General features: G+C 40.4%; 5 protein-coding genes across 16 annotated transcripts in view; 3 read left to right on the forward strand and 2 right to left on the reverse strand.

The window, feature by feature from the left end:
- CUNH1orf226 (chromosome unknown C1orf226 homolog) overlaps positions 1 to 15,561 on the forward strand; it is a 21,041-nt gene extending 5,480 nt beyond the window's left edge. Inside the window, 3 exon segments of the mRNA XM_027099200.1 lie at positions 10,925 to 11,208; positions 11,210 to 11,235; positions 12,058 to 15,561. Coding sequence (XP_026955001.1) covers positions 10,925 to 11,208; positions 11,210 to 11,235; positions 12,058 to 12,556 — 809 coding nt within the window. The 3' untranslated portion in view covers positions 12,557 to 15,561.
- Positions 3,309 to 6,642, reverse strand: SPATA46 (spermatogenesis associated 46). Its single transcript, XM_027099202.1, has 3 exons — positions 6,039 to 6,642; positions 4,619 to 4,732; positions 3,309 to 3,958 (listed from the first exon to the last, which is right to left on the reverse strand). Exons 1-3 carry the CDS (start codon positions 6,235 to 6,237, stop codon positions 3,432 to 3,434), a joined length of 840 nt encoding a protein of 279 aa, XP_026955003.1. The 5' UTR covers positions 6,238 to 6,642; the 3' UTR covers positions 3,309 to 3,431.
- A 15,060-nt stretch (positions 15,562 to 30,621) lies between the features above and the next one.
- On the reverse strand, positions 30,622 to 67,817 carry SH2D1B (SH2 domain containing 1B). 6 transcript variants are annotated; one of them, XM_027099203.1, is made up of 5 exons: positions 67,566 to 67,817; positions 39,832 to 39,895; positions 37,388 to 37,553; positions 35,627 to 35,699; positions 30,622 to 30,672 (listed from the first exon to the last, which is right to left on the reverse strand). In XM_027099203.1, exons 1-4 carry the CDS (start codon positions 67,712 to 67,714, stop codon positions 35,662 to 35,664), a joined length of 417 nt encoding a protein of 138 aa, XP_026955004.1. In that variant the 5' UTR covers positions 67,715 to 67,817; the 3' UTR covers positions 30,622 to 30,672; positions 35,627 to 35,661. The 6 variants fall into 6 exon arrangements, with proteins under 6 accessions (XP_026955004.1, XP_026955007.1, XP_026955005.1 ...); XM_027099206.1 differs by having other exon boundaries at positions 37,397 to 37,553; positions 67,566 to 67,809; XM_027099204.1 differs by lacking the exon at positions 30,622 to 30,672 and adding an exon at positions 30,948 to 32,079.
- Positions 67,818 to 67,949: 132 nt separating this feature from the next.
- Positions 67,950 to 102,327, forward strand: LOC113616052 (SLAM family member 5-like). 7 transcript variants are annotated; one of them, XR_003431202.1, is made up of 7 exons: positions 67,950 to 68,241; positions 88,193 to 88,314; positions 89,105 to 89,265; positions 90,290 to 90,507; positions 96,625 to 96,675; positions 97,219 to 97,263; positions 101,879 to 102,327. XR_003431202.1 is itself a non-coding variant. In XM_027099212.1 (6 exons), exons 1-6 carry the CDS (start codon positions 68,225 to 68,227, stop codon positions 101,963 to 101,965), a joined length of 483 nt encoding a protein of 160 aa, XP_026955013.1. In that variant the 5' UTR covers positions 67,950 to 68,224; the 3' UTR covers positions 101,966 to 102,327. The 7 variants fall into 7 exon arrangements, 4 of the variants coding, with proteins under 4 accessions (XP_026955013.1, XP_026955016.1, XP_026955014.1 ...); XR_003431204.1 differs by having other exon boundaries at positions 90,433 to 90,507; XR_003431203.1 differs by lacking the exon at positions 88,193 to 88,314.
- A 10,624-nt stretch (positions 102,328 to 112,951) lies between these two features.
- Positions 112,952 to 139,412, forward strand: UHMK1 (U2AF homology motif kinase 1). Its single transcript, XM_027099228.1, has 8 exons — positions 112,952 to 113,373; positions 114,703 to 114,995; positions 115,630 to 115,821; positions 117,724 to 117,818; positions 124,388 to 124,464; positions 124,615 to 124,713; positions 128,450 to 128,538; positions 132,284 to 139,412. The coding sequence occupies exons 1-8, from the start codon at positions 113,106 to 113,108 to the stop codon at positions 132,428 to 132,430; spliced, it is 1,260 nt and encodes a 419-aa protein (XP_026955029.1). The 5' UTR covers positions 112,952 to 113,105; the 3' UTR covers positions 132,431 to 139,412.
- Positions 139,413 to 144,179: the final 4,767 nt, after the last annotated feature.

Below are 144,179 nucleotides of genomic sequence, written 5' to 3' on the forward strand. Positions count from 1 at the left end.
CGCCTCCCAACTTCCCGAGCCCGGTGGCATCAGCTCTGTGACACACCATTCCCGAGGGTGTGTGGTGTTTAGAAAGAACTCGTGTGTTCCTTCAAGCAGCGGGGGAAGGTGGTGCCTTCAGGGGCAGTTGATTCAGACCAGCCTTGCAGGATCAGGCTGTACCAACGGTTCTTATCCAAGGGCGAGTTCGCTCCGCCAAGAGCTGGATGTTCGGTGACGTCTGGAGACGTTTTTGGTTGTCACAACTCGGAAGGAGGCTATTGACACATAGTGGTTGGAAGCCAGGGATGTTGCTAAATATTCTACAGTGAACAGAACAGCCTCGCCACAAAGAATTATCCAGCCCAAAATGTCAGTAATGCCTAGGCTATACCCGTTTTTTTTTTTTGGACTCTCCCAAACCCCAGGTCTTTTCAAACTCCAGACATCACTGGACTATACTGGCGGCAGCAGCAAGTTTTGAGTGCTTGAAAAAGTACATCATAGATATTTTCAGATATAACTAAGATCATCAAGATTATAAAATTTCACTGACTCCCCGACTAAATGTCTGAAATATGTAGTTGGTAGGTTTCTGGATGGGCCCATTCCAGGAATGTCCATACTGGAGGCAAACAGACTTCTTCCCACACCTGCCTAGAAGGGTTATGGTGTCACTGACACACAGCTCAGCAGAGGAGGCCTGACTTGTTGAGGTGTGGGCTTTCCTGCAGGCAGAGAGGATGTTAGAGAAATACGGAGCTGCAGGATCTCGCAGAACCCACATCGTGAAAACCAGGCTCCCCTGACTGGAACGCATAGCCACTGTGAAGGCAGAGGTTTTGTTAGACCTGATACTTCGGTAGGCCAGGCCTGAAGGAAAGTTGGAGGGTCAGATCAACCAGGCTCACATATCCTCTGCCCTTTTCTGGCTGAGTGAACTGAACTGAGCCTTATTTTCTTATCTGTAAAATGGGAATGCAACACACCACATAAGGCTATAATGAAGAGTAGATGCGATGGTATTTTAGAAGCACCCAACAGAATGCCTGGCAGTGGCCCAGGGCACAATACAGTTTACCCCCTCATTAACTGGGGCGGGGGGGGGGCCGTGTTTGTTCTGCTCGGTGCAGTTGTGCTCTGCGTGCATTTTCTGCTGAGCGGAAACTATTCAGAGCTCTGTACTGAGAAAGCTACTGGGGTCATAATGACCCTACGTTAAATGTGAAAGGTGGAAAGTACCCTGTCCTTAGGGAGAAGACGCTAAATTCTCGCACCTGCCAGGCCATGATTAGCATGTGCTGTGGCCCTTGGGCTCAGTCCCTGGCCTTTGGGTGGATTTCTCTCTCTCTCTCTCCTTTTTTTTTTTTTTTTTTTTTTTTAAGCTGTGCTCTGTGCCCATGATGTGGGTGCCCTGGAGGAGGGAGTGAGGGCTGGGCAGAGGGAGAGAGACCAGATGAGGAGTGATTCCACGCCTGGTCCTGCCACAGACCATGCTGAGACTGCGACCGGTCTCCTCAAGTCCATTCCGTGTCCCCCTCCTTGTACTCCCTCAGGAGCCCTGTCGAGGGGACACACGTGCATAGTAGCGTCTGTAAGGAGAAGCCTCCGGGGGCTCCGGTGCCCTTTCCATTTAGGAAAGCAGGAGCTCAGAGTGAGGACTAAAGACTTGCCAGAGTCACTCATCTGCTCCCTCCGGGAACCGGGCCCTGGAAGCAATGGAATGATGTCAGGGCTGCCTGAAGACCACCCTGCCCCTCAGTGAGTGGGTGGGACCCTGCATGTCCTGGCTCCCAGGCCAGCTGGAGCCTGCAAATCAAGTAGACTCTGGGACTCTGACTTAGTGGGTAGAGGGTGAGGGAAAGAGTGGGGAACTGGGTGCAGGACTGGGAGTGCTCTCACAGCAAGGGACTGGTGTGTGATGGGGGTGTGAGCCAGCCTGTCTCTCACAAAAGAACCACCAATGATATATTTTTTTTTTTTTTTGCGGTACGCGGGCCTCTCACTGTCGTGGCTTCTCCCGTTGCGGAGCACAGGCTCCGGACGCGCAGGCTCAGCGGCCATGGCTCACGGGCCCAGCCGCTCCACGGCATGTGGGATCTTCCCGGACCGGGGCACGAACCCGCGTCCCCTGCATCGGCAGGCGGACTCTCAACCACTGTGCCACCAGGGAAGCCCCCACCAATGATATTTTAGCAGAACAGTGATAAGCAGAAGCAGCTCGGCCAAACTATAAAGTGGGGCTTCGGAAGACTTAAGTATGTGACCCCTGGAAGGGTAAGGGGAGATCCTCCACCCTAACCCATTGGCCAAGCAGTGGGGAAGCAGACACAAGGGGAGGGTTGGTGCCAGGGTCCCAGAAAGGAAATGCCCCCTTGCAGTGAAAGGGCCCACTGAGTCATTAGGGAGATGAAATGACAGGTAAATAAGGCCTAAAAATAAGACCATCAAACATAAGCTCTTTTTTCTGTAACCACATAATGGGCAAAACCGATGTCCTTGCTGCACCCTTGATGCTCATCCGTTTTTCTGGGTCAGAGTTGGCTATGAGGTTTGCTCAGAAATGGAGTAAGGGTCAGGGCTGTCTGCTGGGACATTTCTTGGTACTAGGAAGCAGTGTTTTCACATGTTTACCCGGCTTTTTAGACATGACTCAACAGAGCCATGTAAAGATACCCCCCGGGCCAGAAGTGATCTGTTTTGCTTCAGCCAGAGATGTCCCTTCCAAATGAAGGATCGTGGTACACGTGGTGGGAATGGGCCCCAGCCCTATTTGCCTCTTTTCTGCCTTATGCGTGGGGCATGTTGTCCTCCCTGTTCCACCCCTCAGAAGATCTAACACCTAAGAAGCTTTCAAACTGTGCAGAGATTCTGCTGGTGGAACCGACAGAAAAGGGCATTCAAGCCTTCTCCCTCAGTGTGAGTTCTCCCACGGTGCAGGGCAAGGACCCATCACAGAAGGACCAGCAGGAAGGCCAGGGTCTTAGAACAGTGGTTCTCATACTTGAGCTGCATCAGAATCACCTAGAGGTCAATTAGAACACAGATTGAGGGACCCACCCCCCAGAGTTTCTGATTCTGTAGGTCTGAGAATTTCATTTCTAACCAATTCCCCAGGGATGCTCACACTGCTGGTCTGAGCACCTCACTTTGAAAACCACCATTTTAGAAGATAGTCTCAAACTTTGGGTATTGTCTTTCAAAAAACAAAACAAAACAAAAAAAGAGGCAGGGAGATGGGCCTGGTGTTGCTAGGCACCCGGTAGCAGAAGGGGAATGGGATGGGGACCAGGGACTGAGAAGGACAGGTGGCACAGGGTGACCTCAGACTTGACAGAAGGCTGTCACTAACTTTGGTTTATTGGTCTCTCTGTAGAGACATAAATAGGCATCATCTCCTGTTTACCTAAAGCGTTGTCCGCTAACGAGACAGCTGCCGCCACCCAGCAGGCCTACTTGAAGGCCTGGCAGCTGCCTGAGGAAAGCCTGTCTCCCGGCCGGCCCTTCTGCTCCTTGCCCCAGAGGGTTTTGAGCTTGCGATAGTACACCTTGCAGCTGAAACCCTCCTTGTAGCCCCCCTTGATGTGGCTCTTGAGGGAGTGCAGCGTCGGGTACATACGGCAGCAGGCCGCACACTTGTAGCCGTTCTGCTGGGCCGGGTACCACTTGGAGGCCATTAGGATGTCCTGGGATGTGATGTAGTCTGTGGAATCCAGGCCGTGTCTGGATTTCTTGGTGGCCTCTTGGGGGCAGGTGTTCTCTGGGGAGGAGGAGGATGAGCAGATGCTCTCAGCCGTGTCCTCTGGGAGGCAGCTGTCCCCCCTGCCCTCGTCCCGCTGCACCTCTGGGAAGCTGTAGGTCTCCAGGTGGCTCTCTCTGTCCTTGCATACAAAGTAGCTGTAAGGGGAGAACCAGGGCCGGTAGATGGTGCAATTCCTCCTCAGCTTCTCTCTGTTTGGGGGGTCCCCCGAGATGCAGCCTGCAAAGGAAAGGGCTGGGTCTGAGCCTCGAGCCGGGCAGGGAGCAGTGAGACCTGGGGTGGCTGGAGGCCGGGTGGAGAAGCAGAAGGGCAAGAAAGCAGGTAGTCAGGCAGGACCTCAGGTTACCTCTGCCCCTCCTTGAGTGCAGTTCTGAGAGCAGACAGAGGATGGGGTGGGGAGAGCAGGCTAAGGCCTTCCTTCCTGCTGTCCAGAGAAAAGCAGTTTGATCTCTAGGTAGAGACTCCCCTTGCAATGACTAAGCCTTGGCATTTGTCAGGTGCATCCCTCCCTGCAGGCACCTTTCCTCTGCCTCCTCTGAGGATAGACACAGGTGGCTCAGCAGGCAGCCAGACCTCTGGCCTCCTAGAGCCCCTCTTTCTACCACCACTGGTTGTGGCCGTTTCTCCAGCCTCACTGTCTGCCTGCAACAGCCCAGTCAGGCAGAAAGTGCTGTTCTCCTTCAGCCTGAGAGACAGGAGAGGAGAAGCAGAGGACTTCACAGACCTGCAGGTCTCTGCTAAAGGAAGCACCGGACAGGAGACTGCAGTGGGGACAGGCAGCACGCGGCGATCCCACACACAGGCACCCTGCCCTTAGGGGAGCAGCCCCTGTTCCCCCAGCTTCTCACATGTGCCCACCTGAGTCAGAGAAGGCCTCACCTGCTGAGAGCACCGTGTTGTGCACCCCATGCCGGAGAGCGCCGCTTTGGTACTGGGGTGGCAGGGCCTGAGCTGGGCTGGACGCCTCAGTAGGAGACACAGTCTTTGCAATGCCTGGGTTACAGAGGAAACACTCTGGTGAGCTGAGCAAGGTTGGGCGTCCTCTTGTTGGGACCCCTCCCCCCGAGACATACCTAGAGGTTCAACCTTGGTGCTTTAAGGCACTGCAAAACTGAAGCAAAACAATGACCTTTGTGGCATCCACATAGGCAGAGCTATTCTGGATGACCTCCTGGGGAATTCCAAATGGGGTGCTGGTGTCATTGAGACCCTGGAAAGGTCCTCTCCAAAGAAGAATATAAGATGTGGACCAGATGACAGCTTTCTGCCTGGCCCTCCCCGCTCTTGACCCTCCTGCAGCTGAGAGAGAGAGGGAGACAGAGAGAGAGAGGGAGAGGGGGAGGGGAGGGGAGGGGGGAGGGGGGAGAGAGAGAGAGAGAGTGTGTGTGTGTGTGTGTGTGTGTGTGTGTGTGTGTGTGTGTGTTTTCACTCTGCATTGCAGCCTTTGGGTCCCTGGAGGGCCCAGAGGAGGGAGTCTGGTCGAGGACCGCGTAGCTATGTTACAAGATCCCTTTGAGGACGAGAAGCCCATTTCTCCAATTAAAACGCCTCCCACCCACAGCCACAGAGTGTTCAGGTGGACCCCAGCTGCCTGATGGTTGCTAATACTTGGATTAAGAAGCTGGCTTGCCTCAAATCACAGAGCAGTGGCTGTGCTCAGTTTGGGAAACGGATACAAATGTCCCGTGTATAGGCAAACGGATGCTTAGGAGAACCACTTCACAGAACAGCATTTCTCAGACTTTCATGTGCATAGGAATCACCTGGAGATCTTGTTAAAAATGCAGATTCTGATTCAGCGGGTCTGAGGTAGGGCCTGAGATTCTGCCTTTTTCTGACAAGCTCCCAGGTGATGGTGACGTTGCAGGTCCATGGACCATGCTTTGAATAGCAAGTCCTCAGCACATTCAACTTTATTCCAGGATAGGCTCATCAGTTCCCCCCTGCCTTAGGTTCCTTCTGATGGATTGATAAGTCTAGATCTTCTCCAGGTTGTCAAAACAGGGCTGAAACTAGTACATACTCCTTACTTAGACAAACTGTCACTTTGAGGGTTCATGCAGATTCAGAGGGGGAAAAAAGCCTGATAACAAATGTTTCCCCCATCCTTCCCTTGCAAGAAATGAATCAACAGCAGGAACTACTTACCATGTAGGCAACATTTTGAAAAATTATTTTCTCCCCACGTGTAATTTGACTTTCTCACTAAATCGTGGTCCTGTAACATGATCTGGTAGAGTACTCAATTACAAGCTTCAGAAAACCACATTTTTGTGGCCCTAGTGGCACGAGAGTTTACCTGGCAAGCTGGTGGCACGTGAGGGCGTGATATCAGGAAAAGTGCTCAGAGCAGAGGAAGAGATTCGAGGTCCAGAAATGCTGAGGAGTGAGAAGTTCTCCATATTCTGACTACTGAAGTGTATGGAGGTCACACACGCCTGCTTCCAGGAGGCTGGTTGGGTTGTCCAGGCAATAAACATTCTGAGCTCAGCTGACATCACAAAAAGGCCACATGATTCTACTCGCCAGGGAGGTTATCCCTCTCGAAAGATGGATGGGGTCTGTAGCAAGCAAGATAAAAAAATTTTAAAGATGTTTTTCACTTGTCATTCTTCCGTGGCCTGTCTTGATTGGGGATACCCAGAGAGCGGGAGGAATGTAGTAGAGACCTGATAGCGATGTTGTCTATGCGCCCCCTCTGTTCTCTAGTGTCCCTTTTCCATGTCGTTGCTGTCACCACCCCCAGCTCTGGGATCCTCTGTCCTCTCTTAAAGACCTCTTTGCTTTTTTCATCTGCCTAACCTCTGTCACCAGATGTTTTCGTTGTTTTACGTTAGTTTCTGTTTTTTTGGTTTGGGGTATATTTTTTTACATTTCTCTTTGGAAATAATTTCAAACTTATAAAAAGCTGCAAAAATAAAATTTGAACAGGGAACATCCACGTAACCTGCATCTAGATTTTCCTATTGTTAACATGTTACTCCATTTGTCTTATCAATTCCCTCCCTCCCTCTCTGCCTTTATGTGTGTATACATTTTTTTGCTGAGATATTTGAAGGTAAATTACAAACATAATGTCCCTTTGTGCCTAAATACTTCAATATGTATGTCCTAAGAATAGGGACCAAATACTGTTTTAAATGGTGCTGTCTGTTTTTAGCAAATGACTAAAACATAAATGGGTGACTTAGCACCATTTTGCTCATTATAAGCAATTTGGTAGTAAGGCTACGTACTCAGAGTGGCGAGGTAGCCTCTTCTCTTTGCTTCCCTTCTGTCATGTAACAACGTGGCCAGCCTGCTAGCTAGAGGGTTGAAAGATGAGCTTGAAGGTGCCCCATTCTAGATCATCGTGACTAGATGCATACAGGGCTTTAGATCTAAAGATGGGTATGTTTGTGCTGGGTGGGAAAGGTCTGGCCCAGCCCACAGTCAGCAGTGGGCTCTCCTCGCAGTGTGTGGAGCAAGTGTGAGTTAGCATGTGCATGTGAGATTCCAGAGTTGTCTTCCCGCCCGTGTTTATTCACAGTACTTAAACATTTGCAGGACAGTGCGGAGAATGAGATCTCATGGACCTCCTTCATAGCCTGGCTTGGAACGTTAGAACATGTTAGGGTGTAACTTGACGCCATGTACCTTGGCAACTTTGAGGGTATTGGCAGTCTCACTTGGCCGTCATGGTGTAGAGAAGGATCGTGGGTCTGGGAGTCAGTCTATGTGAGTTCTAACCCCTGCTCTGCCGTTACCTCCCTGTGCGGTATTAGGCAGACCTCTCTGCCACCTGCCTTTCCCATTTTGTTAATGTAGACGGTTGGAGTGGATGAATGAACGTCTTTCCGGTCTATCTAGGGATTCACATGTTGGAAACGAGACAGCAAAAAAACGAGTGACGTACACGGGATCCAGAAGACTTAGAATTTCATGTTGCCTTGGCCCATTGCATTCCTCCCACTGCCAGCTAGGAACTTCAGATATACTTAATGTAAAGGGGCCTCAGAACATTGGGGGAAATACAGGAGGCTGCACCAGCACCTGTTTGTAGAATTTTTAAAATACGGCTCTGTTTTGGTTTATTAAAAAGCATATGGGAACCTGGTCATCCAGGTCTGTTACACTCCTCATAGCAGGACCCCTGTCTTGCATGCTATATCCTCTTGGTGGGCTGTTGCTGGTGACCCAGACAGGAGGTGACACTCCCATAGTGGTCGGTCACTACATAAAATGTGTCTCTCTCTCTCGTTTGTTTCCCGCCTGCTTTCCGAGCCCCTTTCTCGGACAGGTAAGATACTGTCTTTCTTTTGGATGACTTTGGCCCCAGATGCTCCCCTCTGCTTGGCTATGTGCATGCTGGGGGGTGCTGTTAGGAGGGCCACCTGGTTGGGATCCAGTCACCTTTCTTTCTGCCATCACCATTATTTTCTGAACCACCAAGCCTCCCGTCCTGACAGAGTGTGGGGTCATTAGTGCCTCCAGCAGGAAAGGGGCTCGCTGCACATCCCTCAGATGTAAAGATGAAGGGAGCCCCAGCCAGAGTCCTGCTTTGGAGAGAAGGGCAGTTTTTCCCGGCCTGACCTCAAGAGCCCCCGTGGACCGCTCCCGGAGGAGGGGGTTTTGAGTGTCTTTTGTAAATGGAAGAAGGCTTGGGGAATAGCTTTTCTACGATGTTAGCCCATAATGCAGTCAGTTTTAAGTATTCGTATCAAAAGTCAATTCAATGAATTTATTAAATGCCTACTGTTGTGCAAGGCCCTATGCTGAGCATTATAGACAAAAAATGTCACTTAAGATGCTTCTTCCCATCAAGGGACTTATTTTATTATTAAAGACAAGATGTATTTACCAGAAGACTTAAGAGAATTATGAAGAGAGTATATGATGAGCTATCTTTAAATTACTTAAGAATTCAGTGTATACGTCCTGGAGGGTAGAGAAACAAGAAGTACAGGAAATTAAAATGGTGCTTAATCCAAAAGTTATTTATGTTTCTTAGAATGTGTTTCTTCAATAATTATAATCAAAGGGGCTCACAATTTACAAGTCACTCTGCCAGGTGTTTTTGGTACTTACACTTTTAGAAGTGAATGTGTCTGCTCTGAACACTCACATTAAACCAGTAAGGAAACAGCCACAGAACTGTATGAGCCCGAAAGTGGTGGGGATTGGCCCTCTTCCCTGGCATATATCTCTTGAACATTTGCTCTAGTTTCATGGTGGCCCCAATACTTTCTGGTTTGGGGGGAAGTCATTAAACGCTTTAGTTTCCAAAGGCTTCTCTGCTAGTTTGCAGAGTTCACGATTAAAGAAAAATTAGAAGGATATGGGACATGATAGGTAAATTATGCAAAAGTGGATGACATGGCAAGATTTATACTCTCAGGAGAAGACTCAAGAGTTGATACACCTGTTGTGGGATGGGCCGGGATCTCCTCCTAGTGTGCTGGGTCTACGTCTGGAACCCAGCCAGCCTGAACCAGTCAGCTCTGTGCCCCGTGTCCCAGGGATGCTCTAGTCGAGTTCCCAGCATGTCCCCTGCAGTGGTCCTTTTCTTGCACGTGGGTTAGGGGCAGTTACAGAGGTGAAGACTGTGGGGTTCATCACGGGGGGAGATCTCCACTCCTCCCACAGCTTCCTCCGGCTGCCCGAAGACCCTTAGCATATGGCTTCTTGAGGTAGTTGGCTCAGAAAGGATATCTCTGCGTAAAACCACAATAAAGAGAAATGCCCCCCAGTGCCCAGGACTCAGCAGTGCAGGGCAGAGAATTGCTTTATGCAAAAGTTCAACAGAAGAAAACGTATACCCTAACCTCAGTTACTCTTAGGAAGGCTCGGCAGGAGTAGGCACTTAGCAGAGGTATTGACAAGGAGCAGAGCCTATGCCCAAATCGCTCTCCTCCTCTGAGACCGACAGAATATCTGGAGTAGCTGGTAAGGACAGCAACCTCAAGCCTGCTTCCAAGGCCCCAGAGTGGGTCTGGCTGCACTGAGGCCTGAGCTGGATTTCCTGGTGGGGAGAGGCTGCCTCTGTGCAAGTGTGTGGACAGCGTGGCTTAGAGCCCTGAGCTCCAGCCATTCCAACTACAGACCTCGGAGCTACTGTGGTCTCCGTCTCCACGATTCTCTATCCGCAAATGGGTTTGGCATTTCGGGATATTTATTGAGCACCTACTGTGTGCCACACCCAGGCTAGCTGTTAAAGACACAAAGATGAGTGAGACATGGCTTCTGCCCTGCAAGTGTTTACAACCCAGTGGGTCTCCTCCCAGCCCTTTGAGTTAATCTTTCCAGCCGAACAGAGATCCCTGAGAGGCAGACTGTGCACGAGGCATATTTAGGCATTTATTCCATTGCAAGGCAGGAGAAGTAGTGGCGAGAGCCCTGAGCTTTAGGTGAGAAAACCTGGGTTCTAGTTCCCACTGTGCCAGTAATTGGGCTGTGACCTCGGGCCCAGCAGTTCATTACTCTGAGCCCCGTCTTCTTCCTCTGTAAAGAGAAATCTTACCATGCCCCACCTTACTAGCTTGTGAGGATTAAGTGAGCTGGCGTTTGTCAGCTTCCTCCTGCTTCCTTGGCACCAAGTGCTTTGTCCACTTGGCGTGAACTGGTTCTGAACCACCACTTAGCATCTCTCTGCATGCAGCTGTCCCATTCTCCCAAGTTCCACCCCCAAGACAAGTGAGCATTTTTCATGGAGAAAACATGCTACACATGTGACTTTGTAGCAGGGAGCTTCCAACTCCCAGCCTCATACTTGCCATCCCTCCACCAGCTTCTACCCCAGCGCCTGAGTCAGAGAGCTCCACATGTGCTCATGGCAGTGTAAAAATGTCACATCTCATTGCTTCATCCTTGTTTGTCTTTACTTCAAAGGGCCTGGTGACCCCAAGGTAAGGGGTTAAGCCATGAGTCAAGAAGGCATGTTTAAAGGGATACGTTCGCTTTTTTTGTGGCTAGAGTTTATCACTGATTAACCTGGGTGAGGCAGAACTAGAATTTCTGGTCCCACATCCCATCAGAACAACTGGATCGGAAGGTTCAAGAGTGTCTTTGCTGCCTCCCTCTTGACTATTTCCAAAACCTCATGAAGTTACAGGTTGTGGGTGTGGTATAAGAAGATCAAAAGTGATGGGGTCGGGGCCCCCCTCCCCTCCCCTCACCGGCTCTCTGTCTTTCCCTCTTTGTTTGTAGTCGACCACAGCATGTTTGAGAACTTGAACACGGCCCTCACTCCAAAGCTCCAGCCAAGCCGCTCCTTCCCCCACGTGTCCAGGCCCGCGGCCCCCAGCTCTGCTGTCCTGGGGTCTGTGGAGCCCGGAGGGCCTGGACTCTGGGTGGGCAGCAGCCAGCACCTCAAGAACCTGGGCAAAGCCATGGGGGCCAAAGTTAACGACTTCCTGCGGAGAAAAGAGCCCTCGAGCCTGGGCAGCGTGGGCACGATGGAGGTCAACAAGACTGCAGGGGCCCAGCTGGCCGGGGGGGGCTGACGTGGATGACGGAAGGTGAGTGCATCTCTCCCTCCCGCCCTGACATCCTTACGGGTCTGGACCCACTGGAAGAGGCCTGCGACAAACTGTAGGGTCTAGAGGGGAGAATGGCCTTGGGGTAGGGACGGAGGTTGTCACATAAAGAACAGCTGAAAGATCGGGCCATGTTTCCGGGAGCCGGCTTCAACGCTCCCACCATGGCTGACGTTTACGGCGTGCCCATCACGTCCTAGCGCCGTGCTCTGCTTCCGCTGCGTTATTTTACCGAACCCTGAAACAGCCTTCTGAGATGAAGTATATTATTTCCATTTTGCAGGTAAAGCAGGTTCAGAGAGGTAACGTGAGGAGCTTAAGGTTACAAAGTTAGTAATTGGCACAGCTGGATTCAAACCCAGGTATTGCCAGAAGCTCCCCGGGGGGATTCTGACACCTAGCCACGCCTGAGAAGTGCTGCCCTGACTGCTGGTAGTGGAGAAGCCGGCGTCTGGCGGAACCCACCGGTCAGGGGGGAGGGGAGCCTGCTTTGGCAGCCCTCCCGCGTCCAGCCTCGTTTTAGACACCTACACTCCCCAAGTGGTGATGCGCTTTTCAGGGCTATCGTGTAGGTTCTGACGGGACGCGGTTCACCAGTGGTCCCAGTGCTAACACTTCGTGCTGTTGTGAACACCGAGTGAGGAGGTGACAGGCCCAAAGCCATTTGTGCTCAAACTGCCGAGACTCGCACGCTAAACCGAGAACGAGAGCCCGGAGCAAAAAGCACTTCCCGGGGGGGGTGAGTGGAAGGTGCAGCATGGTGTCTCTCCAGCCTTATGTCAGCTCATGTCACCAACCTTATAGGTCATCCCTGCAGGAAGCATTCCCTCGGCTGGATCCCCCGCCTCCTACCACCAGGAAGCGAACCCCTCGGGCCCTGAAGACCACCCAGGACATGCTGATTTCATCGCAGCCGGTCCTAAGCAGTCTGGAGTATGGGACAGAGCTGTCACCTGGGCAGCCCCAGGACTCCCCTCCCACTGCCCAGCCCAGCCCAGCAGATGCTTCACAGCCAGAGGCCATCATGGAAATGGTGGACAGGGGTGAGGCTCTGCCCAATGGAGAGGTTTTCCTGTCGGTACCTGACCTAATCCACAAGGACAACCAGGACGAACCGAAGCTAAAGGTGACTGAGTGCCGAAGGGCCTCCTCCCCTGGCCTCATCGAGAGAAACGGCCTCAAACTCAGCCTGAGCCCCATCAGCCTGGCTGACCCTCTGGAGGACAGCAGCCCGCCTCCTCGGGCACGGACCTCCAGCCTTGACATGGAGGGCCCTCACCCAGACCTGCTGTCCTTTGAGTAGAGCTGCTTCTGCTCCTGCTGAGACCCCCTCCCCTCTGCTCGCTTCTTCACCGCACACCCTGGCCCTTGCCCCGGCTCCACCCTGCTGTGTGTCCTGCTTGCACAAGGCTCAGCAGAGCCAGTCTTCCACACGGGCTGCTGCAGGGCCACAAGTCCATGTGTAGTCCTAGTTCAAGAGTCCGTCCGTGGAATGGCTCCTTGGCGTGCTGGCTGCAGCCCTTGGATACCAGGGCGCCTCTGCTCCGAGTTGCCCTGGCTTCCCACTGACCTGCAAGGCCAGCAGCCCAGGATGAAGGGTATTCTCTCTGCCTGGCTCCCACATGCTTCCTGCTCTTCTCCATCCCATGCCCTCCTGGTTCCTTCCTTCTCCTCCCTGGGGGCCAGAGGCCTCCTGCCTCCGGAGGAATCAGGCTGGATGAGGGATGACAGGTTTGGCTCGATGATGGGCCCAGGCCCAGAAAGCCGCATACCCCGAGCACAGCCCAGCCACAGCTCCTCCTGACCCCAAGACAGCACAGGCCCTTGGGTTGTTACCTCGCCTCTGCCCGTGTGGATGCAAGCCGGGGGCAGTGCTTACCGGACCTGAGACCTCGGGAGGCCTTGTCGACACCCCGGGTTCACAGGGTGTGTCTCGTCTAGCCTGAGGCAGGGCACGGAGCCAGCCACCGAGGGCGCCTGCCCGGCATGGGAGTGTGGAGAGGCACTGGGCAAGGTGATGCAGCCAGCTACTCTCGGGCTCCTTGCACAGAAGAAGAGACCCGGGCTTCCCTTGCTGTGCGTGAAGACAGGGCTAGGCAGGCCCTGGCAGAAGCAGCAGAGCAAGTTCTGATTTTGTTTGGTGGGGAGGGCCCAGGAACCTGGCGTCCAGGGAGCTGGTCCCGAGAGAACCCAGAGCAGTAGTGGGGAAGGCAGTGAACACGGGATGGAGAAAGAGTAGTCGTAAGGGCTCAGAGCAGCTTTTCAGGGTTTCCACAGCGTGATGTGATGTAGTTCTAGGGTCTAGGCATGGTAAGTGCAGGAAGCAAGGTGAGAAGTGTGAGAGGTTGGAATGTGGTAGGAACCGTGGAGCAGGCCACGCTTACGTAGGAGGCGCTCCGCTCTCGTACAGAAGGTGCTGTCTACCTGCCTGCCTCTGGGGTCTCTGTGAAGGACTGACAGTTCACACAGCCCCACTGGTTCTGCCCTGCTGGGTTAACCCACATCTGTGTTCCTGTCTCCCACCAGGGGTCCTGTCATGCTGTTTTCCTGTGGCCAAGAGACCCTGTCAGGGGGTGATCCCAACCCCGGGGGCCTTTGCAGCAAGAAGAGAACATGCCTTTTTTTGAGCAAGGTGGCTGGGTCCCCGGGAGAAGGCTGGGAGTGGCACATCTGGCCAGAGTGGGCTGTTCGGTTCTCCTTCTGTGACTCCTGCCGCCTCCCCTTTTCTATTCTTTGTTCGGCTTCCCACTCTGGGTGCCCCAGAGCTCACTGCCCACTTCATCTCATCACCCAGTTCCTGCTCCCCAGGAACCACCCCTGCCTTATAAAATGTCCAAGCTAACTCCTGTAGACCTGGGAGCCTCGGGGGACCACCGGGATGCAGGTGCCCTTCCCGCCTCCTTGCTTCTGCAGCCGGGGGCCTTGCCGTAGCTCTCCCGCCACCTTTTCTCCTACCCTGCGTTCTCAGAGTGAAGCTTTGTCTCATCTTCCTCAGGAGGGTCCAGGCACGCCGGGCACCTTGCAGGCCGTGGTGAAGTGAGGAAGGCTGTTACTGAATTGAGTCGATCCCGACTTACTCCAGGAATATCACAAAGATGTTGATCTCTGACCCTGATGCTCAGAAGTTCTCAGGACTAGCATTTGGGGGCCCGTGAGTTTTCCCACAATGGCTTGGGGTTCTGCACAAAACACAGAGGTGGGGGCAGAGAACTAAACCCACGTGCTGGCAGCTAGCCCACTCTCATCTGTGCTTCCATCCCAGAAGCTCGGTTTGCTTCTCTGATGGGAAACTTACCAGGTTCCTGCACTCTGGGGCTACTCCTCTCCCAGAGACCAGGGTGGCTCTGGCCGGGTGTTATTGTAGCCATAGGTGCAGAGGTGGCAGGCCCGGGCTGGCTTAAGCACCCTGCTCTCTGCTCCACACCCAGCCGCTGCTGAGGTCCTGGCCCTCAGACCCAGGGTTAGCCCAGGAATCCTATCAGGCTGTCCCAGGACCGTGGCCAGGGTGGTCCCAGCGTTCCTTGGACTCGTGTCTAGTACCAAACAAGGAGCTGTGGGACCCTGCTTCAATGTCTGGGTGGCCTCTCTGTGATCTCCATCTCAGCCATCCTTCTACAGGAGGGGTGAGGCTGCTACCGGGTGGAGGAGCTCTCTGAGGCTAAAATCAGGTCCTAGATGTGACAGAGAGTGCCTGGTGCCAGGGCTAAGTGTAGCCCAGAGGCCAGTAGGAACAGCGACTTCTATCCTGCTGAGGGCCCCGGCTCAGACCAGCTCTCTATGCAAAGCCCCACTTGACTTCCCGTGTGCATGTCAACAGCCTGACCTGCCCATGACTGCGGCATGGCAGTCACCCCCCTGACACACCCCTCATGGTGAAGCCAACTTCTCTGGAAGCTTGGCCCAGTCTGCTCAAGGACAGGGTACTGAGGAGAAATGAAGGGCCTGTCTTCTGTGTCCACAGAAGGAAGCTGGGGCCACAGAGTTTTTTTCTCTCCCTGTTACCCACTGTCCTGTGTTCCCATATTCAGCAATAGTTTTACCCTGATAGATGCAAGGTGAGCTTCCAGAACTTGGCAGGAAGGTGGCCTATTCCCCTGCATGGAGAGAAATGTATCTGTGTTAACGAATGTGGGTGATATGAAGACATTCATGTAGTCCATCAACTTTTAAAGAACAGAGGTTGGCCCCCGTTTGGGGAAAGAAGAATATTACAGAGCTATTCCAAGTGTTTTCTAGAGGTTTTATATTTATATTTTTAGTAATCTTCTGGTAGAAGGAAACTACACAATAAAATGATTTGGTTTGGTTTTGCTGGTTTGGTTTTTTGCTCCTGACTGATGCAGGGTGGTTGGTTTTTCTGAAGGCTGCCTTATTGAGCGGAGAGCATTGGCCTTTTGCTTTGTGAGCCTGGAAGAGTGAGACGTGAGGATGATGGGCACTGATGACAGATCTCCAGCATGAGACCTTGGGAGGAAATGATCTCTCGGGATGTGCTCTCACACGTTCCTCTAACTGGCTGGCTGCTGTGGAAGTGTCCCTCTTCCAACCAGACCTACGTCTGGTTCAGGGCATCAATGTCACGTGCAAAGGTGCAACCTTCCCCCTCAGAAGGAAGCAGGGAGGAAATGCGAGTGACCACCAGAGCGTCCACCTGGGGTCCATAGCCCTCTCCCATCAAGGAGGGGACAGAGCTAGGTGTGCACACAGGCACTCTTCAGAGAGGGATCAGAGCTGCCATCAGATTCGGAGTCATTAGCAATGTTGGGAAAAAACTCGAAGCTGCTGATGTAGGCACTAACCCCAGACTGGGGCAACCCAGATGCTCCTTACTGAGACAGCATGGCTTGGGGCAGCGGTGGCCGGAAGCCCCTTTAACCCCCTTGCTGCCCCTGGTTGGTGTCAGACCAGGAGACCCAGAGGACCCCCAGCTGAGAGTTGGCCAGACCTTTGACCTCCTCAAAAGGGACAAAGTAAAGAAGAGACAGGAAGGGGAAGGAAAAGAAGCCACACACATTTCTAAAGGGGGAAGGATGGGCCCTTTCTGCCCAGCCCTATCATTCGCCCCCACGATGTGCCAGGGGTCCCTCCCTGGGGACATCAGAAACGTCTCAGGCATGAGGCTGTCTCCAGCCTTTTCTGCATTGAATTCCACTCCTGCACTTCCTTTGTCAGAGGACGAGCACGAAGACCACGGGCACTCACACTGCTCGCTCGCTCTGGAGTGGGGAGCAGCGTGTTGTTCTGGGAAAGCAGGAGTAACACAAAACCCAATCCAGCATATCCCATGCCTGGGAAAAGGCATTGAAAGTACTTACAATAGCAACTTCTTCCTTTAAGCTAAGTCCAGTGACTATTCTTTGGGTGACCTCTCCCGTTGGATGGCTTCAGGATCAACTTCTGCAGTCATTCAGGTGTGAAATGTGCCTTTCGTATGCTTTTCTTTCCCACTATTATGCAAAGGAGTTATTTTTGGCTGAGATCAAATATGAAAAACTATAATGTAAAAATTAAAAACTTCTGAGGAAATTTTTAAGTGTGAAGAAGGATGTGAATATGTCACATTTTTTAATGCTGTGCTCTGAGCCTTTGGTCTAGAAGCTGGGATACAAAGATGCATGTATTCAGACAACATATCCAAGCCTGTCTGTGAGCTGAGCGCTGTCTGGGGCACAGTGGTAACACTGGTGAAGAGACACCTGGTTCTGTCTCTCACTATGCCCACGATGGGTGAGGACACCACGGAACCTGCCTTCCTGTTATGCTAACAGGCTATGTTAGCGTAGCCTGTTATGCAATGAAGTACCAAATTGGGGGGGGGGGCGAGTAATTTCAACTGAGTGTTTTTCAAACTCTGAGCTTAATCTGCCTATAGTGGTTGCTGAAGGAAACGAACAAATCAGAGGTCATCAGGAAGCCCACTTCATTCCTAAGGTCTGTGCCTGTGCTGGTGAGGAACCCCAGCTGGGATTCAGAATGTATGGAATTAGCTAGTCTGGGGCTGCACCTCAGATACTACTCCAAGCTCAGAGAATTCCTTCCTGGTCAGTTTGCTCTCGGACATCTTCCGAATCCCTTTGAAGTCTGTGAATCCTGGGAGTATTCTAGAACCGTCTGTGCTTCAACTGCCTGTCCCCTCTCTACCCACATCTCCACCACCGCAGGGCTCCCCAGATCAGCCTGCCAGCCGCTGGTTACGCCTCCTTGCCTTTGAGACTTTGGCCTTCGGGGTCCCCTGGGCTTCACTCAGCATTGCCCCTGCCAGCCAACCGCTGGGTTTGAGGTGCCCGATCTGGAGCCCCCACTGTGTCTCCCCTCTGAGTGGGAACTAAGTAATTAAGTAATTAACTAAGTAATTAAGTCCACACAAAGAAATGCAGCTCTCCTAGATGAAGCCCCACCTAACCCCGAACAGCTTGCAGACAACATTCAGTGTCTTTCCTCTCTCCCAAGGAAATCCACTCTGGAAACCTTCATTTCAGTTGTCCAGAGAACGCATCTTCAAGGACTTTGCCCCTCCAGGGTGCCCTCCTCCCTGCCGCTGTTTGCACTGGGTCGCACGATGAAAGCCCGGAGTCCCCTCCATGACTTACCACTAATGAGAAAATTCCTCCACGTTCGTATCTAGGGCCCGACCCGTGGAAACACAAATCCTCTTTGTGTCCAGCTTATCTCCAGCTGCTGCCATGATAAATAGTCCAGCTCGAGGGAGCCCAGGGAAGCTCTACCCCACGGAACGAATCACTTGGTTACTGACCATACAGGGAAGCCAGCTTGAGGAAATATTTAAGGACAAACTCAGACACCAGGCTACTTTCTCCCTCGTGGGAGGTGCCTGAGGAATCTGTCCTTTTCGGAGCAGGAAACGCTGCCAGTTTCTCTCTCTTGGAAAAGACAAAAAAAAAAAAAAAGGAAAAAGAAGAAAATCCCCCAAAGCAAAAGGCAGTCTCCCAACAAACTGCAACTTTTGTTTTGCGTTTTACTGTTTAACGAGTCAGTGGTTTCCAGTGCCATCTGCTTGGCCACCTTCTTCCTTAGAGCAGCAGTCCCCAACCTTTTTGGCACCAGGGACTGGTTTCGTGGAAGACAATTTTTCCACGGACCGGCGGCGGGTGGGGGATGGTTTGGGGATGATTCAAGCGCATCACGCATGTTTTCTCTTGTCCGCCATCCTACGTGCGGTTGGATTTACTCCTCACCATGTCTTCTCACAAGACTTTCAGGAATAAATGGCCAGAAATAAATAAGACTTGCTGGTAGTAGTAATGGTCCAGGTATGTTAGATTTTTAGACTGAGGCGCTTGATAGAAACTTATTAGAAAAATAGGTGTGGGTCAACGCTTGTCTAATTGTTTTTAATCTATTTCCTTCTAACACATTCCTCCTATTCAGTGGTTTTTAAACAGCCATGCAGTTTTCGTCTGGACGAGCCTGATTTTGATATTCCATTTATCCCAACTGAAGCCTGGCTAAATGGACTAAAGGGTTAAAAGGCCCACATTACCTTTTTACTCTTTCTCTGCTAGAGAAATTTCATCTCTGCTCTGCTTAACAAATCAGTGGTTAAGCAGTTTTTAGTGGTTTGGGGTTTTGTTTCTGTGCATGTGCTGTTTTTTGTTTTTTGTTTTTTGTTTTTGGTCTTCTGTAGCTTTCAGACTAATGAAGTAAACACTGTCAAGTGACTTTCTTCTGGCCAAGAGAAAAAAAGTGCACTTTATTTCTATTATTATTACATTGTAATATATAATGAAATAATTCTACAACTCACCGTAATGCAGAATCGGTGGGAGCCCTGAGCTTGTTTTCACCTGCCACTCACTGATAGGTTGTGATATGAGTCTGCAAGCAATTGGTTCATTATGGTCTCTGTGCAGGCAAACCTCTCTGCTAATGATAATCTGTATTTGCAGCCACTCCCCGGTGCTAGCATCACCGCCTCGGCTCCACCTCAGATCATCAGGCATTAGATTCTCATAAGGAGTGCACAACCTAGATCCCTCGCATGCGCAGTTCACAGTAGGGTTCGCGCTCTTATGAGAATCTAATGCCGCGGCTGATCTGACAGGAGGCGGAGCTCAGGCAGTAATGCGAGCCTTGGGGAGCGGCTGTAAATACAGATGAAGCTTCGCGCTGGCTCACCCGCCACTTACCTCCTGCTGTGCGGCCCGGTTCCTAACAGACCAAGGACTGGTACCAAGCTGTGGCCCGGGGGTTGGGGACCTCTGCCTTAGAGCACCCTCCGTGTTTGCCGCCAGTAGCATCTCTACACTCCTGTTTATTACAAAACTCCCGCCGGTTTGGTCTGGTGTGTAAGCACGGCCAAGTGTCCAGCCTGCTTCGTGGGCTAACTCATGGCAACTTACAGCATCTCCCTATGGCTACCATGGGGTGGCTCTGGTTAGTCCAGGCCACTATGGCAGCAAAGGGGCAGCCCGGCCTTTGAGATGGAGGGACTGGAACTCCATCAGCCCTGCAGCTTCAGCCAGTGGATGTGCTCCCTCTGCATCCTGAGCCCACAATGGATGGTCCCAGGTGCTGGACAGGAAAACCCAGAACAAGCTTGTACTACCTTCTGGTCAGTCTCTGGGTATCTGGTAAGTTGTGTTTGTCAAACTTCCTTGCTCAGTTTAAGTCCTGGGTCCTCTGAGTCAAGAACTGTCAGAAGGTCTTTGCAGCAGACCTGGTAAATTCCCTGTAGGCTGGGCCAAGGTGTGACATTTCTAGGAACTGAGTCTTCTGCAGAGGTTGCAAAGGCCTTGTGGAAGGTGATCCCACGTGTCATAAAGCTGAAGGAGGAGGCTGTGCCCATGGTCAGCAGCCCTGCCCATGCCTCTCCCCACGTCCCACTCATTCATCCATCAGCAGTTATGTAGGTAGTATAGATTGTCACGAGGCTGGGGACTCTTCTGGGAAACGCGTGGGGGAGGGGGAGCCGGGCTGTCTGTGCTCAGGACCGTCCACAGTCCTGCCCAGCGGACCTTGCCAGCTTCATCTGCTACCACTGCCTCTATGTCCCAGTACCCCACCACCCCAAACTGCTTAGAATTACCTCCACATCTTTGTTCAAGAATGTCCATCGGCCCCATCACCCCCACCTTCCTTCTCTTTCCTGTGACTCTTCCAGGCTATCCTAGTTCATCCTTCAGATTTCAGCTCAGGCATCCCTTCCTCTGGGGTCCCTGCCCAGACACCACCCCCAGCCCATCCTCTGCGCCTGGGTGGCACCCTGTGCGTTCCTCCGTGCTGGCACCTGCCATGTGACATAGGAAGTATCAAGAGCTGCTTCCTGTTGTCTCTCCCACAAGTCTCTGAGCTCCTCAAAGGCGGGGGCCTTGTCATCTCCATCTCTGACTCCTCGGTCCCAGGCACAATACCTGGCACATCGCTTGATAAGGATGTGCTTTGAGCTGAACTAAACTCACAGAACGTGTCATCTGATTTGGGAACTTTTATATACGTGTACACACAGCAATCTAGTGCCAAGTGAACCCCACCCCTTTCAGCCTCCTTCCTCAGGGCCTCCACCCACAGGCAGTCTCTGTACCTGATCACCCACTGCAGAGGATTGAGAAAGGCCATTTTCAACGTGGAAAATGATGAATGGGCCAGTGTGTAGCTCATTTCTCTCCAGCCAGAGCCTTCATTAATTCTGCCTCCCGGACGAGTGACGCCTTGCCATGGAGCCGGCAGAAGCAGGCACTTGTAAGAAGGGTCGCACTCCAGTGCCCGGCACCTGCCCACCTCTGGTTGCTGCTCCTCCAGCTTCACTCAGGTCCAGTTCTTAATATTCGTACTTTACTATTTTGGGCTTTGCTATTCATTGATGCTTTATTATATTTCTAAAGCTCCTATACATTCCAGGAATTGTGCTAATCAATTTACATTCATTATCTCATTTGTTTTTCTCAATAGCCCTGCAAGAGAAGTCCTATTACGCCCGTCTAGATACAGACAAAACCTTACTGCATTCAAATAATTCACACACATGCTGTCATTAATCCTTTATCTTGTGAGGTAGTTATTTCAGCCCCATTTTATAGATGGGTAAACTGAGATTGAGGTAATGACTAAGCAGATTTGCCTGAGTCTTACAACTGATAAAAAGCAGAGCTAGATGTGTAGGCCTAGGTTTTTAGACCTGAGGAGCAGACAGCTTCCCCACCACCACATGGTTCTTCTCTGTTTCCATCACACCAGTCTGATAAAAATTTCCCAGAGATGTTCATGGCCCAGAAACATCTTGTTGAATTGGACCATCTCCAGGGGTGAATGCAATTTCATTAAACACTGAATATTCATGTGGGATGGGAATTTAGAGACCCATTCACCAATCCCTCATTTTACAGAAGAGGAAACAGCAAAGGCTATAGTATTTCAGTGTTAACCTGTGCTGGCATGGTTTCTGATTCTTCACAATAACTATGCGGTAAGAATCATTAACCCCATTTTCTAGACGAGGCTGGCCAGAGGCTTAGGGAGTTTCAGCAACTTGCCCAAAGTTACTCTACCAGTAAGTGACAGAGCTGACTCTGGTGCCTCTTGAAAACATCCGTTCTGAATGGTTTTGGTGTAAATCTGCTCTATGAATTGCAAGAATTTCAGCCCCAAGCAGGAGTGGCAGAAGTATTTCTATTGCATCTCAAATTGCAAACTCAGGGAAGGCTGGCTCATACACTAATCTTGCTATTGACACTGGAGATTAAGCATTCAAATGAGAGATGAGTATTAGTGAGAGGAATGTTTCCGTTTTTGTAGCTACCATAGTTCCTCAGCAGTGCTAAACAAAAACAAAAAACCCTCAGCTCAGTCCCTGTTTTCTTGGTGGTTGTCTGACCTCTTGTGGCTGACTTTAGGCATTACAGTTTCTGGCAGCTAATTTCTGCCAAGAGGCAGCTTTTAGTGATGAAAATAACGTACATTCATGAGATAAGTACTTACCTCCTTTGGAAAGGCTTGTAATTTTCCTAAGATCATTCAACAAATAATATGGGAAAGGGAAATAAAACAGATGGTACTTCTTTACTAGGAATTCCAGTAGGAGAGAGAAAACAGAAGGGGAGGAAATCTTTGAAAAAAATGAGAATTCTCCAAAAGTACAGAAAGATTAAAATCTTAAGAATAAAATGACATATAGACCTTCAAACAGGATAGAGGAGGAAAAACTCAGACACATTTACAGGGAAATTTAAGATCATAAAGACAAACCACCTTTCACTTCTTACCTGTCAAAAAAAAAAAAAAAAAAAGATACACCATCTTTAAAGTTTCCAGAAAAAGAAGATTGGCTATAAAGGAGAATCAGATTGACATCAGACATCTCAATAGGAATTCTAGATACAAAATAATAATGGCTTAATATTTGATATTGTTGAAAGAAAAAAAAAACACTAAACCTATATTTTATATTCAGTTAAACTATCATTTGAATGAGTGTAAAATAATATTATGAAGCATGTAAGACTGCAAAAGGTTACCTCTCAAAGACCATCTTTGAAAATATTCTTGGAGGAAATATTGCAATAAGAAAAGAAGTGAACTCAGAGAGTTTTATGTGTTTGTAAACATGTAGGAAGTAAGGATGAGTAATTGATTCACTAAAGCTTACTGTTATTTAAATGGTAAAGGACCCAAAAGGAGTAGATAATAATAATTCAAATTTTAGATCAGAAAATGAGGTGGGATTAATTATGATGACAAAAGGGAAATGAGAGTATTCTTAATTATAACAACATATTTTGAGGTTTTTAGGTAGGGAAAAGCAAAAATACAGGTTTTAATAGGCTATGGATAACCACCATAATTTTTTTTTTAATAGAGGTTTCAAATCAGCAGGGGGAAAGCCAATGAAAAGCAGAAGAGGAGAAGAAAAAAAAAAGAAACAAAATGTATAGTAAATGGAAGGAATGGAATAAGACTTCTATCTTCACTCAGGCTTCTGTAACAAAATACCATAGAATGGGCAGGTTAAACAACAGACATTTTCCTCAACTTTCTCACAGGGAAGTCCAAGGTCAAGGTGCCAGCAGATTCTGTGTCTGGTAAGGATACTTCCTGAGGTGCAGACAGCCACCTTCTTGCTGTGTTCTCACAAGGCCTTTCCTTGCACTTGCAGGTGGAGAGAGAGCTCTGGTGTCTCTTCCTCTTCTTATACGGGCCCTGAACCTATTGTGAGAGCACCACCTCATCTAAACCCAATTCCTTCCCAATGGCACCACCTCCAAATACTATCACGTCAGGGGTCAGAGCTTCAACATATGGTTTTCGGAGGGACAAAAACATCTGGCCCATAACAATGGCAGAAATAAATTCAAATAGAACAAATTATAATAAATATAAGTGTATTGAACTCACCAAACCAAACAAGGAAAACGTAAGTTGGAAAAAAAAAAAAAAAAGATCCAGCAATACTTTGTCTACAGAAGACAGGGTTAAAACAAAAGATATGAAAAAACTTAAAAACAAAGGGATGGAAAACTATATAGTGAAAAGTATGGATGAGAAAGTCTGGATAGATTTTTTGCCTCGATTGGTTCAAGATGGCGGAGAAGAAGGGTGTGAATGCACTCCCTCTTGTGAGAGCACTGGAATCACAACTAACTGCTGAACAATCATTGACAGGAAGACAGTGGAGCTCATCGGAAAAGATACCCCACATCCAAAGACAAAGGAGAAGCTGCAATGACGATAAGAGGGGCGCAATCACAATAAAATCAAATCCCATAACCACTGGGTGGGTGACTCACAAACTGGAGAACAGTTATACCACAGAAGGCCACCTACTGGAGTGAAGGTTCTGAGCCCCACGTCAGGCTTCCCCACCTGAGGATCCGGCAACGGGAGGAGGAATCCCCAGATCAGACTTTGAAGGCTAGTGAGATTTGATTGCAGGACTTCGACAGAACTGGGGGAAACAGAGACTCCATTCTTGGAGGGAACACACAAAGTAGTGTGTGAAGCAGGACACAGGGGGAAGCACCAGTGACCCCACGGGAGACTGAACCAGACCTACCTGCTAGTGGTGGAGGGTCTCCTGCAGAGGTGGGGGGTGACTGTGGCTCACCATGAGGACCAGGACACTGGCAGCAGAAGCTCTGGGAAGTACTCCTTGGCATGAGCCCTCCTGGAGTCTGCCATTAGCCCCACCATAGAGCCTGTTGCCTCCAGGGCTGAGTTGCCTCAGGCCAAACAACCAACAGGGAGGGAAATCAGCCCCACCCATTAGCTGACAAGTGGATTAAAGTTTTACTGAGCTCTGCCCACCAGAGCAACACCCTGTTCTACCAACCACCAGTCCCTCCCATGAGGAAGCTTGCACAAGCCTCTTAGGTAGCCTCATCCACCAGAGGGCAGACAGTAGAAGCAAGAAGAACTACAATCCTGCAGCCTGTGGAAGGAAAACCACATTCACAGAAAGACAGACAAAATTAAGAGGCAGAGGACTATGTACCAGATGAAGGAACAAGATAAAACCACAGAAAAACAACTAAATGAAGTGGAGATAGGCAACCTTCCAGAAAAAGAATTCAGAATAATGAAGTGAAGATCTAGGACCTCGGAAAAAGAATGGAGGCAAGGATCGAGAAGATGCAAGAAATGTTTAACAAAGACCTACAAGAACTAAAGAACAAACACCTAGAAGAATTAAAGAACAAACAAACAAACAGAGATGAACAATACAATAACTGAAATGAAAAATACACTAGAAGGAATCAATAGCAGCATAACTGAGGAAGAAGAACGGATAAGTGACCTGGAAGACAGAATGATGGAATACACTGCTGTGGAAGAAAATAAAGAAAAAAGAATGAAAAGAAATGAGGATAGCCTAAGAGACCTCTGGTACAATATTAAACGCACCAACATTCACACTATAGGGGTCCCAGAAAGAGAAGAGAGAGAGAAAGGACCTGAGAAAATATCTGAAGAGATTATAGTAAAAAATTTCCCTAACATGGGAAAGGAGGTAGCCACCCAAGTCCAGGAAGCGCAAGAGTCCCAGACAGAATAAACCCAAGGAGAAACATGCCAAGACACATAGTAATCAAATTGACAAAAATTAAGGACAAAGAAAAATTATGAAAAGCAACAAGAGAAAAATGACAAATAACATACAAGAGAACTCCCATAAGGTTAACAGCTGATTTCTCCTCAGAAACTCTACAAGCCAGAAAGGAGTGGCACAATATATTTAAAGTGATGACAGGGAAGAACCTACAACCAAGATTACTCTACCCAGCAAGGATCTCATTCAGATTCAATGGAGAAATCAAAAGCTTTACAGATAAGCGAAAGCTAAGAGAATTCCGCACCACCAAACCAGCTCTACAACAAATGCTAAAGGAACTTCTCTAAGTGGGAAACACAAGAGAAGAAATGGGCCTACAAAAACAAACCCAAAACAATGAAGAAAATGGTAATAGGAACATACATATTGATAACTACCTTAAATGTGAATGGATTAAATGCTCCAACCAAAAGACACAGGCTCACTGAATGGATACAAAAACAAGACCCATCTATATACTGTTTACAAGAGACCCACTTCAGACCGAGGGGCACATACAGACTGAAAGTGAGGGAATGGAAAAAGATTCCATGTAAAAAATGAAAAGAAATCTGGAGTAGCAATACACTTATCAGATAAAATAGAATTTAAAATAAAGAATGTTACAAGAGACAAGGAAGGACACTACATAATGATCAAGGGATCAATCCAAGAAGACGATATAATAATTATAAATATATATGCACCCAACATAGGAGCACCTCAATACATAAGGCAAATGCTAGCCACTATAAAAGAGGAAATTGGGGCTTCCCTGGTGGCACAGTGGTTGAGACTCCGCCTACCGATGCAAAGGACACAGGTTCGTGCCCCAGTCTAGGAAGATCCCACATGCCGCGGAGTGGCTGGGCCCACGAGCCATAGCCACTGAGCCTGCACGTCCGGAGCCTGTGCTCCCCAAAGGGAGAGACCACAACAGTGAGAGGCCCGCATACCATAACAAAAACAAAAACCAAAGAGGAAATTGACAGTAACACAATAACAGTGGATGACTTTAACACTTCACTTACACCAATGGACAGATCATCCAGGCAGAAAATTAGTAAGGAAAACAAGTTTAAATGACCCAATAGACCAGATAGACTTAATTGATATTTAGAGGACATTCCATTCAAAAACAGCAGATTACACTTTCTTCTCAAGTGCACACGGATCACATCTTGGGTCACAAATCAAGCCTCGGTAAATTTAAGAAAATGGAAATCACATCAAGCATCTTTTCCGACAACAATGCTATGAGATTAGAAGTCAATTACAGGGGAAAAAAACGTAAAAAACACAAACACATGGAGGCTAAACAATACATTACTAAATAACCAAGAGATCACTGAAGAAATCAAAGAGGAAATCAAAAAATATCTAGAGACAAATGACAACGAAACACGATGATCCAAATCTATAGGATGGAGCAAAAGCAGTTCTAACAGGGAAGTTTATAGCAATACAGTCCTACCTCAAGAAACAAGAAAAATCTCAAATAAGCAATCTAACCTTACACCTAAGCAACTAGAGAAAGAAGAACAAACAAAACCTAAAGTTAGTAGAAGGAAAGAAATCATGAAGATCAGAGCAGAAATAAATGAAATAGAAACAAAGAAAACAATGGCAAACATCAATAAAACTAAAAGCTGGTTCTTTGAGAAGATAAACAAAATTGATAAACCTTTAGTCAGACTCATCAAGAAAAAGAGAGAGAGAACTCAAATCAATAAAATCAAAATGAAAAAGGAGAAGTTACAGTGGAAACCACAGAAATACAAAGCATCCTAAGAGACTACTACAAGCAACTCTATGCCAATATAATGGACAATCTGGAAGAAATGGACAAATTCTTAGAAAGGTATAACCTTTCAAGACTGAACCAGGAAGAAATAGAAAATATGAACAGACCAACCACAAGTAATAAAATTGAAACTGTGATTAAAAATCCTCAACAGGGCTTCCCTGGTGGCGCAGTGGTTGAGAGTCCGCCTGCCAATGCAGGGGACACGGGTTCGTGCCCCGGACTGGGAGGATCCCACATGCCGCGGAGCGGCTGGGCCCGTGAGCCATGGCCGCTGAGCCTGCGCGTCCGGAGCCTGTGCTCCGCAACGGGAGAGGCCACAACAGTGAGAGGTCCGCATACCGCAAAAAAAAAAAAAAAAAAAAAATCCTCAACAAACAAAAGTCCAGTACCAGACGGCTTCACAGGTGAATTCTATCAAACATTTTGAGAAGGGCTAACACCCATCCTTCTCAAACTCTTCCAAAAAATTGCACAGTAAGGAACACTCCCAAACTCATTCTATGAGGCCACCATCACCCTGATACCAAAACCAGAAAAAGATACTACCAAAAAAGAAAATTACAGACCAATATCACTGATGAATATAGATGCAAAAATCCTCAACAAAATACTAGCAAACAGAATACAGCAACACATTAAAAGGATCATACATCATGATCAAGTGGGATTTATCCCAGGGATGCAAGGATTCTTCACTGTACGCACATCAGTCAATGTGATACACCATATTAACAAATGAAGAATAAAAACCATATGATCATCTCAATAGATGCAGAAAAAGCTTTTGACAAAATTCAACATCTATTTGTGATAAAAACTCTCCAGAAAATGGGCACAGAGGGAACCTACCTCAACATCATAAAGGCATATATGACAAACCCACAAAAAACATCATTCTCAATGGTGAAAAACTGAAAGCATTTCCTCTAAGATCAGGAACAAGACAATGATGTCCACTTTCACCACTATTATTCAACATAGTATTGGAAGTCCTAGCCACAGCAATCAGAGAAGAAAAAGAAATAAAGGGAATACAAATTGGAAAAGAAGAAGTATATATATTGGGTGGGATAGGGAGGGTGGAAGGGAGACACAAGAGGGAGGAGATAGGGGATATATGTATATGTACAGCTGATTCACTTTGTTATAAAACAGAAACTAACACACAATTGTAAAGCAATTATACTCCAATAAAGTTGTTAAAAATAAATAAATAAATAAAAGGTAATTAAAAAAAAGTATGTCACACTGTCACTATGTGCAAATGACATGATACTATACATAGATAATCCTAAAGATGTCACCAGAAAACTACTAGAGCTAATCAATGAATTTGGTAAAGTTGCAGGATACAAAATTAATGCACAGCTAATCTCTTGCATTCCTATACACTAACAACCAAAGATCAGAAAGAGAAATTAAGGAGACAATCCCATTCACCATTGCAACAAAAAGAATGAAATACTAGGAATAAACCTACCTAAGGAGGTAAAAGACCTGCACTCAGAAAACTATAAAACACTGATGAAAGAAATCAAAGATGACACAAACAGATGGAGAGATATACCATGTTCTTGGATTGGAAGAATCAATGTTGTGAAAATGACTATATTACCCAAAACAATCTACAGATTCAATGCAATCCCTATCAAATTACCAATGGCATTTTTTACAGAACTAGAACAAAAAAATCTTAAAATTTGTATGGAGACAGAAAAGACCCCAAATAGCCAAAGCAGTCTTGAGGGAAAGAAATGAAGCTGGAGGAATCAGACTCCTTGACTTCAGACTATACTAGAAAGCTACAGTAATCAAGACAATATGGTACTCACACAAAAACAGATATATAGATCAATGGAACAGGATAGAAAGCCCATAGATAAAGCCACGCACCTATGGTCAACTAGTCTATGACAAAGGAGACAAGAATATACAATGGAGAAAAGACAGTCTCTTCAGTAAGTGGTGCTGGGAAAACTGGACAGCTAAATGTAAAAGAATGAAATTAGAACAGTCCCTAACACCATACACAAAAATAGACTCAAAATGGATTAAAGGCCTAAATGTAAGATCAGACACTATAAAACTCTTAGAGGAAACATAGGAAGAAGACTCTTTGACATAAAGCACAGCAAGATCTTTTTTGACCCACCTCCTAGAGTAATGGAAATAAAAATAAACAAACGGGACCTAGTGAACCTTAAAAGCTTTTGCACAGCAAAGGAAACTATAAACAAGACGAAAAGACAACCTTCAAAATGGGAGAAAATATTTGCAAATGAATCAATGGACAAAGGATTAATCTCCAAAATATATAAACCGCTCATGCAGCTCAATATTAAAAAAACAAACAACCCAATCAAAAAATGGGCAGAAGAACTAAATAGACATTTCTCCAAAGAAGACATACAGATGGCCAAGAGGCGCATGAAAGCTGCTCAACATCACTAATTATTAGAGAAATGCAAATCAAAAGTACAATGAGGTATCACCTCACACCATTCAGAATGGGCATCATCCGAAAATCTACAAACAAAAAATGCTGGAGAAGGTGTGGAGAAAAGGGAGCCGTCTTGCACTATTGGTAGGAATGTAAATTGATACAGCCACTATGGAGAACAGTATGAAGGTTCCTTAAAAAACTGGAAATAGAATTACCATATGACCCAGCAATCCCACTACTGGGCATATACCCGGAGAAAACCATAATTCAAAAAGACACATGCACACCAGGGTTCATTGCAGCACTATTTACAATAATCAGGTCATGGAAGCAATGTAAACGCCCATCGACAGACGAATGGATAAAGAAGATTTTGTACATATATACAATGGAATAGTACTCAGCCATAAAAAGGAATGAAATTGGGTCATTTGTAGAGACGTGGATGGACCTAGAGACTGTCATACAGAGTGATGTAAGTCAGAAAGAGAAAAACAAATATCATATATTAATACATATATGTGGAATCTAGGAAAATGGTACAGATGAACAAGTTTGCAAGGCAGAAATAGAGACACAGATGTAGAGAACAAACGTATGGACACCAAGGTGGGAAAATGGGGTGGGGGGAGAGTGGTGGTGGTGATGGTGGGATGAATTGGGTGATTGGATTGACATATATACACTAATATGTATAAAATCAATAACAAATAAGAAGCTGCTGTATAAAAAAATAATAAAATTTTAAAAAGAAAGTCAGGATATCAATTTTAATATGATAAAATAAAATTAAAGGCATAAATTAATTTTTTAAATTAATTTATTTTATGGCTGCATTGGGTCTTCATTGCTGCACGCAGGCTTTCTCTAGTTGCGGAGAATGGGGGCTACTCTTCGTTTCGGTAAGCAGGCTTCTCATCACAGTGGCTTCTCTTGTTGCAGAGCATGAGCTGTAGGCACGCGGGCTTCCATAGTTGTGGCTTGCGGGCTATAGAGCGCAGGCTCTGTAGTTGTGGAGCACAGGTTTAGTTGCTCTGTGGGATGTGAGATCTTCCCAGATCAGAGCTTGAACCCGTGTCCCCTGCATTGGCAGGTGGATTCTTAACCACTGCACCACCAGGGAAGTTCCTAAAGGCATAAATTTATGAGACAAAGAGAAACCCTTCATAAAAGAAAGATATTAAGATGATGAAATAATTATAAAAAGATACACACCTAAAAATATAACCTCAAAATAGTTAAAACAAGAATGGCAGAACTATGAAGACAAATCTGTACAACTATTGTAATTAGAAAGCTAAACTCTATTATATATTGGGTTAAAATGAGAGACTTATTTCTCTTTGATAGGTCAAATAAATGAAAAATAAGAAAATATATAAAAGTTTGGTTTACATGATCTATAATCTTGAATACATTGGCGGCAGTGGTGAAGAAAGTGAGCTTTAAAATCAGTAGAAAAATCCATTTCTTCCAAACAAATGTGATGTTCACATATACTAGGTCATCAAGGAAGCCTCATTAAGTCAAACTATCTATCTAACTTTAATGCTGTATAGTTTGGAATCTGTACTAAAGTGAAAACTAAAGTACTGTACATGTTTGAAAAGAATTACAAACTATTACATTCTCTTTGGATTGAAGAGGGCATTTTTACAGGGATTAAAAATACTTTGATCTGAACAGCAATAAATACCATGTTAACATTTGTGGGGTACAGCTAAAGTAGTACTATGAGATAAATTCATAGCTTTAAGTACATTAGAAAACAATAAATATTGAAAATAAGCCAAATAAGCTCAAAAATGAGAATAAAAGTCAATGAAATAGAGAATAGCAATCTAAAAACAATACCAAAAAAAATTAAAGCTAAAAGCTGACTTTGAAAGGACCATTTAAGATGCATAAAATTGATTAGTAAAAAGAGTAAGATGCAAATAAGATACAGAGTGAAGAAGGAGATATGATGACTGTCACAACATATTCATAAAAATAATAAAATAGTATTATTAACTATATGCTAATACTTTAGAAAACTTAGACAAAATGGATAAATTCTTGGAAAAATAAAGAATACCAAATTTGGCAAAATAATTGAATAAACCAATATGCATTAAAGAGAGTAATAAGCAAGTTCTTTTGCTGAACAACCAGTCGTAATAAAAATTATATGTTTAATTCCCTCTCATCAGACTCTGTTTTAAAAAACATATATTTGTAAATAGATTTCCCCATTAAAGTCTTTATTGTTGTTCTTCTTCCTATGGGACCAACTATAGCTCACATGAGAGCTCTGGGGGAGAAATTCTGAATAAAATAAATTTGGGGTTCAAATACAAATTTTAACATGTGTGAGATATAATGCATGTGTCTGACACTTAATAAAACTCTCTAAATTTTGTAAAAAAAAAAAAACAAAAGATATTTGAATAGTAATAAAAGATACCCTCTCCTTCTTCACCAGAACTTCAAACTCAGTTTTACAAGAGAGTATTAATGAGCTTTCAAGCAACAGATAATCCTGACCTTACAAACCTGCTGCAAAAAAATAGAAAAAAGAGAAGGACTCCTTAATTCACTTTATATCGATCTGGTTAGTATAACCATGGTTCAGCAAATTATAGTTCTGTTTGGTTTACGAGTTTTAATGCAAAAATCTTAAATGAAATACTAACTTACTGAATCCAACAGTCTATTAAAAATAATGTAACATGATCAAGTTAAGCAATGCAAGGATGGTATAATATTAGAAATTTAATTAATGTAATTTACCTCTATAATGGAATGAAGATTAAAGGAATGTGTCTATCTCAGTAGATACAGAAACAAATCATTTAATAAATTTCAAAACATTTCTGATAAAAACTAAAATAGCCTTCTTAAAGGCTGCAACAAACATTGTGCTTAAATGGGGAAATTTCTAAGCATTTCATATAATATGGGAATAACATAAGAATGCCCACCTTCATGGCTAGTATTTAATGTATACCGGAGGTCCTAGCCAACCAATTAACATAGAAAATAAATAAAATGTATAACTGATGAAAGGGAGGAGAACAAAATTCTATCATTTATAGCTGACAAAATCATTTACATGGAATTTACAATCTAATTTACAATAGAATCAACAGATAAACCGGTAGATCTAATCAGAGCATAAACAGTTTGCTACTGCTATAGTCTACAGGGAACTCTACTCAATGCTCTGTGGTGACCTAAATAGGAAGGAAATCCAAAAAAGAGGGGCTATATGTATACATATAGCTGATTTGCTTTGCTGTACAGCTGAAACTAACACAACACTGTAAAGCAACTATACCCCAATTTAAAAAAAACTAAAGGGAAACCTCAAATCAAAAGAAAAAAAGAAATGTAATAAAACATATGACTTAAATTTATAACAACTAAAAATAGTTAGCAATTAAACTAACAGAATATACAAGACTTCTGTAATGAAAACTTATGATTGCATTAAAGACCAAAAAAGATGGCCTGACAAAATAGATGTAGCATGTTTATGCATGGGAAAACATCACAAGAATATCAGTTCTCCCCTAATTACTGTACAAATTCATTGCAACTTTACACAAAATTCCAGGAAGATGTTTTGAGAAACTTATTTATTCTAAAATGTATGTGGAGGAATCAAGGTCCACAAACAGCTAAATTGGTTTTAAAACATAAGAGAGAGTGCTTATCCTACCAGACAATTAAAAGCCAGAGTATTAGAACAGTTGTGATATAAAGGAGATGCCATAAGTCAGAGGGGGGAAAATGAATTATTAAGCGGGTTGAAATCAGAAAACCACTTAAATATATATGGAAAAATACAAAGCTGGATTCTTACCTCTCACTATGAACAAATGTTAACCCCAGATTAATCATTTAGTCAATAAATATTTATTGAGCATCTACTATGGGTGAAGGACTTTTCTAGACACTGGATATATGCCAGTGAAAAAGGCAAAAGTCCTTGCCATCTTTAAAACCCTAACTGCAGAGTGTAAAAGTATAAAGTCAGTAGAAGAAAATGTAGGATAATTTTTTTTTCCACGATCTTGGAGTGGGGAAGGGCTTGTAAAACAAGGATCAAAAAGCACAAAGCATAAGGCAAAAAACACTTAATGGGCTTGATTACATCATAATTAAATCTGATTACACTTTATGACCCACGCATATAATCCAGAGGAAGTCTCTTACACTTGCATAGAGAGACTTGCTCAAGTTTGCTCATCACAGTGTTGTTCCTGATAGCAGGGAGTTGGAACCAACTTAGATATCTCTATCTCTAGAGGGAAGAAAAATGTGGTGGATGCACGCTGTGGAATACCATGCATCAGTTAGAGGCACTGGGTTGGATGTACACTCAACAATATGGAATAGAACTAAACATACTATTGAGTGAAAAAAAGTAATAACAGAATTGGAGCAATAGCACCATATCATGCAGGTAAATATAAAAGATGTATAGAGTCACAACCAATTCTGTATATTCTACAAGGGTTCATACGTACCAAGGGCATGTATCAAATAGTACAGAGCTGGTTCCATTGAAATGGGAATTAGGGATGAAGGGAAGAAAAATGAAATAAAACAAGAGTCTTGTATGGTTTGATGGTGGTAATGAGTTATGAACAAAGGAATGTGATTACTCTCCATGCCTAAGTCACTTGGACCACAGCGGAGGGAGGACTGTTTGAATGTAGGATAGCTCCAGTGGGTTCAGAGTTCTTTCTTATATTTGGCTAAAACTGCCCTCCTATAAACACCCAGCCATTGGTCTGAGTTCCGCTGTCTGGCATTGTACCCAGTGAATCTTCAGGCTCTTTCACAGAACAGCACTTCAAACCCTTGAAACGACTGCTTTAGTTTAAGTTTTCCCTCATCCAGGCCCACATACTCAGAACTTTCAGCTGTTCTTCATATGACCTGTTCAGGCTCTTCTAAATTTCAGGGAACTATAGCATGACATCCACATTAGCTATTAAATGTGGCTTGCTCGTTTGAAAACTATGCTGAAAACCCACTGGGACCAAGCATCGTGTAAGGTGCTACGCATAGATGCTCAGAAAAAAGGAGATCACTTCCATGAGAGTTATAACTGAAAGGTCTTGAATTAATAGTCATGTTCTACTGGATTTTGAAATGTATAAAGTTCAAACAAATCTCTGCTATCCAGAATAAGTGGCCACATTTTATGTATATTGATTTATTCAGTCATTTATTTAAGAAATAGTCACTGAATATATTTTCTGTGCCAAGGCTTGCTGCAGGCTCTGAAAACTGGAACATGCTTCTTTGTACCATGCAGAAAGGATCAAAGACCCAGGACCCTGGAGAGCAGGTTTGCTGTGGTGTCCTTTACCGAACCAACCAGAAGGATTTGGCCCCCTCAGCTCTCTGAATATGGCTACAGTGCACTTCTTCTCTACTATGGTTTGCTGTGACCCAAAAGTCAGAACGGCTCGTGCTTTGGGGTTCCAGCCACAATGTCTGCTCGTGTTTCCTAGAGATCTAAGTTCCTCTCTTTAATAACTTTAAAAGGTAAGGCTAGTGGGGTGAAATGAATCACTACGGTTTGAAGATGGGTGATAGAATGGGCATAGAATTTGGTACATTCCACACTGATCAGGTCTTAACTCTGCTGGGGCATTGTGTACCCTTCTGCTTAGCCACTTGTTTTATAGATGAAGAAACAGAGAAAGAGGAAGAGGTTGGTCTGCAGTCACAGAGCCAGGACTGGAACTCAGGCTCCTAACTAGCAGCCAGCGCTCTCTCTTCTCTCCCCTCTGGTCACGTGGGTGAAAGGGGGACGTCAACTGTGATGTAGTGGTGGCACCTTTAACAAGTCAAGGAGAATAGGTTCAGGCTGTCCTATTGCAAGAAAGAAGAGTGAGAGGGGAAAAGGAGTTTCGAAGCTGCTCAAGGTATATGCACGGGAGGCGGGGCAGGGGGAGTGATTTCTCTGAGACTGGTGGACAGTCACTCACACCAGGAGAGTCTAAATTGTCCGCTAGAGTTTGGCCTTACAGACCTACACCTGCAGGAGAAGCAGGGTCACTGGTGAGAGCTATCAGCCCACCTCTTCTATAAGTGCTTTGTCCAGTCTCCTTATCTTCAAGGCAAGACAGCCACATAATCGCTGTTACTGTTCTCTGGGGAAAAAAAAGCAGAAGACCAGCCATGAGGCTCAACACCCAGGAGTCACACTGACCCACACCAGTCAAGGGAAAGACTTCTCCCCAGGCAGAGGGCGATCTGATGCCACATCAAAGTGACACCTTCAAGGGCTGGGGTACCACAGGGAGCTCTCCTGGCAAAAGAGGGGGTCTGTTTATAAGTCGAACATCAGAGTTTCCAGGACCAGATGCCTCCACTCACCAGCAGAACACCTGCGCCTTCCTCAGAGTGAGAACACCTAAGGCTTGTTCTAAGGAGGCCAAGGGAAAGGGAGGAAGAAGATGAGCTAATGGGAGGAAGTTCCCACTTCGGGAGCTGAGGATTTGGGAGCTTGCTCTGCCAAGGCTGGCCAAGCATGGACAACTGGTACGGCGAGACTCTCACCCAGTTCTTGGGGACGAATTCCTGTTGGAATTTGTGGTTATTTTATCATCGCTGAGACAAATACTACCGCCACCCCAAGCATCCTGAGCAACCCATCTGGGTTTGCCTGAGGACTGCAGCACAGGTACATCCCTGGGCTTCTACTCTGCCCCATTTTATTCTTCTACGTGCTGTGGAGGGTTCAGGGAAGACCGAACCATGTTTTAAAACCTAGTTGGGAACAGGAACCACACCTTCAAACTCTATAAGTTATGGTAGAAAATGGCCGTGGGACTACAGCTGCAGCTGAACCTATAGGAAGCGGGTGCATGGGTCGCTTCTTCTCTGGGTGCACACTCCTCTATGTGGGGGAAGGGGGACAGAGAAAATGGTAGAGGAGGGTTTTGGGTTTTTCTTTTTCCATAATTAAAAAGGCACGCTTAGTCTTGTTGGGGAGGTGAGAAGTTTGCTCTGGCAGTCTAAAGGGAAACTTTGCTATAGACAGAGTACAATGGGTGTGGGGTGATTGCAGGCTCCCCAGAACTCTCTGTCCTCCGCCCTTCTCCCTAGCTAGCACTTCTGGTCCCATCCCCATCACCTACCCACTGATGACTGAAATCCCTTTCATGGGGCTATCACCACACATCCCACCTTGAGAAGACAGGGTTAAACTGTAAATGTCTCAGGAAGTCTGAGTTAAATTCGAACTACGTTGTAACTGACAGATGCTAGATTCTCTTCTGAGAGCAGACTTGCAGGGATGTAAGCAAGAGTAGCTGCTTGGGATATGATCTGGATTCTCCTCACTCAGATTTACGGACCATCTCTCCTTTTCCACCATGGCTTAATAACTTTTGGGGTGTATCTGAAATAAGTATTCCCCTAACACTATATAAATGAATGCTTAGCAAATATGGAGCAAAATGTAACAGGATGAGGCTTGGGGAGAGGGTTGAAGCAATTTTCTCATTTGAAAATTCTGCTTGTTGGCCATCTATTCCCAAACCTGTGTTGTTTGCACAAGGTCACAGAATGAGTCTGAAGTCAGCTCTTGGAGAATGTTCAGGGGCCACTCTTCCTCCCCGGGCTGTCCAAGCACAGAGAGCTCTATGTGTTTGCCACCTCCAGGAGCTCGAAGTCACCACTTCCCAACAAAATGGAAAGTGCTCTTCATAGGATGAAGCTTTTTAAAGCTAACATCCTAGAAAGGGGCAATTATCTGTATCAGTTCTGCAAAGTAGCCCAGTGGTGGAAATGGGACTAAGGTTCCTGTCTGGCACCCGTGTGAACGTTTTTTTCCCATAAATACCATCCAGCTGTATCTTCGATCTTCTCCATCTCAGGGAGGGACAGGTTCTCTTTATTGGCCTTAAAAGGTGAACCACCAGCCCTTGATTTGGTTTTTCAAACTTGGAGATCAGTTCCTCTAGGTTTGGAAAGGTCTGTCTTTGAGCGCCTTCCACGGTCTGCAAAAATGCAAGATCACTCATCATTGTGCAATTGTGTGTGAAAGATGACACTTCTCAAAACAGTGGTTTTCAGGGCTGCCGCTGAGCGGTGAATTGAAAACAGGTGGCCGACACTTGTGTGGGAGCTCACACCATACGCAATAACCAGAAACCCTCCTTTTTAAAATGGAATTCTGACTTGAGCTACTCTGAATAAAGAAGATGAACAATCAAAGGTCCCCACCTCAGTCTGCAGTATCGAATGAGCCCCCATTCTTGGCAATTTGGGGACAGTTCTTGTAGGTACACTGTGGAGGGTACCCATCTAAGAGCTTATGTCAGAGTGAGGGGGACTAATACGGGAGGACTTCTGATGGGAAATGCAAAATATGCAACTTACATACTTGATGAATTCAGACTCTCCAGGAGAGCAAAACAAGACAAAAAGTCCCGATTTAAATTGAAAATGGGAATGTCAACATGACTCAGGTAAATTGTGAATAGTTGTTTTCTCTTTACCACCTACAAACCAAGTACAATTTTCTAATATAATCTTATAGAAATAATTTTAAAACACAAGAGCTTCCTTGGCTCTTATGTATTTGATTTTCTTAATGATCACTGTGGTTCTCTTAGGACCACAGTGTTGGTCTACAGAGGAGTGGTGACAGGAAGGATCTGTGACCTGGGGTGTAGTTAACCTCCATGACAGAGATGCAGGCTGACATGGAAGAGGGCTCTACGAAAGGCTGTCACTTCAGCCCAAGGTAGCATCCAGCACAGGCCCTGATACAGAGCTGCTGTATGAAATGCCCCTCTGTGTCAATGAAATGCCCCTCTGTGTCTGTTATAACCGACTTGGATGCCTCTCTGTTTTGTTCAGACAAGAGACAAAATGGGGTATTAAGGAATTATCCAGAATTTCCCAAAATATGCACAACAAAGAAATAAATGTTTTAAAATAGGTTGCTTTCAAAGCTGCAAAAATATTTTTTAAATTTCCATATATAACCTTCACCCATACCCCAAATGTTAAAATTTTATTTGCCTTTCATTCTCTCTCTTTCTAAATATATATGTGTGTGTATATATGTATACATATATGTATTCTTTTTTAAAAAAAATTATGAGAGTAAGTTGCTGACATGATATCCCTTTGACCCTAAATACTTCATATTTCCTAAAAAGCAAGAACATTACATATCCACACTAAAATGAGGAAATTAATCGTTTTTTTTTTTTCAGGTACATTTCTAACTAAATGAACAGACCTGACCAAAGACAGTTTAGAATATCAATGGCCATTATAGGGAACTTTTTTTTAAACATCTTTATTAGAGTATAATTCCTTTACAATGGTGTGCTAGTTTCTGCTTTATAACAAAGTGAAGCAACTATACATATACATATATCCCCATATCTCCTCCCTTTTGTGTCTCCCTCCAACCCTCCCTATGAGGAAATTAATCTTGATGCAATACTATTACTAATCTACAGACCTGATGCAGATTTTGTCAATTGCCTCAATAATGTCCTTTGTGGCAAAAGAAAAATTACATATATGTGTGTGTGTGTGTGTGTGTGTGTGTGTGTGTGTGTCTGGGGATCATTGTATATTCTAATCTCTTTCAGACAGTCACAGTGAACTTTAGCATATTAAAGATTCTGAGAAATCCTGCAGTAAAAAAGTCTGCTTAACATTTATGCAAGTGTTTCAGAAAGATTAGTTCAGGAGTCTATGTTAGTAATTAAAGATTCAATGACATTTATTATACTCTATTTCCTACCAGAGAAGTAACTTAAAAAAAAAAAAAAAAAGGTTTTTCTGCTTAGCTCTCAGTAAACCAGAAGCATTAAAGAAATCCCTAAATTGCCAGTTGACTGATGCTCCCCTTTGCATTTTCATACAGCTATGGTGTCCCCGAATGTCGACTTCTTAAACATTCGGACCTCTCCCCACCTTCCCTTTCCACTCATCCTGTTCGTTGTTTAGTCTTATAATTTGACGGTAGTCTTATATGGAGTTCAGGTTGGTATATTTGACCCCTGGAGGAACTTTGTGCCTCTACACTTTTGAACAACAGCCTTGTTTTTCTTGAAAATGGAACCCAACTCTAGTGCATTCCTATTTCTCTGAAAGAAAGACAAGGTAAACTACTGATCTGATTCTAACTCTCCGCAGTGCTTCCCTGTTTAGAATGCCTCTTCATGGCATCTCAGGTTCAAGAGATGTTCTCAGGTTTTACTCCCCCCAGCTTGTGTTGTTTTTGTTATAGGAGTTCTTGTATGTTCTTACCTGTATATTGTAATACCCATGTTTCTCTTTGAAGATTCGGTATGTGTAGACCAACTTTTTAAACCTGTGGAAAGATGACTGTGTGAATCACAATGTTCTTATATGCAAATCCAGGTAATATCTACCACTGTATTTTGTGTGCAATGGCTTTGTCAATCTTGGATCCCAAAAAGAAACTGATCATTTTCAGACCTTCTCATCTGTGGGAATTTGAAAGAGAGGTTTTAAAATGGAGACCTTTATTCTATGGTGGAAGTCTGGGCTGTAGCAAAGAGAATAAGGAGAGAAATTTTACAGTTTCCATTGTCTTGGTATTTCTCTCTAGTTTTTTCACTTAGCCCTAAGTTGATACAACATACAAAACACCATCAAGCCATTCCTGTGTTGTTTATTAAGTGACAGGTCATTGACCTCATTAGAGATAGTTAATGTAACTAAAATAGAGAAGGTTGGGAATTTTGTGCAAGGAAGTGATGTATTGTGCTCTTTTTCCTCACTGGAACAGGAGCCACTGGGTAAGTAATCTAACTAGAATTTAGATAACAGACTCAATTGAGCAATTTCCAAAACAGGAAATAGCATACATTACCATATTTCCTCAATTCCAAGATGTCATCAATTGTAGGATACAGTCAATTTAGTAGTAGCTTTTGAGGAGAAAAATGCATACATTAAATGTCTCTATCAACTGTTAACTATGTTCTGATTCCAAAGAAATATTAAAATGTAAAAAATGAGGATAAAAAACATTGACATGAAGTTCAAATTATCTGACTGATCACTCCTCACCCCTTCACTTGCACCCATGCCAAAGAATCAGATGACCCATCTTTTGACTGAATTGGGAAGGCAGATAGCTATAGCTTTAAGGTACAGGAGACGTCATTGCTGATCGTCTGGTGGCTTTGACAATGGACTTCAAATCCCAATCCTTTTTGTGGGGTTTCCTGAGGCCAGAAGAAGCTAGTGGGTGTCTTTAAATCACATGACAAGCAACAAAAAGGTTTCACATGAATCCTTGTCTATATGTGACAAATTAAAGTATTCCACAGTCTGGGAAGAGGTCTCACAAGTGTCTTTTCACAGAAGTATTATTCAAATCGGGATCCAAACAAGGTCCATACATTGCTTTTGGTTGCTCACATGGTTTCTTGAAACTCAACTATCATATAGCCTAAGTTAAATTCTTAAATAAATGACTTTATGTTTAATTACATTGTTGTATTATCAGCCTAAGAAAATCTTTACTAGAGGAGTTTGAAAGAATAAAACAAATGGAGGTTCTATATTAATTAATCCAAAAGCCACATACCTCAAGTTAGAAAGACTGACATTGCTCAAATATAGTCTTATTCTTTGCAAAGTATTTTTAATGAAATAAGCCACATTGCAGTGATGCTTTACAAGAAATTGATTTACTGAACTTGTGATACCTATATGCATTTATTTTGGAATGTTTACCCCCAAAAATGCTGTAAGAGATTACAGAGCAGTGAGATTAGTATCCACTTTATACAATTGCAATATTATTGGGTCGACATAAAGACTTATTGTAATGCCTCCTATTCTAATTATTATTTTATAGATGCCACTTATAAAACTTTTAAAAGATACATGATTTTTCAGTGTGCATTTACACTCAAGGCAGTTATAAAGACCATGTTTCCCCTGGGCCTTCGGCCCCTGTCACCACGGTGACGAGGGAGCCCCTCTTTATCCCCCAACACTCACAGTCTTGTCTCTACCCTCTGCCTGGAATCCACTGGGCTAATCTCATCATGCCCTTTATCCCTGTTTGTTAGTCATTGCAAAAAGCCCAGTCTCTCAGGATATCTTTTCTCCTGTTTTCTAATCCTACAAGGCTCTGTACAGCCTGTATTGTGTCTTCTCCCCAGCTCCTGAAATCCTTCCTTGTGTTCTCTAGCACTCAAGGTTTGCCATCATCAAAGTCTCCTATGTCTTCAACCTATTCTCTAATCATCCCTGTCACCTTCTCACTCTAAGGGAAACCTGGCTCTGTCTCACGGACACTGCTTCCCCGGGACCCCACTAAAAGGCTGCTGCTCTCTCCTCACTGCGGGCCTGGAGGGGAGGCCCGTGTTCTTGCTTTTGCAGCTCTTCAATGTTGTCTCCTGTCTCCAAACCCTCAGCTTTGAGCTTCATGTAGATTATATCACCTCCTACCCAATCAAGATGTCACTATGCTGACAGCTCCTCAGCTCTGTGTTACTGCGACTCGTTTCTCCAGGATTTAGCTCCTAGCTCACTGTCACTGTCTTCAGTACTATTCCTGACTAAATTGTTGGCAATTTCAATTCACATGTAGATTATCCTTTAACATCCCAATTTCTCAGTTCCTCTAATTCCTCTCCTTCAATAATCTTGTCTTCCACCTACATCGCCTTCTCACTCCCATGTTCATAACCAGGACTGGCTACATAATTTGTGGGGCCCATAGAAAAAATGAAAATTTAACACCCCTCTTAAAAAATTACTAGGAATTTTGAGATGGTGACAGCAGAACAGTAAACCAAGTGCAGGGCCCTCTGAGTGTAGGGCCTTTGGTGGCTGCATAAGGTTGCATGCCACGAAGCCAGCCCCACTCATAACTTTGACCTTGTAATTGCCAATATGGGCAACCCTCTCATAATGTGAATTTCATGCATCCCACTCTCTTTCTCCTGCTTCCCGTCTTTCCAGATCCCTTCCCCAACATTCCCTTGACCCCATAGACTTTCCAATCCATTGATCCTACCACTTTTCAGTGTTCTCACTCATGTGTCTTCACTCCCTTCTTTACCCAGTTTAGATTGCTTGTCAACCATTACAATCACTCCCTTCAACTCCTTTATCATCTTTCACTTTATTTCCTTAATTAGCAGAATCCTGATTAAGCCCAAATCTCTACAGCTGTATGTGGCTGGGAGACAGCCACGTTCACTGTTCTCTCTTTTTTTTTTTTTTAAATTTTTTTTAATTTATTTAATTTTTGTCTGTGTTGGGTCTTCGCTTCTGCACAACGGCTTTCTCTAGTTGTGGCGAGCGGGGGCCACTCTTCATCGCGGTGCGCAGGCCTCTCACTGTCATGGCCTCTCCCGTTGCAGAGCACAGGCTCCAGACGCGCAGGCTCAGTAGTTGTGGCTCACGGGCCCAGTTGCTCCGCGGCATGTGGGATCTTCCCAGACCAGGGCTCGAACCCATGTCCCCTGCATTAGCAGGCAGATTCTCAACCACTGCGCCACCAGGGAAGCCCACTGTTCTCTCTTTAAATGACCACAAACCTCAAGTAGGCTCTTAATGCCTCCAGGTGACCATTGATTTTCCTATTCTCCTCAACAATGATTCTACACCATTTCCTTTCTTCTTAAACCTTCAACGTCTCATTCTTAACTGATGATTTCACCAAAAAGATTAAAACAATCAGAAGAGAATCTCCAGATTCCCATCACCCTAATAGCATAATAGCATCTACATGCATAGACTCTGCCTTTATTACCGTGGTTGAACTTTGCATGCTGCTCTGCAAAGCTAATCCCTCTTATTTCCACTGGTTGCCATCTGCTTTCATCTATTCAAGGACATAATTCTAGCAATTTTTCCTCTCTCTCTGATGTCATTATTATTCTTTACAAAACAGCCAGGGTGCTCCTTTTAAAAACTGTGAGTCAGATCATGTCACTCCTCTGCATAAATATCTGGTCTAGTCAATTTTGAAAAAGAAAAACCTGGTGTGTGTGTGTGTGTGTGTGTGTGTGTGTGTGTGTGTGTGTGTGCACTCAGTGCGGTGCTTCTGTCTTAACAAGTCTTATGTCTTCTTATAAAGCTATAATCAAGATAGTGAGAGTGAAGTAAGTCAGAAAGAGAAAAACAAGTACTGTATGCTAACTCATGTATATGGAATCTAAAAAAAAACAGTACTGATGAACCTAGTGGCAGGGCAGGAATAAAGATGCAGACATAGAGAATGGACTTGAGGACGCGGGGAGCGGGGAAGGGAAGTTGGGGCGAAGTGAGAGTAGCATTGACATATATACACTACCAAATGTAAAATAGATAGCCAGGGGACCTTCAAGATGGCGGAGGAGTAAGATGTGGATATCACCTTCCTCCCCACAAATATAACAAAAATACATCTACATGTGGAACAGCTCCTACAGAACACCTACTGAACGCTGGCAGAAGACCTCCGACTTCCCAAAAGGCAAGAAAATCCCCACATACTTGGGTAGGGCAAAAGAAAAAAGAAAAAACAGAGATAAAGGAATAAGGATGGGAGGGAGCTGTGAAGTAGGAAAAGTTTCCACATAATAGGAAGCCCCTTCACTGGTGGAGACAGGGGATGGGCGGCGGGGGGAAGCTTCAGAGCCACAGAGGAGAGCAAAGCAACAGGAGTGCAGAGGGCAAAGCGGAGAGCTTCCCTCACAGAGGATCAGAGCCAACCAGCACTCACCAGCCTGAGAGGCTTTTCTGCTTACCTGCTGGGGTGGGCGGGGGCTGCGAGCTGAGGCTCAGGCTTCAGAGGTGAGATCCCAGGGAGAGGGCTGGGGTTGGCTGCATGAACACAGCCTGAAGGGGGCTAGTGTGCCACAGCTAGCCAGGAGAGAGTCTGGGAAAAAGTGTGGACCTGCCTAAGAGCCAAGAGACCATTGTTTCGGGGTGCATGAGGAGAGGGGATGCAGAGCACCACCTAAATGAGCTCCAGAGACGGGTGTGAGCTGAAGCTATCAGCTCGGACCCCAGAGACAGGAATGAAATGCTAAGGCTGCTGCTGCAGCCACCAAGAAGCCTGTGTGCAAGCACAGGTCACTATCCATACCCCCCCCAGGAGCCTGAGCAACAAACCACTGCCAGAGTTCTGTGATCCAGGGACTGGTTCCCCGGGAGAACACATGGTGTGCCTCAGGCTGTTGCAATGTCACACCAGCCTCTGCCACCGCAGGCTCGCCCCACATTCCAATAGTAACTACCGTACCCCTCCCTCCCCCCAGCCTGAGTGAGCAAGAGCCCCCTAATCAGCCTCTGCTTTAACCCTGTACTCTCTGGGTGGGAACAGATGCCTAAGGGTAACCTACATGCGGAGGTGGGGCTAAAACCAAAGCTGAACCCCAGGAGCTATGCGAACAAAGATGAGAAAGGAAAATTTTTCCATGCAGCCTCTGGAGCAGCGGATTAAATCCCCACAATCAATTTGATGTACCTGGTATCTGTGGAATACATGAATAGACAATGAATCGTCCCAAAATTGAGGCGGTGGACTTTGGAAGAAAGTGTGGGGTTTGGGGTTTGCTGTCTGCAACTGATTTGTTTCTGATCTTTATGTTTATCTTAGTATAGTTTTTAGCGCTTGTTATTGTTGGTGGATTTGTTTATTGGTTTGGTTGCTCTTTTCTTTTTTAAAAATTATTATTTAAAAAAATTTTTATTTTAATAATTTTTAAATTTATTATTAATTTTCCTTCTTTTTTTCTCTCTCTTCTGAGCCATGTGGCTGACAGGGTCTTGGTGCTCTGGCCTGGTGTCAGGCCTGAGCCTCTGAGGTGGGAGAGCCAAGTTCAGGACTGGGCCACCAGAGACCTCCTGCCCATCGGCGAGAGCTGTCCCAGAAATCTCCGTCTCAATGTTAACACCCAGCTCCACCTAATGGCCAGCAAGCTCCAGTGCTGGACTTCCCATGCCAAACAACTAGCAGGACAGGAACGCAGCCCCACCCATTGGCAGAGAGGCTGCCTAAAATCATACTAACTTCACAGACAACCCAAAACACACCACTGGATGTGGCCCTGCCCACCAGAAAGACAAGATCCAGCCCCACCCACCAGAACACAGGTACCAGTCCCCTCCACCAGGAAGCCTACACAACCCACTGAACCAACCTCACCCACTGGGGGCAGACACCAAAACAACAGGAATTACGAACATGCAGCCTGAGAAATGGAGACCCTAAACACAGTAAGTTAAACAAAATGAGAAGACAGAGAAATATGCAGCAGATGAAGGAGCAAGGTAAAAACCCACCAGACCAAACAAATGAAGAGGAAATAGGCAGTCTACCTGAAAAAGAATTCAGAGTAATGATAATAAAGATGATCCAAAATCTTGGAAATAGAATAGACAAAATGCAAGAAATGTTTAACAAGGACATGGCAGAACTAAAGATCAAACAAACAGTGATGAACAACACAACAAATGAAATTAAAAATTCTCTAGAAGGAACGAATAACAGAATAACTGAGGAAGAAGAACAGATAAGTGACCTGGAAGATAAAATACTGAAAATAACTACCACAAGGCAGAATAAAGAAAAAAAAGAATGAAAAGAATTGAGGACAGTCTCAGAGACCTCTTGGACTGCATTAAATGTACAAACATTCAAATTACAGGGGTCTCAGAAGAAGAAGAGAGAAGGAAAGCATCTGAGAAAATATTTAAAGAGATTATAGTTGAAAACCTCCCTAACATGGGACAGTCAATCAAGTACAGGAAGCGCAGAGAGTCCCATACAGGATAAATCCAAGGAGAAAAACGCCAAGACACATATTAATCAAACTATCAAAAATTAAATACAAAGAAAAGATATTAAAAGCAGCAAGGGAAAAGCAACAAATAACATACAAGGGAATCCCCATAAAGTTAACAGCTGATCTTTCAGCAGAAACTGCAAGCCAGAAGGGAGTGGCAGAACATATTTAGAGTGATGAAGGAGAAAAACCTACAACCAAGATTACTCTACCCAGCAGGATCTCATTCAGATTCAACGGAGAAACTAAAACCTTTACTAACAAGCAAAAGTTAAGAGAATCCAGCACCACCAGACCAGGTTGCATCAAATGTTAGAGGAATTTCTCTAGGCAGGAAACACAAGAGAAGGAAAAGACCTATGAAAACAAACCTAAAACAATTATGAAAATGGTAATAGGAATGTACATATCGATAATTACCTAAATGTGAATGGATTAAATGCTCCAACCAAAGGACATAGACTGGCTGAAAGGATACAGAAACAAGCCCCATATATATGCTGTCTACAAGAGACCCACTTCAGACTTAGGGACACATACAGACTGAAAATGAGGGGATGAAAAAAGATATTCCATGCCATTGGAAATCAAAAGAAAGCTGGAGTAGCAATTCTCATATCAGACAAAATAGACTTTAAATAAAGATTACTACAAGAGACAAAGAAGGACACTACATAATGATCAAGGGATCAATTCAAGAAGAATATATAACAATTGTAAATATTTATGCACTCAGCATAGGGGTGCCTCAGTACATAAGGCAAATGCTAACAGCCATAAAAGGGGAAATCAACAGTAATACAGTTAGTGGGGGACTTTAACACCCCAATTTCACCAATGGACAAATCATCCAAAATGAAAATAAATACGGAAACACAAGCTTTAAATGACACATTGGACAAGATATACTTAATAGATATTTATAGGACATTCCATCCAAAACAACAGAATACACTTTCTTCTCAAGTGCTCATGGAACATTCTCCAGGATAGATCATATCTTGGGTCACAAATCAAGCCTTGGTAAATTTAAGAAAATTGAAATCGTATCAAGTATCTTTTCCGACCACAACACTATGAGACTAGATATCAATTACAGGTAAAAAATACAAACATACGGAGGCTAAACAGTACGCTACTAAATAAGAGCATATTTTTATCAAGAGATCACTGAAGAAATCAAAGAGAAAATTTAAAAAATACCTAGAAACAGACAATGAAAACACAATGACCCAAAACCTATGGGATGCAGCAAAAGCAGTTCTAAGAGGGAAGTTTATAGCAATACAATCGTAACTTAAGAAACAAGAAAAATCTCAAATAAACAACCTAGCCTTACACCTAAAGCAATTAGAGAAAGAACAACAACAAAAAAACCCCCAAAGTTAGCAGAAGGAAAGAAATCATAAAGATCAGATCAGAAATAAATGAAAAAGGAATGAAGGGCACAATAGCAAAGATCAATAAAACTAAAAGCTGGTTCTTTGAGAAGATAAACAAAATTGATAATCCATTAGTCAGACTCATCAAGAAGAAAAGGGAGAAGACTCATCAACAGAATTAGAAATGAAAAAGAAGTAACAACTGACACTGCAGAAATACAAAGGATCATGAGAGATTACTACAAGCAACTCTATGCCAATAAAATGGGCAACCTGGAAGAAATGGACAAATTCTTAGAAAAGCACAGTGTTCTGAGACTGAACCAGGAAGAAATAGAAAATATCAACAGACCAATCACAAGCACTGAAATTGAAACTGTGATTAAAAATCTTCAAACAAACAAAAGCCCAGGACCAGATAACTTCACAGGTGAATTCTATCAAACATATAGAGAAGAGCTAACACCTATCCTTCTCAAACTCTTCCAATTTATAGCAGAGGGAGGAACACTCCCAAACTCATTCTATGAGGCCACCATCACCCTGATACCAAAACCAGACAAAGATGTCACAAAAAAAGAAAACTATCAGCATTGATGAAAATAGATGCAAAAATCCTCAACAAAATAATAGCAAGCAGAAGCCAACAGCACATTAAAAGGATTATATACCATGATCAAGTGGGATTTATCTCAGGGATGCAAGGATTCTTCAATATACGCAAATCAATCAATATGATACACCATATCAACAAATTGAAGGATAAAAAGCATATGATCATCTCAATAGATGCAGAAAAAGCTTTTGACAAATTTCAACACCAATTTATAGTAAACACTCTCCAGAAAATGGGCATAAAGGGAACCTACCTCAACATCATAAAGGCCATATATGACAGACCCACAGCCAACATTGTTCTCAATGGTGAAAAAGAGAAACCATTTCCTCTAAGATCAAGAACAAGACAAGGTTGCTCACTCTCACTGCTGTTATTCAACATAGTTTTGGAAGTTTTAGCCACAGCAATCAGAGAAGAAAAAGAAGTAAAAGGAATCCAAATCAGAAAAGAAGAAGTAAAACTGTCACTGTTTGCAGATGGCATGATACTATACATAGAGAATCCTAAAGATGCTACCAGAAAACTACTAGAGCTAATCAATGAATTTGGTGAAGTAGCAGGAGACAAAATTAATGCACAGAAATCTCTTGCATTCCTATACATTAACAACAAAATACCAGAAAGAGAAATTAAGGAAACAATCCCATTTACTATTGCAACAAAAAGCATAAAATACCTACGAATAAACCTACCTAAGGAGAAAAAAGCCCTGTATGCAGAAAACTATGAGACACTGACGAAAGAAATTAAAGATAATACAAATGGAGAGATATACCATGTTCTTGGATTGGAAGAATCAACATTGTGAAAATGACTCTACTACCCAATGCAATCTACAGATTCAATGCAATCCCTATCAAACTACCAATGGCATTTTTCACAGAACTAGAACAAAAAATTTCACAATTTGTATGGAAACACAAAAGACCCTGAATAGCGAAAGCAATCTAGAGAAAGAAAAATGGAGCTGGAGGAATCGGACTCCGTGACTTCAGACTATACTACAAAGCTACAGTAATCAAGGCAGTATGGTACTGGCACAAAAATACAAATATAGATCAATGGAACAGGCTAGAAAACCCAGAGATAAAACTACATACATATGGTCACCTTTTCTTTGATAAAGGGGGCAAGAATATACAATGGAGAAAAGACAGCCTCTTCAGTAATTTGTGCTGGGAAAACTGGACAGCTACATGTAAAAGAATGAAATTAGAACATTCCCTAACATTGTATACAAAAATAGACTCCAGGGCTTCCCTGGTGGCACAGTGGTTGAGAGTCCGCCTGCCGATGCAGGGGAAATGGGTTCGTGCCCCGGTCCAGGAGGATCCCACATGCCACAGAGTGGCTGGGTCCATGAGCCATGGCCCCTGAGCCTCCGTGTCCGGAGCCTGTGCTCCACAATGGGAGAGGCCACAACAGTGAGAGGCCTGTGTATGGCAAAAAAAAGAAAAAAAAAATAGACTCCAAATGGATTAAAGACCTAAATGTAAGGCCAGACACTATCAAACTCTTAGAGGAAAACATAGGCAGAACACTCTATGACATAAATCACAGCAAGATCCTTTTTGACCCACCTCCTAGAGAAATGGAAATAAAAACGAAAACTAACAAATGTGACCTAGTGAAACTTAAAAGTTTTGCATAGCAAAGGAAACCATAAACAAGATGAAAAGACATCCCTCAGAATGGGAGAAAATATTTGCAAATGAAGCAACTGACAAAGGATTAATCTCCAAAATATACAAGCAGCTCATGCAGCTCAATATGAAAAAAACAAACAACCCAATCCAAAAATGGGCAGAAGACCTAAATAAACATTTCTTCAAAGAAGATATACAGATTGCCAACAAACACATGAAAGGATGCTCAACATCACTAATCTTTAGAGAAATGCAAATCAAAACTAATGAGGTATCACCCTCACACAGGTCAGAATGGCCATCATCAAAAAATCTTCAAACAATAAATGCTGGAGAGGGTGTGGAGAAAAGGGAACCCTCTTGCACTGTTGGTGGGAATGTAAATTGATACAGCCACTGTGGAGAACAGTATGGAGGTTCCTTAAAAAGCTACAAATAGAACTACCATATGACCCATCAATCCCACTGCTGGGCATATACCCTGAGAAAACCATAATTCAAAAAGAGTCATGTAACAAAATGTTCACTGAAGCACTATTTACAATAGCCAGGACATGGAAGCAACCTAAGTGTCCATTGACAGATGAATGGGTAAAGAAGATGTGGCACATATATACAATGGAATATTACTCAGCCATAAAAAGAAACCAAATTGAGTTATTTGTAGTGAGGTGGATGGACCTAGAGTCTGTCATACAGAGTGAATTATGTCAGAAAGAGAAAAACAAATACCGTATGCTAACACATTTATATGGAATCTAAAAAACAAGACAGCTCTGACGAACATTGGGGCAGGACAGGAATAAAGATGCTTATGTAGAGAATGGACTTGACACGAAGAAGGGGAAAGGTAAGGTGGAACGAAGTGAGAGAGTAGCATTTACATATATACATTACCAAATGTAAAATAGATAGCTAGTGGGAAGCAGTTGTATCCCACAGGGAGATCAGCTTGGTGCTTTGTGACCACCTAGAGGGGTGGGATAGGGTGGATGGGAGGGAGTCTCAAGAGGGAGGGGATATGGGGATATATGTATGCATATGGCTGATTCACTTTGTTGTACAACAGAAACTAACACAGCATTATGAAGCAATTATACTCCAATAAATATGTATTAAAAAAAAAAGATAGTGAGGAACTGGCTCTCGAGTCAAGAAGACATTAATGGACTAAAATAGCCCAGAAACAGACCCATATATGTATAAAAACTTGATATAGGACAGAGCTGGCATAGCAGATGAATGAGAAAGGGATAGACTGTTTTTTAAATGATAATGGTAATGTTTTTATGTGTAAACAAATAAAATTGGATTCCTGCTTCACACTCTAATTGAAGATCCAATTATGAAAAAACAAAACACTAAGCTTGGGAGAAATGTAAGTGACCGACTTAATGACCCTGAGTTAAGGAAGGAGTTCTTAAATCACAAAAAGTACAAGCCAAAAGATAAGATTAATAAACTCACTATATTAAAATTAAAACTTCTATTTATCAAAATATACTATTAACAAAGTGAAGAAGTCTGCAAGTTGGGAGAAGATAATTGCAACCCTAATATATTGATAAAATGGGAACATTAATGTACAATAAGAAAAAGACAAGTACAATGGCCAGTAAACATATGAAAAGGTGCTTCACTTCACTAACAATCAGGGAAATAGAAATGAAACCACATTAGATATAATTTCATACCAGATTGGCAACGATGTAAGAGTTAACTAATTCAAAATATTGGTTGTGATTTGGAGCTATACAAGGTTTTATATACTATTAATTGGGGTATGATTAGATACGAATATCTTGGAGAACAATTTGGCAAAATTTAGTAAAGTTGAAATGTGTATAATCCATGAGCCCAAGTGTCTACTCTTTCGGATTGGCACTATTGAAACAAAACTGACAATGCCAGTATTTTATTACTTATTACAAAACAAAGATCAGTGAAACTATGTATTTATTACATTTAAATATATTTTAAAAATAAGTATATTATAAAGTACAAATAAAAGTGTAAATTAATGAAAAATACATATTTTCTAATATGAACTATTATTAGATTAACTTAATCAAAATACAGTATTCAAAAATAACACATACTCTCTAAAACTTACTAAATTATAATTAATAATGAAAGTTTAAAGTAAAATAGCTTTTTTAGTGCAATTTTGAGATTAAAGATAAAAGAACAAGGGAGGGAGGGAGAGGGAGGAAGGCGGGGAGGAAGCGGTATCAGTGGAGTCATCACTGAGTTCTGAGGGGTTTTGGTGCAAATTTTTCCATCTGTTGGAAAAGTTCTGTTTACACTAGTTGGGAAATGCTAAAGATGTAAGAATAGGCTAAGTAAATCTTTTCCTATGATTTGTTGATCTTCAACAAACATCTCTTGTTCTGCAACTTTGAAAAAAATCTATTATGAACATTTTGGCTCTTTGTGGGAGCTGATATCTCTTTACTGAAAACAAGCTACAGAGTTTGTTATTTAAGCCTTTAGTAATCACAGTGGTTAACTTTCTAGATTCCAGATGCTTACTGACTGCTCTGAAACAGCCTTTATCCAAACACAAAAGCAAAACAATTAAACAGATAAAAAGTGCCCACCACTAAGTATTTGTTATTTTTGCCAACAACCTCACTTCTTTTGAAGTACACTATTTTGTGGTAAAGGCTATGTTTTAATTCTCTAATAATTCTCTTTTAGAGTGGTTTTACTTTTTTCAATATTCAAGAAAATTTTTATGTTTTTCAAAAAACAGACCTAAAATGAATATAGTCTTAAAATTTGTATCCCTGATTTTCCCCCTGTGTTTTTAAGAGTATGGAATGGGGGATGGGGTGACTTCAGGCTGATTCTCATGGGGAGAGAAGAGGAATGTTGGGTAGATGGGGTTTAATCGGTGCATGTATTCCTGTCTTAACAGGTCTCAAGTGATAATCAATATCACAAGAACCTCACTATGTACATACTACATACCTCGATAACCAGCCACATGCCACCTCTGCCACCCAGGCTTTGCTCAAAGACTTGGCAGAGAAAGGCAGCTGAATTGATTCAAGGCACCTAGTGCATCAGGTAAGGCACCCTGGGGTGGGGCATTCCATCAGGGGGAAAGGAGGGGAACCTTTGGAAAAAGTAGTCCATTACTATCGAAACATACTTATCATACCGAATTTTAATTATCCATTTCCTCATCTGTATTTCATACTCGGGCCAGAATCATGTCTGTTTTGTTCACTCTAGCACCACTGTCAATCTTACAATACATTCTCAATAACTGTTTGCTGAGTTGCATTGAATTATCTTAATAAGAAATGTGCCAAGTGTGTATGAAAAATCTTACCAAGAGACATAAATGAACAAAATAAAAGGAGGTGGAATGTTTTTGAATGGAAAGACTGACTACTGTGAAAATATGAACTCTTACCAAATTATATTTTAATTTGTATTTCTACCTCCAACCTGGCCCTGAACTCCAGACTCATTTTTTCTACCTAACATTAACTACTTAACATTAACTACTTAACATCTCCTCTTGGATGTTAGATATTTCAAACTTAACGTGGCCAGAACACTGTCTCTTACATACGAACAAGTTCTGTACTGAGAGGGCGTTCATAAGTCCAATTTGTTTGTAAGTCCAATTTGTTCGTAAGTCCAACAAACTTAGCCTAGGTACCCAACTAACAGAATTGGCTATACAGTACTGTACTGTAATAAGTTTATAATACTTTTCACACAAATAATACATAACAAGCAAACAAACAAAACTTTTTAATCTTACAGTACAGTACCTTGAAAAGTACAGTAGTACAGTACAATTGCTGGCTTCCAGGGGCTGGCATCGAGTGAACAGGCAAGAAGAGTTACTGACTGGAGGAGGGAGAGGGGGTGGGAGATGGTAGAGCTGAAGGATCGTCAGCAGTAGGAGACAGAGGACAAGCTGCAGTTTCACTCATGCCTGACGTTGATGGCACAGGTTCTGGTTCCTTGCTGGATTCAATTCTATCTACCCTCTTGAAAAAAACGATCCAGTGATGTCTGGGTAGCTCTTTTTTTCTCACCATAGATGACACGGTGGCACCGGATTGCATTCTGAATGGCTGCTGCAACCTTCGTGTACCATTCTACGTTCAGGTCCTATGCCTCAAAAACTAACAGTGCTTCCTCAAATAAAGAAAATCCCCTTGCCATTTTCTGTGCCGTGAATCTCTCCTTAGCAGTACCACCTACATCACCGCTGCTTTTATGCTTGCTACCAGACATCCTGGGCTTGAAATAAAGATACTGTACTACTGTACTCTATATAGTACTGTACAGTAAAGTACAAAAGCACAACCACTTGTAGAGGATGCACACACGTGGCAAGGTACGCCAGACATGTGAACTAACTTACGAGATTGGACATGCCAACGCATGTTTGCATCTTTGAAAGTTCACAACTTGAAGGTTCTTATGTAGGGGACTTACTGTACTAGTATATACATGTGCCGGATATTTTCTGTATCTCCAGATCCTCTTTCTAACTTTCCCCACTCTGCTCTGTGCTCTGACCTCTATGGGCTCCCTTGCTCTCAGGCCTCTGATTGGGTTCAGTCAGTGGGAGACACATATATAAAGAGTATACACAGAAATGGATATTAGGATGTTAAACCAAGAAGGATAAAGTAGCTGATTTACTTTGTTATACAGCAGAAATTAACACACCATTGTAAAGCAATTATACTCCAATAAAGATGTTTAAAAAAAAAGAGTATATACAGAAATGGATATTAGGATGTTAAACCAAGAAGGATAAAATAGAAGATTTGTTGGCTGAATTCATAAATAAAGGCACACTCACCCAGGATTCGGAATTAATATGCTAGCTCATGCACTGGGGAGTGACATAAACATTCTGCTAGACTGGTTAATTGAAGCATGGATTTAATGGTGGCTCACATTCAATGGAGATCAAAATGCCAAAACTTCCCTGGAATTCTATAGAGAAAGGAATCTGAAAACTCAGGAAATGGGAATATTATAATAAATCTATTAATGCAAACTGTCTAGTTATTCCTCACCCCCCTTCAAGGTGTCTGAAGGTCAGCACCTTCATGATGAACTAAAAAATAAATTGTGAGGAGAGAACCAGCATCTTTGAAAACTATCTCTGTGCTGTAAGCTGGAGTTGACAGTGGGAAATCCTGAAATGGTTGGGTGCCCTGATTTTAGTGGAAATAATGGGATCAAGGAATAGTAGAGGTTGGGTGTTAGCACTCAATGAGAGACAAAGACGGCACAATTATCATAAGCCAGAGGGATGTAACAGTGTAAGAGCAATTTGCTGTACAGGGATCTGCGGTGATGTTTAATTGATTCACTGGATTCCAAAGCATAGAATGATGGACAGCCTAAAGTTCTGTTGGATATAAAGTAAGCAGAGAACTTCTAGGTCTTGTGGCACAACACTGACTTGAGTCACAGAGTAGGGATTCTTGGATGTCTTACCCAATCTACAGATTTAATCCAGTTGACAGACTCAGATCCCTTTTGTTGAGAGTGGTGTTGGGTTTCTGGATTGCTTTAAGGAAGGAATGTGACCACACTTCCCCAAACCTTTTCCAGAAGAATGTACAACATTTACTAGGGGCACTGTGTACTGGGAAAAGGAAAAATACCCAATATTTTTTAGGGTTGTTTGATACTGGCTCTGAACTGACACTAATTTTTGGAGACTCAAATGTTCCCATGATCCAGCAGTCAGAGGTAGAACTCATGGGAGTCAGGTGATAGAAGAAATCTTGGCCCGAGTCTACTTCAAGTGGATCCAGTGGGACCACGGGACCATCCTATGGTTATTTCCCCAGTTCCAGAATGCACTTACAGACTTAGGAATTGTCAAAATCTTTTCATTTGTTCTTTGAATCATAGAATGAGGACTATTGTAGTGGGAAGGACAAAGCAGAAGCTCCTATAACTGGTTTCATCTGCCAAGACAGTAAACTAAAGCAATTTCACATCCCTGGAAGAGATTTCTATACTAAGGGCACCATCAAATCATGAAATGGACGGTGTGTTGATTCCTACCACATTCTCATTTGACTGACCTATTGGCCAGTGCAAACACCAGATATATCTTGAAGAATGACTATGGATTATTACAACCTTAATCAAAGGTTATTGTATTTTCAACTGCAGTTCCAGATGTGCATATTTTTGTGGATAAAATAATCACAGATCTGGCATCTAGATCTAGGAAAAGCTTTGCTGTAGATCAAACAAAAGCAATTTATCTAACTATCTAGCTAAAATTCCTAATAGCAAAGTAGTCAGAACCAGTTGCCTTCATTTGATAAGAATAAGAGTACACAGTCATGGCCTTATCACACAGATGTGTCAGTTCTCTTTCTGTGGCATAATATAACACAGAAGGACATTGATTATATTAATATCCTATAAAATATGATGTTGGTTCATTTCTGGGTCTGGTTCTATTGATTAACATTTCTCCTCTTTATGGATTGTAATTCCTGCCTCTATTCATACTTGGCAAATTTTGTTTTTGTTGTTTTTAGGCCGCACCATGCAACATGTGGGATCTTAGTTCCCCAGCCAGGGATCGAACCCTTGCCCCCTGCATTGGGAGCATGCAGTCTTAACCACTGGACCATGAGGAAAGTCCCCATACCTGGTAAATTTTGATTTGATGCCAGAAGTAGCAAATTTTATCTTTATGGTGCTGGATATTCTCATTTTCCTATAAAGATTCTTGAACATTTTTCTAGGGTGTAGTTAAGCTACTTGGAAATAGTTCAATCTTTTGGAGACTTGTTTTAAATATTTTTTAGGTGATACAAGAGCAGCCTTTAGTTCAGAGCTAATTCTATCCCACTACTGAATCAGTATGCTTCTGATTATTCTAACTGAGGTCCATGAATTATAAAATTTTCTACTCTGGTGAGAATACAAACTATTTCCAGACCAGCGTGAGCTCCAGAGATTGTTCCTTTGGCTTTTAGGGTGATTTTTTTTACCCAGCCTGGTTATTTACCTCATGCACATGAGCTATTCAACACTAAGCTGAAGATTCAAGGAACCCCTCTGCAGATCCCAGGAGCTCTTTCTTAGTGTATCTTTTCTTCTGTGTTCTCACCCCCATAAACTCTAGGCACCTTGGCCTTCCTGGACTCCTAGCCCTATTTCATCAACTTAGGGAGACATAAGGCTCTACTTTGGTAGACAAGGACATTAATACAGTTGTTGTTATTATCTCAGATGTTCAAGAATCTAGAGAAAAGGAGCTTGCTAAGTAGAAACATGGATGATATTAAAGAAACACCCAAATTAAACTTCTAGAGATAAAAACTACATTGTGTAAAATGAAGAATTCACTGGATGGGATTAGCAGCAAATTTCACATTACAGCAGACAGAAATTAGTGAACTTGAAGACAAAGCAATAGAAACTATCCAAAATGAAAATCAGAGAGAAAAAAAGACTGAAAAAAATAAACAGAGAACCTGTGAAATGTGGAACAACTTTGGGTAGCCTAATATACCTGTAATTAAATTCCCTGAGTGGGAACAAAACTATTTAAAGAAACAGCAGACAAAAATTTTCTAAGTTTGATGAAAATTATAAACCCACATGTACAAAAAATTAAATGCACCCCAAACTCAAGAAACACAAAGAAAATTACACAAAGGTACATCACAATCAAATTGCCTAAAACCAATGATAAAGAGAAAATCTCAAAAGCAATTGAAGAAAAAAAATACATACCTACAGAAGAACAAATATAAGGATGGCAAACTTCTTATCAGAAACGTTGCAAGTCAGGAGACAGTGGAACAAAATCTTAAGCGTATTGAAAGAAAAAATTAACCTAGAAATCTATATCCAGGGAAAATCTTTCAAAAACTGAAGGTGAAAAGAAGACATTTTCAAATACACAAAAGCTGAAATAATTTACACCAGTATATATGCACTACAGGGAATGTTATAGGAAGTCCTTTAGACAGACAGAAAATGGTACCAGGTGAAAATCTGAAACAATACTAATATTTCTCAACTAGGAGTGACTTCTGGCAATGTCTTGAGATATGTTTAGTCATCACAAGTTGCACAGGGCATTCCCCTCAACAAAGAATTAGCTGGCCCCAAATTTCAATAATGCCAAGGTTGAGAAACCCTGGTACATACAAAGGGAAGAAGAGTACCAGAAATAGTAATTATGTGGGTAAATAAAAAAATATTTTTCTTATATTTAAAATCACTTTAAAAGATAATTGATTGCTAAAAGTAAAAGTAATAACAATCTACTGTAGGGGTAATAAAATATATAGAAATAAAATGGATGACAATAAGAGCACAAAAGCTTAATTAGAGTGTGGGAGAAATGAAAGGATATTATTGTAAGGTTCTTGTATTATAGGTGAAGTGGTATAATATTACTCAAATATAGGTTATAATAAGTGAAACATGAATACTATAAATACTAAATAAACTACCAAAAAACAAAGAATTTTAGGTAGCAAGCCTGCAAAAGAGATAATTTGGAAATAATTTAAATATTCAATCAATTCCAAAGTAGGCAGAAAGGGGAAAAGAAGAACAGACAGGACAAATAGAAAATAAATACCAAGATAGTAGATTTAAACCAGTCATATTAATGATCACATTAAATACAAATGGTCTAATCATCCCTATTAAAGGGAAGTTATTGTCAGATTGGATAAAAAAGCAAGACTCAGGGGTATGATTCTTACAAGAGACCTGATATAAAAATGAAAACACAACTAGATTAAAAGTCAATTGCTGGGGAAAGCATATACTATTAACACTAATAAAAAGAAAGCTAGCAATATCAGCTCAGAACAATGACTATAACCAGGAATAAAGAAGCGGGGTTTTCAAAAAGATAAAGGGGTCAATTAATCGAGAGGATATAACAATTCTAAATGTTTATGCACCTAAATGTTTGTTTCAAAATACATAAAGCATACATGTTTTTCCCAAAAAGATATACAAATGGCCAACAGGTACTTTAAAAGGAACTCAGTATCTCTAATCATCAGGGAAATTGAAATCAGAATCACAATGAGATGTCACCTCACATGTGTTAGAATGATTATCATCAAAAAGACAAGAGATATCAAATATAGGTGAGGATGTGGAGAGAAGGGAATACTTGTGCACTGTTGGTGGGAATGTAAATTGGTGCAACAACCACTATGGAAAACAGTATGGAGGTTCCTCAAAAAAGTAAAAATTATGATCCAGTAATCCCACTTCTGAGTATACAGTCAAAGGGAATGAAAACAAGATATGAAAGAGATATCTGTACTCCATGTTCATTGCAACATTACTCACATAAGCCAAGATAAGGAAACAACCCAAGTGTCCATCAACTGAGGAATGGATAAAGAAGATGCGGTATATATAAACAATAGAATATTATTCAACCATGCTAGACAGAGAAAGATAAATGCTGCATGGTATCACTTACATGTGGAATCTAGAAAATTTAATCTGTTGATTAACAGACAAGAAACAAAAATTCATACTACCATTTCAGTTGATGCAGAAAAAAACTCTCAGCCCTACTAGGAAGTGGAGGGCTAAAGATGTAGTTAGTGGGAAAAGATTGAATACTTTTACCCCAAGATCAGAGAATGACAAGGATTTTTTGCACTCATCACTTCTATTATACATTGTTTTGGAAGTCTTAGCTAGTGCAATAAGGCAAGAAAAAAATGGAACAGAAAAATTGGCATGGAAGAAATAAAATCATCTTTAATTGCAGATGGCATGTAGAAAATCATACAGAGATTCTACAAAAAAAGCCACTGGGCCAATAAGTGAGTTTAGCAAGGTTGCAGGATACAAGTTCAGTATATGAAAATCAACTATGTTTTCATTCACTTGCATTGAACAAGTGGAAAGTGAAAATAAAATAATTAAAAATTTTAAATCATTAAAATCTGATATCATTTAAAATAACATCAAGTGTGTGAAATCTTCGGGATAAATTTGACAAAAGATGTACAAGACCTGTTACAAAACATTTCTGAGAGAAATTTTAAAAGATATGAATGAATGAAAAGATTAAACTATGTTCATGGATCAGAAGAATTAATATTACCATGTTAGTTCTCCCCAAATTGATCTTTAGATTCATGCAATCTCAATCTAAATGTCATCAGTCTGTGTGTGTGTTGGTGGGGGGGAGTAGATGAAAAGCTGAATCTAAAATATGTATGGAAATGCAAAGGGACTAACATAGCTAAAATAACCCTGAAAAAGTTGGGTGATTTAAACCATCTTATTTCAAGATTTATTATAAAGTGATAGTAATCAACACAATACAGAAGTTGCATAAAGACAAAAAAAAAAAAAAAGATCCATGGTGAGAGCTTAGAAATAGATCCCAACTTATATAGTCAATAGTTTTTGTTTTTTACAAAGGCACAAAAGCAATTTCTTGGTATAAAGGATAGTCTGTTCAACAATGAGCTGGAACAAATAGGTGACCATATTTAATAAAACACCAACCCCAACCTTACCCCAGATTGCAAAAATTAAATCAGAATAGGCTACACTAAATGTGAAAGTTAAAAGTATACAACTCTAGAAGAAAACAGGGAGAAAATCTTTATGAATTGCATTAAGCAAGGGTTTATTATACACAATACTGAAATCACAATTCATGAAAGAAAAACATGATAAATTTGACTTCATCAAAATCAAGAACTTCTGTTCTTTGAAATATACTGCTAAGATGATGAATAAAACAGTTACAAGTCAATACAGAATGTTTTAAGACTTTTAACTTCTGGCTTTCTCACTGGTCTTGATTGGAGTGTGCATCCATATAACCTTTTGTTGTACTAATTTGTCAATGTGTGTAAAAATGTTAAAATGTTTAGGGTATTATCCTGAGGAGAGAGTTGGGCAAACTCTCAAAGATGAAAGCACAAAAATGTTAATCTTCTCAAATTACATTGGGTCCATTGGACCAAACTGGAAATAACCTAAATGTATAGTTATATATAAATTATGATATATGCAATCAAAATAGTAAGCAATCATGAAAGGCTGATGTGTATTGGCTTTCTTTGAAGTGGAAAGATACCCATTATACACTGAAAAAAAGGGTTTCAGATGATCATATATATAATGAATCATTTATGTACATATATAATATTTGCTTATACATGCATATGAATAGAGAACAGTCTGGAGAGATTAGAAAAGGTGATTTCTGAGTGGTGAGACTGAGATAATTTCTGCTCTCTTTTTTATACCTTTCTCAACATTTGATTTTTCTAAAACAACAAAAAAGTTTGAATTTTTTTTTTTTCTTTCTGAACTCAAGTCTTTCCAAAGATCTCAGAACCTGAGAGCTGGAAATGACTCTTGGGTTCTCTCTCATTCACTCTTTCTGTTGTTTCTTCCTCAGTGAGGACCTGCCCTAAGTCAGGGCTTGGGTTCTTCTCATCTGCAGCCTCCTATATATGACTACAGAAAGTCCCTCCTTTGCCTTCATAACTGCAGGTGAATTCCTTGCATCTCCGAATATCTATTCCATTTTGACTCTGCTGATTATAAAGCCAGACCCAGTTCCAACTTCTAACACTCACAATGTCACCTACACAGACAGTGTTTTGCACATTGGTGTTTTCATGCTCTATCAGGCTGTGAGATCAAGTAACATTTCCTGTCCATGGTTACCACATACATAGCTTTCTGGTCAGTGCTATATGCTGCTGGGCCAACTCTCCTCTGTGACTTCCTTCCTTTATTTCTAACCTTCTCCATAATATCTTCATTTAGATCTGTGAAATCATGAAATTTGGCATATTGGCATTCTAACACAACAAAGAAGAGAGGGTAGCTCATTTCTAGGAAGCAGAATGCAAATTCTACATATTAGGATCTACTGCCAAGCCCTCAAGTCCCCTGCTTGAGCACTTTATAACACAGTTCCAAGGGGACCACATTGAACACATTTCAGTGGAACTGGGGACATTGATAAGAGAGGGAACATAACAACATAGTAACAGTTTGACCTTGGACACTTTAGTTAATAAGAAGCTCCATTTCTTTTCCCACAAAATAGAGATATATCACCTATGGAAGACGGCTTTGCAAAAGATAAATGAGGTAATTGATGTAACATGCTTAGCACAATTTTTGACTCATAGAAAGCACCTTCATAGTGGCTCTTGCTGCACAGATGTAGAGAAACAGTCTAGTGCTTGTGTTGTAGATAGTTTTGGCTTTGCTTACTTAGGGTTGTATACTGGAATATGAATTGCTTTATGTGACCTTCTCAGAGGAATCTTTCCTGTACCCAACCTAAAGAAGACTATTTGTCCCTCCCTGTAATACCCCTCTGTTTTGTTTTCACTGTATTGTCTCCTCTCACTGGAATGTCATTTCATGAAGGCAGGACTAGTGCCTGTACTGTTTATCACTGTCTCACCAATGCATAGGAACATGCCTGGAACCTAATAGGTGCTCAGTGTGTGCTTGTTGAATGAGTGAATGAAGCTTCTAGTCATCCTCCAAGTCCCAGCTCCCATGTAGGCTCTCTACTCCTTGATGAATGAATCACTCCTTGCTCTCAGTCATCAGTTATCACACACGTCACAGTGTCCTTTTACTTCTTTATTTTCCCCACTAGACTCTGAGCTGTGTTGAAGGCATCAACTGAGTGTCTACCATAGTGCTTGACATGGGAGACTTTAAATAACTGTTGAACAATAACAACTGAATGGTCTGTCTGATCTTTGTGATAACAAATTTTCACAAGAATTATGAAAAAGGCCGTTTTGATGGGGACCATTTGATCTGAGCCTTAAGCCTGAGGGTGCCTGAAATTTTGTTTGCCTTTAAGTGACGTGGGCAGGGAAGAGGGTGAGCCCTGATCAAGTGCAGGTGTTTAACAAATATTTATTTCTGCCTCTCCATTTGATTAGTTATTATTATTTGTATTATATTTCTCAATGAATTTTGCTTTGAATGAATATATAAGCTAGCATGATGTATCACAGAGCAGTTGAGCATAAATGTCAATTTTTAAAGAGAATCCCAGTGTTGACTATGTACCCTGAAATCTTGACCAAGGTCTCTCCTGTCTCTATCACATCTCTTGCAACTTCTTCTAATCTCCATTCGCACTGCTTGCCCCACCGTAGCTAGTCCCTCACCATCTCCCATCTGGTTTGCCATCATCATCTGCCAGCTTCAGTACACTCTCCTTATTAGACTGGAGTTCCTAAAACTCAGCACTAATCTTGTCATTTCCCTGCTTAGAAACCATCCATGTTTCCCCATTAGCTACAGAATCATTCTTTTAAGACCCCATAATATTACCCCAAACTGACTTTTCCAAAAGTTGGTTTCCAAACTACCTTTCCAGAACCCTGTATGATTCTTACGTGTTTTAAAATATCCTATTTCTAGACCTATGTTCCTGCCTTTTCCCCAACCTACAATGCCTTCCATCCCATTTCTGTGTAACCAAATCTTATCCACTCTTTTAAATCCCAGCTCAAATACCACCTCCTCTAAGAAAACTTTCCTGCTCATCTCTTCTGTCCTTGAATTTGTATAATATTGTCTTACCCTTATTTTATTTACATGTTGAAAAAAATTGCAAGTCCCCTATTGGAATCTCCTTAGAATCTCCCCAGGCCTTAGCACAGTGTTTGAATAGGTAGTAGGGATTCACTACATTTTTATAAACATTTTTTTAAATTACCAAAGTAATGCATGCACATAAGCATTTAAAGTGTGAAAAAGTTATCAAATAAAAAGAATGAATCCACAACATTTTTTCCCTATTTACTCCTCCTAAATTCCCCAGCTGTAACCACTATTATAAATTTCTTATATAACTTTCAAAAATTGTTTATGAGTATACAAGGATATAGGCATACTTTTTTTTTTTTTTTTACACAGATGGGATCATACTTTGCATCTTGCCTTTTCCACACAACAATAGATCTTGGAGTATTTTTCATACCATATATGGATTTACTCAATCTTGTTAATGTCAATTTGCACATACTTATGCAGTAATAACTATAAGATACATTTTTATTAATGAAATTTTGAGTCAAAAGTTATACCTGTGCATTTTATGTTTTGACCACATTTCTATCCAGAGGCTGTATTTAGCATGTGCAAGCACTTCTGCTTCCCAGCAGTTGAATTTCCTCTGGGTATTTTCATAGTTTTAATTCTAAACCCTTGAAGAGGTAAAAATGGTATCACATTATTCTTTTTTTTAATATAAATAAATGTATTTATTTATTTATGGCTCTGTTAGGTCTTCGTTGCTGTGCGCAGGCTTTCTCTAGTTGTGATGAGCGGGGGTTACTTTTCGTCACTGTGCGCAGGCTTCTCATTGTCGTGGCTTCTCTTGTTGCGGAGCACGGGCTCTAGGTGCACAGGCTTCAGTATTTGTGGCACTTGGGCTCTGTAGTTGTGGCTCGTGGGCTCTAGGAGCACAGGCTCAGTAGTTAATAGTTGCTCCGCGGCATATGGGATTTTCCCGGACCTAGGGCTCGAACCCCGGTCTCCTGTGTTGGCAGGCGGATTCTTAACCACTGCGCCACCAGGGAAACCCGCATTAGTCTTTTAATTTGTGTTTCTTTAGTTATGAGTGAGATCTAGCATTTTTTTATCTTTCTTTTTCACATTCCATTTCAGAGAATCTCCTCCTCTTGCATTTTACCTAGTTTTCTATTGTTTTTTAAAAGCTTCGTTATATGTTAATGAAGTTTTGATTTTTTCTGTTGGTTTGTCAATAAGTTTTTTTTAACAACAGTTTTTTGTTATAATGGTCATATTTAGCAATCTTTTCTCGGTTTCTGTGTTTTATATCTTGTTAGGAAGTCTTTCTCAATTCCAGGAATATTTTTTAATAGTTCACGTTTTCTTCTAGTACACACAGTTTCATTTAGAAAAATAAGTTCTGTATTAGAACCAATTTGAATTAATTTTACTTCAAGAAGTAAGAAAGGGATTCAGGTTTATTTTTTTCTAAGTGACCAGCCAAGTGTCCCAACACAATTATCACTCATCTTTTCCTCATTGATTTGAAATGCTTTTACGTATATGCTAAATTCCATACGTATTTGGATTCATTTCTACCGGATTCTATATTTGATTCCATTGATCTCTCAGTACGAAACTCTTTTAATTACTGTAGTAGTTACTGTAGTTTTATAATGTATTTTAATATTTGGTATTAGTCCCCCCTTTTTTTTTGGCGGTACGCGGGCCTCTCACTGCTGTGGCCTCTCCCGTTGCGGAGCACAGCCTCCGGACGCGCAGGCTCAGCGACCATGGCTCACGGGCCCAGCCGCTCCATGGCATGTGGGATCTTCCTGGACCGGGGCACGAGCCTGTGTCCCCTGCATCGGCAGGCGAACGCTCAACGCTCAACCACTGCGCCACCAGGGAAGCCTCCCCTTTTTTTAATTAAATATTTTCTGGCTCTCTGGCAGGTTCCTTGTGTTTCATTTCCCACCTGGATAAACTTTACTATCTTTGAAGAAAAAATTTTAAATTCTGTTGATTTTTCACTGGAAATATACTGAATTTATGATTAATTATGGTGAACTGATATGCTTTCAAACTGAATCCTTCCCTTCACTGAAGTCTTCTAGTAAGCTCCCCAGTAGCTGTTTAATTTTGTACATTTCATATTACATTTATTCCTGGGTATTATTAATTTTGTGCTGATGTAAATGAGATGTGTTATTATATTTACTTACTGGTTATTGTTTCTGTATGAAAAAGCTATTGATTTTTTAGATTTCAATAATATAAGCAGATATCCTTATTGGATTTTCTTAGTTTTTAGTAGTTTTTCTTTTCAGTTAAATCTGTATTTCACAGGTATAAAGTCATGTCAACGGCAAATAATAATAATTTTGCATCTTTGTTTTCAATTTTTACATGTATTTCCTTTGACTAATTACACTTGCTAACATATCCTGGAAAATGTTACATAGTAGTGCTTATAATGAACATCTCTGGCTCATTCATGATTTGGGGGGTAATTCTTCTAGTGCTTCATCTGGCCTTTGTTTAAGGAAGCACCTCTCTAGCTCTACATGGTTAAGAGTATGTAAGTGTGTGTATGCATATGCACACATGACTGTGTGTTTGAGGGGTTGATGCTGAATTTTATCTAATACCTTTTAAGCAAATTTGAATCAGCTATGCAGTTTGTAACCTCTGACTTATTAATATGTAATTAAACTAATAATTTTCCTATCAGGGAACCATCCTTGATTTCTTGGATTGGACCATACTTGAGCATAGTGTATTTTCTCCATTAATGTTTTACTGGCTTCCATTTTGTTAGTAGTTTATTGAAAATTGATAGTAAATGAAATTGAAATTGGTCTGTAGTTTTCTTGTGTCTGTGTGTGTCTTTTTTCTAGAAAAAAAAAGTTTTACCTTCATACATAGAAATTGAAAAAAATCAGTAAGAAGACGAACAACTCAAGCTAAAAAATGGGTAAAGGATATGATTATGCAATTCTCAAAAGAGGAATTAACAATGGCTAAAAAAATATGAAAACACCCTCAACATCACCTGTGACTTGAAAATTCAAACTGCTAACACCTTAAGGCTGCCTTTCTTATATCTGTATTCCCGGTATCATATAGAGAAAGAAATATATCCCTGCCTATTCTGTTAGTAATGACCATCTCTTTTGTCCTTATAGCTCCCGAATTCTAAGAAGCCCTGAAGCGCATCCATGGAGACACTTGGATTTTAATTTCTATAACAGGTAAAGAAAAATTTCAGTGGTCTCCACAAAGACAAGAATCTTTAAAGACAGTAGATTTCCCCTGATACCTGTTCAGGATTGCTTTCTAAACTGGGCTAAACAAGTTCCTTCAGCAGTGTAGCTCTGATGCTCTGGCTTGGACCTGCATACTGAACTCAGCCCCTTTGAAACCACCAGATGAATTGTTGCACAACCAAGTTGTTTGAGAAATCCCAGGTCTCTGTTTCTTCATCTATAAAATGGTGGCTTGTCTTGATAGACTAAAAGCAGGATGAAAGGAGATGATGTACACTGAAGCCTTTTACAAATCCAACGAAATTTGAAATATTATTAGTATTTTAAGAATCACAAGTGGAGCCAGCAGAATCCATGTAAAAAGTTGGCCTCTCAGATAAAAATTTTATAAAGGGCACCTAGTCTTTTCCATACCAAATAAATCAACCTCTATAGGAGAGGACCTTTCTCACATGGCTACCTTCTCTGCCTCCCCGCTCTGCTCCCATGCTGCCTGCACTCTTCTCCTCACCAGCCCCATTTCTGCTGCTTCACAGAGTCTGCTCATTGCTTGTATGGCATTTGCACCAGGGAGAGAAGGGCAGGTGGAGGAGCTTGGACAGACACGTTCCTTCCATCCCCTCCTGGCAGTTTAACTATTTCTCATTCTGCTCATTGGGGCTGCAAAGTCAGCGAAGTAGAATTTCTTTTCTACTTGGTTATCAGTCCTACATTTAGCATAAGGTTCCAAATGTGTGGAAGATGAGGCTACTCACGAGACACAGAGGCACAGGACTCCGGGCATAGACTCACTGTCTCTTAACAGAAAGTTGCCGTCCCCCCCTTCCTTGAGCAACAAGGTCTCACAGTCTTGCTTGGACAGAGGGCCGTGGTAATAAGGCAGATCCATGGTGAGCCCTCTCATATCCCAAGTTCAGGGACAACTCTGAGGAGAGAAGAGGAAGCAGTTGGCCTAATAGAGCCTGTAGAAATACCTCTTCCTTCTCTGACTTGTGGGAGTGAGATGAGGTTACTTGTGGGACTCAGATAGTTTCACAAGATTCAGGAAATGTGAGAGGTGGGGTAGTGAAGTGACCAAGACTTTTCAGCCTGTAAATAGACCAAGTATGACTCATAGAAGTGGGTTACCCAAAGTGCATTTGGGTACACACCAGAATCAACGATATTTATGGCTCGAGCTCAATGCCAAAGACAAGCCCCCCAGAACTGGGTTGCAGCCTTGTATATCACCCTAAATCACCAGTTTTTACCTTCTCTGGCTCATGGCATCCCTTCCAGGGATCACATCACTGATTTTGGCTGAAATGGATGCCCATTTTCTGCTGAAGCTGCCTATGGTTATGCTATGCTTAGCTCAGAACAGGTGCTCACAAACCGTTCAGATGCTGAATGAATCCAAATATGTCCAGACTCAATGGAACAATTGAGAAGGTAAGATGCGTCTATGGGTCAAATGACATGAGAAATGTAAGACAGTAATGGGAATAGAAAGCAACTGGATGCTGTGGGGGGAGGATGGCTGGGGGGCAATATCCCCTGGCTAAGGCTCCTTGCCACTGGTGAACAAAGGCCATTTTTACATCCTCAAGCATCGTGCCTTTTGGGGAAGGAGCTGGTCCATGTGCGAGGGATATCTGGATATGCAAAATTAGTGCAGGGATACTTCTCCAGGTGGAAGAAAAGAATATATTAGGCTTGGGTTTGAAGAGTCTCAGGTCCTTTGAAGTTTCCATCCTGCAGGACAGTAGTGATGACCAAGGAAAGTCTATCTAGCCAGGGACACTTAGCCCCCTTTAGACAACCTGGTGTTGATGAGAAAAATCTCTCTTTTTCTGCTGAGCCTTTTCTACCTTGGTCAACTGATATGCTTGGAAAAGATGGTTTCTGTTATCTGAGAATCAGAATTAGTCTTAAGAGTAATTTCTGCTGCCTTTTTTCCCCAGCTTTGTTGAGATACAATTGACATATAATATTGTGTAAGTTTAAGGTGTGCAACGTGTTAATTTGGTACATTGCAAATGATAACTACCATAGCATTAGCTAATACTGCCATCTTGTCACATGCTTACCATTTCTTTACTGTTGTGAGGACATATAAGATCTACTCTTGTATCAACTTTCAAGTATATAATACAGTATTATCAATATTAATTGTAATCACCATGCTGTACATCAGATTCCCAAAACTTATTCATCATATAACTGGAAGTTTGTACCCTTTGACCAATATCTCCCCATTTCCTCCAAGGCTTTTTGAGCAACTAAACCATCCTACATAGTGTTGTTTTATGTTCAAATAAATCTTTATTTACAAAAAGAGACACTGGCATGATTTGGTCGCCAGCTATAGTTTGTCAATCCTTGATTTAGAATAGTAAAATTTTTAACTGAGTACATGACTGCCTAGCTAAAGGCTATTTTTCCTAGCCTGCCTTGTAGCTATCTGTGACGATGTGACTAAATTTAATGTCAATATAGATTAGCATCCTACATAGTATTACTTAATTAGCTATTAATTAATTAATTTCAGATAGAAGCCATGTAAACCTATCTATAATCCAACGTTTTAAATTGAATTACGTTTACTTAACTTTAACAATTACCATCACACAATGTCAATTAGTATGAACTATATGTAAATTTCTCTCCCTATTCACCTGCCTTATCCAAATATCTATAGGAATTTGTACATATCTCAAGTACCTCTCTATAAAAATAGAACTGTGTGCTCAGGACACATCCTTACTTCTCTTAATTCCTTCTTCACTCAGATGATTATTTTATCTTACTGCTTTGCTTACCAGCTGTCTACCCACTCTTGGGGATTTGTCTTACATTGAACTTTCCTGTAGCAGATTTTTGTTCTTCCTTGGAAGTCCCACTGCTCTGCTCTTGGTTTAATGTAGTGTAATGGAGTGACGCTAACTGAGGAGCTTGTATCAGAGAGATATGCTTTCAAACTCCAGTTTCTCTTGTGTGAACTCAGGCCATTTGGTGTATAATTTTTTTGAGAATTATGGCAGTTGAGGAGAGAACTTTTACTCATGAAAGAGGAAATTGGGTACTAAGCTTGGTGTGAGGATATTTTGGGGCATAACAGAGGAAATAATTGGATATACACTCAAGGTCTTTATCATCACAGGGGCTTTCATGCCTTTTTTTCCTGTTTCAAAACCCAGTCCCTTCATCCTCACTCATCATAAGAGAAATGAAAATTAAATCCATACTGAGGTAACATCTTTCAGCAATCATTTTCCAAAGAAGATATACTAATGGACAACAAGTACATGAACAGGTTCTCACAATCATTAATTACTAGGGTAATGGAAATCAAAATCAGAATGAGAAGTCATCTCACATATGTTAGAATGTCCATGATCAAAAAGACAAGAGATAGCAAGTGTTGGTGAGGATGTGGAGAGAAGTGAACACTTGTGCACTGTTGGTGGGAATGCAAATTGGTACTAGCACTGTGGAAAACAGTATGGAATTTCCTCAAAAAATTAAAAATAGAACTACCATATGATCCAGTAATTCCACTTCTGGGCATATATCTGAAGGAAACTAAATCACTATGTTGAAGAGACATTTGCACCCCCATGTTCAATGAATCATTATTTACAATAGCCTAGACATGAAAACAACGTAAGTGCCCATCAACGTAATAATGGATAAAGAAGATGTGGTAAATATATATACAATGGAATACTATTCAGTCATTAAAAAAGAAGGAAATCCTGCCATTTACAACAACAAGGATGGGCCTTGGAAGCATTATAGTAAGTGAAATAAGTCAGACAAAGACAAATACTATATGTAGTAATTTGTTGCAGCAGCAATAGAAAACTAATACACCTAACAAATCTGGTTCCCTCAGGAAGAAAATCCAGATTTCTCTCATGGAGGATGAAGCAGCTTCCCTTAACTTTTCTCTCCTCACTCATCTGTAGTTACATTGAAGAGTAGGATCCTATTTACTATGAATTAGCCCAGCAACCAAGCCTTGTTGCAGGAAAAGCATTTTAACGTCCTTTTCTCTCATACTGCTCCACGAACAGTCAAGCCTGTTCATCTAAATCAAACTGCATGAAAAAAAAGTTACCTAATGTTTACTTGCCAAATGAACAAATTCCTAATCACATCTTCTCCTAAAATTCATACTTACCAAGTTTACCTTTTATATGTGATTGGAGTGTCTCAGCCGCTTTTGAGATTTTTGTTTGCATTCTTCAGGGTTTTCTTTTTTCATTCATGCTGGACATGAATTTTCAGAGGACACTATCCAACCCAGTGTACTTTCCTACTCCCCTCTTCTTCCACCTCCTCTTCCTCTTCTAAACCTCAGAGTGGTTTATGAGATGAGCACCATCTAAATACAAACTGTAGAAATGAGCTCCAAGGCCCTGAGAGAAACTATAGAGCAGAGAAAGGATTTATCTCAGTGATAAAACTCACCTACAGATTCTGGCTGAAGATTAAATAACCTCAGATGAATTATTTGATTTTTTCTTTTGTTACTTCTGAGTATTTCAATTTTTAAATAAAGTGATGCATGTAAAACTATTTTCCATTATACAAAATAGTTGAAGCAGTAAGACAGATACATTATCTGTTTTCACCTCTTAGATGTCATGGATATGTTCATATTAATTTAACACCAAGTTATTATTTTCAATATTCAATACAATTATAACACAGCTTTTAAAATTTTATTTGATGAATGATAAGGAGAAAAAGTCAATCTGTGGTAGAGGGACTTTAGGAAAGCTGATAGTTCAAGATATGAGGAAATCAGAAAATAGGGGGAATTCAACATTGTAGTGACATCTACACACTGTTAGTAGATGAGTAACATCTACCACATTAAAAAAAAAAAACAGATCAATTAAGATAGTATCTAAACTAATTTAACAATTCAATGCCCTGTGTCAGTGTATCTCTTAGGATCCTTTTTGTTGCAAAAATAAGCTCCAACTCAAATAGCTTAAACAGGGATGAAATTCATCTTCCATCCCACTGGAAGTCCAGAGGAGGCATGGGCTCCTAGGCCAGTTGGTAAAGCAGCTCAGTGCCACTGTTGAGGACCCAGATTGTTTCTCTCTTTCCAGTTTGGCCTTCTCAGCAGGCAGCCTGGCTCTTGTGGTCCCAGGATGATTGTCAAAGGTCCAAGTATTCCATCCACACACCTTGTGCAGGTAATTGATCCTTCTGGCATCCCCAGGACCCCTGGGAAATGCTCTGAGAAGGTCAGGGAGTGCTGAGAAAAGGACACACCCATTCCTAGCACACGCACACACACACACACACACACACACACACACGCCCCACTGTCCACATAGGTGCTCTGGCCTCTCTCACTTCTTTTTCAGGTCAGGGCAGTGGCAGGTACTTACTGTCCAGTGATGTAAATTCTCCTGGGACAAGTGCCCCTTCGCCCTGTGATCCTGGACATCTTAGGAACTTGGCACATCCAGGTACTGTGCTATTCTAAAATATAGTGACTACATAGAAAATTTGAAGATCAGTAAGGCCTACAGATCAGGAGACCATTGCCATGGAAAAAACACCTTTTTTCTCACAGTTCCCAAGAGGAGGGGGCACATGGGAAAACATAGGTCACAGGCACAAGAGCAGAGAGGGTGGGGGGGAACTGAGGTCATAGCCTCTATTGTGGTTTCCCTGGGGAGGAATAGGTGAGGCAGGGTAAGCAGGTCTAGAATTGGCTAGTTTGTTTGTTTGTTTGTTTCTTCTAAGAAGTCTCTATTACTTGTCAGGTGCAAGTCCCACAATCCTTCATTCCAAATAAAACTAATTTTATCTGCATCTCCTCTAACTTACGTTCCTTACATCACAGGTCTTTTTTTCCTACACAGTATACAGAGAAGAGAAAGTGCATGTGTGTGTGTGTGTGTGTGTGTGTGTGTGTGTGTGTGTGTGTGTGTGTGTGTGTGTGGTGTATGTTGGTGCTTTCTAACTGAGAGGTAGTTTATTATCTAGTTGAATAACTGTTAGGTGAGAAATAGAATCTCAAACGGTAACCATGGATTACACTTGATATTAAAAACAAATGTCTTGGCAGTTTTAGGAACTGCTTTATGATTTAACTATCTCCGTTAGTAGTTAGACCATAGTTCTAAAGAGTTGAAAAGGATGAGCTAATTTTCTATCTAAGTTAATTAGCTTTATGCTCTTCTTTGGCCACATAACTTGAATTCAGTGAAATGTTTTGCTGGTCCATTTCTTTACTGGTATAGAGAATGTCAACTGAAAAAAAAAAAAGCACAATGTAAGAGCAGTGAGTTTCAGTTTTATACGAGGACCTTACTGAGGACTAGAACCTGGGAGGCAGCCTCTCAGATAGCTATGAGGAACTGCTCTGAAGAGGTGGGAGAGGAGCCAGGATATATATGATTTTTTGGGGGGTGGGGTGGGGTCTGGGAAATACATGTAGTCAAGCATACAACTATTAATGCTAATCATAAAGAACAGATATCTCAACTTAATGATTTTAGTGCTTTTTTATGTATAGGAAGATGCAAGAATCTGGGGTCATTGAAATTCTCCGCTAGACGTGCATCTTAACTATCTAGGGGCCCTTGTATCCAAAAGCACAGAATGCTTCCTGTTTCTAGAATTGGCTAGTTTGAATCATTTCAGTGGACTCTGGAGCATAGGGGTTGTTCCTAGTTGCCTGGTACCTCGCCCTGGGTGGTTAGGGCTGGTGGATAGTGGCTGGGAGTGTGAGATAATGGAGGTGGTTAGGAGTATGGGCTCTGGATTGGTTGTCTTTGCATTTGAAAAGTGATGCGAGCCGTTTAGTATCTCTAGGAACTGGCTAGCTCTGGTCAGGGCAGTCCCTCCAGAGGCTCAGCAAACCAGTGTGACTAACTCGAGGCAGTGAGCGCTCGGCATGGTTAGTCCTGAGAGGTTTTCTGGACACAAGACCATTGGTTCAATAAATTTAATTAATTAATGTCCACCCAAAGGCACTAATGGCAGAGGTCTAAGGGGTTTCTCCCAAGTGTAAAATGTTTTTCTTGGGGACTTCAGAGACGATGCAGCTGCCTGATTGGCTAACGTAGGAATAACTCCAGTGGTGTACAACACAGCTTGCAGTGGACCCCTCCCCAGCACTCGAAATTTAGGTAGAATTACCTCAATTCCCCAAGTCCGTGCCCTGGGGAAATTTCTCCAGCGTTTCTGTAAATTCCTAGGGACTTACTTTTTTTTTTTTTTTGGTACACGGGCCTGTTACTGTTGTGGCCTCTCCCGTTGCGGAGCACAGGCTCCGGACGCGCAGGCTCAGCGGCCGTGGCTCACGCACGGGCCCAGCCGCTCCGCGGCATGTGGGATCTTCCCGGACCAGGGCACGAACCCGTGTCCCCTGCATCGGCAGGATGTACTCTCAACCACTGCGCCACCAGGGAAGCCCGGGACTTACTTTTTTATGATCTCCTCTGCCTCCAAGTTCCTGTGCCTCACATTCTCTCCTAACACTGCCATGTGGGCCCATAGAGCAATACTGCAACACTTTTTCTAATGCCTTTCCCCGCCAAAATCAAAATTCACTCATAAGAAGGGATTGGTGAGCAAAGTAGAATTTACTGAAGATTTGCAGAGGAGGTAGGAGAGGAGAGGTTTGCCTTGCACACTCCACGACAAAATAACTTAGAAATATATTTAGACATTCTGATTCCACAGAGTGACTTTTCAGCCAACTGATACCCCAAAGAACTCTCTTTGACACCCTTGCCCCTTTCCCATAAGCAGAGTCTTGTCATATCTCCCTTCTTTGTACACAATGATATGCAAATTAGTCAATCAAACAAACAAGCAAACAAAAACACAAGATAAAAGGAGACAAAAAAACTCAAAAAAGATTACATTGTTGAACTGTATATCAAATATAGTGACAGGTTACATTTAATAAGATTTTGAATAGTGCAGATCAAAAAGTGTGACATGAATTACTAAATATTCTCCAAATCCTCCTAAATCAGAAAAAAATCAAAAGCTGAATAATTACAAGGTTGGTGAATGATATGAATCATAAACTCAAGTATATTAGTAATTATATTTAATGTAAATGGACTAAGTGCTCCAGGTAAAACATAAAAATTGATGGATAGGATTAAAATAAACAAAATCTAACTTTGTAATGTTTACTAAAGAGACATATAAAACATATAAACAGAAATTCTGAATGTAAAAGCATAGAGAACGATTATAACGTGTAAATATGAACCAAAAGAAAATTGGAGTAGTTATATTAATATCAGACAAAATAGAGCTTATGACAAAAGTATTAATGAACAGGTTCACCTTGTAATGAGACAGGTTTAATATATAACAATTTATAATATATCATATAATTATGAGTAATACATAACATTTAAAAATTTGCATGCACCTAGTAAGACAATCTTAAAATATAACTATATATATAACAATTTAAAATTTGCAGGCACCTAGTAGGATAATCTTAAGCTATATAATACACAATTGATAGACCTATAAGGAGAAATAGACGAATCCACAAAGTGAAATATTTTGACATACTCTCTCTATAATGCTCTCTTATGATAATGAATGTAGGCTATGAATAATTATCAGTTTTTTAAATCTTATAATATTTTGAAACAAGAAATACAATTTTAAATAATCTATGTATCAAAGAAGAAATAATAATGGAAAAAGGAAAATATTTAATATTGTACTAGAGGTTCTAGCCAGAGTGGTAAGACGGGGTGGGGGAAGATTAAAAAGGAAATATAAACACCATCCATCTTCACAGACAATATTGTTTGGACAACAAAGTCCAAAGAATCTACAGATAATTTGTTAAAATCAATAAGTGAGTTTAGAAAAGCACAAGATACAAAGTCTATGTAAAAATTGATTGTATTTGCATATAACAATAACATTTAGAAAAGTACACTTGAAAATATTTATGACACCATTTATGACATCAAAACACTTCAAGGACCTAAGAGTAAATCTAGGAAAAGATGTGTAAGGTTTCCAGAATCAAATTATAAAGCATTGTTTGGAGATATAAAGGAAGACCCAAATGAATGCATGGATAGGTATACAACTTGGAAGAATCAATATTGTAAAGATGTAAATAGCTCCAGATTAATATATATAGACAATCCCAGACAGTAACACAGCAGTTTTTTTTTAGTGTGGAAAATGACAAATGTTTCTGAAATTTATATGAAAATAAAAGGAATTACTACCAGCCAAGACACTGTTGAGGAAGAGGAAAGAGGTCAGAACTAATTCTACCAGATATTGAAATCTATTTATAAAGCTACTCCAATTAAGACAGTGTGGTTGAAGCAAAAGAAAGGCCAAATAGAACCATGGAACAAAATAAAAGCTCCAGAAACACACCCAGATGTATATAAACACTTATATATGACAAAAAGTATTGCAGAGCTATGGAGAAATGACAGTTTTTCAACAAATAGCGCTGGATCAATTGGCTACCCATGTGGGAAAGAAACGAAAAAATTCCAAGTGTATTGTAGACTCTCATGTGAAGTGTAAAACAACAGATCTAAAAGATACTGTATTTATAGAAGAATATCTGTACTCTGTACGACTTTGTGGTAGGGAAAGAAATTTTAAACCAAACCTAAAAGAAAGAACCCTAAAAGAAATGATAAGATGTACTAATGTGAAATTAGTACTAATTAGTACTAAATGTACTAATGTGAATTCCACTCATCAAAACACCTTTAAGAGAGTAAAGAAACAAAGCACAGAATAGGAGAGAATCTTTGCAAAACATTTAACAAAAAGCTCTTACCTGGACTATATAAAGAATTTATACAAATAAAAAGGAAATGACAGACAATTCAATAGAGAAATGAGCAAAGGAGTTGAAAAATATGTAACAATGTAACTAACAAACATTTGTGATGGTTTCAATTTCACTAGTAATCAGGCAAATAAAAATTAAAGCTAAAATAAGATACCAAGATACACCCACAAGGAGCAGTTACAATAAAAAGACTAATCACACTAGGTGTTATCAGTGGAGCATTGTTGTGTGGAACAATGGGAACCCACATATACTGCAGATGGATGGATAAATTGTGCAACCTCTTTGGAACATGGTTTTTTATTATCTATTAAAGTTTAAATATAGACGTACTCTATGAACCAGTAATATTCTACTCCTAGGTATATACCTTAAATAAATGAGAGCATGTAAGTGCAAATAAATAAAAAGATAGATAAATAAATAAATGTACACGGTGTTGATAGAAGTATTATTTACAATAGACCCCAGCTGAAAAAACAAATGTTCAGGGCTTCCCTGGTGGTGCAGTGGTTGGGAGTCCGCCTGCCGATGCAGGGGACACGGGTTCGTGCCCCGGTCTGGGAAGGTCCCACATGCCGCTGAGCGGCTGGGCCCGTGAGCCGTGGCTGCTGAGCTTGTGCGTCTGGAGCCTGTGCTCCGCAGCGGGAGAGGCCACAGCAGTGAGGGGCCCGCGTACTGCAAAAAAAAACAACAAAAAAAACAAAACAAAAAAAACCCAAATGTTCATCACTAGTAGAATGTATTAATAAAGTGTGGTGTACACATACAGAAGGATACCATATAGCAATGAAGATGAAGAAACTTCAGCTAGCCTCCACAACATGAATGACTGTTACAAGCATAATGTTAACCAAAAGAAGTCAGATGGAAAAAAGACATAGGCTGTATGACCCCATTTGTATAAAGTTTGGTTATAGGCAAAACTAACCTATGGTATTAGAAATCAGAATATCTGGTACCTTTCAGGAGAGATTGCATGTTGATATTGGGACAGGGCAATAGATGAGGCTTAAGGACTGCTGGTAATTTTTAATTTCTTGGTGTCAGTAGTGGTAACACTAATAGGCTCACTGTCTGGTAGTTTACTGAACCCTTCATTTATCATACGCACACTTTCCTGTGTTACAGTTCAGTAAACATATAATTAGAAAAATAATTCCCACTAAGAAAACTTCAAACCCAAATGGCTTCATTGAAAGGTTCTACTTTTTAAAATTTTTTTTAAATTGAGGTAAGACTGACATATACCATTATATTAGTTTCAGGTGTACAACATAATGATTCAGTATTTGTATACATTGTGAAATTATCACCGCAGTAAGTCTCATTAACATCTGTCACCACACACAGTTACATTTTTTTTCTTGTGATGAGAACTTTCAAGATTTACTCTCTAAGCAACTTTCAAGCATCACAATTTAGTATTATTAACTATAGCCGCCATGCTGTGTACTGCATCCCCATGACTTAATTTTATAACCAGAAGTTTGTGCTTTTTGACTTTCTGCCCCCATTTCTTCCACCTCCCTCACTCCCCACCTGTGGCAACCACCAACCTGTTCTTTTTATCTATGAGCCTGATTCTTTTTCAAGATTCCACAGATAAGTTTTTTATAGGATTCCACACATAAGTTGTTTTTCTCTGAGTTATTTCACTTAGCATAATACCCTCAGGTTTCATCTATGTTGTCGAAAATGGCAAGATTTCATTCTTTTTATGACTGAGTAATATGTATATATATATATAATATAATATATATATATATATGAATGGTTCCTGACTTACGATGGTTTAACTTACGATTCTTTGACTTCACGATGGTGCAAAAGTGATACACACTCAGTGGAAACCATACTTCAAGTTTTGAATTTTGATCTTTTCCTGGGCTAGCAATATGCTTTCCGGTGCTGTCCCCTGATGCTGGGCAGTGGCAGCAGCCGTAGCTCCCAGTCAGTCCACAATCACAATGATGCAGTGAAATGGTCAATACACTTAAAACCATTCTGTACCCATACAACCAATATGTTTTTCACTTTCAGTACAGAATTCAATAAATTACGTGATATATTCAACACTTTATTCTAAAGTAGGTTTTGTGTTAAGTGATTTTGCCTAACATAAGTGTTCTGAGCATGTTTGAGGTAGATTAGGATAAACTAGGATGTTCAGTGGATTAGGTGTATTAAATGCATTTTCGTCTTACAGTATTTTCAACTTATAATGGGTTTATCCGGATGTAATTCTATCGTAAGTCAAGGAAGATCTGTACCACACTTTCTTTATCCATTCATCCTTCAGTGGCTACTTAGGTTGTTTCCATATCTTGGCTATTGTAAATAATGTGCAATAAACATGGGGTGTCTGGCACAAAGTAAGTGTTCAATAAACGTAATACATTATTGTTAAATTTATGTATCTTGTGCTTTATATTAAAATCATGAATGGAACATTTAAAATTCCTTGTTATAATATAAAACAATTTGAGTTGATTTGACAAATGTGGACCTTGATGTTTTCTAGGTGGATATTTAGCTTTATATAGAAAAAAGATTTCCTATATTTGATATAGGTTTTCAATATATAGATGCTGGCTGGACCTCAGTGGATGACCACTCTAGATATAACAAGAAGGATGAAATCCTCTCTAATATTTGCAAGCCTTAGGCTATTGAAGTGCCTCCTTTATCAGCTCTGCAGTGGGAACTTTTATTCTCATTTAAGAGATTAGAACCCCATACGTCTTTTACAGTCCATTTGTCAATCTTTGGCTTGATGTTTTCAGTTGAGGTTTAAAGAAGACTATAGGCCTTCTACATTTCTGCTCTTCATGAAACTGCTAAGCTCTTTCTGACAAAGTTTTGGCCTTGTAAATGCAGTAAGAATCTGACATTATATTTTTGATGTTTGACTGCTGACAGTTTTTAAGCCTCACCTCATCCTTTTCCTTTCTGCCCCACAACTGGGCAAGTTGATCAAGCTGATAAGAAAGGCTGGGTATTCCTTCCTTTGTCACAAGCAAGAAGTTCAAAACACACAAGCCTCTGACCAAATGCAGGGACACTCATATCAGCCCCACTCTGATGTACTATGAAAACCCCAAGCCAGACTCCTTTGTCAAAGTTCATTAAAAAATATAAATAAAATCAATGAATCACGTAAGTAGTGATTAGTACAAGTTTATTGTGCACACCAAAAAGACAGTTTGCAAACTGGGAGCATTCAAACCAAAACATGGAATGAGGCTCGGAGGTATATTTCTATAAAGCAGCTTATATAACATGAAAGCAGTGAGTGTTTATTCTTTACAGTGATTTGTTAATACACGAATTTTCTTAAATGAACGGGAATTGGTTAGTGGTTACCTAATATCAATTTTGGGGAACTTAAGTTTCATTTATGATTCTCAAGAGGCATAAGCAAGAAGTGACGCAAGTTAACCTCATTTGTCTTGCAGAATAAGCCAGATTAAGCTTTGCTTGTTTGACTAAACTGGCTTTGCTTGTTCAGGGTTTTTTTTTTTTTTTTTTGCGGTACGCGGGCCTCTCCCGTTGCGGAGCACAGGCTCCGGACGCGCAGGCTCAGCGGCCATGACTCACGGGCCCAGCCGCTCCGCGGCATGTGGGATCTTCCCAGACCAGGGCACGAACCCGTGTGCCTTGCATCGGCAGGCGGACTCTCAACCACTGCGCCACCAGGGAAGCCTTGCTCAGGGAATTTTTAAGTCTGGTCTCTGTGTTTCATTTTAACACTTTTAATTGCTCTCTCCACTTTTTCAGACCAGTTCTGGAAGACTGTGCTCCTCTAGCCAGAGAGTCTCATTATAGAAGTAATAAGCCTTTCAGACCCTCTTGGTATATGTGTGTGGCACCATTAGTCTGACATTTGAACCACATTTGGGGTGGAAGTCCATCCTGTTTCTATAGAGTAAATGTAGGAGCTGTACATGTACACAGACCTCTGAGTCTGTGCTTAGTTCCTCAACAGCTGCAGAGGACCAGTATCTCAGGGGAAACCTGCTCACATTCTGTTCTGACGTTCATGCTTGAGTTTTCATTTTTGTTCTAAACAACTTGGAAAGTCACTTGGAGGAAATAAAATTGAATGCGTGTGTGTGTGATGTTATTTATGTGGCCTTCATTTTTCCATGACATGACCCATGCAGGGGAATCCAAGTCAATAAAAATACTTTAAGAATTTTCCATCTGGTAAATTGGTACAATATTTGGGCAGCAGGATAATTTTGTAAATGCATATCGAAGTTTTAAATGTACAGGTGTTTGACCAAACAATAAGATTTCTAGGAATTTAACGTCAAGAGAGAGCTAGGTAGACTTTTAAAAATGTAAGTATGAAAATTTTTACTGTCACACTGTTGAGAAAAACTTCTAGCATGATTTTATGTAAATCAATACATGCACTCAATAGAATACTAGGCAATTATAAAAGTATTATGAGTATATGCTTTCATGGATGTAGAAAGGTGCCCATGATATATCTTTTGAGTTACAAAAATGTTGCAGTTCAGAAAATCAGATGATTCCACGTAAGCACATATGTGTGTCGTTTTGTGTGTGTGTGTGTGTGTGTGTGCGCGCATGCTTATGTGTATGTGTATATGTATATGCACAGAGAGAAGTCTAGAAGGAATTTTGCCAAAATATTGATAAGGATCATTTATAAATGGTAAGGTTTTCTGCTTTCTTCTTTGTGCCTTTGTATTTTGTTTGATTTTTCTACTATGAACGTCTATAAAATGTCTTTTTTCTAAAACATAGAGACTTCCCAAAGGCCTTTCTTCCCAATATCTTTAATTGCCGTCCTCCTGCTCAGTGAGGACATGCCCTGAGTCAGGGTTTAGTTTCTTCTTACCTGCAGCCTTCCTACGACTACAGAAAGTCGCTCCTTTCCCTTCATACCCGTAGGTGAATTCCTTGCATCTCCGAATAACTATTCCATTTTGACTCTGCTGATTATAAAGCCAGACCCAGTTCCAACTTCTAACACTCACAATGTCACCTACACAGACAGCATTTTGCAGATTGGTGTTTTCTGCACGCTCTATCGGGCGGTGAGATCAAGTAACGTTTCCTGTCCATGGTTACCACATACATAGCTTTCTGGTGGGTGCTATATGCTGCTGGGCCAACTCTCCTCTGTGACTTCCTTCCTTTATTTCTAAACTTCTCCATAATATCTTCACTTAGATCTGAGAAAGCATGGAAGTTAGTATATTGCCATTCTAATACAGCAAAGAAGAAAGGGTAGCTCATTTCTAGAAGCAGAATGCAAGATTCCACATATCAGGATCTACTGCCAAGCCCTCAAGTCCCCCATCTGGGCACTTTATAACACAGTTCTAAGGGGACCACCTTGAACATATTTCAGTGGAACTGGGGACATTGATAAGAGAGGGAACATAACAACATATTAACAGTTTGACCTTGGATGTTTTAGTTAATAAGCTCCAGTTTCTTTCCCCACAAAACAGGGCTATGTCCCCTACTGAAGATGGCTTTGCAAAGGATAGATGAGATAATGCATGTAACTTACCTGGACATCACATAGGTGTTACAGAATTAATATACTCCAAACAGAATTCATAATCTTTCCTCTCTGTCTGTCTGTGCCTCCTCTCACTGAAATCTGTTCTATTTTTTGGTTGTCACTACTGGTTTATAGCACTGCTATCATCTCATTTCCCAAGTCAAAAACTTTGGAGTCATTTGAAACTTCTTCCTCTCCCACACCTCCCACAATTAGCCTGTAACTAAGTTCAGTCACTTCAGCCTATCACTCATATCCATCCCATCTTCATCTTCTTCACCACCATCACCATGGCTCATGTCCTTTTCTTTTTCCAGGATGGTTTCAAGTAACTTCTCACAGATCACTCTATATTCCTTTCAAGCCATTCTCCATCCACTGTCTAAACAGATGATTCAAATAATTTAATAGGTTCTTCCCTGCTTACAATCATTCAAGGTAATTAATGCAAAGCCCTTTACAACCTGGTCTTTCTCTCCCTTTATATTGTCATCTCCTTCTTCTTCTAAATATACATATTCTATTTGTCAGCCTTGCCCAGACACATTGGGACACCTTAAATCTGAGATATTTGTGCCTGGCCCGCACTGAAGCTATTGCTGTGCCCTCATTCCCTTGTTTGTCTGACATCTCCTACTCTTTATTCAAGTTCATTTGAAAGGACACCTCCTCCCTGAGTCCTTTTTTTACTGCTCCTAGGCAGTTTGTTCTACCTCTTCTATGTTTCCATAATAGTTGAACAGGCTATATGATGGTACCCATCCATCCATCCATCCGTTCATAAAGTGAGCTATTCATGCAGCAAATACTCATTGATCCAGTCATCTTGCTAGGTTCAAGAATTCAGATAAGTAAGAAGCAATCTCTGCTCTCAAGGAATTCATTGGCCCAGTGAAAAAAGAAAACATATATAAATATTATTTCAATACTAGGTACTAAGTGCAATGATAAATATATGCATAGGATAATATGGGAACCTGTTTGGTGGGTGGGATCCTCCTGGAGAAAGGGGTCCAGTGCTTTTTTCTTTTTTTGACATCTTTATTGGAGTATAATTGCTTTACAATGTTGTGTTAGTTTCTGCTGTATAACAAAGTGAAAAAGTTATATGTATACGTACATCCCCATATCCCCTCCCTCTTGTGCCTCCCTCCCACCGTCCCTATCCCACCCCTCTAGGTGGTAACAGAGCACCAAGCTGATCGCCCTGTGCTATGCAGCACCTTCCCACTACCTATCTGTTTTACATTTGGTAGTGTATATATGTCAATGCTACTCTCTCACTTCGTCCCAGCTTCCCCTTCCCCTTCCCTGTGTCCTCAAGTCTATTCTCTACCAAAGTGTCCATCAACAGATGAATGGATAAAGAAGATGTGGCACATATATACAATGGAATATTACTCAGCCATAAAAAGAAACAAAATTGAGTTATTTGTAGTGAGGTGGATGGACCTAGAGTCTGTCATACAGAGTGAAGTCAGAAAGAGAAAAACAAATACCATATGCTAACATATATATGGAATCTAAAAAAAAAAAAAAAGGTTCTGATGAACCTAGGGGCAGGATAAGTCCCAGTACTCTTAAAGCCTTACTTTCCTCATTTAGAAAATGAGAAAAATAATAAAACCTACCACATTTGAGTGCTGAAAGGATTTGAGGAGAACATTCATGTGCTTGGCACTTAGTAAGCCCTCAATAAATGTTAGCTGCTATTTTAATTATTTTTAGCTAATCCTTAAAGAATGATTAAGAGTTACCCTATGTAGGGGAAGGAGAAATAAGGGGTGGGAGGAAGAACATTCCAGACAGATAGCATAGCAGGAGCCAGGAATGTAGATGAGAGAATACAGCACAGGGAAAGATGTAGGCATTTTAAGCTTGTTGGGTCGTTAGCTGCAAGGCAAAGAGGTGTAAGAATGAGGCTCAAGAGACAAATCAGACAATGGCAGGTCGTCATAAGACCTGCTGAGGATCTTCGATTGCTCCACGTGTTATGGGATGCCCCAGAAGCAGATGAGAGTGATGTTGATAGCCAGCCTGATTCCAGTTATGGATAACTAATAAAGTGAACATCCTGCCATTAGATGAAAAATATATGGAAATTTGTTGACTATGAAATAAGGGACCCAGAAGGCTCAGTGGAAAGGTATATAAGAAAAGGGAAGGACTTCCCTGGTGGTGCAGTGGTTAAGAATACACCTGCCCATGCAGGGGACACGGGTTCGAGCTCTGGTCCAGGAAGATCCCACATGCCATGGAGCAACTAAGCCCTTGGGCCACAACTACTGAAGACCGGGCGCCTGGAGCCCGTGCTCTGCAACAAAGAGAAGCCACCACAATAAGAAGCCCGCGCACCACAATGGAGAGGAGCCCCGCTCGCCACAACCAGAGAAAGCCCACAGCAATGAAGACTCAACGCAGCCAAAAATAAACAAATAAATTTTAAAAAAAAGAAAAGGGAAGAAGAACTGGGTCACAGAAGAAAAATAAAGAATAGGAACTCCCAAATAATAAAATTGCTTCAATGCAGAACCAGGCTGGAACCCTAGATAGTAATAGAAGTAGAGGCTTGGTGAAGGTGGTAATTCATTGCCTGGCCTGGTATATATGTGGTGGTCCAGGTAAGAACTGGTCGCAGAAGGCCAGAGGTTTCAAGGTTGGCACAGGAAGATGGGCAAGAGTTGGAAATTCTAAGTCTACGATAAGATACAATATTATAAATATTTGCTTAAACTCACTTTCCTCCAATAGACCCAGAACAAATTAGGGCTACCTGTCTCATCTCTGTATCCCCAGAGAGAAATATATATCTTCTCCTTATGTTTGACTGACTTGATTTTAATTCTATAGTAGGTAAAATGTGAAAATTTTCAGTCGTCCATACTTTATTGGGAGACTAAAGTGATTATTCACTCAGCATTGCTTTCTATACTAGTCTTTAAGTAATCACTTTGGTAGGATAGTTCTGGCATTTTGGCCTGATATCAGATGACTTTTATTTATTTATTTTTATTTTTTATTTTTCAGATGACTTTTAGCAAGAGCAAGTCATTTGAGGAATTTGGGCCTTGCTTATTCATCTAAATAATAGCGATTATTTATACTTACCTTAGTGGACCCAGAGAGAGACAAGAGCAAATGATAAATGTTAAAGCCTTTTATAAATCTAAATAAAATGTGAAATATTATTAGTGTTTTAAATATTGCAAGCAGAGGTGGCAGAATGCATGTAATAATTGGTCTTTCAGGTTGAAATTTCATAAAGGGTCTCCAGCCTTTTCCATAATAAATAAATAGACATCTGGAGAAAAGGGCCTTTCTCACATGGTTACCTTCTCTGCCTCCCCGCTCTGCTTCCATGCTGCCTGCACTCTTCTCCTCACCAGCCCCATTTCTGCTGCTTCACAGAGTCTGCTCATTGCTTGTATGGCATTTGCACCAGGGAGAGAAGGGCAGGTGGAGGAGCTTGGACAGACACGTTCCTTCCATCCCCTCCTGGCAGTCTAACTATTTCTCATTCTGCTCATTGGGGCTGCGAAGTCAGTGAAGTAGAATTTCTTTTCTACTTGGTTATCAGTCCTACATTTAGCATAAGGTTCCAAATGTGTGGAAGATGAGGCTACTCACGAGACACAGAGGCACAGGACTCTGGGCGTAGACTCACTGTCTCTTAACAGAAAGTTGCCGTCTACCCCTTCCTTGAGCAGCAAGTCTCACAGTCTCGTTTGGACAGAGGGCCGTGGTAATAAGGCAGATCCATGGGGACTCCTCTTGTATCCCAAGCTGATTTGATTGCAGAAAGCCAACCCTCATATTTTCATTGTACATTCTGTGAGGAAGATATCTAAGGATTATTGCCGACCCTTGGCCTCTGTTCACTGGTGCCAAATAGAAACGTGGAGATGTGGAGTTTGGGGTGAAGTAGAAAAGAGTAGCTTTTATTGCTTTGCCAGGCAAAGGGGGCCACAGTGAGCTAATGCCCTCAAGACTGTGTGACCCACACTGGAGGGGGTAAGGAGTCTTCAAGGAGCAGGGCGTGATTAGCTCACGGAAATTCTTCTGATTGGTTGGTGGTGAGGTAATCGGGAGTCAGCATCATCAACGTCTGGTTCCAACCAGTCTGGGGTCTATGTGCTTGTGGGCAGCATCCAGTTAACTTCTTCCACCTGATGGGGATTTCAGTATCTGCAAAACAGCTCAGAGGGCATGGCTCAGAATATTATCTATAGTCCTTGAGGAAGAACTAAAGGTCCTTGACTTTATTTAATGGCTAGAGTATTATTATTTTGTCTTGTTTGACTGTTTTTCTTTCTTTCTGTGTTTTCTCACTTTTCTGATGAAATTTGTTCTTTAACTAAAGTTTTACTACAGACAAAAGGCAGGCAGAGGACATGGGTGGGGGTCTAGTCTGAGAAGGCCTGCTTGGTTACAGGATGAATAAACCTACAAAGAAATGTTAAACTCATTCAGTGTTTATTGTTGCTATTAACAATTCTGATATTATTACTATCTTAAAACTGTATATATTTTTTCCAGGATAAAACAAACACATTTTTACATTAGTGCTGTTAGGAACCAAGACATTTTCTTGTGAAAGAAAGAGATATGTGTAAAATCAAAGAGTTTAAATAGAAAATGGAAGAATACAAATTTTTGTTCCATTTTTTCTTTCAAGAATATGTATTTCCTAATTCCGTCCACTGAAAATGTCTGTAAGCAATGACAACCCAATACCGATGAGTATGCTTAGAGACAAAATTGTGGTGTCTAAGTAGCATTCCCCCATTAAAGGAATAAGGGATCTTTTGAGGAATGGCTGCTTGTGGAAGTTTATGTCTGTGGAAGTTTATGAACAAGTTGAACCTGGAATACCTTCTTGTGTAAGAATTCAAAGAAATTATAAAAGCCTAATGCAGACTTCCCTGGTGGCGCGGTGGTTAGGAATCCGCCCGCCAATGCACTGGGGGACACCAGTTTGAGCCCTGGTCCGGGAAAATCCCACATGCCTCGGAGAAACTATGCTTGAGAGCCACAACTACTGAGCCCACGTGCCACAACAACTGAAGCCCATGTGCCTAGAGCCTGTGCTCTGCAACAAGAGAAGCCACCACAATGAGAAGCCTGTGCACCACAACAAAGAGTAGCCCCTGCTCGCCACTAGAGAAAGCCCGCACGCAGCAATGAAGACTCAACACAGCCAAAAATAAATAAATAAATAAAATAATTTTTTTAAAAAAGCAATGTTTAAAAAAAAAAGAATTAAAAAAAAAAAGCCTAAAGCAGCCATGTAGAAAGAACAAAGGAACCAACAAGGAGGGTCTCACATTGACCTAAGATGAGAAAATTTAAGCATCAAAGTAATAATTGCAGTTGACACACATTGCATATACAAAAATTCATGAGTTTATAACGGTACTTAAAAGAGAAAGAGTGAAAGATAGAAACCTCCCTCAAAAGAAAAAAAATAAAGGAGGAGGTGAGGGGCACTGACTTCTGTAGATTAGAAGATATTTATGAGGTCCAATAACAAAATGCAACACAAGGATCTTGTTTAGATTCCGATTAAAGCAAAACCAACTACAAATAGTTTCCTGCCATTGGGAGAACTCGGAATACAGACTAGATATTATATAATACCAATGAATTATTTTCATTTTTTTAGTTGTGATAATGGCATGGAGATTATGTAAGAAATGTATGTATATTTTAAAACATACGTTGAAATACGAAGATGATGGCATGATATCTAGGACTGTCTTTAAAATGGGGGTAAGAGGAGAACTTAACTTTTAAAATAGCTTAACAATCCCATCAAAACCATTTGTTAAAGCATATCAGGTTCTCTAAAGTGCCATCTTCATATCTGTGAACTCTTCCTGACTTTAAGGACAGAATCTGAGGCAGATGTCAGGACCAATCAAGGGATGTGCTAGGGATGTGCTTAGCAAAAATAATGCGCGTGGGAACTAAAAGCATCTCATCGTGTTATCTGTGCTGTGAAACAGAACTTCCTGTTCTCTTGTGCCTTCCTCTTATTTCCTTGAGATCTTCAGGGCAAATCAGCTCAGTCCTGCCAGCATGAAACCTGCTCAGCTTCTCCTCTTCCCCCTGCTTCTCCAGTCTCCAGGTGAGTGGGTCAGAGGCTCCTCCCCTGTAGCTTGACCTTCCAAGGGGCAGAGGGTCCACATGGGCGCTGCCTGGGAAGGACTTTCCCAGAATTGAGAGCCCCTTGTCAGAGAGATTGAGAGACCAGGCAGAAAAATGTGGGTGAATGACTCAAGGACATGAGAGAAAAAGACCTATTAAATAGTGAAGGAGAGAAAGAAGGAGGAGGAAAAGAGAATGTTGGGGGTACATAGAATCATGACATTGTGAATGTCAGAGTTGGAAGGCTTTACATTTTATCTCCATTATTTTATAAAAGAGAAGAGGCCTGGAGAAATCAACAGGCTTCTCCAAAACTGCACAGGAAGAGGCAGGATCCTCTAGAGACTGTCATCTAGAGATCGTTATACCATACACCACTGAGCCACCAGAACTACAGTGATATCAAAACCCCAGCTGTGACGTGGGAGAGTATTTCATAAATAGGAAGTCATAAGAGTTAAAATTTAGGGATAAGGAAAAAGAGGGGCTGGACAGGGTAAGGCTGGGCCCTGACTTCCCCTGCCATCTCCCTTCTAAGCTTCCAGGGCCAATAGCCCTTAGTAGGACCCCAATCCCCAGGTTGGAGAACATGATCCCAGCAGGAAGGAGAGTAAGCATTGCTCAATTCCATTTCCAGCCAAAGCACCACCGCTAGGTCTCACATTCTTTTGGGCCCCAACCTGGTAGGGCTATGACTGACTTGGAGACTTAGGGAAAAGGGAGGGTATCAGCGCCAGTTTTTATAGTCATTTCCTTCCTTGTGTTCACAGTTTCACAAATCAGCTCAACCCCATTGATTGTGAACGGGGTCCTGGGGGAGTCTGTAACTCTCACCCTGAAGTTTCCTGTGGAAGAGAAGATCACGTCCATCACCTGGCTTCATAATAGAAAATCTATCATCTTCACAGAACGAAATGAAACGCTAAACCAGGTGACTGACCCAAAGCAGAAAGATCGATTGAATGTCACCGAGTCCTACTCCTTGCAGCTCAGCAACCTGATGATGGCAGGCACAGGACCTTACAGAGTCATGATAAGCACACCGACCTCTTCACTGTTTACCAGTTATGATCTGAGGATCTTCAGTGTGTAAGGGCACAGAGGACGAATTCCCTACTGGTCAGGGTGAATAAGGCCATCCTCTATGCTGCAGGGGTTGGGGGCTAGATGGCCCCTGGTAGATTGTCCCTTGGTTTCACTCTTTTGGGGTGTCCAGAACCTCTCTTAGGTAGATCTTTCTCGTCCCTTTTCTTATTCTTTTTTGTCCTCTTCAGTTGTCAGCAAAGTCTGGCTGATGGCCCTGGTTGTGGCTGGTTAAAAAGCATCACACAACTTGCTTCTTCCTCCATTCAGCCCCTTAAGGGCTGGAATTGGAAGAGTCAGAAATCTTTTCTCCAAAGGGTTGTGGATTCCTTGCTATGTTCTCTCCCATTTATTCCCCGTGTCCTCTCCTCCTGGGATGGCCTAGTAAGACCCCTTATTGCTATTTTTATCTTTTAAAACTATTGCTTCAAGCAGAGTGACTGCCAAGGCCTCAAGTTCAAGTGGATTCCTTCATCTGTGAGCACAGCACCTGTAATGTCACCTTGAGATGTTCTGTGGAGGCAGGAGGAGAGAACACCATATATGGGTGGACACCAATGGGACCAAGGGCCATTCTGCCCCAGGAAGGATCAGTCCTCAGTGACTCCCAGAACTCTTGTGATCTGAATTGGACCTATACCTGCACACCTATGAATCCTGTTAGCAAGAGTGTCTCTAGCCTCAACCTTGTTAGGCAGCTTTGTGCAGGTAACTGACCCCTTCTAGCCTTTCTAGGGCTTCTGGGAAATGCTTTGAGAATCTTTAGAAAGAGCTGGAGGGAGTAGATGCCACCTCTCAGCACCTACCAACAACACCCCTTCCACTTATACACACATGCTCTGATCCCTCTCACTCTACTTTCTCTCTTTCAGGTTCTGAGGCAGCTGCAGGCACTTTCTTCCCAGTGACATGGACTCTCCTAGGGAAGGGGCTTCTTCTCCTTATATTCCTGGGGGTACTAGGAACATGGTACATCCAGACACAGGTGCTCAGAAAACCTTTTATGTCACCTCAGGGCAATGAAAACTGCTAGTGCCCCAAGGAGAGCCAGGCTGTTTCCTGGATGAGATCATCACTCCTCCATGGCTCAGTTAAGTCACATTTACTGACCTGTAGTCCTTTCAAGGTGTGGTACTATAGATTGTCAAAGGTCAATGGGATTTTTATCCCATTCATATCTTGTCATGTGTGAACCCATGTGCATGCACATTGCATGAGAATGAGGAAGTTTGAGTAAGAAAGGATAAAATAACTTCATAAAAACCCTATGTCATCTATTCTAAGAAGAATTTTCCCCAATAATTTAAGGTTTCCGAAATCAAGGTGAGTCAAAATATTAGTGTGTATAACTAAAAGAGATAGGGTGCTTTTCTCTTGAAGGGCTTTTATTAAAGTGATCCTGCATTTAAAAATAAATGGTGTCTTAGAATTCTTAAAATACTGTAGCTGTAATCCAAAGGCAGAGTTTCCTATAGAGGAGCATACAGATTTGAGGACTGAAATTTCTGAAGTATAGGGCATTTTAAGCGAACTTTCAAGAATGCTGATGGTTGGAGATGAGAGAAGAGGGGTTAGTCAGGGCCATGCTAGCCCATTGGAGTAAAATCATAATCATCAATAAGCTCCAACTATAGGTAAGTGCTATAATACGTTATGGTGTACACCAGAAACTAATACAACATTGTAAATCAACTATACTTCAATTAGAACAAAAGAAGAAGACGACCCTAAGAGGGACTGAGTAACTTCGCCCAACTCATACAGTTATAAGTGATGAAGTTAGATAGGTTGAGTGACTTAGTGGATTAGTAAGGTAGTCTAAGATGCAGCAGCAAATAGACTCCTAAAGTTTCAGTAACATACACAGTAGATTTTATGTCTTGCTAACATAAAAGTCCTGGATGGAAGTTCACATCAGCAGACCAGCTTGTTTCCACATGGTCTTTCAGGGACCCCTGCTGACATTGCATCTTCAACACACTGCTCCCCATGGCACCCTTGACATCAATACTGCAATCTGGGGAAAGTGAGCACTGAGGCCACACCTGGGAGATTCCTAGGACCAAGCCTGGAAGTGGCACACATTATTTTGGACCAAATTTCATTAAAGACACCATAATTATATAGCCATACTTAAGTGAAAGAGAGTTTGATAAGTCATCTAAATGTATGCCCAAAGAGGAAGTTGATTTTGGTGGCTAAAACATACTAAAATAATGTTTCTCTTAAAAAGCTAAACTTTAGCATTGGATGGTGACCAATTCAACAGAAATTCCAATGGGGTGTGATAAGTAATATGTTGGAGGAACTGTGGTGTTGGAGGAATATGTTGTGCAGAACAAGATTGTACGATGAGGGACCTAATCTACTGTAGGGGATTAGGGAAGGTCTTTCAGAGAACACTTTTAAAAAATGTCCTTAATAATTTTTTATTGTGGTAAAATACTTACAATTTACCATCTTAACCACGTTTAAGTATATAGTTCAGTGGCAATAAGTATATTCATGGTGTTGTGTTCCATCATCATCATCCATTCACAGAACTCTTTATTTTGCAAAACAGAAATTGTACCCCTTAAACAGTAACTCTCCATTCCCCCTCCCACCTGAGTCCCTGGCCACCACCATTCTACTTTCTGTCTCTATACATTTGACTACTCTAGGTGCTTCAGATAAGTGAAATGATATACTATTTGTTCTTTTGTGACTGGCTTATTTCATTTAGCATAGAGTCCTCAAGGTTCATCCAAGTTGGTGAATTTCCTTCTTTTTAAGGCTGAATAATGTTCTATTTTGTGTGTGTGTGTGTGTGTGTGTGTGTGTGTGTACCATATATATCACATTTTGTGTTTTCACTCATCCATCAGTGGACGAGTTGGGTTGGGTTTCTTTCACATTTTAAGGTGTATCTGAGCACATTACTTTGCATTCATTCTATCATATGCTTGATAGAATGGTTAATCACTCTATCATATGCTTGATTGAAACAAATAAAAAACTCACTTCAGTTCTACACTCAAAAAAAAATGCGTTCCCCTCTATTTCATGTCACTCCTATTTCATACCACAATTACTTTTGTGGTACTTTTCTTACTGTTTTCAAGTTAATCTCCTTTTTGTCTTTCTCCGTTCCTAAGTTTTGAATGCCTCAAGACCAAATTTCTCTTTATATCCCCTGGTGCCCAGCTAGCATAGTTCCATACACACAGTAGGTGCTTAGCGAAGTTTGCCATCAGCAACCCTACTTTCTCCTCTCCTGTCCTGGATACCCTCACTGGGCCTGTCTCAGGCATTTCCTTGACACACATATCTCGCTGTTGTACTACTCATCTCCTTCACCAGTCTGTCTTCTGAATTGTCCCATAGTTCCCCTGATGAATTGAGATACTGGAATGTACATTAACAACAGGGGAATAGGAGACTTTCTCCCAAGTAAAATATAGCATCTCCCAAGTATAAAACCTTTTTTTTTTTTTTGCCTGGGCCCTCAGAGACAGTTCAGTTGCCTCATTGACTAACCCAGGGGTAACTCCAGGTTGTACTGAAGCTCTCTCTAGCACTTGAAATTTAGATAGAATTTCCTCGATCCTTTAATTTAATGAGCTGGGGAAACATCTCCAAGATTTCTACAAATCCCCAAGAACTTTCTCCTGGAGAGCAGAAGGAGTTAGGAGCATCCTGAGAAGCTGGCATGTGTATATCATATGTGTAAGGCTGCAGTAGGTGTCAAGATAAAATGGTACAGTTGATGGAGCTGTCTCATGAATAGGATGGGGGCATGGATGGGATCAGGAAGGGTGGCATGATATAAAATACTGCATCTAATTTGTAAGAGCAGAAAATATTTCACAAAGGAGTGGCATTTGAGATATTGATCTTGAAAGATGGAAAGGCTTTTTTCAATAGGAGGAGGAATACAGGTAATGGATAACATTATTGTTATTTATTGAGCATCTCCTATATTCCAGGTGCTTTGTGTGCTAACTCAATAAATATCCCCAACAATAGTAGGAAGTGGGCATGGTTACCCCTATTATTCAGATTAAGAAGGAATTCCATTACATTAATATTATATTTCCCTAGTTTTTTTTTCTCTCTAAATGTTACTACTATCGAGCTAGTCTCCCCAGAGCTGGAGAGTATTCAAAATTCCTTCTCATTTATCCCTACATCCAATGATTAATCATGTTCTTTCCACCTAAATAGTCTTGTATCCATTCCTTGCCATCCATATGCATGACATAACTTAAATGTACACTCTCATCATCTTTTCTGAGTGGTTCAATTATCTCTCTGCTAAGCCATACCTCTAGTTTTACCCCTTCCAAATCACCAGCATGATCTTTCTGAAATTAAAAAATGATATTTATTTTCCTACTGGAATGTATGAGTTAAGATGGTTTACATTGCATATAACAGAAAACTTATCTCAAGTTGATTCAATAAGGAAATTCAATAGGGAATGTTGGCTTATGTAACATGAACTTCAGAGGGAAGGCAGACTTCAGTGTTGACTTACTCTGGTGGTTCCAGTACTGTTTCCCTGCAGTTCTCTTATGTCTGCCTTTCCCACTGTGAATTTTGTTCTTCAGGCTGATTGCAAGGTGACTGCAGCAGTTTTGGTACTCACAGTTACAATATGATGTTCATGGAGAGAGAAAAACACTGCCTCTTCCTTCCTTTCTTAGGAGAGAGAAAACTTTACCCAGAAGCTTTCAGCAAATTCAAATTTCATTAGAACCTATTTCATCATGTGTACAACTCCTGAACCTGTCTCTCTGGTTAAGGGAATCCATCCACGGATTGGTTTAGAGATCCTGAACCAACCACTGGCAAGGTGTATGGAGTTATTAAAATAGCTTAGAGTATTCATGACCTGCTCCCAGAGACAGGGGTCAATCTTCATGCCATTTGGATGGCACACGATGGAGGTGGTGCAAATTTGATATTGAGTAGAAAATCATGAGATCATTAGCATAGGTAGGATGCAAATTCCTTAGCCCATCTGAAAAGGGCTTTTGAGTTTTGGCCTCTGCATGTCTCTCAGGACTATTTCCCTTCTGCTTTTCTTTGCATACATAAGATCCAGCCATATGGAACTACCTGCACTTCCCCAAAGAGAACATGGTCTTTCAAATGACCCCATTTTTATATATTTACATTTACATTTACATCTATGTCTATATTTATGCCATATATTTTCCACTTCCTGGAATACCAGTCTCCTTTGCTTAACTGACAAACATACCTTCAAGATCAAACTTAAATACCTTCTCCCATATGAAGCCTTCCTTGATCTCTTGGACAAGTTTGACCAATAACTCCTCTGTGGCTATAACTGTACCTAGTTCATACTTCAAACATTGCTCACTTTTTTTGCAATTATTTGTTTTCTTTTTCTCCTCAACAAGATTGTGAGCTCCTAGAAGGCAGGGTCTATGTCTTCTCTGTTTCTCTCTCTACTGCCTAGTAGATTTCCTAGAACATACTATTCTCTTGAATGAATGAAGCTTGCCCTCAACATCACTGTTTCCCCTCACTTTGTAGGCTCCCCTTGCCTAGTTTTCCTAGCCCTGGCCAGGCTACCCAGTGCTGCCTTGCTGGTCCTCAGATCTTGTATTATCACAGTTCGGTATAAGACCTATACTGGGTATGGCTCCCAGGAGCAGTTATTTCTCTAGTTGGGTAACTCTCCAGGTAAACTAATCCACTTACAAGTGCTAGTGGTAAAGGCCCCCTCCCAGATTTGTGCTTATTTCTTTCACCATGTCCTTCAGTGATAATGTCTCTGCCTCTCTGCCTGCCCTTTGAGTGTCTCTAATGGGCATTGGTACCAGGCTGGAGGATAAATTTGGATTCATCACTGGATTACTGCGATAGCCTCCTACTATCTTTCTGCTTCTTGTTTTGCCCCTTTTCAGCCTATTCTCAATACACTCATCAAAGTGATCTTTTAAAAGTTTAGTCAGATTCATGTCTTTCTGTTGCTCAAAATTTTGCAAATGGTTTTTCCTTTCACTCACAGTAAACATCAAGGACCCTACTGGGCTGCAGAGTCTGCATGACCTGTTCCCCTACACCTCATCTCTCTGGCCTCACCTCCTACTCTGCCTCATGCTCACTCTGCTTCAGCCACACTGGCCTCCTCATCACTCCTAAACACACCAGGCACGCCTCTGAACCAAAGCCTTTGTACTGGCTCTTCTCATTGCTGGACTGCTCCTTCCTCATTCACACGGATAATTCTCTCACTTCCTCCAAGTCTTTGTTCAAATGTCATCTTCTCACTGAGGCCAACCCTTACTGCTTTTTGCAAAACTGCAGCTTCCTGAATACCACCTCCATGAACTCTTGGTTCTCCTTACTCTGCTTTTTCTTTTTCATTTTTACCATTGCACTTACAGCTTTCACATGTACTATGTAATTTACTAATTTATTTATTAAGTTCATTGTTATTGTCTGAGTGGGGTAAAACGGAAGCTGAACAAAAAGTCAGGGATCTTTATTTTGTTCACTGATATATCCCAAGTCCTAGAATAGTGACTGTTCTATGGGTGTATCATACATGCATGTGGAATGAATGAATGAAAGAATGAATGAGTGGATTATCCAGACACCTTTTTTTTTTTGACACCTTTTTCACAGTGGTCCTCCTGAGAGCAAAGAGGACATGGATTTGCAGAATGCACTGGTAGAATACTTTTTTTTTTTTTTTTTTTGCGGTATGTGGCCCTCTCACTGTTGTGGCCTCTCCCGTTGCGGAGCACAGGCTCCAGACGCGCAGGCTCAGCGGCCATGGCTCACGGGCCCAGACGCTCTGCGGTATGTGGGATCTTCCCGGACTGGGGCACGAACCCGTGTCCCCTGCATCGGCAGGCTGACTCCCAACCACTGTGCCACCAGGGAAGACCCTAGAATACATTTTTGATACTCACTAAAAGGAGTTATATTCACAGAAAAAGCTCAAAACACAAACCACTCATATCTTATTACCCAAACTCACAAGAAACTTGCAAGATGTATCATTTGAGCAGTGCTACTGTGAAACTCCGTGAATTGAGAATGTTCAGCGAAACCATTCACATAGATTCTATACCCACTGTATCCATTTCTTCCTCTCTTTAACACTTTACAATCCAGCTTCTGTTTCTTTAATAACTGTATTTATGCTGTGCTTATACTCAGTCTGATTCTATGATTTTTTTAGTTTCCCAAGGCATCTGCTGAGAACCTCCAGTTTAAGAACTACTTCTCAAAGGTAAGAACTCTATTGTACTACTTTTTTTTTTAATCCCTAACACCTAATACAGATATTGCACAGAGCAGGTATTCAATAAAAGTTCACTGAATGCATGAGCGGAGTCTCACCCTCTTTCAGTACATTTTCTGCATTATACCACATGAATGATTTTACAACAGATTTGATGTGCATGGCTTCAGCATCCTTGAATGACCTCAACTCTAAATACATATACCTCTGAAACCCAAACTCCTATCAAAATATAGAACTTTACTGGACTTCCCTGGTGGTCCAGTGGCTAAGACTCCGTGCTCCCAATGCAGGGGGCCTGGGTTCGATTCCTGGTTAGGGAGCTAGATCCTGCATGCATGCTACAACTAAAGATCCCACGTGCCACAACTAAGACCAGGTGCAGCCAAAGAAATAAATAAATATTTGTTAAAAATATATAGAACTTAACCATCATACCTAAGAGTTTACTTGTGTCCCATCTCAGTTAATTCCTGTCCCCATGCCCACCAGAGACAATCACTATTCTGATCTTTCTTTTTTTTACTATAGATTAGTTTTGATTGCTCAACAGTTTTCTATAAATGGAATCATAAGGTAAGTATGCATTTTTGTAAGGCTTTTTTTCATTCAGTATAATTTTGCCAATATCTTATTTAGGATATCTGCAATTATGTTCATGAGTGAGACATAAATTTCCTTTCTTGAACTGTCTTTCTTCTGGTTTTAGTATAAAGATTATTTCTTCTCTCCCCATGTTGGTTTCTCCCTTTTGCCCAACAGCTAATACAATGATTTATACATAGTGAATGAAAAAATATCTAAATAAATGGAGCTATAATAATTTCATAGTTGTTCTGCTCTAGCAAACTCATAGTCCGTGTCAAACTCTAAGGCTGTTCATAAAAAGGAACAAAATTGGGTCATTTGTAGAGATATGGATGGACCTAGAGACTGTCATACAGATTGAAGTAAGTAAGAAAGAGAAAAACAAATATTGTATATTAACGCATATATGTGGAATCTAGAAAGTGGTACAGACGAACAAGTTTGCAAGGCAGAAATAGAGACACAGACGTAGCGAAAAAACATATGGACACCAAGCGGGGTGAAAAGGGGGTGGGCTGACTTGGGAGATTGGAATTGACATATATACCCTAATATGTATAAAATAGATAACTAATAAGAACCTGCTGTATAGCACAGGGAACTCTACTTCACTTTGCTGTACAGTAGAAACTAACACAACATTGTAAAACAACTATACCCCAATTTAAAAAAAAACAAAAATTCTAAGGCTGCTCAGTTAAGAATGGCAATACCATTAAATTGAACACTGGAAAGTTAGTCTTGACCAGATCCCAATGGCAAACTTGTTAATAACAATCAAATTATAATTTTAATAATAATAAACAAAACATTTTTACTATATATTGCAGCTTACACTACTAGTTGTCACACAATATTCATCCATGGTTAACACCTTTAAAGCAGTGGCCACTCTGAGGTGCATTTTAACATTTTAACCAGGACAAAACAGATATTTATTCAGATTAAAAATATCTCCCTCACAAGGAAGAGAAAAAATTTTTTGTAACTATGTGTGTTGACAGATGTTAACTAGACATTGTGGTGATCATTTCTCAATATATACAAATGTTGAATCATTGCACTGCACATCTGAAAACTAATATAATGTCATATGTCAATTATAATTTTAAAAAAAGAGAGAAAGAAAAGCTCCCATACAGTCCATCACTGCTTGGTAACTTCTGAGACTGTAACTTATCGCACATGGAAAATGTCAGGCAGAAGTCACCAGTGGGTCCTGAAATTTTAGTCCAGTCAATAATCTTGTTCTATAAACCTCATGCAAACATCTATTTGGTGTCCCAGTCCTTCCTGACATCTGTCTTAGTCAAGTCACGCTTCTGTAACGGAATACCATAAACTGGATGGCTTATAAACACCAGGAATTTATTTCTTCCAGTTCTGGAGGCTGGATGTCTGAGATCAGTGTGCCAGCGTGGTCAGGTTTTGGTGAGAGCCCTCTTCTGGGTTGTAGACTGCCAGGTTCTTGGTGTATCCTCACATGGTGGAGAGCAGAGCACAGGAAGCAAGCTTTTGTGACTCTTATAAGGGCACTAATCTCATGCATGAGGGCTCTATCCTTATGACATCATCTAATCCTAATTATTTCCTAAAGGTCCTGTCTCCTAATACAACACACTGGGGGTTAGGGTTTCAACGTATGAATTTTGGAGGGACACAAGCATTCAGTCCATAACAGCACTCATTCCCTCCCTGTATACCCAAAGCAAAGGGGGTGGTGAATATATAACAGACAAGCCCACAGATATTTCTTGAGTTCTATTATTATCAGCTATAAGAAACACTTCCTTCCCTGGCAATTCATGTGAGCATAGATATAAAAAGCTACATAGAATGAATATCAATGGAATAATATTAGCAAGAGCCCTGCAAAAGATTAAAGAGGGGAGACCCTGACAGGACGGCATCATCAAAGACAGAAAATTTCACGGTGGAGGAGAACTTGGAGCTGAGCCTTCAGAAAGTGTTTAAGCTTTTGTGGTACACAGAAGATTCCAAGGAACACACAGATTACAAAGTGCTTTCATACACAGACCTGTGAGGTAGGTTTCATTACTATGAAGACCGGTGGCTTCTATCCTGGCTACCTAACTCATGGACTGAAAAAATGGAATGACCTAGAACTAGAATAACCTAGAAGAAGATAAGTGGACTGCCAAATGAACTGAGTGTGAAAATATCTTCTTGATCTGGGTGTCACTTACCTGGGTGTTTTTTGTTTTTTTTTTTAACATCTTTATTGGGGTATAATTGCTTTACAATGGTGTGTTAGTTTCTGCTTTATAACAAAGTGAATCAGTTAAGGGTGTTTTTACTTTGTGAAAATTCATTCATCTATAGACCCACAACTTGGACATATTTCTATATATGTTTTTTATTATTATTATTTCTTGCGGTACGCGGGGCTCTCACTGTTGTGGCCTCTCCCGTTGCTGAGCACAGGCTCCGACGCGCAGGCTCAGCGGCCACGGCTCACGGGCCCAGCCGCTCCGCGGCATGTGGAATCTTCCTGGACCGGGGCACGAACCCGTGTCCCCTGCATCGGCAGGCGGACTCTCAACCACTGTGCCACCAGAGAAGCCCTATATATGTTATATTTTAATCTATAATTTTACTTCAAAATACTTCTTCATTTAATTTACATATTAGAAAATCATCGTTACATCTCTAGAAGACTTAAGAGGGTTGGTCATTCACAAATTGGAATAAATTGGTTTATCATTAGTGTTACCGGAGCCCAGTATAAGCTAGCTGTGTAACTTTGGGCAAGTTAGTTAGCTTCTTAATGCCTCAGTTTCCTCGTCTGTAAAATGAAGACAGTAATAGTATATCCACTTTAAGGAGTGGATCTGAAGATTAAATTAGTTAATGTATCAATATATAAAGTGTGTAGAGCAATGCCCAGCACATATAAGTATTTTAAAGAAAGAAAAATAAAAAGCAGGTGTTCTTGGCTTATTTCACGCTTGTAGTCACAAAAATCTAAATCAGAGTTTACAACTAGGTTCCATGGAAACTTCACATGTGGCTTCAGCAAGAAATTGTGATCGAAAACTTATCATTTTTGTATGTCATTTGCTGCTCAGTACTAGTGTTTACAGTGAGGGATGGTGACCCAACAGCCCTACTAGCAATTTCATTAAGAGGTCTTTTGGTCCCACTGGTTGGCGCACAGTAGGACCAGGTTCATTAAATTGACTTATTCTCGGTTTTCAATGTGGTAATTGGTGAGTGCTGACCACATGGAAGGGAGGACTGTAGGCTTGATGATGTCAGCCTCTCCTTTCCAAATTGCCTCCCCCTCAACCTCCTCTTATAAGCCACCAAGCCACCAGCTGCCTTAAAAGTGGTGAGCAAACTCTACTAGCGTAATAGAGAATCACAGGGAAACTTTCATTCTAAAGAAGGAATTTTGGTATGCCACAACTCAGCTGTTACCTGCAGCTTTGCTATTGGTGTAAACATTGCAAAATATGGATTATCTGTTGGAAGTCAATTGTATTGTAAAGTTTTCATATTTCTTGCAATTTTCTCATTTAGTTATATTTTTATACCCTTCCATTTTATATTATATTAACAGTTATGTTTTACCAACACGACCAATGATCACATGACAATTTTTGAAGATGAGTCATAAGATAAAAGAGTAAGGGTTTAGACCTAGGCCTGTGGAAAGTTCTGCTGAGGTCAGTGACAAAAATTATAGTCATTTGAATAATTTCACTGCACTGGTGCAATAAAGGACATAAAAGAAGTCCATCTTTACAGTAAAGGCTGATTATCAGTGGGTTTTACATAGGCTGGTAATCCAAGTTGGCCTAGACCGTTTTGGTAGGCTCATAATGACTCTTAAAAATAGGTCCACTTCTATTCCCCAGAACTTGTGAATGTCACTTCGGAAAAAGGGTCTTTGCAAACATAACTGATGATTTTAAGATGAGGAGATTATCTCGTATTATATGGTGGTCCCTAAATGCAATCACATGTTCTTGTAAGAGGGAGACAAGAAGGAGAGTTGATACAGAGAAGGTGATAAGAAGGCCGAGCAGAGTTAACATACACAGTTTCCAGGGATATCTTTGGGGGCTATTATTCGGTCTACTGCATGTAGTATGAGAAACTGAGAAGGTTCCACTCTCAAACAGTACAACAAATCAACATAGTAATGACAAGTCACATGATACTGAAGAGGTTTTGTGTAAAAAACTGAAGAATGAGAATATCTTTATCCAGGTTGATGAGTTAACAGGTTTCAGAAATAAATATGCTGTAGCACTTGTAAGATTTTTTTAATGATATATTTAAGAAAACATTTTCTGCTGCAAAGGGTAGAACAAAACAGGAAAAGGCCAGGAAATATTGTGTCTTTGTGTCTAGAAAAGATAGTTATCTTGAAGGCACTCTATTGGCCAGTATAACTCGTGGTGTCCCATCGATGGCTGGTTCCATATGAGGTTTCATCCTTTGTTGTTTAAAAAAAAAAATGCTGATGTTATCACAGCAGACTGCCTTCTTCAAAGAGAGGTGCTATTGAAAAACTCTTGGAGATGATACAAAAACTTATGGTGATGTTACAAAAATGCTTAATTTTATTAAACAGAGACCTGTTCACTCAAAAATGTTTAAAAGCTTGAGTAAACACCCAGACAAAGAACATATCTCCTGCTACACACAGATAATCTGTTAGCTGGCAAAGGAAGACTTCTCAACAGGGGGCTTGAGCTGAAAGGTGAATTGCAGGACGCTTTCAAGAAAATAGGAGGCCAGATTTTGCTGGGTGCTTTGAAGATGAAGAATGGCTACAGAAACTAACCTTCTTAGCAGACATTTTTGATCCCACGAGCAAGGTGAATTAAGTCTCTTTAAGGTCCTGAAGAAAATATATGGACTTCGGTGACAAGATTCTTGTATTTAAAAGGAAATTGAGTCTTTGGAAAAATCACATTGTAAAAGGAAATTTCACACTGTTTTCACTGCTGCTTGGGATTAGAAGAAACCAACGAGTTTCAAGTCTTACTAAAAATGACCTGGAAGTACTAGAGAAAAAACTGAACAGTTTTTTTTCTTTTTTCCAATCCAAATGGATGACTGGGTGAGGAACTATTTTTTTTTCCCTCTGAATCTTCTGTGCTTGGCTCTGAGAGAAGAGAAAGTACTTTGTGATCCACAATCTGATCACACACAAAAGATGAGATGTACTGTCTGACCCCTAGACAAGTTTTGGATTTTGGCAAAATAAGAGTATCTCGCCATTCATAGAAAAACAATAAACATTTTGCTGCAGTATTCAACTACTTACATGGGTAAGAATGTTTTTTTCTGGTATGCCAAGCATCAAGAGGAGGGACAAAAATGATATTATTTTATTTATTTTTAATTAATTTTTATTGGAGTATAGTTGCTTTACAATGTTGTGTTATTTTCTGCTGTACAGCAAAGTGAATCAGTTATACATATATCCACTCTTTTTTAGATTTCCTTCCCATTTAGGTCACCACAAATCAAAAAATGATCTCATTTCATTTAAAAATGAAATCCATTCATGCTTATCTCAAGTTCAACTGAGAATTAAATATTTGTTTAGCAAAAAAAAAAAATCTAGCACAGATTAGACATTAAAGAAATAAATTTTATGCCTGAAACTAACACAAAACACAACGTTGTAAATCAACTACAATTTAAAAAATTTTTTTTAAAAAGGAAATTTTTTTCTGCATTTGTGGTTTCAAAAATAACACGTTCATACAAAAAAACAAACAAATCATGTGTATAATAATTTTGTTACTGCTACATTTGTGTTTGAGCCAGATCATGGCACTCAGTAAGAAAGTATTTTTAAATTCTTGTGTAAATTTGTATCTTAAACTAGAATTTTATTCAGATTGTTTGGCTTATGATTTTAATAGCTTAACTATTTAATAAGTGTTAATAAAATGTCATGTTGTGGATGATGTTAATTAAAATAATGTATAGCTTTTATTTAAACTAAATCAACCAAGCCTACCTTTAGAAAAATTGTCTCATTTTGGCTTAAGTCAGTTATTCAACAAAATTCATTGCCTGCCTTATGAATTTTTAAAAATTATGAAAAGAAAAGAAAGATTGATTTAAAAAAAGATAAGCTAAGCTTAACTCCCTATTTTTTTCAAGAAAGTTTGGCTAAAAAGTAATTTTTAGTTTTAAATAGATGGAAAACTACTCTTCTCCGGGAACTATTCCACAGAGTACACCTCATTAGCATCTCACACAGTAGGAATTTATTATAAGACTTTTAGGCCAAGTTGGGTTAGGTAAAAAAAAAAAAGTCAAGGGCATTTAAACAAAGGAAAAACTTTGGAAATTTAGGGAGGTTTTCTCTATCTACACTAATGACTTTCAGTAGAGTTGTGATCCTTTGTGGGGAGGGAGAACCACACAAAAAATACAGTAGTAATTGGACCAAAATAAGTAGATCTGCAGGAAAACATCATTCTCTTCTAAACAGAGCATTGACCATTATTATCTACACCTTCCTGATGGCGTAAGCCAGAGATTTAATAATTTCTCAGCAGGGCTTCCTTGAGACCTGAAAATTATTTCCGGGATTTCTCCAGGGTAAGAAGACTGAGAAAGGCTGGTCTCAACAGTCAGTTGGCCTCCTCCCCCTGATCTCATGTATTAGTCAGGATCTAGTTAGGGGTCAGACACCACACTAGTAATTTGAGCAGAGAAAATTTATCATAAAGAATTATTAAGTAGTAAAAGGCAGTTAACTAAAAGGGGGAAAAGAGGACACCAAAGAACACAAGAATAGAAAATACAGGAAGCAGCTACCACCTCCAGGGTTAAGGGAAGGAATGTCCAAGGAGGAAACAAAGACTTTGGAAGAGAGTACCCACCATACAAGGTTGAGGTTCAGATCCTGTTGGAGAGAGCACGGCCACAGCTTACCTGTAGGGCAGCAGAGAAATTCGCTGGGCAAACCCACTGGAGGGTGCATTCTGTCCGGCCTCTCTCATGTCACTTGCAGCCACACTGGAGGAGGAAAAGAAAGCACCCCAGAAGCAGGTAGAGAAGCCCCATTCTCTGGCAGTGTCCCTCCAAGTGCCCTCTGTTATTAACGGAGACAGCTGGCAATGGAGAAATGTTCACAGGGTCCTGCTCCAGTGTCCCAAAGCAGGTCAAAAAAGGATGGATCTGAATCAGAGGCAATAAATTGATAACTGGCACATCTCACTGTATCTTCACGTATGTTGCTAAACAAGGCATTGTCTCCAAAGTGTACTACTTAGTACATTCTATTTCTGTTAACAGAGCATGGAGAATATTTCCAAGCATATATCATCACATAATTATATCTTCATAAACTTTCTAGCTGAATAAATTGAATGTAGTTATTCCTTAACCGAATACATTTCCCATCCTCCTAATATATTTCTATTCTGATCAGTGAAAACCATCAGATATTAAGTAGTTTGTTCTTTTCACAGATAGCTTAAGTTGAAGGCTTTATGGAAGTGTTATTTTCAAGCTTTTAAAGCCATATGATTTTGCACATGATACAGCTACAACAGCTTAAAATTTTCACTTTCATCTTTACTCTCAAGTAATAAGAGAATACTTTTAATACCTGATGACTTGAGATTTGTGTGTGTGTGAAATAAAAGAGCTAGGGAGCATTGACTTCCAAAAGAATCATGTCTAGTCTACACTGAACATCAGTGCTTTACAATGCGCCACTGTTCAGTAGTTTCACCAAGGGGTTTCTTGTGAAGCCCTACCTGAACTTACTAATTTGTAACTCACGTGGCTCTCGCATTTTTATATTATATTTGCTTTTTATATCTGATTTACTAGAATATTTCTCTCATGCTCTTTTTGATATCCATTATATTTTGCCTAATTTATGTGTAGGTGTGTTATACCATTAGTTTCCGATATCACATGTGTAAAATAAACACATACACAGAAAGTATCTTCCCTTAGGCTTGCAAAATTCTTTATACAGAAGACTAATACAGGAAATCTTTATGGTCTATAAAAAAAAGAGTAAAATTTACATGTAAAAATCATACGTCTAAAATTTAAGTTGTTTTGATACAAAAGTAAGCATTTATAGAAAGGTGCCTGCTTTAATAGTGTCTGTTTCAGAATCAGCAGTTTTTCTGATTTTTTAAATTCACTAAAATCATTTGTCATTGAATTTTGTCTGGAGCCTTGGTAGTAACAACAATCAGAAGACTACAAAAAATCCTTGTTTTTGGTAAAGGTGTGGAAAGTGACTATGGCCACCAAGTAGCAACTAATGAAGATTTCATGTCTTGCGAGAAAATTTTTGGAGAATGTAGTTTTCTGACAGGGCCAACGTGGCAAGTTAAAATCATACTAGTGGCATTAAAAACAGAATAGCTTTAAGGGTAATATCTTAGGTTCATGATCACTTGGGGAGGGGAGGGGTTTGGAGGGATCAAGTATACCCATTCGATAAAACACACTGGCTAAATCTCAAAGAAAACAGCTCAAGATGGGGCTCAAAGATAAAAAAGAAGAGGTTTTCCCACTGAACCAGTTTAATTTCCTGCCTACTACACCATCTGCATCTCTGGCTCTCATCCTTATTCACTGGGTCTGCTGAGGGGGTCCTAGTAGTGCTTACCACCATTCTAGAAAATAGAACAGATGAGGTCATAGCACCATCTGTAGGTCCCAACCAGGAAGACAGTTTTAGAATCTTCAATCTCATTCTCCCAGGCATTTTAGGGGTCAACGTGGTAAATAATTCGAAATCCAGAGAAGAATAACTAACATCTATTGCGTGCTTATTCTGTGGCAACCACTATGCTAAGCTCTTTAAACACAGCATTTCTTTTAGTCGCCATAGTAACCCAATGACGTTTTAATGCTGAAGAACCGGAAGTTTAGTTAGGAGAAGTCACTTGACCAAGATCACACACATGATGGCAAAGTGGTGAATCCAGGGTTAGAAGCCAGACAGTAGAACTCCAGAGCCTAGGCTTTCAACCATCACCCTGGATATCTTAATACGTCATCTACAAAGAAATGGTATTACCTGACTATCAGTTCTGCTGAGGCCTGCTAAATGCTTGCAGGGCAGAGATTTTAGGTGATGATTACTGAATATATTAGAGACACTTTCTTCTTGAGAAATTTCATTTGCTAATTTATGGACTTTTCTCTTTAAGAATTTGCTAACCCCACACTTCCCCCAACCCCACATCCTCCAACTAGGAAAGTTTACTGCCTCTACCTTTCTGACTTTTTAAGGTAGGCTCTGTTAACGCCCTATGTAATGGGCTGAGGGTCAGAGCTTGGAATTGCCCTGCTACCATGTGGAGAGAGGTTGAACGCTTTAGTAAGAGAGGAGCAAGATCTGCTTTGGGGAAAAGGAAAACGTTCTCCTCGTTTTTCACTCATCCTTATCATAATTAAGGATTGTTGCTGTTCCTCATTAGGCTTGGGATGGGTGTAGGTAGAATACAAACCTATCTTTTTCCCCTGGACACCAATTAGGTTTCTTTGTCAAAATCTCATCAATTTGTTCTATACTATAATACAGATCCAGGGCTTCCCTGGTGGCGCAGTGGTTGAGGGTCCGCCTGCCAGTGCAGGTGACACGGGTTCGAGCTCTGGTCTGGGAAGATCCCACATGCTGCGGAGCGGCTGAGCCCATGCACCACAGTGGCTGAGCCTGCGCTCTGGAGTCTGTGAGCCACAACTGCTGAGCCCACATGCCACAACTGCTGAGGCCCGCACACCTGGAGCCCGTGCTCTGCAACAAGAGAGGCCACCACAGTGAGAAGGGGGCCTGCGCGTGGCAGCGGGGACACAACATAGCCAAAAATAAATAAAATAAAACAAGTAAATAAATAAAGGAGAAGAAGAAAAAAAGAAAATGCATCGTTTTAAAATAAATTAAAAAAAAATACAGATCCAGCGTAACCAAAAAAAAATACAAACCCAAAACTTCAAACTGCTAACTCTCACTCTGCATCCATTTCTCTCCAAAAGAATAAATATGATGTAAAACTGTATTAAAAGATATAACATTAAAATATATAGTACCCATATATGGGCATAGCAAGGATCAGTAGCTTAATATCACACATGAACCTATGAAGCAAAAAGAGTTTAATGAAATTTGCTCAGGCTGTAAGAACCAGAATAATAATTCATAAGCAGTGTCTTAAAATTTCAGAGGAAAACTGTTAGTACTTGAAGCAATATTAATGCAGCTCAGTGCAAATTAGTAATTAAGGCAGTTTGTTATATTAAGTAAAATAGTGACAAGTGATGATTTATATCTGTCTTTTGTGATTTTCATTATTTCAGGATCAGGAATAAAAACACATCACTTTTGAATCTAGAGACAATTCTTTTTTAAAAAAAAAAAAATTCACTAGCAACTTTCTTTTTTAATTTTATTTTTTTTGCGGTACACGGGCCTCTCACTGTTGTGGCCTCTCCCGTTGCGGAGCACAGGCTCCGGACACGCAGGCTCAGCGGCCATGGCTCACGGGCCCAGCCGCTCCGCGGCATGTGGGATCTTCCCGGACCGGGGCACGAACCCGTGTCCCCTGCATCGGCAGGCGGACTCTCAACCACTGCGCCACCAGGGAAGCCCAAGAGACAATTCTTAATTTTATATAACTGTTTATGCAATTTCTGTATTATCAAGGCCTTTGATTTTCCTTGGTTTGGCTGATTATCTTTTCACTGTTTATTAACACTCCCACCAGAAGGCGGAGAACAGAGCAGAGAGGCTGGGAAGTCCACATAACCTGAACGTCACTGTCTGCAAAAGTGGCTTTTGTAAGAGCTGGACCTGGGAGAGAAAGGCAAGGAAGAGAGTGAAATGAATGGCCTGAGAGTGTTGAGAAGAGACTGTAGGAGGACAAGAGTGGGAGCAGAAAGACCAGTTAGGAGGTTATTTCAATCATCTAGGCGAGAGGTGATGGAGGCTTAGAGCAGGCTGGTAGCTGGGAGATGGTTAAAAAAAAAAAGTGGTTGAGTATATTTTGAAGATGGTAGAAAGATAAGAGTCAAAGGATGAGGCCAGGGTTTTGGGGCTGACTGGGGAGAAAGATCAGGAATATAGTTTTAAATATATTAATCTCGAGATATTAATAAAGTGTTGACTTGGCATTCCCCAGTCAAAATTTTCAGGACAAATAGTTGCTGAGGCCAGTTGACAAGAGTGACATTGAGGCATACCCCCCTCCCCTTACCTAGCCTTTTCCTCAATAGTGTATACAGTGCAGAACTGCCTGCAAAATATTATCTAAAATCCAGTTTCAAATCAAGAGATAGTGTATCAAGAAATCAAGATCTATCTTGAAGATAGATAAACACTCTGCCCTCCATATTCACGGTTTCACATTCACGATTTTCAGTCTTCTCTGGGGTTGGTAGAATCTGCGGATGTGGAACCCGTGGATACGGGAGGTCCTCTGGGTTACAGGATTTTTTTTTGTTGCGGAGCACAGGCTTCGGACGCGCAGGCCCAGCGGCCATGGCTCACGGGCCCAGCCGCTCCGTGGCATGTGGGATCCTCCCGGACCGGGGCACGAACCCGTGTCCCCTGTATCGGCAGGCGGACTCTCAACCACTGCGCCACCAGGGAAGCTCTGGGCTACAGGTTTTTATATAAGGGACTTGAGCTTCCATGAATTTGGTATCAGCCGGGGTGTTAGAACCAATTCCTCTGCCCCCTGGTGGATACTGAGGGACATCTATATACCATTCCATTTAAATCGACCCTCCTTTTCAATACACTTCTCATTGAAGTTATTTTCTCTTCCAACTTTGACTTCTTTTCTCTTCCCTCTTGGGATGATGATACCATACCACCTTAATGGTAAAGCTTGGGGTCATCAGCATTTTTCAGTTCATCAGATCACTTTCCCACAATCATTATCTTAACTTTCTCCAATCTCAAATAATGAACTTTTCCTTATGCTCTAAGCATAGTTCTTCACTTGTGTTTTTTTTTTCCTTGTTAAACTTGTCTGTCTCCCTCACCAGACTCTGAGTTCTTTGTCCAGGGAATTATAGTAGTTCTTTATAAATTTTTATTGAAGTCAGGAATAAATGAATAAATGGTTTCAAGCTATCAGGCTTTTCTACCTTTCTGGATTTGGGTCCCACAATCCTCTCTCTCGAATATTCTCTCTCCTGATGTTAAGGCCAAGACTAGACTGATTTTCATTAATGCTTGAGTAATAAGTGTTTCTACTATTTAGACCCACCTATATTATTAAGCACCCATTTTTCATACAAGAGTTGGTTGGAGACTTACACGATCTTCTGTTTGTGACTTCTCCACTTCTGCTGCCTTCATCACTATAGGAAAATAATAATACCATGTTTTATAGCTTTCAAACTTTTTTCAAGCATAGTATCTTGTTGTATCCTGACAGGAATGAGAGTTGGAAAAGGCATACCTCACCACAGGCATATCTGAGTTGATTTCTCTCCTTTTATATCCCTTCAATTTATTCTTTTGGACTTTTGATCCCAAAGTAGTTTGAAGAAAAAACCATCCCTGTTATGTTTTGACATGCTTCCTTTGAGAAGATAACTTCAAAGGGTAATATAGAGTTCTAGATAGGAAACAATAATTTTGTACAGTTTCTATAAAGGGCTATTGTTTATCAAAGATCCTTCATGATGTAAGAGCTCACAGTAAGTGCTCTATAAAGTTTAGTTTCCATATTTTCTCAAAACAATCTCTACCTTTTGATCACAGGTTAGTCTTTTCCTCCCCAAGTCACTCTACCTCTCCTTGGGCTCTGCTGCTGCAGCTCCAGGGTCAATGGACCTGCCTAGCTCTCTTGTGCCATTTGGCCAAGGACGGTAATCCTAGTGACCCTGGGATTAGACCTGGTGGGTGAATCAGTTGTCCCTCTCAACTACCTGTTTTACAACCTGGAGAAAAAAAGCCTCCCTATCTCTGTTTTCCTCTGAGTTTGGGAGACTATTTCTGCAGTGCTTTGTGACATGGCTCTAGGGCCTCAGAGGCTGTAATTTCTCCATTGTAACAGAGGGAACCAATGCACCCTCTAAATTTAAGTTCCTCCCAGATCTCTTGAGTCACCAGTAGCCTCTAGTCCATTAAGATTTCAAATTCAAATATTTGGAGGTGATGGAATTCCCTGTCATATCTGGCTCACACTGACTTTCCCGAAAGTGCCTGCAAGATGCATCCTGCACCACATTATCCTCCTCCATCTGAAGGGCAGTAAACTTGAACAGGAAAAGAAGTGTGATTGAGGTCCCTCAGATACCACAAGGGGACAGAATACCTGGAGGAGATATTTAGTAGTATCAAGAAACACAGTTAGTTATCTGTAGCATCTTTGCAGTCCACTGAGGAGGAGTCATGATGAGATGATAAGAAGATTCTATTTTGTTCTAGTGGGCACTCTAAGTCTAAGCATAGGTAAGTGAAAAGAGCAAATCTTACTGAGAGCCCACTGTGTCTCAGGTACTTCATAAGATAATCTACATTTGTTGTTTTATTTAATTATAACAAAGCAGATATTTCATCCCATCTTAAAATTAGCCAAGGAAACAAGGTCTAAGAGAGTTTGGCTAGTTTACTCAGGGACACATAGACAGTAAGTGGTAGACTGAAATCAGGTCTGACTCTGAAGCTAGGGCTTGGTCTCTAGACCTATAGAAAAAGGACCAGTCAGAGGGCCTGGCTCAGCCTCCTTCTAAAGCTGCTTGTGACATTGACAGGGATGTGGGAATTGGAAAGGTGGGAAGTGTCATGACAGACCACCAATTGGTCCACTTACTTCAGGGTGTAGAACAAGGAAATGAGAACAAAGTCTCTTGAAATACCAGGAAGAAATGGGTTCTATTATAGGAATCCTCAAGTGGCCAAAGTTTATGACAATCATTGTGCCTTAGTCAGTTCAAGCTGCTATAACAAATAACCACAGACTGGGTGGCTTAAACAACAATTTATTTCTTATGATTCTGGGGGCTGGAAGTCTGAGATCAGGGTGCCAGCATAGTCAGGTTCTTAGTGAAGGCCCTCTTCTTGGTTTATAAACTGCCAAATTCTTGTTGTACACAATGGAAAGCAGAAAGAGAAAGCAAGCTCTCTTGTATCTCTTCTTATGAGGGCGCTAATCCTATCATGAGGGTTCCACCCTCATGACCTAATTACCTCCCAAAGTCCTTATCTCCAAATACTATCACACTGATGACTGGGGTTTCAACATATGAATTTGGGGGCACACAGACATTCAATCCGTAGCACACTGCAAAGAGATATTGTTCAGGAGAGAAGAAAGAACAGGTTAGAGAGGGACAGTAGATTCCTTACAGTTAGAGCCTGCAATTCCAAGTGAGCCTCTGGTATTTCCTGGCGTTTACCAGCCACGTGGAAAGAAAAGGATCTAATCAGAAAGACAATAGGAGTAAGGAAAGTAAAGGGAAAAAGGAAATCTACAAGGTGATCTTGCAAGAAAATTTACAGAAGAGAAAATTAAAATATCTAATAAAAGTATGAACAAGGTGTACACTAGTAACAACAACAAAAAATAAAAACTAGGGCTTCCCTGGTGGCACACTGGTTGAGAGTCTGCCTGCCAATGCAGGGGACGCGGGTTCGCGCTCCGGTCCTGGAGGATCCCACGTGCCGCTGGGCCCGTGAGCTGTGGCTGCTGAGCCGCTGAGCCTGTGAGTCCGGAGCCTGTGCTCCGCAGGGGGAGAGGCCACAACAGTGAGAGGCCCGCATACTGCAAAAAAATAAATAAATAAAATAAATAAAAATAAATAAAAACTATATCAAAATATCATTTATTACTTATAAAATTAAAAAGAAAAAATTTTAATCATAATACTTTATAATGATATGGGTATGGTAAGTTACACACTCTGACTGCTAATTAGAGCATAAATGTATACAACTAGTCTACAAAGCAATTTTTCAACAATGTTAAATTTTGCAGACATTAATTTATTCCTTTCTAGTTTAGTTTTTTCACTGCTACATTATAAATTACTCCACAACTTAGCAACTTAAAACAACAATAAACATTTTTTGTCATAATTTCTGCAGGATTGAATTCAGAAGTGGCTTAGATAGGTGGTTCTAGCTTAGGGGTCTCTCCAGAGTTTGCAGTCAGGATTTCAGCCAGAGCTACAGTCATTTGAAGACTTGCCTGGGACTGGATGCTTTTTGTTGAGGCAGCCACAGGCAAAGTAGACTAAGAGGAGACAGAGGCCTGAGCGTCCAGAATTATAGCCACTAGTGCCCATAGGTGTGGAAGTGGTGTTAAACCCTTTCCTTTAGTAACTGGGATATTTCCTCTGGGATCCCGGCTATGAGAAATGTAGGCGGGGTTTTATTTTCCTAGGTTCCCAGTGCTGAGGTGAGGTGCCTCAACAAGAAAAAGGATCAGTTTTAATTCAGGTGACGTTGTGTGAAAGCGGTTTACATTGGGCCTGGAACAGTGAGAACCCAAGAAAGTTTCACAACTCTTAACCTCAGTCCCTTCCTCCAAACCTTAATTCCTCTATCAACTCTAGACCCCGCCCCTTCTGGGCCCGCCTCCTTCAGCTTGCAGGATTGGCTCTTCCTCCATTTCCGGCTTCTGGGACCACCCCCCCCACCCCCCGCCCCCCCACCCCCGCCCCCACAGCAACTACGGTTTCCGGTGTCATGGCGGCCCGAGGTCCCGGCAGTCGGTGAGGCGGCTGCAGGCCCCTCCCTGCGGAGCCGCTGGTCCGGCGGGCGGGGATGTGACCGCGGGCCCTGCCGGCCTGCCCTGGGCGTCGCGTCAGCTCCGTGTCAGCGCCCTCAGTCCGCACCGATGGCGGGATCCGGCTGCGCGTGGGGCGCGGAGCCGCCGCGGTTTCTGGAAGCCTTCGGGCGGCTGTGGCAGGTACAGAGCCGCCTGGGTAGCGGCTCCTCGGCCTCGGTGTATCGTGTGCGCTGCTGCGGCACACCCGGCTCGCCCCCCGGCGCTCTGAAGCAGTTCTTACCGCCGGGCACCACCGGGGCTGCGGCCTCGGCCGCCGAGTACGGTTTCCGCAAAGAGAGGGCGGCGCTGGAGCAGTTGCAGGGTCACAGGAACATCGGTAATAGCCGCTGTCTCCCTTCTCGTCTTGCTCAGGTCCCAGTCCAGGCATGCACCCCCTCTTGCAGCCTGGCGTTCCGTCTTCCGTCTTTTAGACTGGACAAGTGGGTCTGGCCCTGTCCTTATCACCCGGTCCAGGGCCCTTTCCCGTCCCCCTTTCACTCTGCAATACGGTGGAGTTGGTGGTCTGCTTTGGCCGTAGTAGATGCTCAATAAATTCTGTTTTGATTCAGTTCTCGTTGGAGAATGCCGCACTTATTAGCACAGAGAATTATATTCTCTAGTGAAAAGAGGCATATCTTTACTAGATTGTCATGTCTTATACGGAAATGTTTTAATCTTTGCACACCAGTGAAAAATGGGAAATATTTCTAGTACTTGTGACGTCAATGCTAATAACCCGTATAGGTGTTACTTGATACATATTTAGTATGGATTTGGGAGAAATGACTCCCAAATTTTACATAGTAGTCCTTATGGAAGTGTGAAAATTATACATAAGCACTTTATACTTTTACCCAGGTAAGACCATGTTTCATGATTCAGATATTCGGAATGTAAAATATGTGATGGTTACTGATGATTGATGTATGAAAACAGTTTTCATTGTTACTGTACCAACAGAGAGCTTAAAATTAGTAACGGCTTTGGTTAATAAAGAAATGTCTTATTTCCTGGCAAGCATGATCCATATTTAATTTGAAGGTGACCTTTTAAATATTACCATTTGGAGAAGAATTTCTTAACACTAGTGTTGCTTTTTTAGTTTTTATTTTTTTTAATTTTTTAAGGGTTGCTAAATGGTGTACATAACCCAGGTATTTAAGATGGAAATTTTTTGCAGACCTAAGGAGTTGTTGAATCTTTACAAGATTAGGTTAAAATGTCATCTTGAAAGTCTCAATCTCTCCTTTTAATATTTAGATTATAGAGTGCTATTTTGGATCAAGAAACAGTCTTCAATTTTGATTTTGCGTGTTGTGACATTTGCCGTAAGAGTACTTAGTGTTTGGATTTTTCTTTTGATCATTTTTGCTTGGCACCCTAAGTGCCTATTCACCCATCCCTGAGTGCTTGGGAAACACAATTTGAATTATTGTGCCATGTTTAATATCTTTGAATAGTAATCCGCTGTTGAAAGTCGTCTCATTTTATTAAAATAAAGTAACCCAGTTGCCCAAAAATCTTACTCATGGGAAAACTAAATTACAGTGGCTTGCTTGCTCATCAAAGTTATCCTTATCTAAACTACCCCAAATTTGTATCTACTTTAATGGTCACTTACTCGGAGTCTGGTTTTTAAAGTATTATAATTCTTTTCTTTTTCTAGTGACTTTATATGGAGTCTTTACAATCCACTTCTCTCCAAATGTGCCATCACGCTGTCTGTTGCTTGAACTCCTGGATGTCAGTGTTTCGGAATTGCTTTTATATTCCAGTCACCAGGGTTGTTCCATGTGGATGATACAGCATTGTGCCAGAGATGTTCTAGAGGCCCTTGCTTTTCTTCATCATGAGGGTTATGTCCATGCAGACCTCAAACCACGTAATATATTGTGGAGTGCCGAGAATGAATGTTTTAAACTCATTGACTTTGGACTTAGCTTCAAAGAAGGCAATCAGGTAAGACATACTTTCTCTCCCCACCCCCTCAATGGTCTAAACAAAATATTTTTAAATAACAGAGGTGATTTAGTAGAGACTTAAGAGATATTTCTATGTAAAATACTGAAGTGCCTGGGGATGAAGCAAATAAGAATTTCATTGCCATAATCATTAAAAAGGGATATATGTTTGGGTCAGGTAGGGGGAGCTAGTACAAGAGGGCTGTGGAATTATTAAAAGTACTTTACCTACATAGAAGGCTTTTTTTTCTTTGAGCATTTGGTTAATTGCTGAATTACTGTTACTAGTGTCTTCAATGTTGGGACTCTGTCTAATGGCAGAACTCATGTGACAGTTCTGGCAAATGCTCCATTCTCCATGGTTTATCAGCTCTTTGCAGAGTGTCCTTATTTATCAGCAGTGTCTGACAGGCAAGAGAATATCTAAAGAAATGAGCAGTTGTATGGAAAGTGTACAGCTTGCCTTTGAGAAGTACCCAGTTAATGAACCAAAGCATTGTGGTAGCCAAGGACTCAAAATTTTGACATTCGGTTTGGCAGTGGCTCATTGCACTTTCAGAGAGGTAAATACACTGGTTGGATGGAAAGTGGGCAGTTTTTGATTGGTTACAACATTTACTCATCTTCTTTAGGATGTAAAGTACATTCAGACAGACGGGTATCGGGCTCCGGAAGCAGAACTGCAGAATTGCTTGGCCCAGGCTGGCCTGCAGAGTGATACAGAATGTACCTCAGCTGTTGATCTGTGGAGCCTAGGAATCATTTTACTGGAAATGTTCTCAGGAATGAAACTGAAACATACAGTCAGATCTCAGGAATGGAAGGTAAACTCTACCACTGTTTTGCTTTGGGGCCCTTAATCCCAATGTAAGTGTACTCAGTTTATAGTGATTCTCTTTGAAGACACTGATTGCTTCATCTCCTCCATATTCCTCTTACTGTATTCATGTTACCTTCAATGCCATTCCTCACTCCCATAGCTACAGATGTGCTAGTGAGCATTGCATGCTCACTGTTTTTAGCTGAGGCCTGGCGTGTCGTAAGTGCTTGAATGAATGCATTTCCCCAAAGAAGCAACAGTGATTTGTTTAGTAAGGTAGTATTATATTCTAAAATATTACTAATATAGTACTATTCTATGAGGATTGTTAGAATGGATATTGGTTATTCTTTTACAAATGAAAACTTGGAGGCACAGCTATGTAAAGCCACTAGCTCCAGATAGTGCAACTGGATGTTCTAGACCTGGGCCCCCAATTCTGTCCCTCCTACTCAGAAGTTCAGTGTTCTGTCCACAGTTCCACTCTGCTTCGTGTTTATTTGTATTCTATATGTGAACTATCCTGAGAAAGTGCTGCTAATAACATTGTTTCTTTGGGAACATGGGTTCTAAGTTCCAAACCTCTGACATAGGAATTAACCTTTCACATATTCATGAGTTAGGAATTAACTACATTATGTTTTCCAACATATTGGGGCTTTAATGTTGTGATGATATCAGTATCCTTTAGGTTAGAGGTTTGATAAACAGTACAATGTTTAGGAATTATTATTGGTTTTGACATTAAACAAGTATTTTTTTGAGCATCTAATGCATAGTGTATGGCCATTATACCATACAGAGTTTTATTTCTTTTAAACCCCTAGTCATCTATACCTGGTGAAGCAGTTCTTGGAATAAATACTTTAATAGCCTAGTGGGTGTACCTAATGCTTACTTTTGGCAAAAAAAGTACTGCCATGTGAGTAAAACCAGTATCATTCTTTATCATTAGTACTCCAAACAGTCCGGTCTTTCTCTAGTGCTAATATAGATAAACGGATCAATTTTCTACGTTTAGCTTTGACTAACTTTGAGCTCTTTGGACTATTTCTTCTTGAGCCAGAGCCAATCAGAACTAGATCACATTTGGGCATTTTTTTGGTGAAATTTAGAGGCATGATGTGTACTAAAGCATTCCCCATTATTTGTCTCCTAGATATAAGCATCATTATTCTGTATTTTATCACTTTCTATAGAGGCAAAATTGCCGAGTATGAACATAGGCTCTGAAGTTAAACCTCTAGGGTTTATATCTTCCCCCACCTCTAAGTTATTTATTTAGGTTTACTAAGCTATGGTTTACTTTCTGTAAAATGAGGATAACAGTGTTGAGGTTAAAAAAGAGATGATACCTAGTTCCTAGCATAGAGTGTGGCCTGTGGTATTAGGTGATGATGATGATATCGGGTCTTTTTACTCATGTACTCACTTCCACAGTACTCAGGGAGAAAATGTTATGTTCCACAAGGATTTAAGGTATGAATAATGTGACAGATGAAATTTTTAAATACTGTCCTGGTTTCTCTTTGATAGTTTATTTTATTTCTGTCTGAAAACCAATTGAAGACTCATCATGAAGACACTGACTCACCTAGCACACATTTACTTTCTCATTTTGCATTAAACTACATTTCTGTGTGGTTGCTTTGGTATTTGTTTCTTTATTCATTCATCTGGTAAGTCTTCATAGAGTGTCAGGTACTGAGAATGGAGAAAAGATGTTCCTCTTCTCGAGAAGTTTTATAATAATGTACCAATCTCCTTCATTAAGATTGTAAGCTCACAGAAGAGAGTGTTGTCTGTTGCATTTAATTTACCAAACCGTTCAGTGCTATGTGTCCAGTACTTAGTAAATACAGACTGAATTGAATAACCAAAGGAAGACTTTTCTCCGTCTTTTTAGGCAAACAGTTCTGCTATTATTGATCACATATTTGCCAGTAAAGCAGTGGTGAATGCCGCAATTCCAGCCTATCACCTAAGAGACCTTATCAAAAGGTATGTTACATGTACTTTAAGCTGGCTTTTTTTTCTGAATGGATTTATATTATTATTTCTGGTTTGCTTAATCATGTAGAACTTTTCCTTCCTTAGAATCAAAAATCTTTAGATATTCTATACAGTCTAGCTTCTAATAAGAAAGCAATCAAGTTGTTTACTAAATTTATTTTCAAAGGAGTGTTCTTTTTTCCTGGTGAGTACCAGGTATTAGGCTCTTCCTAGCAATTATTCAGTGGAAGATAGATGATGGATCACTGTACCTTGGGCCTTTCGTAGCTCTGACAGTTCTATATATGATAGAGAATAGGTGTTTATTAACTAAAGACTAAGTTTACTTTGGACTACCAAATAAAAGTTTCAAGTAAAGTAATTATATATTATACTTTAAATAATTACCATTGAAAACTCTGGGGACAGATACAGTGTTTTTTTATTTAATTTTTAAATTGTTTTTTAATATAAAAATAATTCCTGTCTTTAAAAATGTAGTGACATAAAATAGCCTTTCTTTGAATTGACAAAACATGATTTCTGACAAATGGTTTAATTAAAAGGATGTGTAACCCTATTCTTAAATTTTCTCCAAACTGGCTTTTAAAGCTTCATTAAAACTGCTCATTAGTCCACTCCTTCTACCCAGGAATGTTTGTTTCTCAGAGTGAACCTACGGCCATTCAGATTTGGTGGCAAGTTAGTCATGCCCTTATGATAGTCGTTGTCAAACGTATTTGAGAAAGCTGGTCCACGTGACTCCTGGGCCAGGTGTTGCTTTGCAGGGTGTTCTCATTAGCGGCAGTTATTGTAAGTGAAGGTGTCTGTTTTTATCTGGCATGATTGATTGTTTTATAAATCTTGGTGTCTAAGGAAATGACACTGCGGTTTTTGATCAGAGATAATTAAATTACACATGTGTATATAATGAAATGAGTCAGGCGGTCATGGAGCTTTTTGCTTAAAGTATACAGATGTAGTGTTTTGATTTCACCCAGTTTCCCCTAGTGGTAACATCTTATGAAACTAGTACAATATCAAAATCAGGAAATTGACATTATAGTCCATGGAACTCACATCTCACCAGTTTTTTGTTTTGTTTTGTTTTTTAACGCTTCAAATCATTTAATCCCAAATTATCAGTCATAGATACCAGTTTTTAAAGGATTAAAAAAAAAGACTACTCCCCTCAAAACATGTCCTACTACAGTAAGCAGTTCTGTAAGTTAAAAAAAAAAAAGTGTTTTAATAAAAGTGATAAATCATTCTATCTTTAGGATAGTTATATTCAACAAACCCACATATGCTTGATATCTGCATCTTACCTCCTAGAATCTCAAACTGTTTATTTTAGAAATAAAAACATGAGGAGAGGACAGTTCATTGTAAAATATGAAAAAGCAATGATTCAAGCATGTGAGTTTTTGCTTTATATTCCTAGCCAGAGCACAAATGACTGGATATTCTCATCAACACCAAGCTAAAAAAGAAACAAAAAACAAAACTGGAACCACCATGAAGACAACGCCACATTAAAATCTCTTTCTCTTGATACTTTCTGGCTTCCAGCTGACTGGATGAGTTTCTTCTGTAGTTGTATCATCCTCTCTGTACACTTTAATGGTTTTATCAGCTTCAGCTGTTAATAACCGACTTTCAGACTGATCAAAAGCACAAGCAAATATTCCTGACTCACTGTCCAAAGACCCAGGCTGCACTGCTGCATGAACTCTCTGGAAATTGTAGCCAGTTCTCCAGTCCCAAAGACGCATAGTGCCATTGTCAGCTTCACCAGTTTTACTTGCACTTATTTGTGTGTGTGTGTGTGTGTGTGTGTGTGTCTTACAAATTACAGTAGTGTTAAATAGCTGTCAGTGTCTGATTGATACTAGATATTAAATGTTGCATTTTATATTGAAAAGAGGCAGTGTAAAATTATATAACGGATTTTAGGATAGAAGTCAAATTATGTAATGGATTCTGGGATAGACTTAAAAGTCTAATTGACCTTGTTATTTAAGCTTGAGGGGTTTGGTTTTATTTTGTTTTTAATAATACTTTTTTTTCCCTTTTTTCTACAAGTAATACTAGATTTGGAAGCTATAGAAAATTGTGACAAGAAAAATAAAAATTATAAGCTCATTTTCTACTGTTACCACTTTGGTGTATTTCTTTTCAGTATTTTTCTTCATATTTTGCTGTGTATGCATGCAAATTATTTGAACTTTCTTTTTTTTTTTTTTGTAGACTGAAACATAGATACTGAAAACAAATGTGTAGCTTAGTGAATGCTTTGGAATACTCTTGTATCCACTGTATTCAGGTTGAGAATTAGAACTTTACCAGCTACTCCTGAAGTCCTCTACGTACCCTATCCCAATCTCAAGCCCCTTGTTCCTCCCTAAAAGTAACCGCTACCCTGACTTTCATGGTTATTACTTCCTTGTTTTCGTTATAGTTTTATTACCTAAGTGTGCATTCCTAAACACTATGGTTTAGTGTTGCCCTTCTATTAAAAAAAAACAAATCCCTTTTAAGTTTCATTTACTCTAAAAGGTCCCTTTCCATCTCCTACTCTCCCTGTTCCTTTGTTTATTTGTTGAACAGCCTGGGTTGTTGACTCAGTATAGTTGTCCACAGTCTGAATTTTACAGATTGTGTTATTGTAGTATAGTCTAGCATATTTCCCTATTTTCTGTAAATTGGTAGTTGTATATTTGTATCTAGAAGGTTTTTTTTTTCCAGACTGTAGATGGTATTCTGTTTTTTTATGTCAGCACATAATGTGGTCATCTCCATTTTATGTGTTAAGAACTGTTAATACTTAGTGCCTAGATCCATGACTTTGTTAGGGGTTGTAGAGTGGTGATGTTCTTATTATTGTCATTTTCTCTTCATTTAGTTAAGACGAAATAAATGCTTGATTCTCTTGACTTGTTTTCATAATGAATTGATTCCCTGTCATCTTCCAAAGCAGACCATCCCCTTTTTGAAAGGTCAAAGTATCATTATTAACTAGTGAATTTAAATATATTTGGTATATTTCAATCCATTGCAGTTCTTATCCTAATTGAAGCTGAAATTATCCCATCTTTGAGGAATGTGAGCCTCTGCAAGTTGGTTTTGGCAGACCTTATTATCTGTAATAGTTTCATTTTTATCTGGTGTGGTAAGATGTTCCTAGTTCAAAGTACACATTTCCTGCCCCAGACCTGGAAGTAGCATTTCTCCAAGAAGCCTGGTTTCTTTTAGTAGGAAATGGTATTTTAGAAACCACAGTCTGGGTATTAGGAATACTCACTGCTACTGGAGCGGTCATTGTTTCAAGGCCTATTAAGTGGACAGAGTTCATACCGATGTTTCCAATTTAAATTCAGAACCACAGTGTTTTTACTTCTTCTGTTTTACATCTCTTTCTCTTTTCTTTTATGTCAAGAATTCTGGTTCTTAAGGACAAAGAGAATGCCAGATTACAATATTTCATAATTACTCATTTGCTTCATTCCACATTACACTAAAACAGTCTCAATCATAGTGGTATAGTAAGATTACTGAAAACAGTTGTTTTTGCATATGCTTTTCCCATTCTTCCCTCATTTGAAAAAGTTATATCTGCATTGTCAAATTATATAGCTATTACATGCTATGCACTCTGTTTTCAAGCACTCACATTTAATCTCAGTTCTATGTGTAACTAGATATTTAATGTTCATCACTGATCCTTGTGTTGATGTCTCTCTAGTCATTTTAGTTTACTGAAGCTTGTTCTCTTGATCATAAGATTAATATTCTTTGAGTTCTTACATGTTTTTTTCTTTTTTTTTTTTTTTTCGGTACACGGGCCTCTCACCACCGTGGCCTCTCCCATTGCGGAGCACAGGCTCCGGACGTGCAGGCTCAGCGGCCATGGCTTATGGGCCCAGCCACTCCACGGCATGTGGGATCCTCCCAGACTGGGGTGCAAACCCGTGTCCCCTGCATTGGCAGGCGGATCCTCAACCACTGCGCCACTAGGGAAGCCCTAACATTTTTCTTTTAAATACTGTTTTATTTATTTGTTTTATTTATTTATTTTTGGCTACGTTGGGTCTTCGTTGCTGCACGTGGTCTTTCTCTAGTTGCGGAGAGCGGGGACTACTCATTGCAGTGGCTTCAGTTGTTGCGGAGCACAGGCTCTAGGCATGTGGGCTTCAGTAGTTGTGGCGCATGGGCTTAGTTGCTCTGCGACATGTGGGATCTTCCCGGACCAGGGATCGAACACGTGTCTCCTGCATTGGCAGATTCTCAGCCTCTGTGCCACCAGGGAAGTCCCTTGCATATTAATAATAGTTAAACTGTGCTTATTATACTTGAAAGTCTGTTTACCTGGGTATAAAAATCCTTAGCAGACACTTTTCTTGAGTGTCTTAAATTACAGTTGACCCTTGAACAACATGGGTTTGAACTGCAAGAGTCCATTTATACATGGATGTTTTACAGTAGTAAATAGTATGTTACTACATGATCTGCAGTTGGTTGAATCTGCAGCTGCAGTACCGCGGATACAGAGGAACTGTGAATATGGAGGGCCAGCTATAAGTTATATGGATTTTACACCGTGGGGAGGGGGCATGCCCCTAACCCTGGAGTTGTTCAATGGTCAACTGTACTCTGTTTTCTTCTAGCATATAGTGCTGCTGTTGAAAACAGCGTGTTGATGACACTCTGTCTTTGTATTAAAAGTCACTTGGGGCTTCGCTGGTGGTGCAGTGGTTGAGAGTCCGCCTGCCGATGCAGGGGACGCGGGTTCGTGCCCTGGTCCAGGAAGATCCCACATGCCGCGGAGCGGCTGGGCCTGTGAGCCATGGCCGCTGAGCCTGCGGGTCCGGAGACTGTGCTCTGCAACGGGAGAGGCCACAACAGTGAGAGGCCTGTGTACTGCAAAAAAAAAAAAAAAAGTCGCTTGGTCTTTTGGCCTAGATGCCCTGAGGATGTCATCATTTTCTTAAAAGTCTAGTGATTTTACCAGAATAATAGATTTTGATTTTTTAGGGTCTGTATTCTCAGGAAATATGTAGTTTCAGATCTTTTTGTTTGTTTTATGAAAGTATTCTTAAGTTAGTTCTTAGTATTTGTTCCCTCGCTTTGTTTTTTTCCTTCAGGCACTCCCATTATATATATTAGATTTTCTTTGACTCTACTCAGTATTATCACTTTTTCTTGAATCTTTTTTTATTTCATTTTTTTTATTTAAAATTTTTTTCTCCTTTCTGCCTTGTCTTTGAGACATTATCTCTTGTGTTTATTCATCCTTATGTCTCTTCTAGCTTAAGCTTATTTTATGAAATTATTTTTTCCTTTTGTTTCTCCTGAGTTCTGTTATCTGATGTTTGAAATTTTCTAATTTGATTTATGTTACTCTTTCATATCTTGTATCTTTGTAAAAAATGCCTTTAGCTCATTTGAAATGGTAGGTTATAGTGTTCACCTGTGTTGTGGTCATGTCTTTCTTGCATGCATTCGTTGTCTGAGGGCAGTTATTTTGCAGTTCTCTTTTCTTGCGTAGTAACTTTGTTATAATACTTTTCATGTGGTTCATTTTTATATGAAATACATTTTCCTAAACTTACAGAAGAAGGTGTACCTTTTCTAACTACACAGGGCTCCTTCCTCTGTTGTTTTGTGTAATTTTTTTTGAAAAAGTGGTTTTTTTCTTTTCCTGAGATCTCCTGGCTCTTCCCCTTCCCTGCTTTTTTCCTGGTGTCTTTGTCTCTTTCTCTCTCAATTTATTTACCCCATCAATGTGGATTCTCTTCCCAAGTTTTCTTTTCTTTGTAGGACTCTGCCCTGGAAGGGAGCTTCAGCTGGTTGGTTTTGAGAGGTTCTAGTGTCTAGATTACTTCAGCCCCCTCAGGTCTTACAGAGGACCCCTTGCATTCACTTGGAATTAGAATGTATAACCCCTGGTAGTTTCAGCTGCTTTTCTCAAATTGGCTAACTGTGCTTTCCAGTGAATACCTGTTGGTTCTTTGGGATTATTTTTTTCTCTGGTTCATCAGATTAACTGTTATTTTTGTCTGCTTCCTTCTACATACATGCCAATGTGGCGCAAGTCCTACTGCTATTGATGGTTTCTCCTAGCCTCTTGTATTTTGGAGTCTAGTGGGGTTACCTACTTTTGTTAGAGATGTTGTCCATAGATTTTTGATTTTGCTATCAAGTTGCTTTATTATTAGGGGGATTTGACAAGGCTCAAAAGTCATCTCACCTCTTTTTGTTTTTTTTTAATTGGATTACCCTAAATCTATGTCTAGCTGTTTTTCACTTAGTGTTACAGAGTGTGGATCACTTTCCCATGTTGTATTTATTAATCAAAAAGATTTTAAATTAAAATATATTATGTCTTAGGTATATATAATAATTTTTTGAACTATTTACTCGTAAATAGCATTTATTTTTTTGTAGATGAATGATTCAGTAAGTCATGCTAATATGATTAATGCTGTGGTGAACATTTAGACGTTTTTATTTTCTTTAATGGTTGCATTTTCAAAAGATTTGACAAAATTGTAAAGATACCTATTTTTGTGTTTTAGCATGCTTCATGATGATCCAAGCAGAAGAATTCCTGCTGAAATGGCATTGTGCAGCCCATTCTTTAGCATTCCTTTTGGTAAGTTGTATACATCTTTATTTTTTTCTTGGTTATTTTACAATCAAATGAGACATCAGAATTAATTTGTATTCCCAAGCTCCTTTGCCTGGTAGTCGTCAGTTTATTTGGGAGAGTTTACATTTAACCATGTTATAATGAATTTAACAGCCCCTCATATTGAAGATTTGGTGATGCTTCCTACTCCAGTGCTAAGACTGCTGAATGTGCTGGATGATGATTATCTTGAGAATGAAGAAGAATATGAAGGTCAGCGTTTCCTAAATTATATTTTAATGTGTCTTTCCTAACTGTGTGGAATAGTCATACCAATTCGTAAGGTTCTCATATTTTACAAATTTATATAGTGAGGGTATTGAACTATATGATCTCTAAAGTACTCTCACTTTTGATTCCTGCTATAGATTGAATATGTCCCCCACCAAATTCATATGACAAAGCCCTAATCCCCAATGTGATAGTATTTAGAGTTGGAGACTTTAGGAGGTAATAGGGTTAGATTAGGTCTTAAACGTGGGGTCCTCATGATGGACTTAATGCCCTTTAAAAAAGAAGAGACAGGAGAGGTGTCTCTCTCCTTCCTCTCTTTTTTTTTTTTCTGTCTCTGCCATGTGAGTATACAGCAAGAAGGCAGCTGTCTACACCAGGCAACAAATCTGTCTGTACCTTGATGTTGGAATTCCAGGCTTCAGAACTATGAGAAATAAATGTCTGTTGTTTAAGCCACTCAGTCTGTGGCATTTTGTTATAGCGGTTCGAGTACACTAAAACAGTTCCTAAGGTCCTTTCAACTCTTTTACATCTCATAGGTCTTTACAAAATTAATAAAGAAGGCTATCTTTCCCAGCAACTTCTTTCTCCCTGTCTATTCTAGTCCTGCTCTAATCTTTCACTTCTCCTTTTAGCTCTCTTGTTTTGCTTTTAATAATTCATTCACTCAAGACATATTTACTGAGTATATACTTGCCACTGTGGAATTATTTCCTGACTTTAGTGTGATAGGGGAGACAGTTATATAAACAATTATAGTTTTGATAAATCTGAAGGTAGGGTAATGTACTGAGACAGAGAGGAGGTGTATTTAACACAATCTGAGTGATGCATGAATGGGCATCTCTACAGAGGTAATATCTGAGCTCTGTTAGTAATTAGAATTGCTTGACTAAAAGTTGAGGTTGAGCTAAAAGTAGCTGAAAGACAGAGAGATGAGAGAAAGTGTGGCATGTTCAGAGAACAGCAAATTGTTTGGTATGGCTGTATCTTAGGATATTTATTGGGGAACAGTCAGTTAGAGCTAAAGAGGTAGCCAGAATACAGATATCTAATAGACTTGTTTGCTGTGTTTAAGAATTTGGACTTTAATCCCAGAGATAGTAATATTGGAATATAAACTACACAAGAGAACTTTGCATCAGGGGTAGAATAGTCCCTGGCTTCTGATAAGTACTCAATAAATATTTGTTCTTTGTTAAATGTAATAAAGAGCCATTAAAATTTAAACTAGGAGAGTGATATAGTCAAACTTGTGTTTAATAAGAGCGTTCTGGAAGCAGAGTGATGAATGGACTAAAAATCAGGACCAGGGGCTTCCCTGGTGGCGCAGTGGCTGAGAGTCCGCCTACTGATGCAGGGGACATGGGTTCACGCCCCGGTCCGGGAAGATCCCACATGCCACGGAGCGGCTAGGCCCGTGAGCCACAACTACTGAGCCTCCGCGTCCGGAGCCTGTGCTCCGCAACGGGAGAGGCCACAACAGTGAGAGGCCCGTGTACCGCAAAAAAAAAAAAAAAAAAGCAGGACCAAACATAAAAATATTAATTGCTTAGTATTAAACATTTTCTTTGTGGAAAATTAAACCATTACAGATGAAGCTAATTTTACCATACTGTCTCTTGTAAGGGTAAATCAGCTCCATATAGTTATCTGACAAATGAAACAAACATAATTTCTTTGAATCTGTGACAGTTGTAGGAATCTCCAGTCTCTACTTTTTAGGATGCCTTTTTATCTGAAAGAATAGTCTTGCCCTCAGCATTGTTTTAATCAGGTCCTTATGGTACAGTAGTTCTAAATAATCTCGACATCTAATTCAAATTACTACTTAAGTCCTTTTTTTTTTTTTGGTATGCGGGCCTCTCACTGTTGTGGCCTCTCCCGTTGCGGAGCACAGGCTCCGGACACGCAGGCTCAGCGGCCATGGCTCACAGGCCCAGCCGCTCCGTGGCATGTGGGATCCTCCTGGACTGGGGCACGAACCCGTGTCCCCTGAATCGGCAGGCGAACTCTCTACCACTGCGCCACCAGGGAAGCCCCACTACTTAAGTCTTTTAAGTCTGTCTACCTACTGTACTTAATTCTGTCTCCTCCTAATAATTTTTATTGCTGTAAAAGTCAAGCTTGGACTTCCTTGAATAAACGTTAGGGTAGACTATACTTACTCTTTCTGTGTATATTGCTATGCACCTTTTTTCTACTTCTAAATACATTGAGCATTGAAATGTTTAAATGTTGCTCTTAAATCTTACTGTTTAAGAGTCTTATGTGAACTAAAGTGCAACAGACTATATAGTACCATTAAATGCCTTGTTAGTTCTAATTAGCAAGGTCATCTTCAAATAACACTAGTTTTAGGTAAGTTTGCCTTGCTAGAAATCATAAGTGTTAGGACAGCTGTCTTGTAATCTTGATGGTGGTGGGGAAGAAGTTAGATTCAGACCTTCCACTTTAGACCAAAATAAATTGCAAATCATGTACAGGTTAGAGTTTAAAGCAAAACAAAGAAGGGAGGGAGTAAAACAGGGAAAAAAGAAAAAGAAAGGAGAAAAGGAAGGAAGGATGGAAGAAGGGCAGGCAGGAAGGAGAGAATAAAGGAAAAAAAGTTGAACTAAAAAATCATGGGAGATTAAAAATATATATATTCTTGGAGTGGGGAAGGCCTTTTACTAGTCTGGCACAAAACTCCGAAGAGGTAAAATTTTAATTCAACAAATTTTACCTTGCATAAACCACCAAAGACAAAATATTTACAGCTCCTATCACAGAAAGAACCCCTATAAATCAAGCCAGTAGATAATGGGTAGAGGATACAAATAGACAATTTATATGAAAGGATGTACAATATATCTCACACACATATTTCATTCTCATTTATTGAAATGTTAATACCATACTATGATATCTTTGTTACCTATTACATTGACAGTGAAGAAAATATATGAAAACCCTCCTGTGAGTGAGGTACAGGAAAACATATTCTCATACATCCCTGGAGAGAGTTTAAGTTGGTGAACCTTTATGAAAGGCAAATTGGTAACTCTAACAATTACAAATTCATATCAATTTTGACCTAGCAATTCCATTTCTAGAAAGTTAATTTAGAAATACACAAGTGAAATGAGATAATGTACAAGTTTATCTATTGCAATATTGTTTATAATGGCAAAAAGCTTGGGAATAGTTTAATTATTCAGCAGTAGGACACATTAGAGAGTTTATCAACCATGTATAGAGTGAAATACTACACAGCCATAAAAACAAATGAAAAAATTTCATGTAATGATATTGAAAGATCTAAAAATGTAATGTTAATTTTAAAAAAGCAAGATTGGAACTTTTTACTTAAAGCATATATGATCATGTTTGCTTGTATAAGCTTATAAGATTTATGGAAGGATACAGAAGAAACTGATAATGTTTATTGTCTTTAGGGAGAGGAACAGAATGACATTTTGGAAAGTGGGAAGGAGACTATTTTTTTGGATTTCGAGTCACTTGAATGTATTAACTATTCAAAAAGAATTAAAATATAAAAAGAATTATTAAATGCATTGAATTTCTATTGTTCTTAACTTAAGCTTAATTTTAGAAGTTATATAAAATGACCTCATTACTTAGATATGGATTCCTGAATTCTTTAATTTAAAATATGAAAATAATGAATGCTCATTAATTACATCTGATTACTGTTGTGTTTATTAATAACCAGATGTTGTAGAAGATGTAAAAGAGGAGTGTCAAAAATATGGACCAGTGGTATCTCTGCTTGTTCCAAAAGAAAATCCTGGCAGAGGACAAGTAAGTGAATATTTTCATAATTCCAGAATGATTCAGAGGTTATTAAAATCCTGTACAAAATGTTTTAATTTTGTAGAAAGATGTACACAGAATGTTGCTAGGGATTATGAATTTTGCATTATGGCTGTTTTTATTTTCTTGTACTTTTCACTTTTTCCAAAAGTTCTATAATATGCATGTACTTTTTTATCTGTTAAAATTTGTTTTTTTAAAATATTAACCTACTTTTAAGCCATTATATACAGGCCAGCTGAATCATATGCTAATTTAGGTCAGGGTCAGCTACAGAAATATTTGGCCCAATTTTGTTCTAATTAAGTATAGTTAGGAAACCATTTAGGTTAGATTCTGATTGTAATAGAATTATCAGTGATAATTTAAACAACAAAAATACACTGGACTGAGAATCCTGAAAGCTGAGTTCCAGTTTCAACTTGACTAGTTTTGTGATGAACCATAGTTTTTTCATCTATAAAATGTATAGGCTAAAACTATGATCACAGTTTCTAAAGAAAACTCTGTATCCTAAATTAAATCTTTCTTTTATCTGTAGTTTTTTTTTATTTTTCAGAAAACAGAATATTTTTTACTCTAAGTGTTTCTCAACCTCAACACCACTAACATTGAGCTGGATAATTCTTTGTTGGGGGAGCTGTCATGTACATTATAGGATGTTTAGCAGCATTCCTGGCCTCTACTCTCTAGATGCCCTCCCTCTACCCTCCTCCTCAGTTGTGACATCAAAAATGTCTCTAGACAGTGCCAAATGTCCCCTGGTGGGTGAAATCACTTCTGGTTGTAGATTTTGTTTTTCATGGTTCAATATTATGAAAATTCTTGGCAACTGAAAAAAAAAAAACAAAAGAAATCTCACTCTAGTCTTAGTGAAAAGTTATTGCCAGTCTAGTAATAACGGCGCTTACCTCATTCAGTGTCAGGAACATACTGAATACATCATTGCTGCTTATTTATTCAACCAGTATTTATTGAGCATCTGTTATTTTCTAGGCACTGGGATAGAACAGTGATCAAAACATAAAAGAATATATAGTGAAAAGTGCTATGGGGAAAAAGAGATTGGAGAAGAGATTTAAAGAGTGCTGTGGAGGGGTGGATTGCAGTTTTAAATAGGCAGGTGAGGAAGCACTAGTGGATTACACTTGAGTCAAAATTTGAAGGAGGTAAGGAAGAGAATTTCAGCAAAGAGAACAGCAAGTTCCAAGGCCCTGAGTATGCCTGGTAGGTTTGAGGAGGTCAGTGTGGCTATGCAGAGTGAGAAAAATGGGGAGTAGTGGGAGATTAGATCAAGGAAGTATGGGAGTGTAAGGGACAAATCAAGTAGAGTGAGCCTTGTAGGCCTTTGAGATAACATTGGCTTTTACTCTGAATGAGAAGGGAAGGTATTGGAAGATTTTGAATTGAGGACTAATGTGATCTGACTCGATATTAATCTGAGTGGTCAAAATAGAATGGGAAACACAGCATAGAGAAACAGTGGGAGTATTTTCAGGGGGGAAGTATCCATCTTTAAGATGATATGAAAAAAATAAGTCTTTATGAGCAAGAAGACATTTGCTTTATCACCAAAAGAAATAAGAAGCTTCTACTGATATTCACTGGAGAGTGAAAGCAACTTTTGATAAACTCTTAGAATCACAGATTTAACTTCCTTGGGTTATTGAAAATGTCTGTTGCCTAGTTGGTAAAGCCAGTTTGACTATTTCAGTTCAAATTAACATGTTATTTTTTTTAAGGAATATTAAAAAAATACTGGAAAGTAGACTATGGGATGCATCTTACAATTATAAAAGTGGTCAAGATTAAAATGATAGAACTCTAATATAATTATTTAATTACATAGTAAGTTATAAAATATGTTTCCTCTTTATTTAGTTCAGAATTATATAATGTGTAAAATTATAGGTTATCTATGAAGCAAGGAATCTGATAGAAAGCTTGGTATTCCTTCTATAATTGCATGTCTACTCATTTATTGAACTTTGGTGTATGGATTTTGGAGTAATTATGAATCAATTTTAAAAAGTCAGAAAGAGCTTCATTTTTCTCACTGGACATCATGTAATCTTCCTTTTGTATTTAGTGAAAAAGTATGTATTGCTAGAAACTACAGCTAAGCACATTTTTTTTGGTAAGAAAAGGAGATATAAAATATTAAGTATATCTAAGGTGAAAAGATGAGCATCAATTTTTAGCGCTGGATGGTCTCTACTTTGTGTTCAAGAGTAATGCATAGCTTAAAATGTCATAGAATGGAAGAGACAAAATCAGTTCTACCTGTCCATTTTACAATAAATATGAATTCAGAAAATCCCATCACAGGCCAAAATATCCTAGGTCTAATGTCACACATCATCCTTAACAGAAATATTTGCATGAGACAGGGAGTGACCAGTCATAGGCAGGGCATGGAGCTTTGTTTATCAGTGAAGAAACAGTCCATTAAAAAAAGTACTGTATTTGAAATTGCTTCTTTTTATGCCCTGAAGGTTTTTATGCCATTTGGTAATAACTTTGCTTCGTCAGCTGGGAAAAGGGCTCCTATGAAAGGGGAAATGAAAAGGAATAACCTGCCTGAACTTCTAGGTAGATCCAGTTTTAGGAAAAGGTACAAATGAAAGTTAAGAATTTGGAAGTTGATGTCCTTAAAACTGTCTATTCTTGCTTCCACTTTGAAAGTCTCTGAGTGTCCTAGGATGCCCGCACCTCAGTTTGAAGAATACATATATATATATATTCATATATATATATATATATTTTTTTTTTTTTTTTTTTTTTTTTTTTTTTGCGGTACGCGGGCCTCTCACCGTTGTGACCTCTCCCGTTGTGGAGCACAGGCTCCGGACGCGCAGGCTCAGCGGCCATGGCTCATGGGCCCAGCCGCTCTGCGGCATGTGGGATCTTCCTGGACCGGGGCACGAACCCGCGTCCCCTGCATTGGCAGGCGAACTCTCAACCACTGCGCCACCGGTGAAGCCCTGAGAATATCGATGTAACAAATGAGGCATACAACTGAGGAGGGAAGGCAGTTCTTTTCCTGGCTCACGTATTTACGGGTAACTGAGGACAAGTCATTTCAAGTCACGTCGCCTCCCTGTAACTTTTGCTTTAGATCATCAGAAAGAACTAATAAATTATTATGCTATTTCGTTTACCTATGGGAAAGGAAATTACCTAGTTTTAAACCTCTTCCTTGCTATAGTTGTGGCTTCTGCAAATCTTCTTTGAGACACTGTCAAAATGTCATTGTTCTCTGGGCTGTTCAGCCCTGTCTTCAGCAAATGTCTAGCACTATTCAGCACTCTTTTATGAAACTGACAAAAGGATGTATGTTTTGATGGAATTTTTCAGAATTGAAATGAGTTCTAAGGAAGTATTCTAAACTTTGCTGTTCAAAAATGTGGTCCCTGGACCAGCAGCATTGGCATCACCTGGAAGTCTGTTTAGAAATGCAGAGACTCAGGCCCCACCTTAGATCTACTGAAGTAGAATCTGCATTGTAACAAGGTCCCCAAGTGATTCATATATATATATATATATATATGTGTATGTATATATATGTGTGTGTATATATATATATGTATGTGTATATATATATGTGTGTGTGTGTATATATATATACACACACACACACGTATATATACACACACATTAAAGTTGGAGAAGCACTGTTCTAAAACAATGTTGATAAAAATGAAGTTACTTTGTTTTCTCTGTCCTCTTACAGGTCTTTGTTGAGTATGCAAATGCTGGTGATTCCAAAGCTGCTCAGAAATTACTGACTGGAAGGATGTTTGATGGGAAGTTTGTTGTGGCTACATTTTACCCACTGAGTGCCTACAAGAGGGGATATCTGTATCAAACTTTGCTTTAATCAGTAACCTAAGGACTATTTCCTGTTTCTCCTCTTCTGTTTCCTGGGTTATTGTATTCTACATCTGAATGCAGAAGTACCCCCTTATCATTTTAAGGGAATACTTTGTATATTTATTCCATCCTACCGACGTGTAGCCATTGCTCAAGCAGTGACTGCATTGCAGACATTTGGCACTGAGTAGGACAAGACCTCTCAGCTATACATTGAGGGGTTTTAGAGCATCCATGTGGGCAACCTATTTTTGTGCAGTAGGGCAAGTGCTGCTCTCCAGTACGTAACCTAAAAAGATATTAACTCTTTCATGTGATCATGAAGCAAGGATGAATAATATCATGTTGTAGTGAATATTATGAACAAATTTGTTAGAGTTGGTGACATCACTTACAGATTATTCCTTTAGGTTGTCAGAGGGGTCTTCCTTATTGATATCTGTAGTTGGCACTGGATGCTCTCAGTAATGTTAAGTAATTGTTAAGCAGCAATTCCCTACTGTGTTCTTAACACTGAGTTATGAATTTTTTTAAAGGAGTACTGTAGTACTGAATATTCCTTTAAAGAAACTGCAGTGAGCCTATCTACATTTTTTTTTAATTAAGGCTTTTAAAATAGGAAGCTAATGCTTGATCTTGCACAATTTTTATGTCCGGTATGTATGCTCGAGTGAGTGTGCAGGTGTGAAAGATTAGAGAAAATTTGAGTAGCTTTCTTTATAGTGTGAATCTTGTGAATTAATACAGTCTATGCCCATCTCCTCCCTACCTGTTTAATATCTGTAAGATTTAGGATACAAGTTTTTTGGGAGTCGGTCTGTCTGATAGAGTGAAATGAGAAAATAGTTCATTCCTGAGAGGCCCAGAACACACAAATCTAAACTGGGTTACATTGAAACTCTCTTAAAGTGAGAAAACTCTTGTAAAAGTTTTGGTACACATAAATTGCCCCTTTTTTCAGTCTGCTTTAGACCCTGCATTAGCTCATCTGTTTTGTACTGAATCTTCTAGGATCACTGTAAAATTTCTCAAGATAGAGTTCTGTCTACTATGATGAAAAATTGACTTGGGTCAGAAAGAAAGAATTAGTTGTTCAGCGAAGGGAAAAGGAAAAAAAATAGGCAAAGGGTGCATAGTCAAGGATTATTTGTTTCTTTCTTTCTCTCTCTCATCTCCCTCCCACTCCTTCTTTTCCTCTTCCCCCATTCTTTACCTCTATCCCTAGCTGAAGAGACGTTAGAGGAAAGCATCCTAGGTGGTCAGGTGATCTGACTTCTGATTACAAGGAAGTTAAGAAAGGTGTAGCTATAATAAGGTAGAAATAGAAAAGAAGAAAAACTTACGAAGAATTCTTAAAAAGATTCATAGCAATATAATGTGTCCCCCAGTAGAGGAAACTAGTATTCGTGAGTTCACGGGCACAGGTTGACTACATGGTTTCAGGAATTATAATTATGGATTCCTCCCACTTTACAGTAGATTGTCTTCAAAGGTTTAAATCTTAGGAAACCTTTATAAAGCACTGATTATACAAAAAAAGAAAGGTATACAGGTTATGAATTTTTTGTTTTCTTAACTAAATGAAAATTTTATTTATTTATTTATTTTCCTAAGGAAAAAGCTTTTATATCTTTCCCTGCTGGAAGCCTCCTCATATAGTCTTTCCTTGTGTGTGCCATGCAGGTTATTGAGAGCCCAATTAAGAATTTACGTCTCAGAGGATGAATTATTTTACCCTATTCAGACAATTACCATTTGATATTTTAGTTAGTCACAGTTACCTAATTATTCAGGACTCTCCTTAATATTTGTTATGAAGCCAAATTCGGTATAATGAATTGCCAAAAGATCTGTGGCGTGGCGCCCAAGGGAGAACTGTAGAGTAAGCTTCTAATATGTGCCCTTAGAAGGAAGAGCTATTATTTTTCATTTCGGCCTTTTCAGAGGTTGATTAGCTGGTTTGGTTTCAAATAAAAATTCAAGAGAGTATTGTGGAGACCAAAGCTTTCCTAAAACATAACCGTTTGGATGGTAGCAGCTTCCATGGTGATTAAAAACACCAGGTCTTTCCATACATACTGATGAACACAGAATGCAAATGAATTCATTTTAAGGGCAAGTATTCTAGGTTAGCACATATACCTTTCTCATTCTCCCTCCCCCGACTACCACCAAAAAGAAAAATCCTTACAAATAAACTGCAGGTAGGCTTCTAAGCTTAATGTTGCAGTATGCTGCTAACATCTTGATGCTGAATTTCACAGCATTCTTTGATCGTCTTCTTATTGCTGATGTATTCATGCGTATATGTAGTGTTTAACACTGTAGAATTTTATTATAGAAGATGCTAACTAGATTTTAAGGGAGCTGAGGGAATAATTGATAAGCCTAAGTAACCATGCATCGAATTAAATATTTTATATTTAAGCCACAAAATTGAATGGAGGTGCCTCCTTTGATTTAAATTGTTATTTTATAGCTCTTAGCCCATTACTACCAAAGATGACATTTGCAGATTCTCCCTCCCTCTTCTGATATTATAAGAAGTTTAATCTTGTTATCTTTTTTAAACCTGAACCAAATATTGAATGATGCAATTTTCATGATCCTTTAGGATGAAATATATACACAGAGATTTTGATTCCTTGAAGTTTTAAAGACAGAAATTTTCTTTTTGAGAGGTAGGGTAAACATGTGAGGGTTCATGTCACTTAACCCCTACCATTTTGGGAAAATTTTATCTCAGGTAGTTTTTCTTTCCCTAAATTAATGTCTGTGCTTCCTTCCCTCTTGCCTTCCAGTTTCTTCCTTATTTCATGGTATTTTCATGGTACATTTTTGTCCCAGAAAAGGCATGTAAATTGATAATTCTATAGGAAATCTTTGGTTCTTTGGAAACATATTTGGAGGAGGTCGCTAGTTGGCTGCTTTCAAAACTTTAATGCTGTATTTAGAGAAGAATAAGTAGAGTTGGACACCTCAGTGAAAGATAGCACTGCTAAAAGAAACTATTTGCTGCATTTTAAAGGAGTAACAAAATGAGCCTCTTACAATAAGAGATTGCATTTATTATTACTGAATGTCTTCCTTGTTTTGTGGCCATCAGTATAGAAACTCTTCAGAGAAAAATTCCCTCTCTGCTATTCCTTGAGCCAATACTAGGCTTCTTTTAGAACAAAACCATAAATATAGTTTTACTCATCCTTCTCCCTGTTTTCATTGAGACAAGTATTGCCTTCTTTTTGGTATTCCAGCTGCTAAGTAAAGAGGGCTGAGCTATGTTAAATTAACCTTTTTAAAAAATCTCTCAATTCTTATTTAACTTGCCTTCTAGATTCATATTGCTTGTACTTATATTTTAACCTTTGAACAAATTTATTATAAGGAATGCTGCCAGAAAGAGTGCTGCCATGTAAAGGAAGTTGAAGAAACTATGAGCATAAGGTTTGTTTCTGTCTTAGTACACTGGGCTTTCACCCTGGTAAGGGAATCAGTTACCTTTATGGAATAAATTATAGTCAGAGTTACAATACTCAGATGCTGTTTTATGGCTCACTTGAGTTATTTCTCAAATGCAGGTAACTGGCATTTTGGCATCATTATCTTTTTAGACTTATATTCTGACCTTATAAAATTAGGCCTATCTTACCTAATTTCTACTATTATACTTGGCAGCATGACATTTTATTTTTTATAGTTTAATGAAAATCAGCACCATAGTAACTGATGATAAGTATGATAACATAGTTACTGGGTGAGGGAGTGAGGGAGACACTCAGTAACCACGTGTTTTACCTGGACTTTTATGCAAAGGTACGTGCTAGGTGGCTTTATTCAGATAAGTGTAGAGATGGAATTGCATCATGACTTTTAGTCTGGTGGATGTGTAGACAGTCAAAGATTTAAGCAAGTGCCTTGTGTTTCCTGGAAAATATTAAAACTCATTTGGGTGAAAGCTTCCCAAATGATGATAATTATTGCTCCTTTGCCTTTTCCTTGGAATAACTTTTGGATTGAGTCACTTAATATAAAACTCCAAAATTGCCTGGGTTTGCCTTTTTTTATATGTGTAAAACTATTCATATTTGATTTTTTCCCCCCAATATTACATATAATGGAAAGCCAGAGTTATCTGGCAGAATCAAATTCTTCCTTGGATCTAGTTCCATTTTTAATATTAGGTTCCTTCTTCAAATCTTATTACTCTAGCTCTGATAAAATTTATTTATTTCTTGTCAAGTGTGGTCACAATACAGACCAGCCTTTGGTCACAATTAGCTCAAAAGAATTTCCATTTCTTCTTAAGGTGCTCAATAAATCACCTTTACTTTGAGATGTTAGCCTTTTCAGGTTAGTATTACTTTCTGGCTTTCTCAATGAATATAAGACTGTTGAATCTCTATGATATGGAATTCATCTGAGCCTCTTATGGTATATTTGGGTAAGTTATATTTTCTTAGTTATAGAGGAACATGGATGTTTTAGTTTTTGAAGTACCCCAAATTTTAAAGATTTTGTTTTGTGTTAGGTTAGCTGCTTCTCTACCTGACACCACAGGGTGTATCATGTTTGTTATCTTAGCCACCTCCCCTTCTCCAGTGTCTTTCACTGCTTTTTAAATTCACACAGTGAATGACCAATAGATTTACACACTGACATGCAACTGACAAGTACTTATGGATATTTAAGAAGGTAAACAATTTTAACTGTTTTTCCTGCAATTTTATAGGAGAAATGGGCTGTAAAAGAAATATCTATAAACCAGAGAGCATTTAGGAAATTGTTTATTTTATAGGTAGTCATGAAGGTGATCTTCAGGATATCAGATGTATAGTTTACACAATCTTTGTTCTCCTGATATGAAGTTTTTATTCATTTTCCTACAACTCAGCACTTTTGTTGTCCCTTATACTGTTTAGAACGATTGTTTTATTTGCTTTATTTGTGCTTTTCAGAGAGTTGTCATAATCATGGCAGTTATGTTTGTGACACCATAAATGCTGGAATTCATGGGAAATCTATCAAATGATTGCCTGAGTGTTATTTCCCTGAGTAGCTGTCACAATATCCTAAAGAAAATTGATTTTGTTTTTGAAAGTCATGTATGTTTTATGACCTAGCTTTGTGGTATTTTAATTTAAAAGCAAAGAGAAGCTTTGTGTCTTATTTTGCCTTATATGACTGTTGATCCTTGTTGTGTTGTGCAGAAAAGAGCTTCTTTTGCTATACTACCTTGTATAATGAAAATAAGTCACATTCTGAAGAAAAAAAACCCCAAAACTGGAATTGTCAAAATTTTTGTTCCTTTTTGGGAAACCCTTATGTAAACATCAGAGCTATTTGTTATCATAAACTCTTGATTGTCAGCAAGAGAATTATTCATAGTCACTTCTATCCCAGGGTGGAATTGCCTTCCCCTTCTAAGCTCTCTCCTTAATAGTATTCGTGATGTCAGGAGAGTGAGTGTGTAAAAGCAAATGTAGTGAGGTGTTCCAAATCACACATCCAAAATCATGCATTTGTGGTCTAAGAAGTCTTTTCAGTTATTTGAATTATCTATAGCTGTGTTATTTTATTAGCATGAGTTGTCAGAAGTCTGCCAAATTTAAGAGTTAAGAAGAGAAAGGTAAGTAATAAAAATAGATGAGGGGAGGAAAATAGCTTCCTTATTGGTGTTATTAATTGTTCATATAGTTTATGACCTAAAAATGATATTTATTTTTAAAAATCCAGGTTTGGTACCTGTAACATAGAAATGTTGCTGTTTCTACACATTCCTCATCATTGTTTCCCCAGAAAATTATTTTAAGAGTGTATGAGATCAGACTAAATATCCATATTCAGTTTGGTCTAATTTTTTAAAATACATATTTAAGTTAAACTCCATCTTTTGTGTATTTGGTATATATCAACACTTATGCAAATCAAGGATCAGAAAGAAACGGGATTAGCCATCTCCTTATTTCCCTTTGCACAGTGGGTACAGTGGGTGGCATTAGTATGCACTAGCTGCAGTGTTATAGCACCTTATGAAGTAAATAGTGTTTATTATAATAAAAAAAAAGTTAAGCTGCATCTCTGTAGAATATTTACTTTGCAGAGTGTAAAGCTGTCATATCTTTTTCCAGTAGGATTTAACTCCTTCATTCTTAATTTTTTTGAAAAAAAAAATCTTCAGTAATTTAACATTCCTTTATATCCTCTTAACAGTGGCAAATCTGGGGTAGAAGGGATTTTTTTTTCCCCCAAAGGGCTCCATCTTTGTTATCTTTTGGTCACTCTTTGAAATCCAGTTATGATTAATAGATTTTTAACAGTTTATGGCTTCCCATATCAGCACTGGAGTGTCTGGTTGTGAATATTAAAACCTACTACTATTTTCCCTCAATAACATGTAATTGCTATGTTTTTGATTAGAAGGTATGGTTAGAAAAAATGTGAACGATCACTTAAACCAAAGCCAGTTATAAGGAGTATTCTCTCCTGTTGGTTTACCTTCACCTCAGAACTACAAGAATATTACAGTACATAGTGCATAGTTGTCTGTAACATTTCTACCAGTTGTTTCAATAGCGTATTGGTCTTGGCATTTCTTGGCACTATGGTTCTCTGTTCTTGGTGATGTCTTACTATTTTGTGATTTTTTTTTTTTTTAATAACTAAGTGGGACTATAAATGTAGATGTGTATCAGTACCAAGAAGTTCTTTTCTCAAATCCCTATATTTCTGATTTCAAGTCTTTTAAACCTGTTTTTTCTTGCTGAGTAGCAAAGAACTTTTATTTTCCACTTTCCTATATACCTAAAAAGTATGGACACTGCGTTTCAATTAATTGTACTGCATATAGTTTTTTGCTGCAAACGTTATCTGTAAACACAATTGCCTTGTTCAGTTTTGTTGTAAACTGACTTACCATAAGATGCACTGTTGATACGCTTTCTGATGTGTGTTTGTTTGATAAGGGTGATAAAATAAAGCTTAAAAATAAAGGAATTGCTTTTTTATTTCAAATATTTCTGTATTTAGTATAAATATTCAAGTTTAGATAACAGGTAAGTATACTTATTTTACGATTTCATTTTTACTGAGAGCTACCATTGAAAAATTTCCATGTAGCTTCATTCATTCATTTCTAAAGAATGTGATTTTTCATCTTTGAAAATAGTACATCAAACTGACAATACTGAAACATATTTTTTTTTTTGGAATAAATGTTCTTGATAATTTAGAAACAGCCTTGTTTCAGGAAAAGAACCAAAATTCATAGTTGGGAGACTTGTGTTCTAATCTTGGTTCTTTTATCAAGTTGGATGACTTTAATCAAGTGACTTGATTTCTGACAACAGTGTGAGATAGTAGGTTCAGCCATCAGTTGTGGAGCATCTCCTAGATGATGGTACTATTTTAGATAGTTTATGTCATGTTTAATGTTCCCTTTTACATATGAAAACTGAGGCCCAAATAGGTTAAATAAGCTTGCCCAACATTTCCTGTGACTTAGAGGTGGTAATCATATACTGGTCTCTCTAGTAGTGGTATGTTTTTTAGGAAGCCTATGGCTGTTCTGTATGATGAATTCAAGGGAAAGAGACTGCTGAGACGGATACCCTAAGAGACTGTTTTAAGAGCTCAGAGTTGAGAAAATGAATGTTTAATCAGTAATTCTCACAGTCACCATATAACAGCATCACCTGGGAGGGCTTGTTAAAATACAGATTGCAGGTCCCCCACCTCTAAAGTTTATAACTGTAGTTCTTGCTGGGTCTGAGAATTTGCACTTCTACCAAAGTTCTCAGATTATGCTGCTGCTGCTGGTCTGGAGACCGTACTTTGAGGAGCACTGATCTAAACAAAGGACTTGAGCTGTAGGATTGAAAAGCTACTTGGGAGTCCGTCGTTCTCAATCCCTCCTTCTCCCTGATAGTTGCAGTAAAAATAGTAACTAATTGAGCACTTATTTTGTGCCAGGCACTGTGCTAAATGCTTTTTGTTCATTATCATTTTTTCCCCCACACTAAATCCTTAATCACAAACCTGTGAGGAAGGTACTGGTATTCACTTCATTTTATGGTTGGGAAAATGAACATTTAGATGATCTTACTTCCTATGGTTACATAGTGGGTAAATGGATGTCTGGCTCTAAAATTATGTTCTTAACACCACTATGCTGGATTGCCTTCTAGTCAACCCAGTAATTCCTCTCTGATCCATCTTCCCTTTTCCATTTCCTTTGATACTACTTAGTTTAGTCCTTGATCTCTCCTCCTTACTCTAGCTTCTCACAAGATCCTCATCTTTAGTCTCATGCCCTCCAGCCTCTGCTTCACAATGCTGACAGTTTTCATTCTTAAAAATAAACCTGATCATGCTACTCCCCGCTTCAAAAATTCTTCACATTATTTCCTATTTCTTTTCCTGCCCATTTGCCTTCAAAATAATATCTAATTCCCTCAGATTGGCATATAAGATTTTTCACAATCTGGCTCCTCCTACAAATCTTGCTGCATTTCCTCTCTGTTTATACTTTATGCTTCGTCTGGACTAAACTATCCATCTTTCTACAAAGACCTTTTTCTTGTATCTGAGCTTCTTATCAAAATGTCATTCAATTCTCTGTCCCCCCACCTTACCTGTGTGATGAAATCCTGCTCATCTTTTAAAACAGCTCAACTGTCACTTTCTCAAGTTATCTTCCCTAAACTCCACCCCCAACTTCCCACCTCCCCCCAAAATATCATTAATGCTTCTGTGCCAACTTCGTACTTGTATACATGTATTTCCAATGTGGTTAGACTTACCATTTTGTTTTGCCCAAAGTGCATTCCTTGAGGACATTGGGTCACCATATTCTGATCTGTATCCCTAGCACCTAGCACCATGCTGGACTACAGTAATTGCCCAATAAACGTTTGTTGATTTGAAAATGAGTTTGTAGAACTGGCGGCCAGTTGGTTATGGATGACTTCAGTATTTCAAAGAATGACAATTTGGTACTTTCTACTTCAATTACAAAGCAAAAGGGAACAGTTATAAAATGTTAACCTATTGACACATGAATAATAACATTGGCAATGAATCACGTCATTGAATTTGGAAGGGTAGACTTTCTTTGGACTTTTTAAAGATATGGCTAATTATTTTTGTGAAAGAGTGTATGTGGTCTTACAGTTAAGGAATTTGGGTTTTTCATTTCCTTCTACTGCATAAAACTATATGTCTGAAAAACCCAAATCCTTGAGTCTTAGCATGATTATATTAAAAAGCAAAGCAAATTTCCAGTTTAAAAACATGAGGTGTTTCATTGTAATTTGTACTTCTCGCCACCATTCTGCAATTTTTAATAAGAATCCTTGACTTATAAAACAGGATAGAACACAAGAGAGTTTGTAACACATAATTACTAAACCATTTCCAAAAGCCCATTTTCCGTGCCATATTTTTTGTTTGTTTAAAAAGGCAAACCTGCATTTCAGAGCATGTTTAGACAAACTGTTATGAGAGAAAGGATCAAACATACAAAGGCTCATCTTTAAGAATGAAAGCCAAAGTTTAGTTAATCAGGAACCGAACAGTTGAACTTAGAGAAGAGTCTATTAGTGTTTAGCTCAGCATTTCCCAGACTATATTCTTGGAACACTAACATGCTGTATGATATTAAGAGAAGCTTTGGGGAGCAGGGTAGGATGAAAATATTCCATGGTTAAATAAGTTGGATATGCTGCATACATTTTCCCAATTTTATTAGAGACGTCTTGAACAGAAGCCTGTTTAAACAAAGAGTTAGAAGGATAGTATAAGTTGATGCCAAAATACTTTTCACCTAAATTCACCTATTGTTAACATTTTGCCACATTAAAAAATTTTTTTGTGAAGTATAGTTGATTTACAATGTATTGGTTTCTGGTGTACAGCAAAGTGATTCAGTTATATATATATATATATATATATATATATATATTCTTTTTCATATTCTTTCCTATTGTGGTTTATTACAGGATATTGAATATAGTTCCCTGTGCTATACAGTAGGACCTTGTTGTTTACCTATTTTATATATAGTAGTTTGTATCTGCTAATCCCAGTCTCCTAATTTATCCCTCCCCCACCCCTTTTACCCTTTGGTAACCGTAAGTTTGTTTTCTATATCTGTGAGTCTGTTTCTGTTTCATAAATAAGTTCATTTGTGCCATATTTTAGATTCCACATATAAGTGATATCATAATGATATTTGTCTTTCTTTGACTGACTTCACTTAGTGTGATAATCTCTAGGTCCATCCATGTTGCTGCAAATGGCATTTCATTCTTTTTATGGATGAGTAATATTCCATTGTGTATACATACCACATCTTCTTTATCTATTCATCTGTTGATGGACATTTAAGTCGCTTCCATGTGTTGGCTGTTGTGAATAGTGCTGCTATGAACATTGGAGACCATGTATCTTTCTGAATTATAGTTTTGTCTGGATGTATGTCCAGGAGTGGGATTGCTGGACCATATGGCAACTCTGTTTTTAAGTTGTTTTTTTTTTTTGCGGTATGCGGACCTCTCACTGTTGTGGCCTCTCCCGTTGCGGAGCACAGGCTCCGGACGCGCAGGCTCAGCAGCCATGGCTCATGGACCTAGCCGCTCCACGGCATGTGGGATCTTCCCAGACCGGGGCACGAACCCGTGTCCCCTGCAACGGCAGGGGGACTCTCAACCACTGCGCCACCAGGGAAGCCCTATTTTTAGTTTTTTAAGGAACCTACGTACAGTTTTCCACAGTGGCTGCACCAATTTACAATCCCACCAGCGCTGTAGGAGAGTTCCCTATTCTCCACACCCTCTCCAGTATTTATTATTTGTAGACTTTTATCTTTTTAATACATCTTTATTGGAGTATAATTGCTTCACAATACTGTGTTAGTTTCTGTTGCACAACAAAGCGAATCAGCCGTATACATACACATGTCCCCATATCCCCTCCCTCTTGAGCCTCCCTCCCATCCTCCCTGTCCCACCCCTCTAGGTCATTGCAAAGCACCAAGCTGATCTCCCTGTGCTGTGCTGCTGTTTCCCACCAGCCAACTATTTTACATTTGGTAGTGTATATATGTTGATGCTACTCTCAGTTCACTCCAGCTTCGCCCTCCCACCCCATGTCATCAAGTCCATTCTCTATGTCTACCTCTTTATCCCTGCCCTGCAATTAGGTTTATCAGTACCATTTTTGTTTTTTTAGATTCCATGTATATGCGTTAGCATACAGTATTTGTTTTTCTCTTTCTGACTTACTTCACTCTGTATGACAGACTCTGGGTCCATCCACCTCACTACAAATAGCTCAATTTCGTTTCCTTTTATGGCTGAGTAATATTCCATTGTATATATGTGCCACATCTTCTTTATCCATTCATCTGTTGATGGACACCTAGGTTGCTTCCATGTCCTGGCTATTGTAAGTAGTGCTACAATGAACATTGTGTTTGAATTATGTTTTTCTCAGGATATATGCCCAGTAGTGGGATTGCTGGGTCATATGGTAGTTCTATTTTTAGTTTTTTAAGGAACCTCCATACTGTTTTCCATAGTCGTTGTATCAGTTTACATTCCCACCAACAGTGCAAGAGGGTTCCCTTTTCTCCACACCCTCTCCAGCATTTGTTGTTTGTAGATTTTTTGATGATGGCCATTGTGACCTGTGTGAGGTGATACCTCATTGTAGTTTTGATTTGCATTTCTCTAATGATTAGTGATGTTGAGCATCTTTTC

Source organism: Aethalodelphis obliquidens, unplaced genomic scaffold (genome assembly GCF_003676395.1).
Source record: "Aethalodelphis obliquidens isolate GAN/ISIS:26980383/991018 unplaced genomic scaffold, ASM367639v1 scaffold130, whole genome shotgun sequence".
Classification (NCBI taxonomy): domain Eukaryota; kingdom Metazoa; phylum Chordata; class Mammalia; order Artiodactyla; family Delphinidae; genus Aethalodelphis; species Aethalodelphis obliquidens.

Coding starts and splice junctions, on each gene's coding strand:
- SPATA46 (XM_027099202.1), bottom strand. CDS start 6,237: ATGTCAGCTGAGCTCAGAATGTTTATTGCCTGGACAACCCAACCAGCC. Junction 4,733..6,038: donor ACGTGCCACCAGCTTGCCAG/GTAAACTCTCGT, acceptor TCTGTAACCCAG/GCATTGCAAAGACTGTGTCT. Junction 3,959..4,618: donor CAACACGGTGCTCTCAGCAG/GTGAGGCCTTCT, acceptor TTTCCTTTGCAG/GCTGCATCTCGGGGGACCCC.
- SH2D1B (XM_027099203.1), bottom strand. CDS start 67,714: ATGAGAGGGCTCACCATGGATCTGCCTTATTACCACGGCCCTCTGTCC. Junction 39,896..67,565: donor GTCCTGTGCCTCTGTGTCTC/GTGAGTAGCCTC, acceptor ATCTTTCCACAG/GTTTAAAAAGTTGGTCTACA. Junction 37,554..39,831: donor ATGGGTATTACAATATACAG/GTAAGAACATAC, acceptor GCATTTTTGCAG/ACCGTGGAAGGCGCTCAAAG.
- LOC113616052 (XM_027099212.1), top strand. Junction 88,315..89,104: donor CCTGCTTCTCCAGTCTCCAG/GTGAGTGGGTCA, acceptor TTGTGTTCACAG/TTTCACAAATCAGCTCAACC. Junction 97,264..101,878: donor TCTATAAATGGAATCATAAG/GTAAGTATGCAT, acceptor TTTATTAAACAG/AGACCTGTTCACTCAAAAAT.
- UHMK1 (XM_027099228.1), top strand. CDS start 113,106: ATGGCGGGATCCGGCTGCGCGTGGGGCGCGGAGCCGCCGCGGTTTCTG. Junction 115,822..117,723: donor TCAGATCTCAGGAATGGAAG/GTAAACTCTACC, acceptor CCGTCTTTTTAG/GCAAACAGTTCTGCTATTAT. Junction 124,714..128,449: donor GAATGAAGAAGAATATGAAG/GTCAGCGTTTCC, acceptor ATTAATAACCAG/ATGTTGTAGAAGATGTAAAA.